Consider the following 144,179-nt stretch of genomic DNA (forward strand, 5'->3'; position numbering starts at 1 on the left):
TGTTTACCTCAAAAGGAGAGTGACCACATGCACTACTCAACGACAACACCTCCACTTAGTCCTTACGAACAGTTTCCTTCACTCACAGTGCTAGCTTCCTACGAATGAAGGCTTAGAGAGAAGGGGAAGATTTAGGGTTTTAGAAAAGAGTGAATTAGGTTAAGTGTGTATTATTGCTTCAACAAAAGGGCTCTAATTATAAAACCACTTGAGTGTTCAACAAGTCAAGCACTATTGGACTTATGTAAGCCCAACAACCCATTTGATTGTTTTTGCTAACTAATTAGCTCCACTTACTAAATGCACCCCAAAATAATATGTCTCACTTATTTTTTTCGTTTAATTGTCATTTTGTGTGCGACCTTGTAGGTTCTTGTAGCATTAGCAATAATATTAAATCTTATATTTAATATTATGAACAGTGAATGGTGTCTAGCAACACATCATTGCTACCCAAGTAACAAGAATGTCAAGTGATCTGACAAAACTTTTATGTGACAACGATATTGTGTATAATTACAATTTTTCCCTCATGTTTATATTAATCACAAGGCATAGTATGTCACCTTTGTCCAGTTCAATATTGGGCCCTTAGATATTTCCCCTGTTATGTAGGAGGGGAAAATTCCATCTAGGTCACTGTTGTCCCTGAGCGTGAATCATGGAGCACCCATTAACTAATTTTATAGTCATTATATTACAGACAACGTTTGTACGAAAACAAAGTACTCGACTCCTACATGTAAAGTACATAATGGTTTAAGGTCGAAGGGTGTAATACACCACTTATCACTATGAGAATAACTTATGACATTTACATAACTTTCTATGTAGTATTCTCACGGTGAGTCAATCCAATATAAATATTACTCTTAATATTTGTATCTATGCGAAGACTTGATAACTCTTCATCCATGATCTGTGAGATGTGATCATCAGTCTACCCATATAATAGTATATATACTTTAATACTATCTCACTTCACAATAAAGCTTGACTATGAATACTTTAAGAATAATGTCATTTAGTTTACTGGGGTTTCACAATTAAGTCACACTTAATGTTCCATTAAACGGACTAACTATTTCTGGGACTTTATTATTTTGAAACATAACAAAATCAATAAAGAAATACCAAATATAAATATCATGAAACAAAACCAAATCCAATTAATATAGATTAACTATTAAGGCTTATTCCAACAATCTCCAAGCCAAATGTATAACTTCTTAGAGCCAGGAAATCCTAATTTAGCAAACATGAAAACACCCTAATCACTTTATCTTAAGGCATGGATTGAAGGGATTTTAATAGGGGTTTTTCAAAATTTTAATCCTCCTTGCGGAAGAAATCCCATTGAAACGGATCTTGATTAAATCATTAATCATAAATTAAACACATACTTAAACTATTTAAGGATTCATGTGTTTACCTCCTGAAGAGCAGAACCTTTGTAGTAGAATTGTTTATGATCGCGAGAAACGCAACGTAGCTATGCCTCTACTCAGTCCACACGAACAGATTCAGATAGAGCAAGGTTTAGAGAGCGGTGGCAAGAGTTTTACAACTTTTATGAATTAGGTTAAACGTTTCAACAACTAAAATGTTTCAGCACAAGTATTCTATTTATAGAACAACTTGTGTGGTCATCAAGTCAATCACTTAAATATAACGTACCTTACGGTGTATCATATCTCACTTAAACACACCGTACCTTATGGTGGACTGCGTTTCTCTATTTTCACAAATTAAATAATAAGTCATACATAATTATTTAATTACTAATAAGTCCCACTTATTATTTTATAAATAATTCTTACTTATTTATTTCTCTCATCTATCTGTCCTTTGTGTGTGACCCATGGACATAACATGACTGGAGAATCAGAAATCTTGCATTTGTTCAGAAAATTAATGAGATCTTAAATCATTAATCAGAAACTAAACACATACTTAAACAATTTAAGGATTCATGTGTTTACATCTTGAAGAGCAGAACCTTTGTAGTAAAATTGTTTATGATCACAAGCAAAGCAACGTAGGTATGCCTCTACTTAGTCCACATAAATAGATTCAGAGAGAGCAAGATTTAGAGAGCGGCGGCAAGAGTTTCACAACTTTTGTGAATTAGGTTAAACATTTCAATAACTAAAATGTTTCAGCACAAGTGTTCTATTTATAGAACAACTTGTGGGGTCATCAAGTCAATCACTTAAATATATCATACCTTACGGTGCATCATATCTCACTTAAACACACCGTACCTTATGGTGGACCACGTTTCTCTATTTTCACAAATTAAATAATAAGTCATACATAATTATTTAATTACTAATGAGTCCCATTTATTATTTTATAAATAAGTCTTACTTATTTATTTCTCTCATCTATATGTCCTTTGTGTGTGACCATATGGACATAACATGACTGGAGAATTAGAAATCTTGCATCTGTTCAAAAAATTAAGGAGATCTTCTTCAGCTTTAGGAAAAACAACATGTATCTTTTCTGCATATTGGTCTTCAGTAACCATTGTATCAACACAATTATGGCCTTCATTAGCCATTTCAGTACCAACTCTTGGACATTGAGTTGTAACCTTGGGTTCCATAGGATTTCCAATAGCAGTCACCTCAGATATCTCGACCATGTTCACGTCTGCTATGTCAACATACAAGGTGTACTTGCAAAAAAGTACAGTAAGGGATACTAGGGTTAAGTATCGTATTATAGGGTTCAGACTGATTATCGGATGCCTTGAGAATGCTCTCAAGGGTGGTATTTATAGCCTGCTATGGGCTTGGGTTTCTGTTGCTTGGTCCCCAAGCAACAAGGGTATTTGTGTATTTTAGGTGGTTTTTAGGGGTTTCTAGAAGCTAAGAAAGGCGGCGCCCTAAGGAGGGCGCGCCTAGGCCTCAGGAGCCCTTTCGTGGGGCGCCTGAGCCATTCTAGAGGGCTTAGAGCCTTTCTAGAGGGCTTTTAAGCTTTTAGGAATATTATGACGGTTCACAAGGAATCTGCTTTTTTCAGAAGATCAACATCAATTTGCATTGGATGTTTTGAGTTGTCTCCAAATTTCAGTTTGCCTTCATCAAGTGCCTTCTCCACTGAATCCCTGAAAAGTACACAACAGGATATGTTATGGCCTAAAAAATCATGAAATTTACAAAATCCTCTCCTTTTCCTTTGTTCTATTGGAGGCATTTTCAGGCCTTTAGACACTACCATTATGCCTTTAGCAACTAAAAGGTCGAAGATTTCGACCCTGTAAGTTATTTTGTTGGCCTTGCCTAACTATTTGGTCAGCATCCTGGTTCCTTTGAACCATTGTAGGGGGCCTTAATGGCACCCTTGGTGCTTATGGTTCGACCACATGTTGTTGTGCTTGGTTCATCGGAACTCCATTGTTAGGCCTTGCTACTGGCGCTTCGACAGGCCTAGGATTTTGGTTATGTGGCATTGGCGTATTACGCACAGAAGTAGCACCAAAGAAATCAGTAATTCGCCCCATTTGGTCAGATAGTGCTAGGTAACTATTGTGTGTTTCCTGAATCAAAGGATTAAACACTGTTCCAATTTGTTGTGTCAACAAATTGACCATTTCATGATTAAAATCGTCCATTTGTTGTCTTAAAGCCATTAAAGAAGCAATGGTCAAGGATTTTTGGGCACTTGGACCTGGGATACATGATCCGGTTTGAAATAATGGAGGGCGCATTACATTCAAACTTTCAAAGGAAGCAAATGGATTAGTGTGAAGGCCTACCATAAAGGATGAAGGAATGCCAAATGGCTGGTTCCTATCGAAAGGTTGGTTCCTATCGAAAGTCCATAAATTTTGATTCGCTTGGTCTCCTAGACTTGCATTGGATTGGGTCGCCACAACAACGGTCGAAGCCAACACAGGAATAGTAGATGAAACATGAGTGGGAACTGTTGTCCCTAATGTTTGCATAGAACTTGCGCTAATAGTTGGCAATCCTTGTGTAAATTGTTGTGCATTCTGTGCATTAGCCGTTGTATCTGACGCACTTGTCGCAGAAGTTGGGCTCGATTTAAAGCAAGTTGTGTTGGTTGAGAAGTATGATTTCCTGAAGGGCGTGTCATTTCTGGAAGTTGCTTCTTGCTTCTCAATAGCATACACAACAAAAATTACAAGTTCCAACAGAACAAATTTTTCAAGAAAAGATTAACAAAAGCACAAACAGTCCCACTGGGTGTGCCAATTTGTTTACCTTGATTTTTGGTAAACAACCGATGGTTAAAAATTAATTACTTACAAGATCAACCAGTAAATCTTTGGGACATATTGTGTTTGTTATTTTCCAGAAAACTATGAATGTTCTTGATATTGTTATGTAAAAGATGAATATAACTGTCGAATCTGACAAAGATCAAATCCGTCGAATTATCTTCAAAACATTAAAGTATAATTGCTTGAAAAGAACATATAAATTGCAATGGAATTTAAATGAATAAACATAAATTGCATTGATTGAATGTAAATTGGTATACATATTTATACATTCTGACTTGTTACTCGCTTTTCTCTAAATACTATTTTGAGTGTAAGTTTTATGTATGGTTGAATTGTGACCCGTTTTTTCTATGAAAAAATAATATTTATACTAAGTAACTACATACACAGAAACGTTCGAACATAACTGATAATACTGGCTACAAACATCTCTTTGATATGAATTTCAAATAACATCCTTCGACAGTAACTGGTGCTTGGTTTCTTCATCTGGCACCAAACTCTTTTCGACCCCTTTTTTCTTGTTGAACCATGACCTTCGAAACAACATTCCTTCTCAAGTCTTTACTTAAATTCCGACCAAACCAGTGCGTCGAACACATTAACTTTCCTCAAAGCTCAAGTCAAACCTCGTTGACTACATTTATTATAGCATGTCGAAAATACAGGCTAACAGGTACCCGTGCAAGGAGCGACGTTTGAAGGATCTTATTAGCTTGTATATTATCTTGTCTTACTATTTTCATTTCCCATCTATTTGTTTATTTATCACAACGGAAAAAATAATTGGTTAAATTGGTTTTAGGAAGTGTCTGTAGTGATGTTTAAATTTAAACCTGATCAAAAAAACCGAAAAGATCACAAAAATGATTTTTTTTTTTAATTTTCTTAGTAGTAATAAAAATCTTGTAAAAATGAATATTGGTTAAATTGATTTTATTATTTTTATTTTTATTTTTATTAGTATTATATATTTCATTTTTTTCTTATAAAAAATTTAGGTAAGTTGAGTTTCAAGGATCAAAAGAATGTTTATAAAGGTATTTACCAACCAACCATCTATCAAAGAGGTCATCACAACAGTAGATGTCAAACCCACGACCATGCGTGTTAATCAACTATTATATATTTCATTATTCTATTGCCCATTGGTTTTTAATATTTTTTATTTCAATAATTTAATATATACTATTACTATTTCACATGTTTCAATATATTCTATATATAATATGTTAATCTTTTAATATATTTTATGTTACATTCTGTATCAAACTTATTATTTTATCGTGTTTATCTATTATTATTATTTAAAAAAATTACCAAACCCACTTGGGTTGGTCTAGTGGTATTGGCTTGTGACTTGGGAGTGTGCTCCTCTTCAAGGTCTAGGTGGACTTTAGCTTCTTAAAAAAATTACCTCTTACTAGTTTTTTAAATTGTATTCCTATACATCACATGATAGTAGGCCATGAACAACTATCACATTTAACCTTTGCTTACAATTCCTTAACAGAATCCAACATTCATCATTAGGTCTCAAGTTCGATTCTCTTTAGGTGGACTAAATTTAGCTTCTTAAATTTTTTTACCTCTTACTAGTTTTTTAAATTGTATTCCTAGACATCACATGATAGTAGGCCATGAACAACTATCACATTTAACCTTTGCTTACAATTCCTTAACAAAATCCAACATTCATCATTAGGTCTCAAGTTCGATTCTCTCATAACAATTTAGGTGGACTAAATTTAGCTTCTTAAAAAAAATTACCTCTTACTAGGTTTTTAAATTGTATTCCTATACATTACATGATAGTAGGCCATGAACAACTATCACATTTAACCTTTGCTTACAATTCCTTAACAGAATCCAACATTCATCATTAAATTTTTAATACTCTTAGACATCACTAGGGTTTTAATCATGTTAGTAGGCAAGCAAGCAGCAGTGTGCATCAATCTGCTCTATTTTCTTCATCCTCCTGCCCACCAAAACTAGTAGATATGGATGTTGTCCCCTTCATACTCCTACACCTTTCATCAGCATGCTAGGTTTACTACACGAACTAATATACTCTAAGACAACCAAAAATCATAAGTAATCCAAGACAGATAAGGCATCAACCAACTATTTCACAACCAGCAACAATACGAAGAAACATCAAATCGTGCTTGCTTATATTCTCTTTCCAAATGTCCTTTGAAAACAAGTTGGTCCATGTGTCCCAAGTTACCAGCTCTGCTAATTTTTAGAATTTACCTCTAATTAGATTAAATCCCAAGAACCCTGGATGATTCAAAGCTAGGGTGAGAAACCTGATTAAATTTTTTGACATTGGGGCATGAGAAACCTGGAACCTTAACTGTTAACAACTTACAAGTTCCGACATTGGCTTCTTCAATTACTTATCTCAACAGAATATTTTTTTTCCTGCAAATTGCATCTAGTTTTTAGACAGCTAGAATGTCAGTATCACTGGAAATATATAACATGTTAAATTTTCCTACTTTCGGTTTTGAAGCAAGCCAGTCCCAAAAGCTGATAAAAAGAAAGAATATTGGTACCATTAAAATAATCTCAGCAAATCTAGGTCTACCTCAATTCAAAACTCTGAAAACATTAATAACCCATTGGTACCATTAAAATATGAAATGAACATAACAACACATGAATTTTAATTAAAACTAAAGTGACAATGAATACATTATGCAGTTCAACATCCTTTGTAAATGTAAATATATGCAAATAAACTAATTAATTAAAAATACTAGACATTGTCATCCAAATTCAAAATAACCTAATAAGTAACAATTAATCATCTAAACTAGTAACTTCGTTATAGTAGACCTCTAGCAATCATTTCATGTAGCAGTTTCTCTGCCTTTTCGTTCTCTACATTTTTAAAGAGTGCGTGGATAATTGTTTCGTAAGTTACAGCACTAGGAATGCAACCATCGTCTTTCATTTTTGATAATAGAGCCAGAGCTTCATCAAACAAACCCTCTAAACGAAGACCATGGATCATAATAGTATATGTCCAAACTGTTAATTTGTAGCCTTTAATCAAAAGATCTTGACAAATCACTTGTGCGTCCTTAAGCCTTCCTTGTTTGCATAGTTCATCGATGAGTATACTGTATGTGTACATATTTGGTTGAATTCCTCGATCCTTAATTTTCTTGACCAATGCAACTGCGTTGTCAACATGACAATTTTTACATAGAGCATGTAAGAAGGAATTGTATGTGATTACATTAACAGGTTGGCCTCTATCATGCATGATAAACCACTTAATTGTGTATTTTATATTAACTTTTTGGGTATAGTTTATTCCAATTTGTGTTATTATTAGTTAGTTACTTATATATTTTTTCTTTATTTTATATAGATGAGAAAGTAGAAAAAAATATTAAAAAGAATAGAATTTTTATAAGATTTCAATCCATGTACATGTATCTATATGTCTATGTGCACTTATATGTCTAAAACTCTATACAATACCAACGTGCACATCACATGGGCATGATTTTCCCTTTTTAAAACAACTCTAGGCCCAAGAGAAATTCAAGAAAACCCAACAAAATCAACGGTGTTGTACCTAAGAGGTTTGGGGCGGTGATTTCAATTAAGAATTCTGCTCTTTACCCAAATGCTTTTGCTCACTCCCAAAGAATGTCCAAAATACCCCTACGCAACTTAACATGCGTTAGTGTATTCTGAGCTTATGTTAAGTCACGCTACGTGACTTAACATGCGTTAGTGTATTATGAACGTGACTTAAGTCACACACCACTTAGCACTAGCGCAAGTTAACTCACGCTAGTTGGCCGGTGAAGAACAAACTTTTTTCCAACTTTGGTCAGCTTTTCAACAGTCTTTCTACACGTTTTTTTACCACAAGAACATGTTTTTTTTACCACATTTAAGTTAGATATGAAGGTGAGAAAAACACAAGAAGGGGGGTTGAATTGTGTTTTAAAATTTCTTCGTTTCTCCTAAGTTGAAACACACTGATCAGAAGCAAGGTGAGACTGCTTCTGAGGTGGGATTCAAAACTAAGATGCAGTGGATAAAAACAAAGAGAGAAGGAAGAAAGACATAGAGCAATTATACTGGTTCCTTCCACAAACCGGAAGTAGTCCAGTCCCCCTTGCACTTCCAAGGAGAGTTCACTAAAATGTAACGTCAAATTACAACTGCTCACTGCTACAACTAGCAAGAGACTTCAAATTGCTCAAGCACACAAGCAAGATACTTCCTATGCTCCTGAACACAATCAAGAGACTTCTAATGCTCAAGCACACAAGCAAGAGACTTCTAATCAAACAAGATTACAAAGAAAAATGTTTGAGGTTGAACACTTGATATACAATCAGAGGTGCTCACAATACAAATCAGATACAGACTCTTAAGACTCTAGAATTTCTAAGATATGAACTTGAAAACAGAAATTCTAAGTGAACTTTGAATGCAGAACAATTTCAGCAGAGTTTTGGCACTTGTAAATTGTAGTTGAGTCTTATGTTCAGCATTCCCAATCTCTAAGTCTTCACTCCTTTATATAAAGGTGTGAAAGAGACGTTGTGAAATTGCCAGCACATCAAAAAAAAGTCGTTTGAAGCTTTGATCAATCACCAATGATCTTTTGCCTGATATGGTTGTTGTCCTATGAAGAACCAATTTGAAATCCATTCTCATTGTGAAGGAACATTGTTGCAGGCAGAGTTGTATTCTAGAGTTATTTTCTTGTCTTGTAGTGTGGACACTGCAGAGTAGTCGAGATAGTGGTTGTACACTTCGTGCAATTGTACTTTGTCAACGCTTTTTAAAAATAAGCATCCAATGCCTTCAAATCTTCACCAAATGACCGTTGCTTTGTATTCTCAGTCTTCTGGATTGCTTTTGAGTCCATTGAACTGCTTTTGAAGTATTAAATCTTGAATCTTCAGCTTCTGGTGATTTACAGCTTCTGATGAAGTCACTTCTGAACTTGCTTCTGATGAAATTCAGCTTCTGATGACGTCATCATCTTCAGGAGCACTTTGTCTTCAGGAGCACTTTTAGTCTTCAGGAGCACTTCTCTTCAGACGCTTTAAGCTTCCTTTTTGTTGATTTCTAAGCTCTCTTTTGTTCTTCAAAACCTATTGAAGATGTGAATTTTTGTATATGATCATGTACACTTGAACAAATATTAGCTAGTCCAATTGACAATTTTTAACACCTTGTTATCATCAAAACTCTTAAGGTTTATTGTTAAACACATTTTGTTCCAACAATCTCCCGCTTTTTGATGATGACAAACAATAGTATTTAAAAATGTGCAATTGTTGTTAATCTAATTAACAAGTTGACTTTAAGGGTTTGAGGTTTGCAAGCTCCCCCTGAGTCTAATAGTCCTTAAGGTGAGTTTTGTAAGCTCCCCCTGAGTTCTATCCAAGTTAATTAAATTCATCATTTAAAAACGTAATAACTCTCAGAAATATTCTCACATTGAAATAGACTAAGAGATAAGAAGATGGTCCTATTAATTTAAATTTTTTAATTTTAAATTAATGGGGCTCAGAGCCTATAAATACTATACATACTACTCCCCCTTTTGTCATCAACAAAAAAGTTTTTTTTTTAAAAAGGAAAACTAAAGACAAAAAGAAAGAAGTAAAAGAATAGTGAGAAAAACAAACAAATTGAGAGCATTAAACAAAATAATTATATCAGTGCATAAACATATATAGATATCAGAGCAAAACAGATATAAAAGAGCAGTGCAATATGAGCATATATATGGTCAGAAGCACAAAGATGTTCAGAAGCGGAAAATGAAGTCAAAAGCATAAAAAATATTCAGAGCAAAAATAGAACAAGATATTTAAACTAAACAAGCTAAATGTGTGCAACTAAGGTTGGGCTTGTTTGTTCATCATATCCATCATCTTCTGTAACATCAAGTTGGTCTGCTCTTGCTGCTTCTGCATATCCTCTTGCTTCTTTTGCATAACTTCCTGCTGACTCTTCATACCAAGCTTGAATTCCTCATTGCTTTTTATCAAATTTTCTTCTCTGATTTTGGCTTCACTTAAGGCTTCTTTAGCTTCTTCTAGCTTTGCTTCAGTATAAGACTTATATTCAAGCATGAGTAGCTTCTGATCCAGGAGCTCTTTCTTCAGCTTTCTGTTTTCTGATTCCAAGGAGGCATTCTTGTTCAACAAGTCCAGACTCCCAGATGCTGACTTGAAGTTGATATTGGTTAAGAAGCTCAGATCCAGATCTTTTGGATGCACACCAGATGGAATGAAGTCTGTAACTTCCCTTCCTTTCAAACTTGGAGGACTCTGCACCCAGGTTCTGAGAATTCTTACTCTCTGAAGGTTATTTTCTATGCCTCTTAGCCAGTCTTGGAATTTTTGTTGAGCTATGTCTTGATCATCTATGCAAATCTTCTGAAGTTCTGACCAGACAAAATCAACTCTTCCCTTGAGTCTGTTCCATTGCTTCTCATATTTCTCTTTGTGAACCAGATTGTTTCTTTCTTCAATTAGCTTGAACAGTTCCTATCCGATACTCTCACACACATGCTGTAGTAAAGTAGAATCAAGGAATATGCTTGGTGGTGAGGGTATCTTTGAAGGTTTAACAGGTACTATTTGAAGATGAGAAGTTGATGGTTGGCTTTTTGTAGAGTTTGAATTTTGAGGGTTGCTGGTTGAGGGTTGATCAGAGACAGTCTCTGTATAAGTTGCCTCTGATGTGGTTAAGTTTTCAGGTAAGTTTGATGAAGATGGTTGATCAGGGTTAGGTTATGGATTGATGTGATCATCTTCAGAGTCAGAATCCATAGATGTGGCTATAGAAACTGATTTATCAATGCATGTTGGTTTAATGAAGGTTCTAGGTAAGGAATTAGTTTTCTCAGGTAAGATTTGGTCACAGCTGGTTGAAGAGGCCATTTGTAGGTTAGGTGCTTGTTGTTGGGGGCTTTCTGAAGCAGCTTCCTCAGAAGCAACTTCAGAGGCTCTTTGTAAGCTTGGGCTAACCTCTGGTAGTTCACCTGTATAGTGACTTACTTGATTGTTTATGACAGTTGTGTCTTCTGTTTGGTTGGTTGAGGGTGGTTGAGATGATGGGGAGGGTGAGATGGTGATTATGGGCTCTGAAATCTGAGTTACCTTGACTGAGTTGTCAGCTTCTGAGGTAGACTCTAGAGCATCAGATTTAGGAACAGATCCTGAAGCACCAGCTTCTGATGTTCCTTGAATCTCCTCCAGACCCATCTGAGCTTCCTCCACAGCATCTACTGTAGCTTCACCAGCAATTGCCTTAACCTCAACAATCTTCTTCAAGTAGAATTCATCACAATTTTCCAGCCTAATAGCCTTGAGCTTTTCATCCCTTTCCTGAATGTATTGTGTAGCCTTGTCCTTCTTATTTGCTATCAATCTGTCAGCATGTTCTTTACCTATTCTGGCCATAGCAGGAGTTATAACAAACATTGGATTGACAATTTGTTCAGGAGCTTGCTTCCTTTTTCTAGGCTTTTGCTCTTCTACCTCCATTTCTTCAAGAGCTAATTTCATCTCCTCTTTGGTGACTGAGGTATCTCCTTTACCTCTTCTTCTCTTATGAGTAGAAATAGAAGCACTGTCGTGATTAGTTGATTCAGACTTGGCAACCCTCTGTTTCTTGGCCTTAGCACCAGTAGCTTCAGATTCAGTATTGATCCTGGTCCTTTTGCCCTTGATTCCAACAGGAGTATCAGGAACATATTCATCCTGAATGTTGGCACTTGATTCTCTGGTATGTGCAACTATATATCCAACCAAAACTTCAGGATCATCCTCTTTTGAGATGGAAGGAAAATCCATCATCAGTTCTGATTCAGCTGTGGATTCTTCCAGAATCTTCTTGATGAGAGGAACTTCCTTGATAATACTTATATAAAACAGAGTCCTGCTATTGATAATCTTCCCAGAAGTAGTAATCTTAAAGCAACTATCAGAAGCAGGCTTTCATCTCCTCAGAATCTCCAGCAATTTGCATTGATAGAAGATTTCAGACAGTAGCCTCCCACATGGTACTTACTTTCTTTGCTTGTTGATTCCTTCTTTGATAGCCCAGCACAGATGATGCATGAGGTATCTTGGAAGATTTATCTTTTGAAAAGCAGCCAAGAAATACAGTACCAGTTTGTGGTCCAGATTTGGTTGGTCAGACCCTCCTCCTCTTTTAAAGAAGCAGTCAGTGATAAACTTCAGGAGCATCCTGTGATTATCCTCCATGTCCACAAACTTAGCAGTTGTGTTTCCTTTCAGTAGCAAATTAGTGAAGCTTTCCAACAAGACATCCTTCTTGCTGACTTTCCACTGAAATCTACCTTCAGGATCCACTCTACATGCTCTGGCAATCACTTCTTCTATGATGGTTATAGGAATACCCATCACTGCTGATCTAATTTCTAAGCCCTTGAATGGTTTAAGACCCATTTCTTCTCTAGTCTTCCCTTTCAAACTCGAATCTTTTGACACAGCTTGTCTTTCTTCCAACCTTGCAGCTTTCAGATCGTAGACTTCAGCCCTTTACCAGAAATCTCTGACCAGATTCTCATATGTTGGTCCATTCAACATACGAAGGTAACCAAACAACTTTTGAGCTTTTACCCATGCCTTCATGTCCACTTTGTTTTCCTTGAGAGAGGTGAAATCCACTGGTGATTCCTTTTAAACGACCAAGGATTCAAACGGAATGGACGTTGTTTTTGATTTGATTACGTAACCATATTCTGTGTTGAGTTGCATACTAGAACCACTTGTTAAAGTTGCCATTGATGAAGATGATGATTTTAGGGTTCTAGGTTTGAAGATTGCGCTTACTTCACAACAAAGGTTAAAAGAGGAAAGTGTTTGTAGTGAAATGAGTAGTGTGTGAATTGACTAAGTGTTTTGAGTAAAACTCAGCAACTCAGAAAACGACAAACGAACACAACATTAATGACAAAGGGGGCACGTGTAAGTACATTCAAAGCTTATAATCATCATTGCCCTCTTAAGTTATACACCAATACAAATAAGCCACGTCAGAAGTTCTCAGAGTAATTGCCAAGTTAGTGGGCCAGTGCTACCAAAAAGTAACTTCCATCATTTCCACTAACTCTACTATTCAGGAGCATAAAATCCAGCTTCTGGACTTCAGATGCTGACGTCATCATCAGAAGCACATTTTCCTCAGAACCTCAATAAAGAGCTTCTGATGGACCACAACTTCTGAACATACTTTAGAACCTAAAATCCTATTCAGGAGCAAGCAAGCTTTTAATCAGACACAAAGTGCATGTTCAAATTTTTCTTTATAAAATAAAATTTTTCGACAGTTAAAGGCGTAGCAAATATATCAGCCCATTGATTCTCAGTATCAATGAATTGTATATCTAAAATTCCTTTTTGAACATAGTCTCTGATAAAATGATGTTTGATTTCAATATGCTTAGCTCTTGAATGCAAAATTGAATTTTTAGACAGACAAATAGCAACAGTATTATCAAAATAAATGGGAATACTGTTAGCAATAATCTGATAGTCTTCCGACTGATGTTTCATCCAAAGTAGTTGTGTACAACAACTTGCAGTTAAAATGTATTATGCTTCTGCTGTAGACATAGCAATAGTTGCTTGTCTTTTGCTAGCCCATGATATAAGATTATCACCAAGAAATTGACAATTGCCACTGATTGACTTTCTTTCAATCCTATCACCAGTATAATCAGCATCACAGAATCCAACCAACTTATAATCTAAGGATTTCCTATATGTTGGGTATTTGTATTGGCTGCATTATTGCTAAAACAAATATCCTTGTTCTGTAAGTTGGAACCAATGATCCAGCATGTGGTTAGGCAGCTCTGTAAGATGTTGGATACAATGTTCCAACATCCTGGCATGGTTCAGTGTGCCTGGGTTCTGCCTTATCTGTACGCGCGTAATTTATCCATTAAGGAAACCATATTTCCTTTACTTACTGACCAAGTAACGCGCATATCTTATTAGAATCAGTTGTGGAATATTACTAAAATAGATAATTTATTTTAGGAAAATATTTGTTACGATTTGGAATGTTTCCTAATAGGTTCCGACATATTAGGACTTTCCAGAATTGTTTCTGATTCTGTTTTGCAGGTTTGCTGAACCGATCTGCAAGTTTACTGAAGCCCAATGATTATTTAGCCCAAGCTGCTTCAGTATAAAAGGAAGACTTGAAGACCTAATTATTCATTCAAGCCGTCACGCTAAAAAGTTTAGATTTTTAGGGTTTGAGTCTTCATGTATTCTACTCTTGTATCGATTGTGATGCAGGTTTAGGATCTTTACTGTGTTCTTGCTAGTGTCGTGTTTAGATACTTGTTTAGGACTAGTTTTGTGAGTATTGATACTCTTGTGCATCAAACCGAAGTTGTAAAACAAGGTTTGGTTGTTTGTGTCGGAAGGTAACTTCTATCTTTTGTGTTTGAGGTCTGATAGGTCACTGGGGCAGCGACTGACCATTAGGATAGTGAGATGGGATCTCAGATCTAGGAGTTCCTAGGTTGAAGTCTAGACGGGTAGGTCCTAGGTCACATAGTGTAAACGAGGAGTTTGCTGAGAGCTGTTGAATAAGGACTACACTAGTGGATTTCCTTCCTGGCTTGGTAGCCCCCAGATGTAAGCGTGTTGTGCTGAACTGGGTCAACAAACTTCCTGTGTTCTTTACTTTTCTGCACTTTATTTTCTTGTTTTATTTCTGTTTATCGCATGATGTTGAAACATTAATTGGAACATCGCAAACGTTGAAACATCTGACAGAACATATTAAAACAAGTGCGATAGAATTTCAATTGGCATCAGAGCAGGCACCCTGCCTGTTTTAGGGTGAGCTCCAGCGAGATTTGTAAACAGGCCCCCTCTGTTAGATGGGTCTAACTATGATTACTGGAAATCACGCATGAGTGCCTTTCTCAAATCTATTGACAGCAAAACATGGAAGGCAGTTCTGAGAGGTTGGGAACATCCTGTTCAACTAGATGCTGATGGTAACAGGACTGATATGTCAAAACCAGAAGAAGAATGGACTGATGCTGAAGATGAATTGGCTCTTGGAAACTCAAAGGCATTGAATGTGAAGGTGAGAAAAACACAAGAAGGGGGGTTGAATTGTGTTCTGAAAAATTCTTCGTTTCTCCTAAAAACTGAACACACTGATCAGAAGCTAAGTGAGACAGCTTCTGAAGTGATGATCAGAATCTAAATGCAGCGGAAAAAAACAGAGAGAGAGAGAAGAAGAACGACACAAAGCAATTATACTGGTTCCTTCCACAATCCGGAAGTAGTCCAGTCCCCCTTGCACTTCCAAGGAGATTTCACTAAGAGTAATATCTGATTACAATTGCTCAAGCACACAAGCAAGAGACTTCCTTTGCTCAAGCACACAAGCTAGAGACTTCCTTTGCTCAAGAACACAATCAAGAGACTTCCTGCTCAAGCACAACTGCAAGAGACTTCCTAACTAAACAAAATTACACAGAAAATTGTTTAAGGTTGAACACTTGATATAAAATCAGAGGTGCTCACAATACAAATCAGATACAGACTCAATGGACTTAAGAATTTCTAAGATATGACTTTGAGACACAGAAATTCTAAGTGAATGCAGAACAATTTCAGCAGAGGTTTGGCACTTGTAAAAATGTTATGAGTCTTTCGTTCAGCGTTCTTGCATTACCAAATCTCTAGGTCTTTACTCCTTTATATAGAGGTGTGAAAGAGACGTTGTGAAATTGCCAGCACACCAAAGAGTCGTTGTTGAAGCTTGATCTTTCACCAATGATCTTTTGCCTGATTTGATTGTTGTCCTATGAAGAACCAATTTGAAATCCATTCCTTATCCAAAGGAACATATATGCAGGTGAGACCGTATTCTGGAGCTGTTTTCTTGTCTTGTAGCGTGGACACAAAACAGAGTAGTGGAGAACGTGGTTGTACAATTCGTACAAAGTACAATGTCAACGCTTTCGTCCAAATTGCAAGCACATGCCTTCAAACACCTTTGAAATGACCGTTGCAATGTTCCACTGATTTTCTGCTGTGTTTTCGAAACCAATAGACAGCTTTTGCAATGTAGATTCTTCAATCTTTGAATGTTTTGCAAATCCAGTTGATCTTCAGCTTCTGGTGAAATGGCTTCTGATGAGGCAGCTTCTGATGATGCAGCTTCTGATGAAGCAGCTTCTGCAGCTTCTGATGGTGCAGCTTCTTCAGCTTCTGATGATGTGGCTTCTGGACCTCTTGTCTTCAGAAGCACTATTCTTCAGGAGCAGCTTTTCTTCAGGAGCGCTATTTCTTCAGGAGCAGCTTGACTTCAGGAGCGCTTTGCCTTCAGAATTATCTAAGCTTCATTTTCTTTTGCTCTTTATTTGCTCATTCAGAACCAATTAATGATGTAATTTTTTTAACTGTGGTCCTGTACACTTGAACAAATATTAGCTAGTCCAATTTACAATTTTTAATACCTTGTTATCATCAAAACTTTCTAAGGTTCTTTGTTAAACACATTTTGTTCCTACAATCTCCCCCTTTTGATGATGACAAACAATAGTATTTAAAAATTGATCAATTGTTGTTAATCTAATTAACAAGTTGACCTTGGGGTTCTGAGGTTTGTAAGCTCAGAGTTTGAGGTTTGTAAGCTCTAACTCCCCCTGAGTCTGATAGTCTTCAAGGTGAGGTTTGTAAGCTCCCCCTAAGTTCTATCCAGGTTAATTAAATTCATTTTTCGCACAATAATATCAGAGCTATAAAAAATTGAAAGAATTGACTTATAGATAAGAAAAATGGTTCAATTAATTGTTATTTGAAATTTGATACTCCCCCTTTTTGATACACCGATAAAAAGGATAGAAATTTTCAAAATTTTCAAACTTCAATTAATGGGGCTCAGAGCCTTTAAATACTATCACATATACTCCCCCTTTTGTCATTAGCAAAAAGACATAAACAAAAAGAAGAGATGAGAAAAACATAAGATTAAAGGTTCAGAGCATAATTCAAATAAATTTAAAAGCATTTAACCATCTTCAAAGATTAAATAAACAGGCATAGCAAGCATTATAATATCAGAAGGTATGAACAGTTAAAGATTTTCAGAAGCAGGAAGAATTCAGAAGCATATAATATCAGAAGCAAAAGGAACTAATTCAGAAGCAGAAATGAACAAAGAATATCAAAAGCCTAAAAAGACAGAAAAATAAGCTAAAAGTGTGCAACTATGGGTTTGGCTTATTTCTCTAGAATCTTCTTCAGAAGCTCTTGAACATCAGCATACTTCTTGTCCATAACTTTTCTGTAGTTGTCTTCTCTGATCTTGGCTTCTTGCATGTCAGCTTCCAACTGTGATATCTTCAGCTTCTACTCTATTAGCTCTGTTTCAAGCCTGTCATTTTCTTCTTTGAGCACCTTGTTCTCCTGAGCTAGAGCCAGGTTTGGTGCATCAATCTTCTCTAGGATCTCAGAAGGAATGATCAGATTCAGCTCCTTAGGCAGGAATTCATCAGGTTCTCTGCCTCTGATACTGAGTGGATTCTTCACCCAAGTACCAAGAACTTCTACATCTCCAGCATTCTCTTCAATGCCATTCAACCAATCTTCCAGCTTCTGCTTGGCTTGCTCTTGAGCCTCAATACAGGAATCATGCAGAGCTGAAATCAGGTTGATGACCCTTTCCTTGATCCTTCTCCATTGTTTCTGATAGCTTATTGTATGACCCAAGTCATTTCTACTTGTTATCAGTCTGAGAACTTCAGAAGCAATATCTTCCCACACATCCTTTAGTACTTGAGAATCCAGGTAAATGGTGGGAGGTGAAGGTTGTTTAGAGGGTTTTGGAGGGGCTAGGGGAACAATTGGTAGGTTTGATGATGATTGGTCATTTGTAGTTGATGATTGGCTGGTTGATGGTTGGTCAGGAGTGGGGTCAACTACCATATCAGAGGCATGATCATATTGATCATCCTCAGAGTCTGTGTCCATATCACATACACCAGTATGGTGGATGATCTTGATGACTTGAACTGGTGAAGAAGATATGGAAGCAGAGGTTAGCTCAGGAACAATGTGTTCAAGAGCGGTAGTTTCAGGTTCAGGTTCAGAAGTGGGTTTAGTAACTGGTTGTTCAGGAACAGAATGTTCAGGAACGGTCTTTTGAGGAGTTGGTTCAGGAACAATTGGGGGTGATGAAATTGTAGGGGGTGAAGAGGCTTTTTCTGGTGAAGGTTTTTGTTGTGGGGGGTCTTCTGAAACAACTTTATCAGAAGCAGCTGCTTCTGGAGTTGTCTCAGAGGCTTTCTCTGAGGTTGTGGTAAAGCCAGATTGGGGTAGTTCACCTAGATAATGACTTTCTAGGTGATCTAAAAGAGATGTGTCTTCAGAAGGAATAGAGGATGTGCTATAAGATGTGTGAGAAACTTGAGATACCTTAGATAACATTGCTGAGTTATCTACTGCTTCTGAAGTTCCAAGATTCTGAACTTGCTCCACATTTTCAGCAACAGCTTCATCCACTATTAGAGTCCTTTCTCCTTCCTGTTCTTTTTCAAGTTCTTTCATGGCTTTCCGTTCTTGCCTATTTGCCAAATAGTCATCAGAAAGTTCCTTAGCCATTCTCTTCATGGCTGGAGTCATTTCAACCATGGAACTTTTCTTGTCAACATGAGCCTTCTTCCTTTTCAGCTTTGGCTCAGCCTCTTCTTCTTCTATTTCATCGAGAGCTTCCTCTAGCTGCTCTTTGGTGATTACCAAATCTGCCTTACCTTTTCTTCTTTTCTGAGGAATAGAAGCAGCACCAACCTTTTGCATCTTTCCTTTATCCTTGGCAGAAACAGATCCAGCTTCAGACTTAGCAACTTTTTGCTTTTTGGTTTTAGCAACAGCAGCTTCTGACTCAGTACTAGTTCTGGCCCTCTTTCCTTTAGTAGGAGCAGCATCAGATTCTGAACTAGTTCTGGCTCTCTTCCCTTTAGGTGCATCAGAAACAGCTTCTGACACAGCATCTGCCTTGGCCTTCTTGCCTTTCCCTTTAGCAACAGCAGCTTCCTCCTGAGAGCTCGCATTTTCCTCCAAGACGTACTCAGCTACTAATTTAGCTAAGTGTTCAGGATTACTTTCCTTAAAGATGGAAGGAAAGTCCCTGATAATCTCAGTTTCTTCTGTGGTCATCTCCAACCACTTTTCATCTTTAGGGGCTGTCTTGAAAACATGCATAGAATGCAATGTCTTGCTACTGATAGTCTTCTTAGCAGTAGAAACTTCGAAGCATTTATCAGAAGCATCTCTTGTCTTTTTCAAGAAATCCAGCACTCTTCCTTGATAAAAGATTTCTGATAACAATCTTCCACAGGGCACTTGTTTCCTTCCTTTGACAGTGCCTTCATTAATAGCCCAGCAGAGATAATCCATGACATATCTGGGGAAATTAATCTTCTCAAGCATGGCCATGAAGTAAATTGCCAGTTTCTGTTGATGATTTGGTTGGTCAGACCCTCCTGCTCTTAGAAAGAAGCAATCAGTACAGAATTTCACCAACATCCTGTGATGAATCTCCATTTCAGAAGGCTTAGCATCTTTGTTACCACCCAGAAGAGTGTTGTAGTAGCTTTGCAGCAGGACATCATCCTTCTTAACTATTTCTTGAAACCTTCCTTCTGCATTCATTCTACAAGCTTTAGCTATTATTTCCTCTGTGATGGTTACGGGAATACCCATCACTTCAGACCTTATCTCAAGGCTACTGAAGGAAGTGGGATTCAACTCTATCTCCATCTTTCCTTTCTTCGACCCAGCTTGTTTACCTGCTACCTTCACAGGCTTTTCATTGTACACTTCAGCTTTTAACCAAAAGTCCTTGACCAAGTTCACATAAGTTGGCCCATTTAGCATCTTGAAATACTCAGACAGCTTCTGAGTTTCTATCAATCCTTCCATGTTCACTTTGTACTTCTTAAGTGAAGTGAAGTCCACCGGTGATTCTATTTGAACTATTAAAGATTTCCATGGAATATCCATAGTCTTCTCTTTGTAGACTGACCCAGATCCTGATGCGCCTTGCTTGCTTGATGAAGATTCTGAAACTTTCGAGCTTGATGATGCCATTTGATGATGATTGAAGAAGATTTAGAGAATTTAGGGTTCTAAGGTTTTTGCGCTTACTTCGCAAGAGGTTTGAGAACAAAATGTGTTTGTTGTGAGTGAGTAGTGTGTGAATTGACAAAGTGTTAAAAGTAAAACGATTGCAATTCAAAAGAGACAAACAAACATAACATTAATGACAAAATTGGGGGCGCGTGAAAAGTACTTTCAAAGCTATTAAATCATCATTGCCCTTTTAGTTATACACCAACACATACAGGCCACGTAAGAAGTTCACAGAGTAACTACCAAGTTAGTGGGCCAGAAGTTACTTTTAAAAAGTAACTCCCAACGTTTCCACTAATTCAACTATTCAGAAGCAATAAATCCAGCTTCTGGACTTCAGATGCTGACGTCATTATCAGAAGCGAGTTTTCCTCAGAACCTCAATAAAGAGCTTCTGATGAACTACTGCTTCTGAACTAACTTCAGAACCTAAAATCCTATTAAGGAGCAAGCAAACATCTAATCAGACACGTAGTGCATGTTCAAATTTTTCTTTATAAAATCAAATCGTTCAACAGTTAAAGGCTTAGTAAATATATCAGCCCATTGATTTTCAGTATCAATGAATTGTATATCTAAAATTCCTTTTTGAACATAATCTCTGATAAAATGGTGTTTGATTTCAATGTGCTTAGCTCTTGAATGCAAAATTGGATTTTTAGACAAACAAATAGCAGCAGTATTATCACAATAGATGGGAATACTGTTAGCAGTTATATGATAATCTTCCAACTGATGTTTCATCCAAAGTAGTTGTGTACAACAACTTGCAGCTGAAATGTATTCTGCTTCTGCTGTAGACATAGCAATAGTTGTTTGTCTCTTGCTAGCCCAGGATATAAGATTATCACCCAGAAATTGACAATTGCCGCTGGTTGACTTTCTTTCAATCCTATCACCAGCATAATCAGCATCACAGAATCCAATTAGCTTATAATCTAAGGATTTCCTATAAAGGAGTCCAAGATTAGTTGTTCCTTTCAAATACCTGAAGATTCTCTTGACAGCAGTCATATGAGATTCTCTAGGATCTGATTGGAATCTTGCACACAAGCATACACTGAATAAAATATCTGGTCTAGATGCAGTAAGGTATAACAAAGAACCAATCATACCTCTATACAGCTTCTGATCTACTTTAGCTCATTCATCTTCTTTGCTCAAGGTGCACGTAGGGTGCATTGGAGTGTTCATCACTTTACAATCTTCAAGTTTGAACTTCTTCAGAAGCTACTTTGTGTACTTTGATTGATGAACATAGACTCCATCTTTGCATTGATTGATTTGAATGCCAAGGAAGAACTTCAGCTCTCCCATCATGCTCATTTCAAATTCATCCTGCATTAACTCAGAAAATTCCTTGCAAAGAGATGCATTAGTAGAACCAAATATTATATCATCAACATATATTTGCACAACAAGAATATCTTTCCCAAGGGTCCTTTTGAAGAGTGTAGTATCAACCTGTCCTCTTTTAAAATCATTCTTGATTAAGAAATTACTTAGTCTATCATACCAAGCTCTGGGAGCTTGTTTCAAGCCATATAGTGATTTCTTCAGTTTAAAAACATGGTCAGGATATTTAATATCCTCAAATCCAGGAGGTTGCTTGACATACACTTCTTCTTTAATGACACCATTTAGAAATGCACTCTTGACATCCATTTGATATAATATTATGCCATGATTAACTGCATAGGAAAGAAGTAACCTGATTGCTTCCAATCTAGCAACCGGAGCAAACGTTTCAGTGTAATCAATGCCTTCTTGTTGATTATACCCTTGTGCAACAAGCCTGGCTTTGTTTCTTGTTACTTCACCTTGCTCATTCAGCTTGTTTCTGAATACCCATTTTGTTCCAATAATGTTCTTGTGCTGAGGTTTGGGTACCAGATCCCACACATCATTTCTTTGAAATTGATTCAACTCTTCTTGCATAGCTAGGATCCATCCATCATCTGAAAGTGCTTCATCAACTGTTGTAGGTTCAATCATTGAGATTAGTCCAATCATTGACTCTACTTGTCTGAAATGTGATCTTGTTCTTCTTGGACTATCTTTGTTTCCAATGATTAGCTCCTCAGGATGTGAAGACTTGTGTTTGAATGTGTTTCTGGGAGGATCTGCTTGATGTGAGCCATCTTGTGCTTCATCAGAAGCAGTTTCATCTTGTGCTTCTGATGTGGGTTCAACTTCTGGACTATCTTGAGATTCAGCTATCTGATCAGGTTCTGGAGTAACTTCAGGAACCTGTATCTCTGCAAAACTTTCATCTTGCTTTGAAGTTTTATCTTCAAGCTCCTTGTCATCAAATTTAACGTGCATAGATTCTTCAACACAGAGTGTTTCTGAATTATACACTCTGTATGCCTTTGACCTTTCAGAGTAACCTAAGAAGATTCCTCTTTGGGCCTTGGCATCAAATTTCTTTAGGTAGAGCTTGTTGTTCAGAATGTAACATGTACATCCAAATTGATGAAAGTAAGAGATATTGGGTTTTCTTCCTTTAAAGAGTTCATATGCTGTTTTCTCCAAAATAGGTCTGATATAGATCCTGTTTTGAACATAGCATGCCGTATTCACTGCTTCTGCCCAAAAATGTTTTGGTAAATTGTTTTCATGAATCATGGTTCTGGCCATTTCTTGTAAAGTTCTATTCTTTCTCTCTACAACCCCATTTTGTTGTGGTGTTCTAGGAGAAGAGAATTCATGGAAAATTCCATGTTTTTCACAAAAAGCTTCAAATGGCTCATTTTCAAATTCTCCACCATGATCACTTCTGACTTTCAAAATTTTTGATTCTTTTTCAGATTGAATTTGAGTGCAGAAGCTACTGAATACATCACACGCAACATCTTTACTCTTTATGAATTTCACCCAAGTCCATCTGTTGTAATCATCAACGATGACTAATCCATATTTACTTCCATATAAGGATGCAGTACTCACTGGTCCAAATAAATCAATATGGAGTAATTCTAAAGGTCTTGAGGTTGAAACAATGTCTTTGGTTTTAAAAGATGATTTCACAATTTTCCCTCTCTGACATGCACCACAGAGTGCATTTGAATGATAGTCAATGTCTGGTAGCCCTTTCACAAGTTGTAACTTACTAAGCTTAGAGATTAACCTCCAGTTAGCATGTCCCAACCTTCTGTGCCACATCCATTTCTTATCATTCACTGATAGTAGGCAAAACACCTTCTGATCAGCCAGTTCAGAAAAATTGATTTTATAGACATTGTCAACTCTCTTTCCTTTGAACACAATGGATTTGTCTTTCTTGTTGATTACTGTACAGTTGGGTTTTTCAAAAAGCACATCATAACCATTATCACAAAATTGACTAATGCTCAAAAGGTTATGTTCAAGACCATCTACCAACCATACATTATTAATTGAGGTAGAGGAATTACCAATAGTTCCTGTACCTATGATCTTGCCTGACTGGTTGCCTCCAAATTTCACATTTCCTCCCTCTTTCATTGTTAGGCTGAGGAACATGGACTTGTCTCCTGTCATGTGTCTTGAGCAACCGCTGTCTAGGTACCATGATCTTTGCTTTGGCACTGCTCTTAGACATACCTGCATCATTGACATTTTTAGATTTAGGTACCCATTGTTCTATGGGTCCTGGAAGGTTAGTACTTAGGGCTTTACTCTTCACTTCTTGTACCTTGTGCTGTGAGTTGGGTTGCTTCTGATTAACCATCACCTTAGGTTTTGGTACTTCAGAAGCAGTAACTGTCTTCTTCTGAAACTTAGACTTCAAAACCCCAGATTTTGGTTTCACCAGACTCTGAGGAATAGGTTCTGATCTTTTCAGGATCCTAACCTTTGAAGTCTTGGAATCAGATTTGATCATAGCCTTTGACTTAGAGTTCTTTGGCTTTGAAGTAATCTTAGCCTTAGGACTAGAAGCTTCAGGTTCTGATTGAACAACAGTTTCCAACTCAGCCCCTTCTGGTACAAAGAAGGTTTTCAGACCTTCCTTGATGCATTCACAACAAGATTTTAGATTGGTTTTCTCAAGTTTCACTTCTGGAAAACCAATTCCTCTGCCATTGTTCTTGTAAATGCTATAAATCATAGAAGCTACTCTGCTTCTGTCAATGCCAGATATAATAAAATCTTCAAGAGCAATTTCATGGTTACTTAAAGGTTTTTCATTACACTTTTCTTGTAGCTTCTGACATAAGAACCTGAGCTGATCTTCATATGGTTTACACATGAATTCAAAGCCCCTAAGTCCTTGTTCAGAAGCTTTCAGATCCAATAGAGTTGATTTTTGCTGTTGTACCAAATCAGGATATTTTTCTTTTAAATCCTTCAACTCATTGGTTCTTACTTCAAAATGTGTAAGAAGTTCTTTAAGTGACTCAACAAGTTCATCTCTGGGAATTTTGGAATATACCTCGTTTTCATCTTCTGAGTCTGAATCTGATCCAGCTTCTTAAGTTGCTGTTGCTACCAACCCAACAGCTACCTTTGCATCTTCATCAGCTTCCTCTTTATCAGATCCAGATTCACTACCCAAATCATCCCAGGTTGCCATTAAACTCTGCTTAATCTGCTTCTTGAATTTGCTTGGTTTGAATGTAGGCCTCTTTGACTTGTCCTTTGACTTTTCTCTTTGAAGATCAGGGCATTCAGCAATGAAGTGTCCCGGCTTCTTACAGTTGAAGCATCCCTTCTGATCTTCTTTCTTTGAGCTTCTGGAGTTACCCCTTCTGGAGAGAAACTTTCTGTTCTTCTTGGCCAGATATTGAAGTCTGTTTGAGAGCATGGCCATTTCAGCAGCATCTGGTTCAGAATCTGAACTTGACTGTTCTTCCTCTTCAGATTCAACCACTTTGAGAGCTTTTGATGACTTGCCTTTGGATGGAAGAGCTATTGATTTACTCTTCTTAGTAGACTCATGTTCATTAAGACTTAACTCATGAACTTTGAGAGAACTAACAAGATCTTCGACACTTAAAGTGTTTAAATCAATAGCTTCCTCAATGGCAGTCACTTTTGGTCTCCATCTGGCAGGTAAGCTTCTGAGTATCTTGCTTACATGATCAGAAGCAACATAGCTCTTCTTTAGAATCTGTAGCCCAGAAACTAAGGTTTGAAACCTTGAGTACATCTCCTCAATAGTTTCATCATCCTTCATCTTGAATAACTCATACTGATGTACAAGCAGGAGAGCCTTTGCTTCTTTGACCTTCTTGCTCCCTTCATAATTTGAACAGAGAGAAGCAAACATAGCTTTAGCAGTGGATTTGTCACTCATCTTCATGTATTCTGCTTTGGGTATGGCAGTGACAAGGGCTCCTCTGATAATATGATGCTTCTTGTAGAGTTTCCTCAGTTCTGGAGTATGTTTCTTTCTATCCACAGCAGCTCCTTCTTCATCAAGGACTAAATCACCAACACCATTTTCCAGAATATCACATAATTCTTCATCCAGGCTCATGATGTAACTGTAAAAGTTGGTCTTCCACCAAGAGAACTCTTCAGCATCTCCATTGAACTTTGGAACTTTTCCAACACTGGATTTCTTACTATCACTATAATCATGTGAGACATGTTTATAGCTAGTATCACCAGAACTAGTAGGAGGAGGAGTAGACATGTTTTTCTCAGATCTTTGACTGTTGCACGGTTAACTGTTACACAACAGACCAAGGCTCTAGATACCAATTGAAGGTGAGAAAAACACAAGAAGGGGGGTTGAATTGTGTTTTGAAAAATTCTTCGTTTCTCCTAAAAACTGAACACACTGATCAGAAGCTAAGTGAGACAGCTTCTGAAGTGATGATCAGAATCTAAATGCAGCGGAATAAAACAGAGAGAGAGAAGAAGAACGACACAAAGCAATTATACTGGTTCCTTCCACAATCCGGAAGTAGTCCAGTCCCCCTTGCACTTCCAAGGAGATTTCACTAAGAGTAATATCTGATTACAATTGCTCAAGCACACAAGCAAGAGACTTCCTTTGCTCAAGCACACAAGATAGAGACTTCCTTTGCTCAAGAACACAATCAAGAGACTTCCTGCTCAAGCACAACTGCAAGAGACTTCCTAACTAAACAAAATTACACAGAAAATTGTTTAAGGTTGAACACTTGATATAAAATCAGAGGTGCTCACAATACAAATCAGATACAGACTCAATGGACTTAAGAATTTCTAAGATATGACTTTGAGACACAGAAATTCTAAGTGAATGCAGAACAATTTCAGCAGAGGTTTGGCACTTGTAAAAATGTTATGAGTCTTTCGTTCAGCGTTCTTGCATTACCAAATCTCTAGGTCTTTACTCCTTTATATAGAGGTGTGAAAGAGACGTTGTGAAATTGCCAGCACACCAAAGAGTCGTTGTTGAAGCTTGATCTTTCACCAATGATCTTTTGCCTGATTTGGTTGTTGTCCTATGAAGAACCAATTTGAAATCCATTCCTTATCCAAAGGAACATATATGCAGGCGAGACCGTATTCTGGAGCTGTTTTCTTGTCTTGTAGCGTGGACAAAAAACAGAGTAGTGGAGAACGTGGTTGTACAATTCGTACAAAGTACAATGTCAACGCTTTCGTCCAAATTGCAAGCACATGCCTTCAAACACCTTTGAAATGACCGTTGCAATGTTCCACTGATTTTCTGCTGTGTTTTCGAAACCAATAGACAGCTTTTGCAATGTAGATTCTTCAATCTTTGAATGTTTTGCAAATCCAGTTGATCTTCAGCTTCTGGTGAAATGGCTTCTGATGAGGCAGCTTCTGATGATGCAGCTTCTGATGAAGCAGCTTCTGCAGCTTCTGATGGTGCAGCTTCTTCAGCTTCTGATGATGTGGCTTCTGGACCTCTTGTCTTCAGAAGCACTATTCTTCAGGAGCAGCTTTTCTTCAGGAGCGCTATTTCTTCAGGAGCAGCTTGACTTTAGGAGCGCTTTGCCTTCAGAATTATCTAAGCTTCATTTTCTTTTGCTCTTTATTTGCTCATTCAGAACCAATTAATGATGTAATTTTTTTAACTGTGGTCCTGTACACTTGAACAAATATTAGCTAGTCCAATTTACAATTTTTAATACCTTGTTATCATCAAAACTTTCTAAGGTTCTTTGTTAAACACATTTTGTTCCAACAGAATGCTTATTCAATGGTGTTGACAAGAATATGTTTAGATTGATCAAGCAATGTACTGTGGCTAAGGATGCTTGGGAGATTCTCAAAACTGCTCATGAAGGGACTACTAAGGTAAAGAGTGCAAAATTCCAACTCCTTACTACAAAGTTTGAGAATTTAAGAATGCTGGAGGATGAAAGTGTTCAGGATTATCATCTGAATATCCTTGATATTGCTAACTCTTTTGAGTCTCTTGGAGAGAAAATTTCTGATGAAAAACTAGTCAGAAAAATCCTCAGATCTCTACCTAAGAGGTTTGACATGAAAGTTACAGCTATTGAAGAAGCTCAGGACATTTCAAGCTTGAAGGTTGATGAACTGATAGGGTCCTTGCAGAATTTTGAAATGACTGTCAACAGCAAAACTGATAAGAAAGGTAAGGGGATCGCTTTTGCTTCTTTTCTAGAATCTGATGAGTCACAAGCAAAGCAAGAAGATGATGAAGACATGGCAGATTCACTGGCACTTCTTAGGAAACAGTTCAAGAAGATTTTAAGAAGAATGGATAGAAGGTCCAGGCCAAATGATCAGAACATCCACCCCAACATTGACGATCAGTTTAGCAAAGAGAAAGTGGCAAAACCTGATGGAGGAGTAGACTCACACTACAAAGGAGTTCAATGTTATGAATGTGGAGGGTATGGACATATCAAAACAGAATGTGCCACATTTTTGAAGAAGCAGAAGAAGAGCTTGACTGCCTCCTGGTCTGATGATGATGAATCTGAAGAAGATGGAGAAAGAGAATCTGCTAAGCACATAGCAGCCTTGACTAGCAAGATTGTTCCTGATGTTGACTCATGTGTAGAAGACTTGGGTGTTGCTGAACTCATGGCATCCTACAAATGTCTTGCTGAAAGAAACTACAACGCATACAGACAACTTGAAGAGCAGAAAAATATCACCAGTAAATTGAAGAATGATTGGATCAGTCATCAAGCCAAAATTTCAGAATTAAATCACAAGGTAACTCTCTTGAACTCACATCTTAGTCAAGCTATGAAACAGGTAAAAAGGGAAACTGGTAAAACAACTCCAACTGTTGGTGAATGTGTGTTGCCTCATATTGAAAAAGGTGTAGCATCAAGGGGTGTGAACTCTGAGGGAAATAACTGTTTGAGGGCACCACAAGAAATAGGTCTGACAGGTAACTTAACTGGTATGTCAAACATGATGTTGGGACTTCTAATCACCTTCAATAAATATAATAGGTCACATCCTGATGAAATGTATGATAAGAAGGTTAATCAGTTCTTCTGCACTCATAAGGAACAATCAAGTAGTATTGTAGCTAAAAACTTGAAAGATAGGCTACCTGTTGATTTGAATGATAAACTTGAAATCTGTCCACTTAAGGAGTTGAACAACTTTGTGCACATGGTTCCACATTCATTAGGACATACTAATCCGGTTCTTCAGCCTCAAACCCACATAAACACGCCAACAACACACAGAAACTCCTTCCCTATTTCTACCTTTTCTCTCAATCCTCCCAAGTTCAAATACATACAACCTTTTGTACCTTACCCTTTTCAAACAGCTCATCCTTACATTCTTACCAATCAGAACCAACAGTTTCAGACCAGCAAAAACTCAGACCCTGTTCTCAAACAAGCCATGGCCACTGAACACCAAGAAACCAACACTTCAGTTCCTTTGATGGTCGAGCCAATCACTACTGTTCTGCCCAGAAAGGTTAAAAGGAAATCACCCACTAACTCCAGTCCAAAGAAGAAGAAACGTGATAAATCTGATGTGGGAACACCTGTGACAACCTTATGTATGGTTGACCAAGCAACTCCATGTGTTACTTCTGCTGTCAAACCCAATGTTGAGACTTGTGTGAAGGATGCTAACAGTATTGATGCTAAAGGATTCCTAAAAACTACTTCCTCTTCTGATAATGATGAAGGTAACTCTAATGCCTCTCTGATTTCTGATATATCTGTATCTAGTGAAAAGTCAGTTTTGGAGAACTTGTGTGCTTTAAATAGAACTATGTTCATAGACATGGATCCTTCTAATGATGGTAAGGTGACAAACTTTAATGTTCCTGCACAAGAACATGGAGACATGAATGTTGAGGGAAATGATGAAACATCCTTGAGTAAATTTGATAACCATGAGTCTACTGCTATCACTGTTGAAAATAAGAATTCTGGTTCTAAGACCACTTCAGCAGAGAAAGAGAATTCTAATAGGGTGATTGTTATTGTCCACTCTAAAGGAAATGTAGAATCTGGGTGTAAGACTAATGGAGGCCTTGATAATAATGAGTCAAATCAGGAGACTAACTCAGACAAGAGAATTCCTTCTGAACTTCCTGCTAACAAAACTTCTCCTGAGAAAAAGGAACATATCAGGATTGAAGTTGATCAAGAGAAAGATATATGTGCAAATAAGGTCAAAAAGGACCTGGTGAGCATTCATGACAAAGTATCTGGTGACATTTCAACTCCAGAGAGAAAAGTTGAATGTATAGGCAAAAGACTTAGGAGTAACAAAAGGAAGGTAGTCTACCATAAGGATGAAACTCCAAAATCTAAGAACAAGACTGTTGATATCGGTCCCAAGAAAAGTTGGAGCAAGGTAAAAGTCAAATCTACTGAGAGAAGAACAAGGAGGAAGAAGGTGGGTTCTTCAGATGATTCTGACTACTATGTTGAAGAAGATGTGTCAAACATTAACGTATCTACTTCAAATATGGTTGCTGAGAGGAAAGTTGTGAAGACTGTTTCAAATGTACCTATTGATAAGGTATCATTTCACTTTCCTGAAAATGCACTAAGATGGAAGTACATATTTCACAGAAGGTTGGCTGTGGAGAGAGAACTAGGCAAGGAAGCTATGGAAATGGAACAAGTAATTAGTATGATCAAAGAAGCAGGGCTCCTGAAAACTGTGTGCAATATTGGTAATTGCTATGAAAAACTAGTAAGAGAATTCTTGGTGAATATACCTAGAGACTGTGATAGTTTTCTGAGTCAGGAGTATCAGAAGGTGTATGTTAGGGGTGAATGTGTCAACTTCTCTCCTGATATCATTTTTGGGGATAGAAGAGGTTAATGATGTTGAGCTGAAAGTAACTGATAACTAGATGTGTAGAGAAGTCACTGCTGATCGTATAAGAATTTGGCCTAAAAAGGGAAAAATTTCCTCTGGAAAGCTGTCAGTTAAATATGCTATTCTCAATCAAATAGCTGCATCCAACTGGGTTCCAACGAATCATACCTCTGATATTGCTATAAGTTTGGGAAAATTTATCTTCTGTGTAGGCACTAAGACTAAAATGAACTTTGGACAGTACATCTTTGAACAAACTGTCAAGCATGCTAAAACTGATGCTGTAAAGTGTCCCATTGCTTTTCCTACTTTGTTGTGTGGCGTTATGTTAAAACAACATCCAGGACTTATAACTGCTGCTGATGTTCCAGAAAAGAGGGAACAACCTCTTACCTTGCACCCTAAATGTGTCAGTACTGATCATGTTTCAGATCTTGTTGGAACATCTGGAAGTACACCTACTATGACAAAGCAAGAGATTGTAGTGGCACTTAAAGACACTTGTGTCTTGATGGATAAAAGAAAAGCCAAGTTTGAACTGATGATTCACTCTCTGGAAGGTGAAATTACTACTGTAAATGGACAGGAGGAAGATGACTATGCAGATAAAGCAGACAATGAAAATAAGGACAGCAAGGAAGATTCTGATAGCAGTTCTGGAGCTGCTGACTGATTTTTTTTGTTTTATCTTGTGGGCTATGCCCTGAACTTTTGTGCACCTATGTGTGCCTATTTTTTGGTATTCTACTAGTACTCTGCAATTCTGAAATCATTCTTCTGGTCTATCCCTCTGGTGATATTTATCTATGTTTGGCATATTTTGTGGCTAAAAAGGGGGAGAAAAATTGATGGTTCTCTCTGCTTATACTCCCTATCTGTATATGTGCTCTGCATGTATCTTTAATATGTATCTTTAATATGCATGTATGTGTATGCCTGGATGTTATATTCATATTCTATGTTGTTGCTTTTTGCAACTATTTCAGGCTTGTGTGTAGATGTTGGCCCTCATGTTGCAACATCTTATTGATCTGTTAGGTCTTCATGATACTCTGAGAATCTGTTCTCAGTAGTTTTTGTTTATACATGTTCCATGCTGACATTCTCTGATATGTTGGAACATGTCTATGAAGACTGGTGTAGATGTTAGCACTTGTGCTAGAACATCTCTGTGTTTCTGAGAACTCTGGTTTTTCTCAGATGCTGTACATGTTCCCTGCAAATGCTCGATCCAAGGTTGGAACATGTCTGTTAGACTCTGTGCAGATGTTGGCACTCAAGCTGCAACATCTTGTTGTAATTCTGAGAATTGTCTTAGGATTCTAGTGTACATGTTCTTTGCAAACTCTTATTTTATGGAACATGTCTGATGACTTTTTCAAGTCTAAGTCTGTGTGTGACCTTTGATAGGTCTGCTAGCATGTATCTGCTGATAAGCTTGCTAGCTTGTGAATATTCCTAGATTGTCTATGCCCAGATCCTGAATCTTATCTGTCTATGCATTAGGTGCTTTTCTATGTTCAGTTTTTCTATATGCATGTATTCAGGGGGAGTATTGGAATATTCCTGTAAGTAGTCACTCATGAGATCTCATATTCAGGGGGAGTGATACTTCTATGTGTGCTTGTGCTAAGTCCAAGCTGGTTGAAGGATGTTGAGTCAATGGTTTAAGCATCTGCATCTATCACTTGTAAGTTTGGGAACTTGTGTTTACTGACTTCTGTTGCTGTTGGTGATAGGTATCTGAAGACATCCTGGTCTGTCATATGTAAATATAGGAATTTATGTTTCTGTGCTTCTATGGTTGGTAAGTGACAGTACTCTGTAGGTATGGGAAATTTATTTTTTTTCCCTTGCCTCTATGTGTGGCAGGTTCTCCTGTCTGATGTGCTAAAGGATGTTGGAACATCCTATGTCTGTAGCATTGGAACTTGTTTTGCGTCTGCTCTTGAGAGATCTTGCTTCTCTCCACTTCTGTGTTGGGGGTTATCTTCCTTGACTGTAGCATTGGAATTTATTTTTTCCTCTGCTCTCGAGAGAATTTTGGGTTCTCTCTTCATCATCTGTACAAGAACTTAGGTTCCCTAGGTGTAGCTCAGGAATTTATTTTTCCTTAGCGCTTGAGACTATGCTACTGATCTGATCCGCTGTTGCATGTCTCTGATCCAGTGTAATACCGCTGCTAGCTTAAGCTGTGATTGAAGATCTGTGAGGTATTCTATGTATGCACACTTTGTTTTTCTTCTAGAGTGATACTATCTGCTACTTCTTCTTCTTGAATATGGGTTCGTGATGACTTGAGGAAGTGTATCTATGATGTCTCTTTGGATTTTGTGTGCTAGCTGTTTCTTCATAGGTGTGTGCTCATGCTTTTTGAGGAATGGTATTTTTTATGTATCCCTCAGTTTCACAAGAATTGGGCTTAATTTGTTTTAGCCAAAAATTTGCCAAAGGGGGAGATTGTTGGGTATTTGTATTGGCTGCATTATTGTTAAAACAAATATCCTTGTTCTGTAAGTTGGAACCAATGTTCCAGCATGTGGTTAGGCAGCTCTGTAAGATGTTGGATATAATGTTCCAACATCCTGGCATGGTTCAGTGTGCCTGGGTTCTGCCTTATCTGTACGCGCGTAGTTTATCCATTAAGGAAACCATATTTCCTTTACTTACTGACCAAGTAACGCGCATATCTTATTAGAATCAGCTGTGGAATATTACTAAAATAGATAATTTATTTTAGGAAAATATTTGTTACGATTTGGAATGTTTCCTAATAGGTTCCGACATATTAGGACTTTCCAGAATTGTTTCTGATTCTGTTTTGCAGGTTTGATGAACCGATCTGCAAGTTTACTGAAGCCCAATGATTATTTAGCCCAAGCTGCTTCAGTATAAAAGGAAGACTTGAAGACCTAATTATTCATTCAAGCCGTCACGCTAAAAAGTTTAGATTTTTAAGGTTTGAGTCTTCATGTATTCTACTCTTGTATCGATTGTGATGCAGGTTTAGGATCTTTACTGTGTTATTGCTAGTGTCGTGTTTAGATACTTGTTTAGGACTAGTTTTGTGAGTATTGATACTCTTATGCATCAAACCGAAGTTGTGAAACAAGGTTTGGATGTTTATGTTGGAAGGTAACTTCTATCTTTTGTGTTTGAGGTCTGATAGGTCACTGGGGCAGTGACTGACCATTAGGATAGTGAGATGGGATCTCAGATCTAGGAGTTCCTAGGTTGAAGTCTAGACGGGTAGGTCCTAGGTCATATAGTGTAAACGAGGAGTTTACTAAGAGCTATTGAATAAGGACTACACTAGTGGATTTCCTTCCTGGCTTGGTAGCCCCCAGATGTAAGCGTGTTGTGCTGAACTGGGTCAACAAACTTCCTGTGTTCTTTACTTTTTTGCACTTTATTTTCTTGTTTTATTTCTGTTTATCGCATGATGTTGAAACATTAATCGGAACATCGCAAACGTTAAAACATCTGACAGAACATATTAAAACAAGTGCGCTAGAATTTCACTATAAAGGAGTCTAAGATTAGTTATTCCTTTTAAATACCTGAAGATTCTCTTAACAGTAGTTAAATGAGATTCTCTAGGATCTGATTGGAATCTTGCACACAAGCATACACTGAATAAAATATCTGGCCTAGATGCAGTGAGGTATAACAAAGAACCAATCATACCTCTGTACAGCTTCTGATCAACTGTTGATCCAGTATCTTCTTTGCTTAAAGTGCAGGTTGGATGCATTGGAGTGTTCGTCACTTTACAATCCTCAAGCTTGAACTTCTTCAGAAGCTCCTTAGTATACTTTTTTTGATGAACATAGACTCCATCTTTGCTTTGATTAATTTGAATTTCAAGGAAGAACTTCAGCTCTCCCATCATGCTCATTTCAAATTCATCGTGCATTAACTTAGAAAATTCCTTGCAAAGAGATGCATTAGTAGAACCAAATATTATATCATCAACATATATCTGTACAACAAGAATATCTTTCTCAAGAGTCCTTCTGAAGAGTGTTGTGTCAACTTGACCTCTTTTAAAATTATTTTTGATCAGGAAATTACTTAGTCTATCATACCAAGCTCTGGGAGCTTGTTTTAAGCCATATAGTGATTTCTTAAGTTTGTAAACATGGTCAGGATGCTTAAGATCCTCAAAACCAGGAGGTTGCTTGACAAACACTTCTTCTTCAATGACTCCATTCAGAAATGCACTCTTGACATCCATTTGATATAATATTATGCCATGATTAACTCCATAGGAAAGAAGTAACTTGATTGCTTCCAATCTTGCAATTGGTCCAAATGTTTCGGTATAATCAATGCCTTCTTGTTGACTGTAACCTTGTGCAACAAGTCTTGCTTTGTTTCTGGTTACTTCACCTTGTTTATTCAACTTGTTTCTGAATACCCATTTTGTTCCAATAATGTTCTTATGCTGAGGTTTGGGTACCAGATCCCACACATCATTCCTTTGAAACTGATTAAGCTCTTCTTGTATAGCAAGTATCCATCCATCATCTGAAAGTGCTTCATCAACTGTAGTAGGTTCAATCACTGATAACAATCCTATCATAGGCTCTTCTTGTCTGAAATATGATCTTGTTCTTCTAGGACTATCTTTGTTTCCAATGATTAGATCCTCAGGATGTGAAGACTTATGCTTGAATGTGTTTCTGGATTGAATAGCTTGCTGGGAGCCATCTTGAGCTTCATCAGTAGCAACTTCATCTTGTGCTTCTGAGGTGGGTTCAGCTTCTGGACTGTCTTCAGATTCAACTATCTGATCAGGTTCAGGAGTATCTTCAGGAACCTGTATCTCTGCAAAACTTTCATCTTGCTCTGGAGTTTTACTTCCAGGCTCTTTGTCATCAAATTTAAGGTGCATTGATTCTTCAACATATAATGTTTCTGAATCATACACTCTGTATGCCTTTGACCTTTCAGAGTAACCTAAGAATATTCCTCTTTGGGCCTTGGCATCAAATTTCTTTAGGTAGAGATTTCTATTTAGAATGTAACATGTAAATCCAAATTGATGAAAGTAAGATATATTGGGTGTTCTTCCTTTAAAGAGTTCATATGCTGTTTTCTCCAAGATAGGTCTGATATAGATTCTATTTTGGACATAACATGTTGTATTCACTGCTTCTGCCCAGAAATGTTTAGCCAAATTGTTTTCATGAATCATGGTTCTAGCCATTTCTTGTAAAGTTCTATTCTTTCTTTCTACAACCCCATTTTGTTGTGGAGTTCTAGGAGAAGAGAATTCATTGACAATTCCAAGTTTTTCACAAAAGTTTTCAAATGGCTCATTTTCAAATTCTCCACCATGCTCACTTCTGACTTTCAAAATTTTCATTTCTTTTTCAGAGTGAATTTGAGTGCAGAAGTTACTGAATACATCACAAGCAACATCCTTACTTTTCAGGAATTTTACCCAAGTCCATCTGCTATAATCATCAACAAAAACAAACCCATATTTACTTCCATATAAGGATGCACTGCTAATTGGTCCAAATAAATCAATATGGAGTAATTCTAACGGTCTGGAGGTGGAGACAATGTATTTTGTTTTAAAAGAAGATTTCATAATTTTTCCTTTCTGGCATGCACCACAAAGTGCATCTGAATGATAGTCAATGTCTGGTAGGCATTTGACAAGTTGTAACTTACTAAGCTTAGAGATTAATCTCCAGTTAGCATGTCCCAACCTTCTGTGCCACATCCATTTGTTATCATTCACTGACAGAAGACAAATTACCTTCTGGTCAACCAGTTCAGAGAAATTGATTTTATAAACATTTTCCATCCTATTTTCCTTGAATATTATGGATTTGTTTTCTTTGTTGATTACAGTGCAGTTGGACTTTTCAAACATCACATCATAACCATTGTCACAAAATTGACTAATGCTCAATAGGTTATGTTTAAGACCTTCTACCAACCACACATTATTAATTGAGATAGAGGAGTTACCAATAGTTCCCATACCAATGATCTTGCAAGACTGGTTGCCTCCAAACTTCACACTTCCTCCTTCTTTCATAGTGAGGGTGAGGAACATAAACTTCTCTCCTGTTATATGCCTTGAGCAACCGCTGTCTAAGTACCATGATTTTGGCTTTTCCTTTGCTCTTAGACATATCTGTAGTATTGACAATTTCAGATTTAGGTACCCATTGTTTTATGGGTCCTTTTAGGTTAGTACTAGAAGTTTTACTCTTCACTTCTTGTACCTTGTGTTGTAAGTTTGGTTGCTTCTGGTTAACCATTACCTTAGGTTTAACAGCCTTTGGTTTTGGTACTTCAGAAGCAGTAACTGTCTTCTTCTGAAACTTAGACTTCAGAACCTCAGATTCAGGTTTCACCAAACTCTGAGGAATCTCTTTAGAATCATGATCTTTAAAGTCTTAGAGTCAGAGTTAATCATAGCCTTTGGCTTAGAGTTCTTTGGCTTTGAAGTAATCTTAGCCTTAGAGCTAGAAGCTTCGGGTTCTGATTGAACAACAGTTTCCAACTTAGCACCTTCAGGTACAAAGAAGGTTTTCAATCCTTCCTTGATGCATTCACAACATGCTTTGAGACTGATTTCATTAGGTTTCCCTCCTGAAAATCCAATCCCTTTACTATTGTTTCTGTAAATGCTGTAAATCATTAAAGCAACTTTGCTTCTGTCAATACCAGATATAATGAAATCTTCAAGAGCTATCTCATGCTTACTTAAAGTCTTTCCATTCCACTTTTCTTGTAGCTTTTGACAAAGATACTTGAGCTTCTCTTCATAAGTTTTACAAATGAAGTCAAAGCCTCTAAGTCCTTTTTCAGAAGCTTTCAGATCCAATAGAGTTGATTCTTGTTGTTTCATTAAATCAACATATTTTTCTTTTAAATCTTTCAACTCATTGGTTCTCATTTCAAAGTGTGTAAGGAGTTCTTTAAGTGACTCAACAAGTTATTCTCTGGGAATTTTAGAATATACCTCGTTTTCATCTTCAGAATCTGAGTCAGGATCTACTTCTGAAGTCTCAGTAGCCACTAACCCAACAGCTACTTTAGCATCTTCATCAGCTTCTTCCTTTTCAGACCCATATTCACTATCCAAATCTTCCCAGGTTGCCATTAAACTCTTCTTAATCTGCTTTCTGAATTTCCTTGTGTTGAAGCTTAATTTCTTTGACTTATCCTTTGACTTCTCCTTCTAAAGATCAGTGCCATCAGCAATGAAATGTCTAGGCTTCTCAGTTGAAGCAACCCTTCTGATCTTCTTTCTTGAAGCTCTTGTAACCGCCTTTCTTGCTTAGAAACTTCATGTTCTTCCTTGCTAGATACTCAAGCTTGTTGGAAAGCATAGCCATCTCTTTAGCAGGATCTTCACCAGAATCTCCATCTGGTGACTCATCTTCAGATCCAATAACTTTAAAAGCTTTTGATGACTTCCCTTTAGATGGTAGAGCAATAGATTTACTCTTCTTGGAAGGTTCATGTTCATTAAGACTAATCTCATGAACTTTGAGAGATCTGACAAGATCTTCAACACTCAAAGTGTTTAAATCTTTAGCTTCCTCAATAGCAGTAACCTTAGGTCTCCAACTAGCAGGCAAGCTTCTCAGTATCTTGCTGACATGATCAGAAGCAACATAACTCTTCTTCAGTATTTGCAGTCCAGAGACTAGGGTTTGAAACCTTGAGTACATCTCCTCAATAGTTTCATCATCCTTCATCTTGAACAACTCATACTGATGTACAAGCATAAGAGCTTTTGCTTCTTTGACCTTCTTGCTACCTTCCTAGTAAGAACAGAGAGAAGCAAACATTGCTTTAGCATTGAATTTGTCACACATCTTCATGTACTCTGCTTTAGGTATAGCAGTGACAAGTGCTCCTCTGATAATATGATGCTTCTTGTAAAGTTTCTTCAAGACAGGAGTATGTTTCTTTCTATCAACAGCAGCTCTTTCTTCATCAAGAACCAAGTCACCAACACCTTCTTCAAGTATATCTCATAGTTCTTCATATAAACCCATGATATAGTTGTAGAAGTTGGTTTTCCACCAAGAAAATTCTTCAGGATCTCCATTGAATTTAGGAATCTTTCCAAAGTTAGATTTCTTGTCACCATAATCATATGGAACAACGTTGTGCGTAGGTCCGGCATTGGAGGATTCACCAGACATTTTTTCCTCAGATCTTTTTCTGTTACACTGTTAAGTATTAAGACAACAGACCAAGGCTCTAGATACCAATTGAAGGTGAGAAAAACACAAGAAGGGGGGTTGAATTATGTTTTAAAATTTCTTCGTTTCTCCTAAGTTGAAACACACTAATCAGAAGCAAGGTGAAACTGCTTCTGAGGTGGGATTCAAAACTAAGATGCGGCGGATAAAAATAGAGAGAGAGAGAGAGAGAGAGAGAGAGAGAGAGAGAGAGAGAAGGAAGAAAGAAAGACACAGAGCAATTATAGTGGTTCTTTCCATAAACCGGAAGTAGTCAAGTCCCCCTTGCACTTCCAAGGAGAGTTCACTAAAATGTAATGTCAAATTACAACTGCTCACTGCTACAACTAGCAAGAGACTTCAAATTGCTCAAGCACACAAGCAAGAGACTTCCTATGCTCCTGAACACAATCAAGAGACTTTTAATGCTCAAGCACACAAGCAAGAGACTTCTAATCAAACAAGATTACATAGAAAAATGTTGAGGTTGAACAGTTGATATACAATCAGAGGTGCTCACAATACAAATCAGATACAGACTCTTAAGACTTTAGAATTTCTAAGATATGAAATTGAAAATAGAAATTCTAAGTGAACTTTGAATGCAGAACAATTTCAGCAGAGTTTTGGCACTTGTAAATTGTACTTGAGTCTTGTGTTCAGCATTGCCAATCTCTAAGTATTCACTCCTTTATATAGAGTTGTGAAAGAGACGTTGTGAAATTTCCAGCACATCTAAAAAGAGTCGTTTGAAGCTTTGATCAATCACCAATGATCTTTTGGCTAATATGGTTGTTGTCCTATGAAGAACCAATTTGAAATTCATTCCCATTGTGAAGGAACATTGTTGCAGGCAGAGCTGTATTCTGGAGCTGTTTTCTTGTCTTGTAACGTGGACACTGCAGAGTAGTGGAGACATTGGTTGTACACTTCGTACAATTGTACTTTGCAGCGCTTTTAAAAAATAAGCATCCAATGCCTTCAAATCTTCACCAAATGACCGTTGCTTTGTATTCCCAGTCTTCTGCATTGCTTTCGAGTCCATTGAACTGCTTTTGAAGTATTAAATCTTGAATCTTCAGCTTCTGGTGATTTACAGCTTCTGATGAAGTCACTTCTGATGAACTTCAGCTTCTGATGACGTCATCATCTTCAGGAGCACTTTGTCTTCAGAAGCACTTTTAGTCTTCAGGAGCACTTCTCTTCCGATGCTTTAAGCTTCCTTTTTGTTGATTTCTAAGCTCTCTTTTGTTCTTCAGAACCTATTGAAGATGTGAATTTTTGTATATGATCCTGAACAGTTGAACAAATATTAGCTAGTCCAATTGACAATTTTTAACACCTTGTTATCATCAAAACTCTTAAGGTTTATTGTTAAACACATTTTGTTCCAACAAGATACAACCTAGGCTCTCATTTCTACCTATAAATACCCCTCCATACTTCCCTAATTCCTCACACCATATCACTTTCTCCCCCTCCTCACTCTCTCCCTCGATTTCTCTTCTTTTTTTTCTTTTCAATATTCTCTTTGAGGTAAAAATTGATCAATTTTCATCGGGGTAAAGTAGTGAGTAGCCGACTTGGGAAAGTGATCGACCCTTGGGATAATTTTAAACCTGCTTTTTTAACTGCATAAACATTTTACCGTGGGTAAAAAGAACTTCTTGTGGTAAAAAAAAACAAGATTTAAATTTAGCCCAAGGGTTGATGATGTATTTTCCCCAAGAAGGCTGCTCACTATTTTACCCCACGAAGATTGATTACTTTTTACCCCAAGGCGATAATAAGTAGATTTAGTGAATAAGTTCAAAATTATTGTATGAATTATTGTAATGAATAATTGTAATGTATGAATTATCAATGAAATGAGATATTGTTATATTTACTTTTATTTATATTTAGTCCATTTGCTTTTATTTATATTTAGTCCATTTGCTTTTATTAATTTAGTCCATTTACTTTTATTTATATTTGTATTTATTTAAAGAATAATATCGAATCAATAATTTAGAATAATGTTAACAAAATAATTTCAGAATAATGTTAATAAAATAATTTAGAATAAAGTTAAGAAAATAATTTATATTAATGTAAACAAAATAATTTAGAATAAAGTTAAGAAAATAATTTAGATTAATATAAACAAACTAATTTACAATAATGTTAAGAAAATATTTCAGAATAATGTTAATAAAATAATTTAGTATAAAGTTAAGAAAATAATTTAGATTAATATAAACAAAATAATTTAGAATAAAGTTAATAAATTAATTTAGAATATAGGTCTTAAATGTAACAAAAAAAAATAAAGGCCTAATTGATAATTATTTAGTGCATAGGTTTTATATGCACTAAATTCAGTCAAAAACAGTAAAAGAAACGTGTGAAACACAATAAAACCATGGTTGAATAACCGACCAAAGTCCAAGAAACGTGTTCTTAAGTTGTGACCACCGGCCTAACTAGCGTGAGTTAACTCACGTTAGTGTTAACCTGGGCGTGAGTTAACTCACGCTAGTGTAAATCCTTGGAGTGAGTTAACTCATGCTAGTGTTAATCCTGGGCGTGAGTTAACTCACGCTAGTGTTAATCCTGGGTTCAACAACACGTTTTTCTAACTTTGTTCAATGCATTTTAATTGATTTTACACGTTTTTGTTAAGTTTTTACACGTTTTTTGACCCTATTTATGGTAGATATAACCTGTGTTACAATCTGCTCCTATAAATACACCTCTAAACTTACCAATTTCCTCACACCATCTCACATTGTCACTCTCCTCCTCACTCTCTCCCCCTATGAATGTTCTTCCTTTCCTTCTTTTTTTCCTTCTTTATTTTGGTGTAAAAAGAGAAAGGATGATAAGTAGTGGGAATGCTGGGGAAAATATAAGTAGTGAGCAGCTTTCTTGGGCAAAAAACCACATTGGGTAAAACTAAATGTGCAGATTTAGTTTTACCCCTGGAAGGTCGGTTTTCTGGTGGTTTACTTTTAGTTTTACCCCAGGAAGATATGTTTTCTGGTGGTTTTCTTTTAGTTTTACGCCAGATAGGTCGGTTTTCTGGTGGTTTTTATTTTTCGCAGTTTTAGTTTTACCCCATTGTAAATGTAATAAGAATTATATTAATAAAATGATATTTTATATTTATTATTTTTGTTTCTTTATTTTTGTTCATTTTTGCATTTATTTTACGATTGCGTATTGAATTGATAAATTCAAATAAAGTAAATTAGAATAAAAATTGTGATAGCGTGAATTTGAATAAAAATTGCAATAGCGTGAATTTGAATAAAAATTGCGATAGCGTGAATTCCAATAAAAATTGCGACAGCGTGAATTCAAATACAAATTGAGATAGCGTGAATTTGAATAAAAGTTGCGATAGCGTGAATTTGAATAAAAATTGTGGAATTTGAATAAAAATTTGAATTAAGGTTTCGTTATATTACATAAATGACATGTATGTCAACAATTACATTACATTACATGCACCTTACATCCAGTGTAAGACAATTGTTGCATTTGGAATGTGCATTTCAACTACAACAATTGTCTTACCTCTGAAATGAGGTAAGTTCAAACTAGCCAAACAACAGGACTCAAGCATTTCCCTCGACATTCATGCTTTCCTTTGAAAAGAATAAATTCTTATTAGGCTTGATTTAGATGAAGGTATTCAAGTGCCACCGAAATGAGGTCCATTCCTTGACACTTAATACCTTCATCTAAACCAGCCTAACAAGAATTTAATCTTTTCAAAGGAAAAACATGAATGCCGAGCGAAATGCTTGAGTCCTCGCCGTTTGGCAAGTTTGAATTACCCTATTTTAGAGGCGAGACAATTGTTGTAGTTGGAATGCACCTTACCCTAACTAATGACGATCTTCTGACGGAATCAATCTGTTGATGATATCTTCAGTTGATCTCAGCAGCGTCACCCGCATATCGATCCACTGGAACTTGGTGTGCTCCCAAAACATGCTCGTCACATTTTCGTCGTTCTTTAACTCCATCCAAGTGAATGATACCCTCCCCTCATCGAGCTTTGGACGTTTATACCGAACGTTTTGCACCTCCTTGTGTCTCTGGGGTTGAGTGCTTGGTTGAATTCATTCAGTTGATCTTTGAGCCCTCTTAACGTTACATCAAGGCACCGAACCTTCAACCTCTGAGGTTCTCCGCCATTGAATTGTGCATGAACGTCGATCCACCCGGCCATTGCTTCAAATCTACACAATTAAAAATTAAACACAATCAATGAAAAACTCATTCAACCATTTCATCAAACACTTGGAGTGCAAATTATACATAAACCCTAAAAATGATAACTACAACATAAACATGCAAAGATCTAAATAATTAAGCAATATTACTCATTTGCATGTAACATTGTATCATATATTGCAAAAAAAACAAAATAACCAAAATTTAAACAAACCCTAAATCTAAAAAAATCTAATCTAAGTGTAAAAAATCTAACATAATCATGCAAACATCTAAACATCATAACAATTAAGCACTATAAGTCATTTGCACGTAGCATTCTATCATTTCTTGCACAAAAATTAAAATTTTAACAAAACAGTAAACCTAACAAATTCTAGATTAACAACAAAAAATCTATCATACCAACATAATTTAAGTGAAAGCTTACGTGTTCTTGTTGTTGTAGTGTTGTTTGATTTGAAGTTGAAGGAATTTTAGAGTTGGGTAATTTGAGAGAAAATTGAGATTTGTGTGTGTTGTTGTTTGAAAATGAGGCAGAATGTGGTCCTGCCTGGCTAATAACAGCACGCAACGTGACTTAAGTCACGCAGCGTGACTTAAGTCACGTTCATCTTATAACTAGCGTAAGTTAACTCACGCTACATGAGTTAACATGCGTAGGGGCATTATGGACTTTTACTTTGGGAATGAGCAAAAGCGTTTGGGTAAAGAGCAGAATTCTTCAATTAAAAGGCAAAGCTAGACTTATTGTCTTCCTCCATACAAATACAAGTGGCCAGCTGCTTCATAATAGAAGATTGAGTTAGATGATAATTCTTAGTGATTAAGGGAATATATTTGTCCTTTTCCAAACACAAGTGGGCTGTACACAATCATGAAGAAAACAAAGAAAGCAAGCAGCTGAAACATATGGCAGGGCGGTGGTACAAAAGAAGAGAATTGAAGACTTAAATGCAAAGAAAAAGAGGATTTGGGTCTGATTGGAGAAGCAAAGGCGGTGATAATCCTTGATTGATTAAGAGAATGTTTGCCTTTTTGAAACAAGTAAGTGGCTGCACAGGTAGAAAAGGGGGGGGGCGATGTACAGGTCTGAAAAGTAATGATTTCTTTGACTAAATGGCAACTCAAGAGGTAGCGCAAGAGACAAAATTGAAGAGGAAGACTTCAGGTTGAAGGGATTGGGAGGCGGCAAGGAGAATGCTTATAAATAGGCATCACAACAAGATCATACACTTCACTCACTACACACTACACATACAGTACCCGCTGCAGAGAAGAGTATTGGGATAGAAATTGAAGATTCAAGCCTTGGAGCAAGAATTTTCCTTTCTTTTAGGTTACTTCTTGTTCTTAATTTCATGAATTCTATCTCTATTTTAGTGTTGTTTTTGATTATGGATAGCTAAATTAGTCTCTAGGGTCTTAGGTGAATCTTGTATTTTGAGATACCTTGTCATGTTCTAGTTTATTAATTACTCCCTCCGTTTTAAAATGAGCGTCGCTTTAGGCTTTGGCACACAGATTAAGAAATGGAATGAAATAATCATTGGATATAACGCTTTTACTAAACTGTCCTTACTTTATTAGAAAAAGACAAACTTAAAGTTGCATTGAAAATTGTGTGAGAGAAAAGTTTGAGGGTAAAGTTGGAAGAAAAAAATTAAAGTTGTATTGGAAATGTAAAGCGACATTCATTTTGAAACAAATTTTTTTGGCTAAAGTGCACTCATTTTGAAACAGAGGGGGTATAATTTCTATTTCTATCCCAATTAAATTGTTCTATTGATTTTATCACATGATTAGGAATGATCAAACCTTTGCATGTTAACAATCAGTTAATTGATCAGCGATCGTACTGCAATTAATTGGTGGACCTATAGATCAATAGAGACTAGAATTATTGCATGATCAAACCTTAATTTTAGTCTTCCAATCATTCAACCTTTTTGTTCTTTATGCTTTTCTTGAGTTTCAACTCTTTGAATGACCAAACAAAGTGTTAACTTGGAGAAAGAATATTAATCACAAATGACCGAACAGATTAATAGTTTTAGTAAAGGGATTGGTGATTGAATAAAAATAATTTGATTAGAACTAGACATAAAGGAATCAAAACATGAAACAGCGACCCTAGACCTCTCTCTATTGATTTACATCTTCCCACTTTTATCCTTCTTCATCTGTTGTTATACCCTAATTTTGGACGTAAAAATACTTGCTCAAAATGTTTTTCCATCTCTGATATGTGTCTATTAATATTGAGTGATTGCCAATTTGATAATGTTTACCCTGATATTTTACTATGTTTTAGCTGCATGTTTTACTGTCTTCGTTTTGAAAAATATTTTCAATTGTGACTTTGTCTATGTTTCTTGCATTTCAAGCCATCAAAAATGTTTTTTCTTGCATATCAAGTCATTTGAAATTGTCTCTGATCAATTGCATATTTCTCTGCATCTTATTTCAATGTTATTTGCAAAAGTTCATGAAGAAAGGCATTTTAGTCATTTCCTGCATTCAAACTCATTTTTAGTCCTTGAAAGTTGTCTCTGAGTCTTTTCAACCTGTTTGTATAAATCCTTGTTTCAATTCCATTTCAAAATATTGCATTTGAGTCATTTTGAGTCAGTTTAGTCCCTAGGGGCATTTTGGTCATTTCACATAAAATTTTGACAGAGAGAGGTTACTTTAAAGTACCTCATTTGTGTAGTTGGTTCATTTTAGTCCTTTTGTTGATTTTATTTTTGGTTTCACTTTACGTTATTTTCAAAATTACCAATTTTAACAAATTTTATTATTATTTTCATTTTAGTCCCTATTTTTCTTTTATTTCATTTTAGTCCTTTTTGTTATTTTTCTTTTTTAGTCCTCCAATTTCTGATAATTGCACTTTAGTCCTTTAGTCTTTATTTTGGCAGTCCAGTCCTTGTATTGTTTTTGCAGTTTAGTCCTTGTCTTTTAAATAATTGCAGGTCAGTCCTTTAACTTCCAGAAATTGCACAAAGGTCCCTAAGTCCAAAATGCGGCAAGGCCGAGCCAATAAGTCCATAATTTAGTCCAAGGCAAGTCCAGAACACGTGGCAAGCACCCATTGGGTCTCAAGTACAAGTGTCAGCCTATATAAAGGCCAACTCATCACATGTGTCAGGATCACCATTCATTACACGCCAACTCATCAAAAAATCACAGAAACAGAATCACATTTTCTCTCTCTTGGCAGTTAAGATCAAAACACAACAATTTTCCAGAAAGTTCATCCCCAAATCCAAACCCTAGAATTCCAGAACCACAAATTCAATCCAATTTCAATAAAATTGCAACGATTCTCAGAGATTCATCATCGAATCTTCATCATTGAATCATTTTCTTCGCAATTCAAGTGTGAATTCATCACTGTCTGTGACGAATTCGCCACGATCACGAAGAAGAGTTTGAAAAGAGAAGAAGAAGGATCGAAGTAAAATTTTGAACCGGCGAAGAAGAAAAAGAGATTCACCGATTTATTTTCGGTTTCCAGAAGTTTCAAACACTTACCAGAAGAATCTGAAGCGTTCTTGAGGATCTTTTTGTTCGAATCTCCGATTAAAACCAGGTAATCACCAAAAACTTCTTCGTTTTTATCGCAAAAGCTCATTGAAGGTTTACAAACACAAATAAACGGTGAATCGAAGCAGATTAACAAGTTCTAAGACTTGTTCTTTCGAAGAACTCTGAAAAGATTGAAAAGATTTGAAAACCGAACCCTAAAATGTAGATCTACGAAGATTCACCATTTATTTTGTAAAACTAAGTTCATATTCGTAATCAGTGTGAAAAGTAGAGTAAGTTAGGGTTTAGATCCATGTAGATCGGAGTTGTTTAGGACTTGCCGGAATCTGGAATTCACGGCGCTGACGATGAAGATTCCAATGAATCTTCATCTTCTCCAGCCGTTTCATTCCAGAAACCGGCGGTGAAAGATGAACAAGGGGAGAGAGAAGTGAGAGCTTCTCTCACTAGAACGAGAGAAGAGAGAGAAGTGAAAGAGGGAAATGAATCAAACCGGCATGGTTAAGCTTTTATAGCCAACTGAACCGGACCGGTCTGATACCGGTCCACTCCCCTGCATTCTGAGCCGTTAGATCTAGGTTTTTGCTTCCTGGATCGATCCAACGCTCCTGAGCCTTTTCTGTGTGATCCAGATCCGTCTAGGCTTGGGCTTGGGCCTGTTTCCTTGTTTTTTCTTGGGTTTCTTGCTATGTACACCTGTATGTTTGATTTTAGGCCAAAAATTCCTAAAAAAAATTATTAAAACTTTTCTTGTTATTTTTAATTGTTCTTGAATACTTTTACATGTTAATTCTGACTTGAGAAATATGTGAAAATATTTTGTTTCTTGTTAGTTTAATGCTTTCTATTTTTGTCAAAAATCTTGTGAAAAATTACTAAAAAATTCCTATACATTCCTTGATGTATTTGTGATGTTTTTGTGAATGTTTTACGTCTTAAAAAATTGATTAAAAAGTATATGTGATGTCCTTTGTAATTTGTTTGATTTCTTTGTTAAATTCTTGTGAACTCTTTCTATGTTTGGACATGATATCTTGTCAATTTGATATTGATATTTGATATGCAATCTTGTGATATGTTTGCCTCTGATTTGTGTCCCTTCTTACTGTTTGTGAATGCAATTTGTTGATTGCTTGTGTTACAAGTTATTGGATATTATTTGTGAAAATAAAGTGTGAAATGTGCTTAAAATGTGTCATAATTTTTGGCTTGATATTGCTTTATAATTTTCATGTCATAGCTGAAATAAAACTCTTGGAAAAATTGTCATGGCATGGAAATTATAAGATTTATGTTGGTGTGAATTTTATGACAAAGTTTAGGCACATTTTACCACTTTTTCTTGCTAAGTTTTGTTACTTTTTTGTCAAGTTTCATTACTTTACTATGCTATTTTACTTGCTTCTATTTCAATTCCTATTATTCCTTATGCCACTAACCATCTTATTTCATGTTTCATACATTCCATAAGCATCTCATCCTCCATCTTATATTCATAACTTTTATTTCTTGCACTTTAATTTTCATGCCAAGACTTAGCATGTAAAGACTTAGGGATTTTGTAATTTTCTTTATGCTTTTAAATTCTTGCAAGACCATAGCATGTAAACTAGGGCCTATGTAATGGACAATGGACTCTAATGATGTACACCGACACATGCACACACATCACATGGATACTTTAGACGTATGCTTAAGGAATGTATGCTTTAGATGTATGCTTAGGAATCACGACACTTAGAAAAATTCTCTTTTCCAAAAAATATGAACAACTTCACTCAAATAATTTTCCAAAGAAACCTTGGGATCAAAATCCCATTGAATTTTCCCTTTATTTTCTTAAACAAAAACCTTAATGAACTTTAATCGTACTTAGACTTTTTTTTGCAAAATAACTAATTCCACCTCACATTTTCCAAGTCTTATGCCCTTGAGGCCTCTCTCTCTTATTCTTCAAAATTCCATTTTCAAATTTAAAATCAACCAACAAAAACAAAAACTTTTTTGGAAGAGAACTACATGGATTTTGATCCCTTAAAAGGGTATGTAGGCAAGAAGTCAAAACTTCTCCAATTCCAATAAAACAAAAATTCAAACACATTCTTCTCCCTCCAATTCTTAACCTAGCAAACCCTTAGGTGTAAATAACATTTTTCAAATAGCATTTAAAAATAAAGCGCGCGCGTAGAAAGTAAAGACGGTTCCTATAGGATACTATAGTCGTTATGGGTGCCTAACACCTTCCCAAGACGAAAACAACTCCCGGACCTCGATTCTCAAGGGTTTTTCTTATTTTTCCCTTCCCAAGAAAAAATGAGATATCAAAGGTTAAAAAGGTTCAAACTTAATCAATGTTTGACACCCGAAAAACCAAGATAAAACAGCTGGCGACTTCACTGGGGAGATTCGAGAGTTACGCCTAGTCTTTATTTTCACGCTTGCGCTTTTGTTTTTACTTGTTTCCTTTACTTGTTTCCTTATGTGAATAAATGTTTAAATTCTTGCAAACGTGTGGGGGTGAGAATATTAAAGCCCTACACCAGGGTTGAGTGAACTTAGGATTTAGGGGGGATATAATCGACAATTCATTCCGAGGGTTGCCTCGTGTATTGGATTATGCGTTCAATCCCACATAGCTGAGGCATTTTGGGGGTGATGTTATCGGCGCGTGTTGTCGCGTTTAGACACTTTGCTTCCAATTGTTCTATGACGCTATGAACCGTAGATAATCGAACCCATCCATGGCCATTTTCTAGGATGTAGTGCGGAGGCTAAACCGAGTGTTTGTCTCGAGTCTTAGTCATCACGCGATACTACACTCAAGTTAGACCTTCTTATGGATAATCATGGAGCGAGTGTTTGTCTCGTGGCACGATGATATACGTCGGAGAGGTTGCGACTTGGGAACCTTTTGTAGAACCCGGTTACTATTATCCAAAACCCTAGTTTCACCGGACACCGTGTCCACCCATGACTTTGAATCTCAACCCTCCATGTTTTCTCCGTACTTGAATGTGATCATGCATACATGCATAAATCTTTTCCATGCATTTATCGAAGGGCTTAGACAAATTGAATTTGTAAACATTGTAGGAATGGGGAAGACTAAGTCCTACAAGTTCAAGGAAGTGGATTTGGCTAGTTTGAGAGATTTGGCACTCAAGATCAAGGATCCGACCGGTTTCCGACGTCGTTACTGGGATTTACTTACTCTTCTTCGGACTAATGTGGATGAGAAGCTTGTACACACTCTAGTGCAGTTTTATGATTGGGACTATCGGTGCTTCACTTTTCCCGACTTTCAGTTGGTGCCCACACTCGAGGCTTATTCTTGTTTGATGGATCTATCTATTGCTAAGGGGACACCTTTCACGGGTCTTGAGCATCCCCCTACTCCTTTGGTTATTGCCCATGATCTCCATCTTAAGACCTCCTATGTTTCCAAGAATCTTGTCACTAAGGCTCACATCCGAGGATTCACTTTGGGGTATCTACTTGAGAAAGCCAATCTCAAAACCACTTGTCAAGACACTCTTGAGGCTATTCTTGCACTACTCATCTATGGGCTTATCCTCTTTCCAAATCTTGATGACTTCGTGGATATGAATGCTATTATGATCTTCCGCTCCAAGAATCCGGTTCCTACTTTGCTGGCTGACACATACCATGCTATTCACGATCGATCCGGCAAGGGTCGTGGATATATTCTGTGCTGTGTACCTCTCCTTTACAGGTGGTTTATTTCTCACCTTCCGAAGTCTTTCCATGATAATTCAGAGAATTGGACTATTTCACAGCGGATTATGGCTCTCACCCCTAATGAAGTGGTTTGGCTCACCCCCGCTGCTAGAGTCAAAGAAATTATCTTCGGTGGTGGAACGTTTCTTAATGTGCCTCTTCTTGGTACCCGGGGTGGAATCAATTATAACCCGGAGCTCGCCTTGCGACAATTTGGTTTCCCGATGAAAGAGAAGCCCATCTATCTTGCTACATCTCCTTACATCTTCTATTACTCTAATGCTCCTACGGGAATAAGAGAAGATTTCATAGAGGCTTGGTCCAAGATTCGGAAGAAAGATGTGAAGCATATGGGTGTGAGATCCGATGTTGCCCATAAGGCATATACTCAATGGGTAATAAACCAGGCTGAGAAGGTTGGCATGCCTTACCCCGCCATGAGATACGTGTCCGCATCCACTCCAACCATGCCTTTACCTCTACTTCCGCCTACTCAGGAGATATATCAGAAGCATCTAGCTATGGAGAGCCGAGAGAAGCATCAGTGGAAGACTAGATAGTATGAGGCTGAGAATTTGATCATGACTTTGGATGGAAAAGATGAACAGAAGACTCATGAGGTTTTGATGTTGAAGAAGGAGTTGGCTAAGGCTAGAAAAGAAATTGAAGAAAATGATAAGTTGCTTATGAGGGATTCCAAGAGGGCTAGGGGTGCCCGTGACTTCTATGCCCGATATTGCAGCTACAAGTCTGTGTCTGAGTCTGAGGATGATCCTTCCACTTCCTATGATTGAGGATTACTGTTTCCTGTTGTTGTTTCCAGTTGTTATTGTTGTTTTACATTTCAAAGTCTATCCCTTGGCTTAACATTTCAAAGGGGAATTATCTTGTAAGACCTTGTGATGTTTGATTGTTTCGTCTGGTTATGATGTTTCAGTTGTTTAGTAATGTTTACAAAATTTTAATTTGTCTAAAACCCTTCGATAACATAAAAAAGAGTCTTTTTTGCATATGCATTTACACATCCCATGCATCATATGCATTCATTGGTCACAAAAAACTTCCCTTGTGCTCATTACCTCCTGGTTTTTCTGCCACAGTCTGAAAAGTGGCTCGTGCTCGTAAGGTGTACCAACCAGCTAGAATTTATTAGACAAGATTGTACAAGAGAAGAAACATGGCTAACTTTGAAGAAGAGAATGCTCAGCTCCGTGCCGAATTGGCTTCTATGAAAGAAGACTTGGCTAAGGCTCATGACGCTATGTCTACTCTGATGGCTGCACAAGAACAACCGGCCACGTCTGTCCCAGCTACTACTGAAATGATTCCATCCATCCCATTATCCACTGTGGCTTCTGATGCTCGGTTTGTTATGCCCAACGGGCGCCCTTATGGACTCTCAGCTTTCTATGTTCCTAATACTGCAGCCGGTATTTCTGGTATTGCCCATCAAGGACATATTCCTGCAACAACTTTTGCTTCTACATCTACCTCTATGCCTCAAGTGACTACCGTTGTTACCGATCCTGTTGTGCACACTGTGCAACAGGTAATCGATGTTGATACTCCGCGTGGACAGGACCCTATAATGGAAGCTATGAGAGAACAGTTAAGAGAGCTAGCTGGGGAGCTACATGAGGTCAAAGCTAGCCATGGGAACGGCGTTTCTGCTAAGGCTCGTGATCTATGCCTGGTATCCCGATTTGAGGTTCCTAAGAAGTTCAAAGTGCCAGATTTTGACAAATACAATGGATCTTCTTGTCCACATAGCCATGTCATTCGGTATGTCCGAAAAATGGCTAACTACGCAGATAATGATGCACTAATGATCCATTGCTTCTAGGACAACCTGACAGAAGATGCGGCAGATTGGTACACCGGTTTGAGTAAAGACAATATCCATACTTTTGAGGAACTCGCCGCTGCTTTTGAAAATCATTATGAGTTTAACACCCGCTTGAAGCCGAATAGGGATTCTCTTAAGTCTTTGTCTCAGAAGTCAGATGAAACCTTCCGTGAATATGCTTAGAGATGGAGAGGGGCAGCTGCCCGTGTTTCTCCTCGGCTCGATGAGGAAGAACTGACACAGACATTCTTGAAAACTTTGAAGAAATAATATGTTGAAAGAATGATAGTCTCTGCACCAAATAATTTCTCCGACATGGTTACTATGGGAAATCGTCTAGAGGAGGCTGTCTGAGAAGGTATCATTGTTCTTGAAAAAGGTGGGCCCTCAACTAGTGCGCCGAAGAAGTATGGTAATGGCCACCATAAGAAGAAAGAATCCGAAGTAGGGATGGTGTCCGGTAACCAGTCTACAGCTGCTGTCGCTCCTATTAATGCTGCTCAGTTACCCCTACCCTACCAATATATGCAGTACTCTCAACACCCCTTCTTCCCACCATTCTACGAGCAATATCCTCTACCACCGGGTCAACCACCAGTACCCGTTAATGCCATTGCTCAGCAGGTATAACAGCAGCCTCCTGCTCAACAACAACAGCCACAACAACAGGGTCCTCGGCCCAGGCCTTATTTTCCACCAATACCAATGCGGTATGCTGATCTGCTCCCAACTCTACTTGTTAAGGGGCATTGCGTCACCAGGCTAGGCAAGCCTCCACCTACGCCATTGCCTCCCAGGTTCCGACAGGATCTCAGATGTGAATTCCATCAGGGCGCTCAGGGCCACGATGTTGAAGGGTGATATGCTTTGAAGTACGTTGTAAAGGATCTAATAGACAGAGGACGATTGACTTTTGAAAATAGTGTTCCACACGTTCTCGACAATCCACTTCCAGACCATGCATCTGTTAACATGATTGAGGCTTTTGATAAAGTCGAAACATCTCGGGTTCCTCGAAAGGCTCCTACTTTAGATGTTCGTAATGTTGCTACCCCATTGGTGCCGCTACATGTCAAGCTTTGCCAAGCTTCCTTGTTTAATCACAACCATGCTTCCTGTTCAGAGTGTCTTCAGAATCCTATGGGCTGATGTACCATACAGGGTGATATACAGAGTCTAATGGACAACAAGCACTTGGTTGCCAGTGACGTTTGTGTGATTATGTCAGTATTTCATGATTCTCCTGCTAGAAGTGTACCTCAGACAAGGAAGGACGAACCCTTAGTGATCAGGCTACCTGGCCCGGTATCTTATGCCTCCACTAAGGCAATCCCTTACAAGTATGGTGCGACTATGATTGAGAATGGAGTGGAAGTGCCTCTGGTATCCCCAGCTGCGGTTAGTAACATTGCTGAAGAAACTACAACTCTGAGAAGTGGAAAGGTCCGTCCACCCTTGTTCCAGAAGAAGGTTGTTACACCTGCTGCCACAGTAACTCCACCGGTTACTCCTCCTGTTGACAAGAATGTCAGCCCATCGGGCCAGTCTATTGAAGAGTCTAATCTGGACGAGATTTTGAGGCTCATCAAAAAGAGCGATTATAAGATTGTAGACCAACTGCTGCAAACTCCATCAAAAATATCCATCTTGTCTTTACTCCTAAGCTCAGAAGCTCACAGGAAAGTGTTGATGAAAGTACTGGAACAGGCCTATGTTGATCATGAAGTCTCCGTGGATCAGTTCGATGGAATAATGGGTAACATTACTGCTTGTAATAACTTGTGGTTTGGTGATGATGAACTTCCTGAAGCAGGGAAATACCACAACTTAGCTTTGCATATCTCAGTGCACTGTAAGTCTGACATGATATCCAACGTGTTGGTGGACACTGGATCGTCCTTAAACGTAATGCTTGAGTCTACACTGAGACAGTTGAGTCATCATGGAATTTCTCTAAGGGAAAGCAGCTATTTGGTTAAGGCTTTTGACGGATCTCGTAAAGACGTTCTTGGATAAGTAGATCTGCCAATTACCATTGGTCCTGAGACATTCCAAATCACTTTCCAGGTCATGGACATCAATGCTTCTTACAGTTGCCTCCTCGGAAGATCGTGGATTCACGATGCTGGGGCAGTAACTTCCACTCTGCATCAAAAACTCAAGTTTGTGAGGAATGGTAAGCTTGTCACTATACATGGTGAAGAAGCGTATCTGGTTAGCCAAGTGTCATCTTTCTCTTGTGTTGAAGCAGGATCCGCTGACGGGACGTCATTTCAAGGCTTGACTGTTGAAGGCGCAGAACCCCGAAGAGGTAGTGCTATTATGGCTTCATTGAAAGACGCCCAGAAAGCTGTTCAAGAAGGGCAAGCTGCTGGCTGGGGCAAAGTGATATAGATTTTGGAGAATAAGCGCAGAGAAGGCCTCGGTTTCTCCCCGACCTCGGGCGTTTCAACAGGAACTTTCTACAGTGCTGGGTTTATTAACGCTATTGCTGAAGATGCTGCTGAAAGTAGTTATGTGCCTACATTTGTTGTACCAGGAGGCACCGTGAGAAATTGGGAGGCCATTGATATTCCTTTAGTCATGCATACTTCCATGTAATGTGTCTTGTTGCTCATGCTTTACTTTGTTTTCAAAATAACAATCCTTTCGCTCTGCCCAAGGTGAAAGTGATGTCTTTGTAAGGGCATGTTTGTTTCGGCATTGCCGTTATCAATAAAAGTTGTCGTCTTTTCCGCGACTCTTCGTTTTTTTTACTTTTTAGTGCCTTTTTTCTTGGAAATAATGGTAATGCCAGAAAAAACCAAAACGTCTTTATTTTCTTATTAATTTTAAAAATCTGCACGAAAAACATTTTTCTAAAATCATCCCAATCATATTATGCAGATTGAACCATAATAAACCCGTTGAACACAGTGACCCTACGGTTCCTCCAAATTTTAAAATCCATGTATACGAAGCTGAAGATGAGGAGGATGACGAAGAGATACCGTATGAGATCACTCGACTGCTTGAGCAAGAAAGAAGGGCCATTCAGCCTCACCAGGAAGAGATTGAGCTCGTCAATCTGGGTACTGAAGAGAACAAGCGGGAGATCAAAATTGGTGCTGCACTTGAGCCAGAGGTAAAGAAGAAGATTACTCAACTTCTCCATGATTATCCAGATGTCTTTGCATGGTCCTATGAAGATATGCCGGGTCTGGATCCCAAGATTGTGGAACATCGGATACCGACAAGACCTGAATGCCCTCCCGTCAAGCAGAAATTGAGAAGGTCTCGCCCAGACATGGCTCTTAAGATCAAGGCTGAGGTGCAAAAGCAAATTGACGCAGGTTTCCTCATGACGGCTGAATATCCTGAGTGGATCGCCAACATTGTACCAGTGCCAAAGAAGGATGGGAAAGTTCGGATGTGTGTTGATTACAGAGATTTGAATAAAGCCAGTCCGAAAGATAACTTCCCATTACCCCATATTGATGTACTCGTTGACAGTACTGCTCAATCCAAAGTGTTCTCCTTTATGGATGGTTTCTCTGGCTATAACCAGATACGGATGTCACCTGAAGATAGAGAAAAGACTTCTTTCATTACTCCATGGGGAGAACATTCTGTTATAAAGTGATGCCGTTTGGTTTGATAAATGCTGGTGCAACGTATCAGAGAGGTATGACTACTCTGTTTCATGATATGATTCACAAAGAAATCGAAGTATATGTTGATGACATGATTGTGAAATCAAGTGATGAAGAGCAGCATGTTGTATACTTGAAAAAGATGTTTGAAAGATTGAGAAAGTACAAACTGCGGTTGAATCCCAACAAATGTACATTCGGTGTAAGATCTGGAAAGTTGCTAGGCTTCGTTGTTAGCCAAAGGGGCATTGAAGTTGATCCTGACAAGGTCCGAGCTATCAGAGAGATGCTGGCCCCCTCAAACTGAAAAGCAAGTCAGAGGTTTCCTCGGACGCCTGAATTACATATCCAGATTCATATCTCACATGACTGCTACTTGTGGACCAATTTTCAAATTGCTCAGAAAGAATCAGCCTATTGTATGGAATGATGAATGCCAGGAAGCTTTTGATAGCATTAAAGAATACATGTTGGAACCACCTATCCTTGTCCCGCCAGTGGAAGGAAGGCCTTTGATTATGTATCTGTCAGTGTTAAATGAATCCATGGGTTGTGTTCTCGGTCAACAAGACAAGACTAGAAAGAAAGAACATGCTATCTACTATCTGAGCAAGAAATTCACCGACTGTGAGACTCGGTATACAATGCTTGAAAAGACGTGTTGTGCTTTAGCTTGGGCTTCCAAACGCCTGCGTCATTATATGGTGAATCATACAACTTGGTTGATATCCCGAATGGATCCAATCAAGTACATCTTTGAAAAGCCTGCTGTTACTGGAAAGATTGCACGTTGGCAAATGTTGTTGTCTGAATATGACATTGTGTATAAAGCTCAAAAAGCAATCAAAGGAAGTATCCTTGCTGAGCATCTTGCTTGTCAACCTCTCGATGATTACCAACCAATTAAGTTTGAGTTCCCTGATGAAGATATTATGTATCTGAAAGCAAAAGACTATGAGGAACCATTAATTGATGAAGGGTCGGACCCCAACAGCAAATGGGGTTGGTATTCGATGGTGCTGTCAATGCTTATGGTAAAGGGATTGGGGCCATTATTGTAACTCTGCAGGGGCACCACATTCCTTTCACTGCTCGAATGACTTTTGAATGCACGAACAACATGGCTAAATATGAAGCATGCATCTTGGGCATTGAAGAAGCCATTGATATGAGAATCAAGCATCTTGACATCTACGGTGATTCCGCACTTGTTATTAATCAGTTAAAAGGTGAATGGGAGACTCATCATGAGAAGCTGATTCCTTACCGTGACTACGCAAGACGTTTGTTGACGTACTTTACAAAGGTTGAGCTGCACCATATCCCTCGGGATGAGAACCAGATGGCTGATGCTCTTGCTACTTTGTCTTCCATGTTTCGTGTGAACCACTGGAATGACGTGCCCATAATCAAAGTGTAGCGTCTCGATAGACCCGCTCATGTGTTTACTATTGAAAAAGTACCTAGTCAGACTGATGAAGATGTGAATGATGGAAAACCTTGGTATTATAACATCAAACAGTTCTTGCAGAATCATGAATATCCACCTGGTGCTTCCAATAGGGATAAAAAGACCCTGAGGAGGTGGGCTAGTAGATTCCTTCTGGACGGAGAAATCCTATACAAGAGGAACTATGACATGGTCTTGTTGAGATGTGTTGATGAACAAGAAGCTGAGAAATTGATGCATGATGTACATGACGGTACTTTTGGGACCCATGCTACGGGTCACACTATGTCAAGAAAACTGTTAAGAGTCGGCTATTACTGGATGACTATGGAGCGTGACTGCTACAAACATGCCAAGAGATGCCACAAATGTCAAATCTATGCTGACAAGATACATGTGCCTCCACATGCCCTCAATGTTATCTCTTCCCCACGACCTTTCTCTATGTGGGGCATTGACATGATCGGAAGAATCGAGCCAAAGGCTTCTAATGGACATCGTTTCATTTTAGTGGCAATTGATTATTTCACCAAATGGGTTGAAGCTGCTTCCTATGCGAATGTGACCAAGCAAGTGGTAGTGAAATTTATCAAGAATAACGTCATCTGTCGATATGGTGTTCCCAACAAGATCATCACTGACAATGGTTCCAATCTGAACAATAACATGATGAAAGCTTTATGTGAAGAATTCAAGATTGAACATCACAACTCTTCTCCTTATAGACCTCAGATGAATGGTGCAGTTGAGGCCGCTAACAAGAACATCAAGAAGATTGTTCAGAAAATGGTCACTACTTACAAAGACTGGCATGAGATGCTACCTTTTGCCTTGCATGGTTACCGTACTACAGTGCGCAGTTCAACCGAGGCAACACCTTTTTCTCTGGTATATGGTATGGAAGCAGTTCTCTCTCTGGAAGTGGAGATTCCATCTCTTCGAGTGATCATGGAAGCAAAATTAACTGAGGCTGAATGGTGTCAAAGTCGGTATGATCAGTTGAATTTGATTGAAGAGAAACGCATGGATGCTATGGCTCATGGACAGTTGTATCAAGTGCGAATGAAGAATGCTTTTGACAAGAAAGTCCGGCCTCGTGAATTCAAGGAAGGCGAACTTGTATTGAAAAGAAGGATAAGTCAGCAACCCGACCCAAGGGGCAAGTGGACACCTAACTATGAAGGTCCTTATGTTGTCAAGAAGGCTTTCTCTGGTGGTGCTTTGATCCTTACACACATGGATGGTGTTGAACTTCCGAATCCTGTAAATGCCGATATAGTCAAGAAATACTTTGTCTAAAAATATGAAAAGAACAGCGTGGTAGGTCGAAAACCCGATAGGGCGGCCTAGGCAAAAATGCGCTTCTCGGTGGATCGTAAACCCGAAAGGGCGATCCAGGCAAAAGATAGGGACAAAAAAAATGAATATGAAAAAGCTCGTTGAGATTGTACGCAACTCAGGCAAGAATGAGCGTCTCGATGAGCCGAAAACTCGAAAGGGCGGTTCATTCAAAAATGAGATTGATAATGAAAGACAAGTAACTATATCTGGCAAATCACCACCACCCCTTGGGGCATCTGCAGCTGTCAATGATCGTCTTCATCAGAAGCTTCTGTACTTGTGAATTCAAAATTTCTATGAAATGTAGCGGTCATCGTGTTCAATGTACCACCAACCAATAAAATTACCATTTTCCAAGCTTTGTAAATCCGTGGGGTTATGTCTTTGGCTGACTTTCACTCTTCTACATCAATTTGAGCATGTGCTTTTGTTTGAAATTCTATTTCCTTTCTACTTTCAACGCTATATACAAAATATTTTCTTTCTATTTGATAATGTCAATGTCTGAAACAAACATCTTTGAAAATTGAAAAATCCTTTTTCTGTTTATTTTGAAAGCAAACCTGAGCAATAGGGTACATTCCAGTGAAACATGCATGAATAAATGTGTATCAATGTCCATTTCAATACATGTTATGAGCAGGTTGTTCCCCAAGGTGATCTGTGGTCAATGGCAAGAATGAAAAAACAGAATGAAATGAATGAAAAAATGAAAATGAAAAGCTCGCTAAGTTGAAAACCCGAAAGGGTGGCTTAGGCAAAAATGAGCACCCCGCTGATTGACAACCTATGAAGGCAATTCAGGCAAAAATGGGGCAATGAAAAGAATTTATTCCCGGTGAATCGAAAACCCGAAAGGGCGGTTCAAGCAAAAATGGGATTGAAGAATGAAAGAATGAAAAATGATATGAAAAGCATTGACCACAGATGCGAACATCCAATGTTTACCCAGCACTGACACGCCTAGCAATGGCGACTTGTATCAAAGAATCTTCCAAGGTTCCCTTTTCTACAAGTTTTGTATATGTAATGTGAGATATTGCCCTCAGCCATGGTTTCGATGCGTCTTTCAACGTCGGTCTCTCCAAAGAGGATGTCCATGTATATGTGTTATAGCACGAGCCACCGCGTGCCCAATCTTCCAATGTTTTGTCTGTCTCTGTGAAGCTTCTCTGCCAAATTGTAAACCAATCATGCATTTCCAAGCATTCACACATGCATAATCATGCATCCTATGTGCTCATGCATTTAATGATATTGTTATACCATACATACATATTGCATTTTCAATCTCAAACTCCAATTCAACTCAATCTCAACTTCCAATTCAATTCAATTTCAACTCTCAATTCAATGTCTATGCCTATGTCTATGTTCGATTCCATGCCTATGTCTATGTTTGTGTCTCTGATTATTTTTCAATGCCTATTTCAATGTCAACTTTCAATTCAATTCAACGTCTCTGTCAATGTTAACCCACTCTCAATTCGCTTTTGGGCCAACGATAATGGTCATGTCTATCTTTAAATCAAGTCTATGTCAATCTACCCTCAATTTGTATCTTGTTAAATCAAACCTCCAATGTATCTTGCTATATGTCTTGTTATCGGTCAAGTGGCTAGTTCGATCCAAAGAACAGCTTGTACCTGCTTATATGCTTGTGTTTCCGGTCAAACGACAAGTTCGATCCAAAGAACAGTTTGTACCCTACTTATGTTTTGTTATCGGTCAAACATCAAGTTCTATCCAAAGAACAGTTTGCACCTGCTGCATGTTGTGATATTGATCAAGTAGCAAGTTCGATCCAAAGAACAGCTTGTATCTGCCTATATGTCTATGTTTCCGGTAAAGTGACAAGTTCGATCCAAAGAACAGCTTGTACCTGTCTTGTACTTCTATTCCCAGTCAACTAGCAAGTTCGATCCGAAGAACAGCTTGTACCCATCTTTTGTCTGTATTGCTTGGTCAAGTGGCTAGTTCGATCCAAAGAACAGCTTGTACCTACCCGTTGTCCCCTGGTTTGTCTACCCTGTTAATGTCTACCTAGATCCCCAGTGATATGACATGCTCTGTAGACTCCAGTTGTTTGTCTTGCATTCATAATCAAAATGTTGCATGGCATTCATGTTTTTGCAAATGTGAGAGCGTATTTTTATGTCCAAAAACAGTGCAAATGTTAATATTTAAGTATCTTTGTCCCGTCAAATCAAAGACTTCGTCTCTTGACTCTCCGGACAAAGAAACTTAAATAGGGGCAGCTGTTATACCCTAATTTTGGACCTAAAAATACTTGCTAAAAATGTTTTTCCATCTCTGATATGTGTCTATTAATATTGAGTGATTGCCAATTTGATAATGTTTACCCTGATATTTTACTATGTTTTAGCTGCATGTTTTACTGTCTTTGTTTTGAAAAAAAATTTCAATTGTGCCTTTGTCTATGTTTCTTGCATTTCAAGCCATCCAAAATGTTTTTTCTTGCATATCAAGTCATTTGAAATTGTCTCTGATCAATTGCATATTTCTCTGCATCTTATTTCAATGTTATTTGCAAAAGTTCATGAAAAAAGGCATTTTAGTCATTTCCTGCATTCAAACTCATTTTAGTCCTTGAAAGTTGTCTCTGAGTCTTTTCAACCTGTTTGTATAAATCCTTGTTTCAATTCCATTTCAAAAAATTGCATTTGAGTCATTTTGAGTCAGTTTAGTCCCTAGGGGAATTTTGGTCATTTCACATAAAATTTTGACAGAGAGAGGTTACTTTAAAGTACCTCATTTGTGTAGTTGGTTCATTTTAGTCCTTTTGTTGATTTTATTTTTGGTTTCACTTTACGTTAGGTTTCACTTTACGTTATTTTCAAAATTACCAATTTTAACAAATTTTATTATTATTTTCATTTTAGTCCCTATTTTTCTTTTATTTTCATTTTAGTCCTTTTTGTTATTTTTCTTTTTTAGTCCTCCAATTTCTGATAATTGCACTTTAGTCCTTTACTCTTTATTTTGGCAGTCCAGTCCTTGTATTGTTTTTGCAGTTTAGTCATTGTCTTTTAAATAATTGCAGGTCAGTCCTTTAACTTCCAGAAATTGCACAAAGGTCCCTAAGTCCAAAATGCAGGAAGGCCGAGCCAATAAGTCCATAATTTAGTCCAAGGCAAGTCCAGAACACGTGGCAAGCACCCATTGGGTCTCAAGTACAAGTGTCAGCCTATATAAAGGCCAACTCATCACATGTGTCAGGATCACCATTCATTACACGCCAACTCATCAAAAAATCACAGAAACAGAATCACATTTTCTCTCTCTTGGCAGTTACGATCAAAACACAACAATTTTCCAGAAAGTTCATCCCCAAATCCAAACCCTAGAATTCCAGAACCACAAATTCAATCCAATTTCAATAAAATTGCAACGATTCTCAGAGATTCATCATCGAATCTTCATCATTGAATCATTTTCTTCGCAATTCAAGTGTGAATTCATCACTGTCTGTGACGAATTCGCCATGATCACGAAGAAGAGTTCGAAAAGAGAAGAAGAAGGATCGAAGTAAAATTTTGAACCGGCGAAGAAGAAAAAGAGATTCACCGATTTATTTTCGGTTTCCAAAAGTTTCAAACACTTACCAGAAGAATCTGAAGCGTTCTTGAGGATCTTTTCGTTCGAATCTCCGATTAAAACCAGGTAATCACCAAAAACTTCTTCGTTTTCATCGCAAATGCTCATCGAAGGTTTACAAACACAAATAAACGGTGAATCGAAGCAGATTAACAAGTTCTAAGACTTGTTCTTTCGAAGAACTCTGAAAAGATTGAAAAGATTTGAAAACCGAACCCTAAAATGTAGATCTACGAAGATTCACCGTTTATTTTGTAAAACTAAGTTCATATTCGTAATCAGTGTGAAAAGTAGAGTAAGTTAGGGTTTAGATCCATGTAGATCGGAGTTATTTAGGACTTGCCAGAATCTGGAATTCACGGCGGTGACGATGAAGATTCCAATGAATCTTCATCTTCTCCAGCCGTTTCATTCCAGAAACCGGCGGTGAAAGATGAACAATGGGAGAGAGAAGTGAGAGCTTCTCTCACTAGAACGAGAGAAGAGAGAGAAGTGAAAGAGGGAAATGAATCAAACCGGCATGGTTAAGCTTTTATAGCCAACTGAACCGGACCGGTCTGATACCGGTCCACTCCCCTGCATTCTGAGCCGTTAGATCTAGGTTTTTGCTTCCTGGATCGATCCAACGCTCCTGAGCCTTTCCTGTGTGATCCAGATCCGTCTAGGCTTGGGCTTGGGCCTGTTTCCTTGTTTTTTCTTGGGTTTCTTGCTATGTACACCTGCTTTGTTGCTATCTGAACCCCTGTATGTTTGATTTTAGGCCAAAAATTCCTAAAAAAAATTTATTAAAACTTTTCTTGTTATTTTTAATTGTTCTTGAATATTTTTACATGTTAATTCTGACTTGAGAAATATGTGAAAATATTTTGTTTCTTGTTAGTTTAATGCTTTCTATTTTTGTCAAAAATCTTGTGAAAAATTACTAAAAAATTCCTATACATTCCTTGATGTATTTGTGATGTTTTTGTGAATGTTTTACGTGTTAAAAAATTGATAAAAAGTATATGTGATGTCCTATGTAATTTGTTTGATTTCTTTGTTAAATTCTTGTGAACTCTTGCTATGTTTTGACATGATATCTTGTCAATTTGATATTGATATTTGATATGCAATCTTGTGATATGTTTGCCTCTGATTTGTGTCCCTTTTTACTGTTTGTGAATGCAATTTGTTGATTGCTTGTGTTACAAGTTATTGGATATTATTTGTGAAAATAAAGTGTGAAATGTGCTTAAAATGTGTCATAATTTTTGGCTTGATATTGCTTTATAATTTTCATGTCATAAATAAAACTCTTGGAAAAATTGTCATGGCATGGAAATTAGAGGCTTTATGTTGGTGTGAATTTTATGACAAAGTTTAGGCACATTTTACCACTTTTTCTTGCTAAGTTTTGTTACTTTTTTGTCAAGTTTCATTACTTTACTATGCTATTTTACTTGCTTCTATTTTAATTCCTATTATTCCTTATGCCACTAACCATCTTATTTCATGTTTCATACATTCCATAAGCATATCATCCTCCATCTTATATTCATAGCTTTTATTTCTTGCACTTTAATTTTCATGCCAAGACTTAGCATGTAAAGACTTAGGGATTTTGTAATTTTCTTTATGCTTTTAAATTCTTGCAAGACCATAGCATGGAAACTAGGGCCTATGTAATGGACAATGGACTCTAATGATGTACACCGACACAAGCACCAACACATGCACACACATCACATGGATACTTTAGATGTATGCTTAAGGAATGTATGCTTTAGATGTATGCTTAGGAATCACGACACTTAGAAAAATTCTCTTTTCCAAAAAATATGAACAACTTCACTCAAATAATTTTCCAAAGAAACCTTGGGATCAAAATCCAATTGAATTTTCCCTTTATTTTCTTAAACAAAAACCTTAATGAACTTTAATCGTACTTAGACTTTTTTTTGCAAAATAACTAATTCCACCTCACATTTTCCAAGTCTTATGCCCTTGAGGCCTCTCTCTCTTATTCTTCAAAATTCCATTTTCAAATTTAAAATCAACCAACAAAAACAAAAACTTTTTTGGAAGAGAACTACATGGATTTTGATCCCTTAAAAGGGTATGTAGGCAAGAAGTCAAAACTTCTCCAATTCCAATAAAACAAAAATTCAAACACATTCTTCTCCCTCCAATTCTTAACCTAGCAAACCCTTAGGTGTAAATAACATTTTTCAAATAGCATTTAAAAATAAAGCGCGCGCGTAGAAAGTAAAGACGGTTCCTATAGGATACTATAGTCGTTATAGGTGCCTAACACCTTCCCATGACGAAAACAACTCCCGGACCTCGATTCTCAAGGGTTTTTCTTATTTTTCCCTTCCCAAGAAAAAATGAGATATCAAAGGTTAAAAAGGTTCAAACTTAATCAATGTTTGACACCCGAAAAACCAAGATAAAACATCTGTTACTTTTTACATGGTTATTGAAATTATTCTACTACTTGTTCGTCTAAATAATAAATTAATTTTAATTAGTTTGGTACTTGTTAATTAATCCCTGCGGATACGATAATCTTTTATACAACGATAATCTTTTAGAGTACACTTGCTCTACGTGTGTTTTTAGCGCACAATGCATCTCATCAAGAAGCTCCCAAGCATGAGAGATTCTCCCTGATTTGCACAAACCATCAATAAGAGAATTATTAAGTTACCGTATTAGGGATAACCTTCTTGCTTTGCATTTCTTTAAAGAAATTCATGGCTGCATCGATCATTTTAATCTTACACAACCCATTAATCATGACACTATAGCAATGAACGATGGGCATGACTCCTGTTTGGACCATAGTGTTAAATAGAGCTTTGGCTTTGTTGACTTCATTAACTAAACAATAGCCATCCATTAGTGATGTATAAGTAAAAATGTCTGGTTTCACATGTAACGTCCACTTTGATATTTAATTATTTTTATTAAGTTAGAGTCTATTTATGTGATTTATTATAAATATGTGAGGTGTTGGTATTTTATTATGTGACTTTATTCTATTATTTATTAGAATATGAGAATTATTAGAGTAAGTAGATTTGGGGGTTAGAATAGAAAGAAGAATAAGTTATTGGGCCTAAATAGATTTAGGAAGAGTGATTAGTATTATAAATAAGGAAGCTTAGATTAGAAAGAGTTTTTACGTTAAAACCGCTTTTTGGAGAAAGAGGAGAACTCAGAGAGAGAGAAACCCTAGGAACGAATAACGCTGCTTTTGATTCCAGAAAAACAATCTAAAGTAAGGGTGAGACTATCTTTCACTAATATTAGGTCTGTAAATCATCATTAGATTGCATCTAACATGCTTTAGGATGAGTTTGTAAAGGGGGAGTTTCTATTCACCATAAGGGTTGTATGAACATGTGGTTAGTGAAGGGTTTATTTTCAATTGTTTTCTTTTTTTTTTATAATCTTTTAATGAATTAATGTTAAATTTGTGCTCTAAATTGTTGCTGTGATTTTATATTCTTATCTCTTAATTCATAATGTTGATGTGCTAAATTCGTAATTATAGAGGAGTTTATCGATTTTTGGTTATAGACAAACATATTTAGTTACCTTTTTATGTACCGATAGGACGACACGGTTTGGATTAATAGTACACCTAACACGATATAAATTTTTTGCGTATGGATATAAATACAGAGAACAGATACGCTGCTGCAACTTGTATTAAGAAGTGTGGGAATTATGAATTTAGGCAAGAAGAGATTGAATACCCACATCCTAGTTTTACTCCACTATATCACGTGATGTGAATTAGTGATTATAACATTCATACAGGTTAGTAGCATGTGACCATATTTTTGTTAGAAACCAATCAATCTTGATATAAAACCATATCCAATAACTACATGTGAAATTATGTCTCTTTCTCTTAGACCTTTTGTTGCCGAACGTGGTAGGTTCATAGGGTTAAGCTCATGGTTATATCTTACTACTATATTAGTTAATTAATGTATTCTAGCTCCAATGTGATTTTTTTATAAGGATGATAGTAACAACTGAACTTAATTTTACTATTATTTAAATGTGTGATTTAGATGATTAATTGAATTGATTAGATATTAATTGATGAACAAAGATAAATTATCTGTGATTTAAACATGTGTATATAAAGATGTGATATTGTTATTTATGCACTATATGTGTTAATTATGATGCTTATGTTGATGCGATGTTTAAGATGTTGTTGATTATCATTTGATGTTGTTGTATTATGATGCTGATATGAGATGAAATATTTATATGCTGCATATACTGCTGAGTCTTATTTAAGATGTAAATGTCGGTCTAAGTTGTAAAGTTGTAAGATGTCGTCCAAATTATTGGGGTCATATAAGATGTCCATGATGTTCAAGATGTTTAAGATGTAAGATGTTGAGTCCATGCATACTCATTCAAAGTTGAGGGCTTGATGCCCTGGAGCTTTTGCTCAAATACGTTGGGGGCTTGAAGCCCTGGAGCTTTTGCTCAATTATGTTGGGGGCTTGATGCCCTGGAGCCTTTTTACGCTCAAATATGTTGGGGGCTTGATGCCCTGGAGCCTTTTTACGCTCAATTATGTTGAGGGCTTGATGCCCTGGATTGGTGTAACAGCCCGATTTTCGTTAGAGTTATTTTATTATTTATTTATGTGTGTTATATGTGCTTATATGTGATTATTTGCCTTTGTGTGTATTTTTGGTTGGGATTGTAGGATTCGGTGTTAGAAGGGTATTTTAGTCATTTTGGACTTAGGGGCATTCCGGTCATTTTAAGAGTAGGGGTAATTTTGTAATTTTGTGGAGGATTGTTTTTAGTGCTTAGTGAGAGTCGTTATTTTACTAAGTTACTAGAGAGTGTAGTAATTATTTTATTTACCGGTAAGTGACCGTTAGTGATATATTTTACCGTTAAGTGAGTAGTAACATTTGGGGTTAGAATAGAAATGGGTTAGGCCCATTAAGGTTTGTTAGATAAGCCCAATTGGATAGAGCATATATAAACTCTAGTTGTTGGTGAAAATTAGGTTTTACAAACATTTATCATTTCATTTCATTTGAGAGAAGAGATAGAGATAGAGAGAAGAAAGGGTTTGAAGAGATTGAAGAGGAAGGCTAGGGCTAGAAGAGGGATTCATCATCTAGAAGCTAAATTGAAGCTTGGGTTAGAGAATCTTGGTGGTAGAGGTAAGAGGGTTAGGTTTCAACCATAATCCCTAACTTTTCATTTCTACCCATTTTGTGAAATTGATGAATTGATCTTAATTGGTGTAAATTCGTGCATGATTGTTGTTATGTTTGAGGACATGATTTGTTGATAATCAATTTGTTGTTGATGAAATTACATGCTCAATATATGTTTATATGTATACTTTTGTTGACTTTTCTCAAAATGGTATAAATTAGTTTTGTTGTGGTTGATTAGTGATGGATTCATGTTTGAATGAGGTTGTTGATGAATTAGATATGTTGTTGTTGATTTATACCATGGGTATTCCATTTTGTGAAGTTGTTGTTTGAATTGGTGAAGTTGTCCTAAGATGTTCAGTTGAAGGACCAAAATGAACTTTTGAAATATGAAGTTGTTGACTGAGTTTTTGATGTTGTTGGATGAATTGGACTTGGTATAATTTCTGTTTTCATGTTGTGGTTGTGTTAGTCGAGTCGTTTGGGAGAAAACGGGTTTTTCGTATGAAATGTCGGTGTTTAAGCGTTTTTGCAAATAAGTGATTATGTGAGGTTTGAGAGAAATGATTTTGGGATGGTTGAAACTTGAATTTTTCTGTAGATTATGATAGAGCTAAGTGTCAGGAGCGTGTAGGCGAAAACGGCATCGAAATCCGATTAACGGTTTGAATTTTATGCGCGAAATGGTGAAAACAGAAAAACGAAGAAAAGTTGTGCTGTCAATCGAGCACGGCCGTGCCGTGCATGGCACGGGCCGTGCTAACTTTCTGTTTCCTTGGCACGGTCGGGCCGTGCCGTGCTGACAGAACTTCGGTTTCTGCGTTTTTTGTGCTTTTTCACCCATTTCTGCTTTGAATTGGCCTTTGGTGTAAACATGAAAGTTTTAGATAATTTTGTTAGCTTTCCAATCGCTTTGGTTTGACTTGAAAATGATTCATGGATTTTGAGTTATGAGGAAAACACTCTAAGGATGTCTTAGAGAAATTTTATGAAAACTTCGCATAACCACTTTTAAGTCGACCCAAACCTTATGGATTGCTTCCTACTTTCAAACTTGGATTCTATAAGTTCAATTATGGTTTTCAAACTATGATGTGTTAGGTCCAACTTGTTTTGCTTAGAAAATGGGAAATTTCTTGAAAAGTGTTTCGGTGAGACGAACTTTGTGATTTTCATGAATTCATCGTATTTGGCCGATGAAATGCTTATGTAACCTCTACTGCACATATATGTGACTTGTGAGAATACATGGCATAGGCAATTGAGCTTGTTTGCTTGGTTTTGACTTAAATGTTCAATTACTTGTAATATTTTGACTTTGAGAGACGAACTTGATTAAAAATGATTTTTGAGAGTCTATTGCTTATCAACCGTTTATGAATAGATTAATATGACTATGAAATGGTGTATAAATGGTTGTTGAGTGATGAAGATGATGTTTGTGATCATATGTTGCAGTTGTTCCTTATTTTGGATTGTAAAGAATTATGTGGAAATGTGGCAACTATATGTTGATTTATGTGGAGATGATTGGTGATGCATATGTGTGTGACAACCATATGTTGCTTGTATTGTGAATGTTGTTGGTGATTGTATATATGTTATGTAGTGGTGAATTGTTGTTGATTGCATATATACAAATATTGGTGATGTTGAGGTGAATTGTTTGTGTGAACATATGCATTGTAGTTGAGTCATATGTTCATGCATACATGACTGATGGTGGTGGATTTTATATCCAATTGAGTTGATTACGATGTTTTTGTTGCATCGAAGGTGACGACCTTGAGGTGTTTTGGTACCACATGCATCTAGATGAGTCTAGAGCCATTGCATAAACTGTTGGTGAATTGAATTGCATGGAGATGTGTTTGGTGATTGATTTGCTAATTGCAATTGTGGATTGAATTGTTAATTGTTAATTGTTGATTTACAAGGTGAAGTTGTGATATGTGTATGATACACTTGTTGATATGAACTTGGAATGATGGTAATGAATGATAGGAATGTTGTGGATACTTGTGAGTATGTGTATAATTTAGCAAACATTATGCTTAAATATATCTTTCATTCCAATGTTCTTACTATTTTCTTATATGGATTATGATGATGTAATGCTAACCCTCAGTGATTTACCACCTACCTTTTTGTATGGACGGGTAGATGGAGTGCAGGATGCTTAGTTTGTTTGCTTGATGATGTCGAGGAGTGGAGTTCCTCTTTTTATGCAAGTGTCTAGATTAGGGCTCTGATCTAGGGTAGTTCTTGCATGTTGTTTTATTTGACTATGTATTTTGGAGTTGAGTTGGTACTTGTTATTTGAGATTTGGAGAATACATTTGTATTTTGTTGAGACCTGGAGATGTTTTATGATTATATGTATGTTCCGCTGCTATGTTATGTAAACATGATCTTTATGCATGTATGAATTGTGGTTTATTCGAAGACGTAGCATCTATTTTTAGAATATGTTTGTATATTCGCGCGTTTTACCGCTTATTAGAAATAGGGTGTTACAATTGGTACCACATGCATTTGCATATCAAGATGATTTACGATGAGTAAGAGTTGCATAGTCGAGTTGAGTTGCATAGTCGAGTTGAGCTGCACTGTCGAGTCAAGTGCTAAGTCGATTTATCAAGTGATGTTGCTGAACAAATATGAAATTGATTATGAATTTGAATATGAAGTTGTTTATGAATTTGATTATGAAGTTGATTATGATAATGTTATGTTTATGATAATGCTATGTTTAGATAATCCTATGCTGTTACATGATTATTGTTAAGATATGTGATGATATTTAAGTTGTTAAATGTAATTTATGATTTATAAGCTTAATATCATTGCTTGAGAAATCTCACCCCTTCTGCTTGAAAATGTTGCTCTTCGTATGGGTAACTTGCAGGTAATCAAGATTAGCTGCGGTCGTGGGTGACTATCTCTCACTGTGTCCTTAGGTGCTCTAATACGTAACGGGATGGGGATTTTAATACTATTTTCTGTTCCTTTACGTATTGCTTTTGAAGTTTAAGAATTATTATTGAACTAAGATTTATGAGACTTTTATGATGAGGCCTGCGTGTCGTGACTAATTCTATTGTTAAACTAAATCCGCTGCGAAGTTTTTTAAATATTATATTGATGAATTTTTGAAGGATAAATTATTATCTATTTTGTTAAGATTTTATGATAAAGAGATGTAGCATTCCGTTTATGTGAATTACTCTGATAATTTATTATGAAATTTTCACGTTGGGAAAACGGGGTGTTACATCACACCTTGTTTCACCATCATAGCTAACACACTTTTCCTTTCTTACATAGATCATCAACCAATATATTAAAAGTATAAACATTTGGGTTGATGTTTTTCAATACCATTTCATGGAACAAACGAAATGCATCTTTGAATTGACCAACAATACAAAATCCATAGATTAGAGAACTGAAAGTGACAACATCAGGAGAAATTTTCTTTACAATCATTTGAGAATATAACTCATAGGCCTCAGTCACCAATTTCTCTTTACACAAACTATCAATAATTGTGTTGTGCATTACCACATTGATGTTAACCAATTTCCCAGGTTTTTTCTACATTACCCTCTCTTGTTTAGGGGGTATTTACCCCTTCAAGATATCAAACAATCAAAATGTAATATACAAATGTAACATTAAATGTCAAATAAATGAGTCAATTTTTTCTATAAAAAAAAATGAATTTAGGTATACAATCTTAATTTATTTAGGTATACAATCTTAATTAATTTACACTATAGGGCTTGTAACAATTAAAATTTCACATCAAATCCAACCCATCATGGTTGTGTTTGGTAACACGAATAAGCTAGTTTATAGCTTGTTGGAGTAGCTTATAAGTTTGTTTTGATATAATAAGATGTGTTGTGTAACGCCCAGTTTGAAATTATCTAGAATAATCAAATGTGTGTTAAAGAGTGATATTGGTTACATTAATTATACAATACAGAAACGACTTTAAGTCGAGAGTTAAAATACAAAGCTTCCGTGTCATATGTTACATTATTACACACCAAAGTTTTTGCTTCATAGATCTAGTTACGAAGTCTAACAACATAACTTAAATAATATAACATATGCATCCTTAATTCAACTCCACTTTTGATTTCTGCGAACTCGATCAATCCAAAGCTTTTTCCTTACCTTTTCTTTGAGCAACCTGTGAACCTGAACAAATAAGGAGTTGGATGAGACATAATGCCTCAGTGAGTTCTATCTAGCCTAGGCTAGTGATAACCTTGGGGAAAAATCTATGGTCATCACGTGTCTAATATACAACCTGCCGGTTGATTATACGTGTGTGGTCTTTCTTGGCTAGACGGTAGTGCATGCTAGATCCGTCGTAGATTCTCAAACTTACTAGAGGTTTTGCTACTCTAATCATGTCATGGCGATCAAGGGAAAGTCTAAGATCGCTATATCAAGATACGCTCTACGTACCAAGAACTATTCTTACATGCCATATCTCTATGTTGTACGATTAAGAAAGACCTAATTTGTCGTCATCGTACCTTCCTTTACTTGCTTTCTAAACTTGTACATCTTAAGACATATGTTATTCATACGTAAGCACAAAACACGTTCAAACATTAAGTTAGAAGTTAGCGTTGAACAAACAAGAATTCTGGATTCATTTTATGGATTAGTCCCAGGAGGAGCAACCCCGGAAGTTAATCCTTTACTACCGGTAAAAATGCCTAACAAGGCGTACCGGACTCCCTTAGTGAACGTGCGGGTCCCTTACGGCTTACCCCATTCCCCTTGGAGAACCTTTTGTACCCAACCTTGGAAGGTATACAAAAGACACGACACCTTACTTCTTAATAATCTTATTCGTATGATTCTTGTCTTATCTTACTCGTGAATAGATTAACTATTCGTTATTCTTCTTATTATACAATCTCAAAACTTAACTATCTAATTCTCGATATATAGATCGAGGCTCTAAGTTCTCTCCCTTTATCATAGTGTAGCTTGCTACCCATTCACGACTTAGCATTTCTCTCATGTCATGCTTTGCCATCACAAACGAATACTTGCTTCACTCTTTTATTTTCAAGAAAGCATTTGAAAGCCTATGCCTTAGGATATTGCTATGAGGGGTTCACTTATAAAAAGACTGTTCAAGGAAAACAGCTCGAAGAACGACCAAAGGCAAGAGGCGAGCAAACAGCACAATACTGCACTGACTTACTCGCCTAGGCGAGTACAAGAGCTCGCGAGGCGAGCTACCTTACTCGCAGCTGCGAGCAGAAGGCGAGCAACACCCCCCCTGCGGCCTTCGAGCTCGCCGTGGCGAGTAATTTACTCGCGAGGCGAGCTTTGACAGTCCAAAATCACCCAAAATGGTGTTTTTGATCAAAAGACCTCATATACAAGTATCCCAAAGCATAATATGACCCTTAGGAACATTTAAACCTGTAAAAACAGTCTTAGAGCAAGTATCCATAAGCAAAACAAGCATCACATGAAAAGGGGCAAATAATTTATATGTATAAACCCTAACAAAACAACTACTCTTTCACAAGCAAAACACAACCCATGGAAAGGATCTATCTAAGAACTCACCTTAGGATGATTAAAAAGTAGACTCACACAAGCTCAAGCTCTTGACAACAACTTATCCACAAACCCTAGATATGAGAAATCTTTGGTGAAGCTTGCACCAACTTCCTTGCCAACAAACTAAGCCTAATCTCTAGTCTAGTGAAGGTTTGGAAGTTGATTGAGTGGTGATTCAAGTTTGGGTGATGAGTAGTGGTGATAATCTTAGAGAGAAGGAAGAGCAAAAGAGAAAGATAGAAAACCTAGAGAGAGAGTGATGAGTCATAGATAGTATTATTTATTGCCTTATTTAGTTTAGTTTTATTTTAGATTTGATTTTATTTTATTGCATTTTATTTTAGTTTAGAATATTTTACTTCAAATTGTCTTTTATTTTATTTTAGGAATAAATATATGATGGAAGGTGCCTTGGAGCAAAAGAAAGAGGACTGGAGCAAAATACAGCGCAAGAATACGAAGATACGGGGCAAAAATACAATTCCCCTTACCAGAAGCTTGGCAAGGCCCGTGCCAATATGTGGCACGGCCGTGCCCGTCCCAGAAACCACTTTTGCTGCTTTTTCTTCAAGGCCAAGTTACCCTGTTGCGGCTTTACCGTTTTATCCTTTTAGTTGCTTAGTTTCTAAGTCAATTGTAAAGCTATAAATAGAGTAGCTCTCCACCATAAACAATCACGCTTTACTTTGTTTATTTCAATTGCTATTTTAATAAAAGTCTTTATTTTCCCTTTTACTTTCTTGCAATTTATTTTACCGTATTTCTCTCTTCTTCCTCCATGTCTACGATGAACATGAGTGAGTAGACTTCTTAGTCTTAGGATTATTGGGGAGTCTAATGACTCAATCCTAAACGAAACATGTCTAAACCCTAATTTCTATGTAACCCTAATTTCTAATCTAGATTCACCGTCTTAACGTGGATTAACAATTATCAAACTGTGGAAGCAAAAGCGGAGGGTTTGATGATCGTTAATCCATCATCCCAAACATCAATTCATAAAGCGAGAGCGGAGCTTTGATGTTGGAACAAGTGAATCTAGACAATAATTGCAAAACAGCGAAATAGTCTTTGCAATTATTGAGACAAAGAGTAGTTTCAATCCTCTATGCATCTTCTAGTAATCATGTCAGTGAAATAGGCTTGGTTGCTAGAAGTAAACTCTCACCGGACTTTCATCGGAAAGGTGAGGGGCTAAGGGAAACCGGTCTTTAGAAATTAGTGTGTAAATCATGAAATTAGATGTTTAGGTTTTGTCTAGTGAAAGATTAGTTATTAAGATGAACCAATGATCCTAAGGCCCCTTTATTATTATTGTTTTTACCTTCAGCAATCAAACCCTTTCTAATCAACTTTCTCTCCTCTAATCATTCATTAAAAGTTAATTAAATTGACCAACTCCCTAGCGGAACGATACTCTACTTACTACTATTACTTCGATAGGCCGTGCGCTTGCGGTTTGGCTCTATCAAGTTTTTGGCGCCGTTGCCGGGGAGTTAACTAATTTAATTAGCTTTTTCTTAGTGATTAGAATTCTCTCTTCTTCTTTCTCTTTTCTTTTTCTTTTTATTTTTAACTTTTTATTCTTTTCCTTCATCATTAACTTCTTGGAAAGCATAAAAATAATACCAAATATGGCTGAAAGACGTGCTCTTAAAGAATATGTGATTCCTTCAATGGAAGAGCCATATGCTATTATTGTGTATCCAACGGTTGAAGATGAAGATATTGAAATTAAGCCTGCCCAACTTAAAATGGTGCAGCAAAATTATTTTTCGGGATCCCCCGATGAGGATCCCAATCTCCATATCTCAACTTTTTGGCGGCTCACCGTAACATATAAGAAAAACCAAGAAACCTTGAGACTACATCTCTTCCCTTTTTCTCTAAAAAATAAAGCTCTCAATTGGTTCCATTCCCTAAGAGTTGGTTCCATCACCTCATGGGACCAATTGAACCGTGAATTTCTCATCTGTTTCCTTCCCCCATCAAGAATTGGCCAATTAAGGACAAAGCTCTTTCAATTTACTCAAAAAGAGGGGGAATCTCTTCACGATTCATGGGGACGTTTTAAGGATATGCTTAAACTTTGCCCCCTCCATGGACTAGAAGAATGGTTAATCATTCACACTTTTTACAATGGTTTATCTCATGCTACTAAAATCTTTGTTGATACAGCTGCAGGTGGTGCTCTAATGAACAAAGACTTCGAAACAGCCTATGCATTGATTGAAGACATGGCTCGAAATCTCTTTCTATGGACTGATGAAGAACCCGCTACAAAGTCTTCACCCTCCAAAAAGAGGGCAGGTATGTACGAAGTCTCTAATTATGACCACCTTGCTTCTAGGATTGATGCACTAACCCACAAATTTGAAAAACTTAATGTTAGTGATACTACTCCTACATCCCCTTGTAAAACATGTAGTGAATGCAAACTAGGTAGTGTTGAACAAATAAACTTTATTCAAAACAACCAAGGGGTAAGTTTTGACCAAAGCCCTAATGAAAATCCCTTGGTTCAAAGAACAACACCACCAAGTTATGTTAATGACCAAAAGGTTATTCAAAAGTCTAATCTTGAACTTTTAATGGAAAATTATCTTCTTAACCAATCCGAGCAGCTCAAAGAGCTTGCAAATCAAACTAGACTTTTGAATGACTCTTTGGTTTCACTTACATCAAAAGTTGACTCTATCTCCTCTCACAATAAGGTCTTAGAGGCTCAGCTCTCTCTAGTTGTTCAATTTTGCCAACCTAGAATGAACGCCGTTACACTTAGGAGTGGTAAGCAATTAGAAGACCCCTTAAGAGTCAAGCCTAGTGAGGAAGAGACTAGTGAACCGCAAGGTGAGATGGCTAAAGAAGAGAGTGAGAAACCACAAAGTGAGGAAGTTACACCACCTCCCTTCAAACCAAAGATTCCTTTCCCTCAAAGATTTGCCAAGTCTAAGCTTGATGAGCAATTTAAAAAGTTCATTGAAATGATGAATAAAATCTACATTGACGTTCCCTTCACCGATGTCCTAACTCAAATGCCCACCTATGCTAAATTTTTAAAAGAAATTCTTTCAAAAAAAAGAAAAATTGAGGAAAGTGAAACGGTGAACCTTACGGAGGAATGTAGTGCCATTATCCAAAATAAGTTGCCACCCAAGCTTAAGGATCCAGGAAGTTTCTCAATACCTTGTGTCATAGGGTCTGAAATAGTAAAGAGGGCAATGTGTGACTTAGGAGCTAGTGTCAGTTTGATGCCTTTATCTCTTTACGAGAGATTGGGATTGGGGGAGCTTAAGTCAACTAGGATGACCCTACAATTAGCAGACCGTTCCCTTAAGTATCCAGCTGGAATCATAGAGGATGTCCCTGTCAAGGTAGGAGAGATCTATGTCCCTACGGACTTTGTTGTGATGGAAATAGAGGAGGATAACCAAGTACCCATACTTTTGGGAAGGCCCTTCCTTGCTACCGCTGGGGCTATAATTGATGTTAAACATGGGAAATTGGAATTTAATGTTGGTGAAAATACTATTGAATTTGAACTTGCTAAACTTATGAAAAATCCCTCCATTAAAGACTCTTGTTGCATGTTAGATATAATTGACCGTTGTGTGAAAGAATGCTCCTTAGCATCAACTACACATGATGGTTTGGAGGTATGCTTGGTTAGTGATGCAGGTACAAAGTTAGAAGGAGATGCCAAAGCCTACGAGGAGTTATTGAATGAAAACCCTCCCATGGAAGGTTTGGGCATGGAAGAATTAATGAAAGAAGAAGCAGCCCCTCTACCAAAAGAGGCACCGAAGGTGGAACTCAAACCACTCCCACCAAGCTTAAGGTATGAATTCTTGGGCCCTAACTCAACCTACCCTGTTATTGTGAATGCAAACTTGAATGAGGTAGAAACTGAAAAATTACTCTATGTCCTCAAGAAATACCCTAAGGCTATAGGTTATACCATTGATGACATCAAGGGAATAAACCCCTCATTGTGTACACATAGGATACTACTTGAAGAGGACTATAAGCCCTCCGTTGAGCACCAAAGAAGGATAAATCCTAACATGAAAGAAGTTGTGAAAAAGGAAGTCTTAAAAATCCTAGATGCAGGTGTTATTTATCCAATTTCTGATTCTAAATGGGTTAGTCCAGTTCAAGTTGTACCTAAAAAGGGTGGTCTCACTGTTATTAAAAATGATAAAAATGAATCCATTGCAACTAGAACCGTCACCGGTTGGAGGATGTGTATTGACTATAGGAAGCTTAACAAAGCAACCCGTAAAGATCACTTCCCACTCCCTTTTATAGACCAAATGTTAGAAAGGTTAGCGAAGCATTCACACTTTTGTTACTTAGATGGCTATTCCGGATTTTTCCAAATACCCATCCACCCTAATGACCAAGAGAAAACCACCTTCACTTGCCCTTTTGGTACTTTTGCCTATAGGAGAATGCCCTTTGGTCTTTGCAATGCTCCCGCTACTTTTCAAAGATGCATGATGTCTATCTTTTCTGATTTTATTGAAGATATAATGGAAGTTTTTATGGATGATTTTTCTGTGCATGGATCCAGTTTTGATAATTGCTTAACTAACCTGGAAAAAGTTTTAGAAAGATGTGAACAGGTGAACTTAGTGCTGAATTGGGAGAAATGCCACTTCATGGTAAGAGAAGGAATTGTCCTAGGACACTTAGTTTCTGAACGAGGTATAGAGGTAGACAAAGCAAAAATCGAAATTATTGAAAAAATGTCTCCTCCCACCTCAGTAAGGGAAGTAAGAAGTTTCCTAGGACATGCCGGATTTTACCGCCGCTTCATCAAAGACTTTTCTTTAATCACTAAGCCACTAACCAGTTTGCTCCTTAAGGATGCAGATTTTGTGTTTGATGATGCATGCCTAAAAGCATTTTGCAGGTTAAAAGAAGCTTTGGTCACTGCCCCAATCATACAACCGCCAGATTGGAACTTACCCTTTGAAATAATGTGTGATGCAAGTGACTATGCAGTTGGGGCCGTGTTGGGACAAAGAAAAGATAAGAAGATGCACGCCATTTATTATGCAAGTAAGACCCTTGATGAGGCACAGGTAAATTATGCTACAACTGAGAAGGAACTATTAGCAGTTGTCTATGCTATTGACAAATTCAGGCCATACTTGGTAGGATCAAAAATCATTATTTACACAGATCACTCGGCAATAAAATATTTGCTAAACAAGAAAGATGCCAAACCTAGATTGATCCGATGGATTTTGCTCCTCCAAGAATTTGACATTGAAATAAGGGATAAAAAGGGTACTGAAAATGTTGTAGCTGATCACCTGTCCCGCCTTAGGGAACCCAATGAGGATGAGTTGCCTTTGGATGATTCCTTCCCGGATGACCAACTCTTCTTATTGGCACAAACTAACACACCGTGGTATGCAGATTTTGTTAATTTTCTTGCAGCAGGAGTACTACCACCTAACTTGAACTACCAGCAAAAGAAAAAATTCTTCCATGATCTCAAGCACTACTATTGGGATGAGCCTTACCTCTTCAAAAGAGGCTCGGATGGAGTTTTTAGAAGATGCATCCCTGAAAGCGAGGTAAGTAGTATTCTTCACCATTGTCATTCCTCCTCCTATGGTGGCCACGCCAGTAGTCAAAAAACTTCCTTTAAAATACTTCAATCTGGTTTCTGGTGGCCATCACTTTTTAAGGATGTGCATCTCTTTGTTTCTAAATGTGACAATTGTCAACGCACCGGTAATATTACTAAAAGGAATGAAATGCCCTTAAACAACATACTTGAAGTTGAAATTTTCGATGTATGGGGTATTGATTTCATGGGGCCATTTCCTTCTTCTTTTGGTAATCAATACATATTGGTGGCTGTTGACTATGTGTCCAAATGGGTTGAGGCCATTGCTTCCCCCACCAACGATGCACATGTAGTTATGAAATTGTTCAAAAAGGTCATCTTTCCAAGGTTTGGGGTGCCAAGGGTTGTCATAAGCGATGGAGGGTCTCACTTCATTTCTAAACACTTTGAAAAACTTTTACAAAAATATGGAGTGAAACATAAAGTCGCAACACCCTATCACCCGCAAACTAGTGGACAAGTTGAGGTCTCCAATAGACAAATAAAGGCAATGCTTGAAAAGACAGTCTCTATCTCTAGGAAAGATTGGTCAAGTAAGCTTGATGATGCTCTTTGGGCCTATAGAACAGCTTACAAAACTCCCATTGGAATGACTCCTTTTAAGCTAATTTATGGGAAATCTTGTCACCTCCCGGTTGAACTTGAGCACAAAGCTTATTGGGCAATTAGGAACCTTAACTTGGACCCAAAACTAGCCGGTCAAAAAAGGAAACTTCAACTGAGTGAGTTAGAGGAACTTAGGTTAGATGCCTATGAGAATGCTCGCATTTACAAAGAAAGAACAAAAAAATGGCATGATAAACATATCCTTAAAAAGGACTTCAAAATAGGTGACCTTGTACTACTCTTTAATTCTAGGATGAAGCTCTTTCCAGGAAAACTAAGGTCTAGGTGGTCTGGTCCGTTTCAAGTCCGCAAGGTCTATCCCTATGGGGCTATTGAAATCTTTTCTGAAAAAACCGGACCATTCAAAGTTAACGGACATAGGCTAAAGGTTTATAATGTAGGGGAAGGGACTGAAGTAGTGGCTGCTTGGAGACTTATTGACCCGCCTTAAAGTTGTTTTTCTTTTTGTCAAGCTAATGACGGTAAAAGAGCGCTTCGTGGGAGGCAACCCACGCTTTTAACTGCTTTTGTTTTGTTTTTCTTTGTCCTAAGTTGTTTTGTAGGTAATTGTCCAAGTATGATTCGACAAGAATTCAAGAAATTGAAAATTTTTGAAGCCTCCTTATCAGAAGGTTGGCACGGCCCGTGCTAAGATTGGCACGGCCGTGCCATGTTTTTCACACAAAATGGGGGCAAGGAAACAGAATGTTGGCACGGCCCGTGCTGAGGTTGGCACGGCCGTGCCAGCTTACAGATCCCAAAATTTATCAATTTTTGCTATTTACAGCACACTGTGAGCTTTCTGCACCCCTTTCTTCTTCTACTTCTTCTTCTTCTTTTAATTTCTTTTTCTTTTTGAATCATTGAGGACAATGCTTCTCCTAAGTGTGGGGGGGGCCTAATAAAGTGTCTAGAGTCGTAGTGTTCCCAAACTCCCTTGAACTTTATTCTTTTGTTTTGTTTTTATAGCAAGAGGCATGACTAAGTAGCTTGTTTTTAATGTAAATATGGCATAAAATTTTTGTTTTGTCTCGTCTCTAAAGGTCGCCTCTTGTACATGAAAATAGTTTCTTGTGTTTCTTATGTTCTTGCTATACCCATATCATGTTTTATTGTGAAAATTCTCCAATGAGAAAAGCACCCGGTTGCAATCCTTGAGTAAATGTATGAATAGGTATTTTAAGGAACACGTTCTATCTTTAGTGTTAACTTAGACCCTTTAAAAGTCTTAAGAGTAAAAGTAGTATAAGTTTGTGTGGGAAATTAATCAATTGTGCCTTATTGTTATATTCTAAATTGTTAAAGTTATAATGGGGCGGGAGAATGGCACCAACATGTGGGGGAAAGGACAATCCCTAACTTCCTAATTGTGGTGGTGACTCCCTAATTTGAACCTAAAGTGAAACAAATTCATCAATGCTAGGGGGAAAGGACAATTACATCCAAAAAGACTTCCTACGCGGAGATGAAACAAACAATAAATTTGCAGCACTACTTAGGGTGATTTTGAATCTAGGGGGAAAGGACAATTACATCCGAGAAGACTCCCTACGAGGATAGATAGCCCCTAAGCATCTGCAGCCCCTTGTGCTTAATTGTTATATCTAATTTAATTTTAACTCGAATTCCCATCACTCTTATATGAAATGAAGAAAGGACTTTTCTCGGTTACTTTAGCACTAAGGATAGAACCTATTCCTCATAATATCTGTCTTATACAGGAGCAAGAAAAGAGTTGGACTGCACACACACACTCACTTGAGACTTGATGTTGGGTAGAATAGGTTCATGAGAAGTATTTGAAATTGTAATTAGTGTACTTGAGGCAAAGCCTTTCTCTTGAGACATTTGTTCTTAATATTGCCATAATCAAATCTTTTGTTGCTGCTATGTTTGCTGCCTTTTGCTTGAGGACAAGCAAAGATTCAAGTGTGGGGGAGTTTGATGAGTCATAGATAGTATTATTTATTGCCTTATTTAGTTTAGTTTTATTTTAGATTTGATTTTATTTTATTGCATTTTATTTTAGTTTAGAATATTTTACTTCAAATTGTCTTTTATTTTATTTTAGGAATAAATATATGATGGAAGGTGCCTTGGAGCAAAAGAAAGAGGACTGGAGCAAAATACAGCGCAAGAATACGAAGATACGGGGCAAAAATACAATTCCCCTTACCAGAAGCTTGGCACGGCCCGTGCCAATATGTGGCATGGCCGTGCCCGTCCCAGAAACCACTTTTGCTGCTTTTTCTTCAAGGCCAAGTTACCCTGTTGCGGCTTTACCGTTTTATCCTTTTAGTTGCTTAGTTTCTAAGTCAATTGTAAAGCTATAAATAGAGTAGCTCTCCACCATAAACAATCACGCTTTACTTTGTTTATTTCAATTTCTATTTTAATAAAAGTCTTTATTTTCCCTTTTACTTTCTTGCAATTTATTTTACCGTATTTCTCTCTTCTTCCTCCATGTCTACGATGAACATGAGTGAGTAGACTTCTTAGTCTTAGGATTATTGGGGAGTCTAATGACTCAATCCTAAACGAAACATGTCTAAACCCTAATTTCTATGTAACCCTAATTTCTAATCTAGATTCACCGTCTTAACGTGGATTAACAATTATCAAACTGTGGAAGCAAAAGCGGAGGGTTTGATGATCGTTAATCCATCATCCCAAACATCAATTCATAAAGCGAGAGCGGAGCTTTGATGTTGGAACAAGTGAATCTAGACAATAATTGCAAAACAGCGAAATAGTCTTTGCAATTATTGAGACAAAGAGTAGTTTCAATCCTCTATGCATCTTCTAGTAATCATGTCAGTGAAATAGGCTTGGTTGCTAGAAGTAAACTCTCACCGGACTTTCATCGGAAAGGTGAGGGGCTAAGGGAAACCGGTCTTTAGAAATTAGTGTGTAAATCATGAAATTAGATGTTTAGGTTTTGTCTAGTGAAGGATTAGTTATTAAGATGAACCAATGATCCTAAGGCCCCTTTATTATTATTGTTTTTACCTTCAGCAATCAAACCCTTTCTAATCAACTTTCTCTCCTCTAATCATTCATTAAAAGTTAATTAAATTGACCAACTCCTTAGCGGAACGATACTCTACTTACTACTATTACTTCGATAGGCCGTGCGCTTGCGGTTTGGCTCTATCAAGTTTTTGGCGCCGTTGCCGGGGAGTTAACTAATTTAATTAGCTTTTTCTTAGTGATTAGAATTCTCTCTTCTTCTTTCTCTTTTCTTTTTCTTTTTATTTTTAACTTTTTATTCTTTTCCTTCATCATTAACTTCTTGGAAAGCATAAAAATAATACCAAATATGGCTGAAAGACGTGCTCTTAAAGAATATGTGATTCCTTCAATGGAAGAGCCATATGCTATTATTGTGTATCGAACGGTTGAAGATGAAGATATTGAAATTAAGCCTGCCCAACTTAAAATGGTGCAGCAAAATTATTTTTCGGGATCCCCCGATGAGGATCCCAATCTCCATATCTCAACTTTTTGGCGGCTCACCGTAACATATAAGAAAAACCAAGAAACCTTGAGACTACATCTCTTCCCTTTTTCTCTAAAAAATAAAGCTCTCAATTGGTTCCATTCCCTAAGAGTTGGTTCCATCACCTCATGGGACCAATTGAAGCGTGAATTTCTCATCCGTTTCCTTCCCCCATCAAGAATTGGCCAATTAAGGACAAAGCTCTTTCAATTTACTCAAAAAGAGGGGGAATCTCTTCACGATTCATGGGGACGTTTTAAGGATATGCTTAAACTTTGCCCCCTCCATGGACTAGAAGAATGGTTAATCATTCACACTTTTTACAATGGTTTATCTCATGCTACTAAAATCTTTGTTGATACAGCTGCAGGTGGTGCTCTAATGAACAAAGACTTCGAAACAGCCTATGCATTGATTGAAGACATGGCTCGAAATCTCTTTCTATGGACTGATGAAGAACTCGCTACAAAGTCTTCACCCTCCAAAAAGAGGGCAGGTATGTACGAAGTCTCTAATTATGACCACCTTGCTTCTAGGATTGATGCACTAACCCACAAATTTGAAAAACTTAATGTTAGTGATACTACTCCTACATCCCCTTGTAAAACATGTAGTGAATGCAAACTAGGTAGTGTTGAACAAATAAACTTTATTCAAAACAACCAAGGGGTAAGTTTTGACCAAAGCCCTAATGAAAATCCCTTGGTTCAAAGAACAACACCACCAAGTTATGTTAATGACCAAAAGGTTATTCAAAAGTCTAATCTTGAACTTTTAATGGAAAATTATCTTCTTAACCAATCCGAGCAGCTCAAAGAGCTTGCAAATCAAACTAGACTTTTGAATGACTCTTTGGTTTCACTTACATCAAAAGTTGACTCTATCTCCTCTCACAATAAGGTCTTAGAGGCTCAGCTCTCTCTAGTTGTTCAATTTTGCCAACCTAGAATGAACGCCGTTACACTTAGGAGTGGTAAGCAATTAGAAGACCCCTTAAGAGTCAAGCCTAGTGAGGAAGAGACTAGTGAACCGCAAGGTGAGATGGCTAAAGAAGAGAGTGAGAAACCACAAAGTGAGGAAGTTACACCACCTCCCTTCAAACCAAAGATTCCTTTCCCTCAAAGATTTGCCAAGTCTAAGCTTGATGAGCAATTTAAAAAGTTCATTGAAATGATGAATAAAATCTACATTGACGTTCCCTTCACCGATGTCCTAACTCAAATGCCCACCTATGCTAAATTTTTAAAAGAAATTCTTTCAAAAAAAAAGAAAAATTGAGGAAAGTGAAACGGTGAACCTTACGGAGGAATGTAGTGCCATTATCCAAAATAAGTTGCCACCCAAGCTTAAGGATCCAGGAAGTTTCTCAATACCTTGTGTCATAGGGTCTGAAATAGTAAAGAGGGCAATGTGTGACTTAGGAGCTAGTGTCAGTTTGATGCCTTTATCTCTTTACGAGAGATTGGGATTGGGGGAGCTTAAGTCAACTAGGATGACCCTACAATTAGCAGACCGTTCCCTTAAGTATCCAGCTGGAATCATAGAGGATGTCCCTGTCAAGGTAGGAGAGATCTATGTCCCTACGGACTTTGTTGTGATGGAAATAGAGGAGGATAACCAAGTACCCATACTTTTGGGAAGGCCCTTCCTTGCTACCGCTGGGGCTATAATTGATGTTAAACATGGGAAATTGGAATTTAATGTTGGTGAAAATACTGTTGAATTTGAACTTGCTAAACTTATGAAAAATCCCTCCATTAAAGACTCTTGTTGCATGTTAGATATAATTGACCGTTGTGTGAAAGAATGCTCCTTAGCATCAACTACACATGATGGTTTGGAGGTATGCTTGGTTAGTGATGCAGGTACAAAGTTAGAAGGAGATGCCAAAGCCTACGAGGAGTTATTGAATGAAAACCCTCCCATGGAAGGTTTGGGCATGGAAGAATTAATGAAAGAAGAAGCAGCCCCTCTACCAAAAGAGGCACCGAAGGTGGAACTCAAACCACTCCCACCAAGCTTAAGGTATGAATTCTTGGGCCCTAACTCAACCTACCCTGTTATTGTGAATGCAAACTTGAATGAGGTAGAAACTGAAAAATTACTCTATGTCCTCAAGAAATACCCTAAGGCTATAGGTTATACCATTGATGACATCAAGGGAATAAACCCCTCATTGTGCACACATAGGATACTACTTGAAGAGGACTATAAGCCCTCCGTTGAGCACCAAAGAAGGATAAATCCTAACATGAAAGAAGTTGTGAAAAAGGAAGTCTTAAAAATCCTAGATGCAGGTGTTATTTATCCAATTTCTGATTCTAAATGGGTTAGTCCAGTTCAAGTTGTACCTAAAAAGGGTGGTCTCACTGTTATTAAAAATGATAAAAATGAATCCATTGCAACTAGAACCGTCACCGGTTGGAGGATGTGTATTGACTATAGGAAGCTTAACAAAGCAACCCGTAAAGATCACTTCCCACTCCCTTTTATAGACCAAATGTTAGAAAGGTTAGCGAAGCATTCACACTTTTGTTACTTAGATGGCTATTCCGGATTTTTCCAAATACCCATCCACCCTAATGACCAAGAGAAAACCACCTTCACTTGCCCTTTTGGTACTTTTGCCTATAGGAGAATGCCCTTTGGTCTTTGCAATGCTCCCGCTACTTTTCAAAGATGCATGATGTCTATCTTTTCTTATTTTATTGAAGATATAATGGAAGTTTTTATGGATGATTTTTCTGTGCATGGATCCAGTTTTGATAATTGCTTAACTAACCTGGAAAAAGTTTTAGAAAGATGTGAACAGGTGAACTTAGTGCTGAATTGGGAGAAATGCCACTTCATGGTAAGAGAAGGAATTGTCCTAGGACACTTAGTTTCTGAACGAGGTATAGAGGTAGACAAAGCAAAAATCGAAATTATTGAAAAAATGTCTCCTCCCACCTCAGTAAGGGAAGTAAGAAGTTTCCTAGGACATGCCGGATTTTACCGCCGCTTCATCAAAGACTTTTCTTTAATCACTAAGCCACTAACCAGTTTGCTCCTTAAGGATGCAGATTTTGTGTTTGATGATGCATGCCTAAAAGCATTTTGCAGGTTAAAAGAAGCTTTGGTCACTGCCCCAATCATACAACCGCCAGATTGGAACTTACCCTTTGAAATAATGTGTGATGCAAGTGACTATGCAGTTGGGGCCGTGTTGGGACAAAGAAAAGATAAGAAGATGCACGCCATTTATTATGCAAGTAAGACCCTTGATGAGGCACAGGTAAATTATGCTACAACTGAGAAGGAACTATTAGCAGTTGTCTATGCTATTGACAAATTCAGGCCATACTTGGTAGGATCAAAAATCATTATTTACACAGATCACTCGGCAATAAAATATTTGCTAAACAAGAAAGATGCCAAACCTAGATTGATCCGATGGATTTTGCTCCTCCAAGAATTTGACATTGAAATAAGGGATAAAAAGGGTACTGAAAATGTTGTAGCTGATCACCTGTCCCGCCTTAGGGAACCCAATGAGGATGAGTTGCCTTTGGATGATTCCTTCCCGGATGACCAACTCTTCTTATTGGCACAAACTAACACACCGTGGTATGCAGATTTTGTTAATTTTCTTGCAGCAGGAGTACTACCACCTAACTTGAACTACCAGCAAAAGAAAAAATTCTTCCATGATCTCAAGCACTACTATTGGGATGAGCCTTACCTCTTCAAAAGAGGCTCGGATGGAGTTTTTAGAAGATGCATCCCTGAAAGCGAGGTAAGTAGTATTCTTCACCATTGTCATTCCTCCTCCTATGGTGGCCACGCCAGTAGTCAAAAAACTTCCTTTAAAATACTTCAATCTGGTTTCTGGTGGCCATCACTTTTTAAGGATGTGCATCTCTTTGTTTCTAAATGTGACAATTGTCAACGCACCGGTAATATTACTAAAAGGAATGAAATGCCCTTAAACAACATACTTGAAGTTGAAATTTTCGATGTATGGGGTATTGATTTCATGGGGCCATTTCCTTCTTCTTTTGGTAATCAATACATATTGGTGGCTGTTGACTATGTGTCCAAATGGGTTGAGGCCATTGCTTCCCCCACCAACGATGCACATGTAGTTATGAAATTGTTCAAAAAGGTCATCTTTCCAAGGTTTGGGGTGCCAAGGGTTGTCATAAGCGATGGAGGGTCTCACTTCATTTCTAAACACTTTGAAAAACTTTTACAAAAATATGGAGTGAAACATAAAGTCGCAACACCCTATCACCCGCAAACTAGTGGACAAGTTGAGGTCTCCAATAGACAAATAAAGGCCATTCTTGAAAAGACAGTCTCTATCTCTAGGAAAGATTGGTCAAGTAAGCTTGATGATGCTCTTTGGGCCTATAGAACAGCTTACAAAACTCCCATTGGAATGACTCCTTTTAAGCTAATTTATGGGAAATCTTGTCACCTCCCGGTTGAACTTGAGCACAAAGCTTATTGGGCAATTAGGAACCTTAACTTGGACCCAAAACTAGCCGGTCAAAAAAGGAAACTTCAACTGAGTGAGTTAGAGGAACTTAGGTTAGATGCCTATGAGAATGCTCGCATTTACAAAGAAAGAACAAAAAAATGGCATGATAAACATATCCTTAAAAAGGACTTCAAAATAGGTGACCTTGTACTACTCTTTAATTCTAGGATGAAGCTCTTTCCAGGAAAACTAAGGTCTAGGTGGTCTGGTCCGTTTCAAGTCCGCAAGGTCTATCCCTATGGGGCTATTGAAATCTTTTCTGAAAAAACCGGACCATTCAAAGTTAACGGACATAGGCTAAAGGTTTATAATGTAGGGGAAGGGACTGAAGTAGTGGCTGCTTGGAGACTTATTGACCCGCCTTAAAGTTGTTTTTATTTTGTCAAGCTAATGACGGTAAAAGAGCGCTTCATGGGAGGCAACCCACGCTTTTAACTGCTTTTGTTTTGTTTTTCTTTGTCCTAAGTTGTTTTGTAGGTAATTGTCCAAGTATGATTCGACAAGAATTCAAGAAATTGAAAATTTTTGAAGCCTCCTTATCAGAAGGTTGGCACGGCCCGTGCTAAGATTGGCACGGCCGTGCCATGTTTTTCACACAAAATGGGGGCAAGGAAACAGAATGTTGGCACGGCCCGTGCTGAGGTTGGCACGGCCGTGCCAGCTTACAGATCCCAAAATTTATCAATTTTTGCTATTTACAGCACACTGTGAGCTTTCTGCACCCCTTTCTTCTTCTACTTCTTCTTCTTCTTTTAATTTCTTTTTCTTTTTGAATCATTGAGGACAATGCTTCTCCTAAGTGTGGGGGGGGCCTAATAAAGTGTCTAGAGTCGTAGTGTTCCCAAACTCCCTTGAACTTTATTCTTTTGTTTTGTTTTTATAGCAAGAGGCATGACTAAGTAGCTTGTTTTTAATGTAAATATGGCATAAAATTTTTGTTTTGTCTCGTCTCTAAAGGTCGCCTCTTGTACATGAAAATAGTTTCTTGTGTTTCTTATGTTCTTGCTATACCCATATCATGTTTTATTGTGAAAATTCTCCAATGAGAAAAGCACCCGGTTGCAATCCTTGAGTAAATGTATGAATAGGTATTTTAAGGAACACGTTCTATCTTTAGTGTTAACTTAGACCCTTTAAAAGTCTTAAGAGTAAAAGTAGTATAAGTTTGTGTGGGAAATTAATCAATTGTGCCTTATTGTTATATTCTAAATTGTTAAAGTTATAATGGGGCGGGAGAATGGCACCAACATGTGGGGGAAAGGACAATCCCTAACTTCCTAATTGTGGTGGTGACTCCCTAATTTGAACCTAAAGTGAAACAAATTCATCAATGCTAGGGGGAAAGGACAATTACATCCAAAAAGACTTCCTACGCGGAGATGAAACAAACAATAAATTTGCAGCACTACTTAGGGTGATTTTGAATCTAGGGGGAAAGGACAATTACATCCGAGAAGACTCCCTACGAGGATAGATAGCCCCTAAGCATCTGCAGCCCCTTGTGCTTAATTGTTATATCTAATTTAATTTTAACTCGAATTCCCATCACTCTTATATGAAATGAAGAAAGGACTTTTCTCGGTTACTTTAGCACTAAGGATAGAACCTATTCCTCATAATATCTGTCTTATACAGGAGCAAGAAAAGAGTTGGACTGCACACACACACTCACTTGAGACTTGATGTTGGGTAGAATAGGTTCATGAGAAGTATTTGAAATTGTAATTAGTGTACTTGAGGCAAAGCCTTTCTCTTGAGACATTTGTTCTTAATATTGCCATAATCAAATCTTTTGTTGCTGCTATGTTTGCTGCCTTTTGCTTGAGGACAAGCAAAGATTCAAGTGTGGGGGAGTTTGATGAGTCATAGATAGTATTATTTATTGCCTTATTTAGTTTAGTTTTATTTTAGATTTGATTTTATTTTATTGCATTTTATTTTAGTTTAGAATATTTTACTTCAAATTGTCTTTTATTTTATTTTAGGAATAAATATATGATGGAAGGTGCCTTGGAGCAAAAGAAAGAGGACTGGAGCAAAATACAGCGCAAGAATACGAAGATACGGGGCAAAAATACAATTCCCCTTACCAGAAGCTTGGCACGGCCCGTGCCAATATGTGGCACGGCCGTGCCCGTCCCAGAAACCACTTTTGCTGCTTTTTCTTCAAGGCCAAGTTACCCTGTTGCGGCTTTACCGTTTTATCCTTTTAGTTGCTTAGTTTCTAAGTCAATTGTAAAGCTATAAATAGAGTAGCTCTCCACCATAAACAATCACGCTTTACTTTGTTTATTTCAATTGCTATTTTAATAAAAGTCTTTATTTTCCCTTTTACTTTCTTGCAATTTATTTTACCGTATTTCTCTCTTCTTCCTCCATGTCTACGATGAACATGAGTGAGTAGACTTCTTAGTCTTAGGATTATTGGGGAGTCTAATGACTCAATCCTAAACGAAACATGTCTAAACCCTAATTTCTATGTAACCCTAATTTCTAATCTAGATTCACCGTCTTAACGTGGATTAACAATTATCAAACTGTGGAAGCAAAAGCGGAGGGTTTGATGATCGTTAATCCATCATCCCAAACATCAATTCATAAAGCGAGAGCGGAGCTTTGATGTTGGAACAAGTGAATCTAGACAATAATTGCAAAACAGCGAAATAGTCTTTGCAATTATTGAGACAAAGAGTAGTTTCAATCCTCTATGCATCTTCTAGTAATCATGTCAGTGAAATAGGCTTGGTTGCTAGAAGTAAACTCTCACCGGACTTTCATCGGAAAGGTGAGGGGCTAAGGGAAACCGGTCTTTAGAAATTAGTGTGTAAATCATGAAATTAGATGTTTAGGTTTTGTCTAGTGAAGGATTAGTTATTAAGATGAACCAATGATCCTAAGGCCCCTTTATTATTATTGTTTTTACCTTCAGCAATCAAACCCTTTCTAATCAACTTTCTCTCCTCTAATCATTCATTAAAAGTTAATTAAATTGACCAACTCCCTAGCGGAACGATAATCTACTTACTACTATTACTTCGATAGGCCGTGCGCTTGCGGTTTGGCTCTATCAGAGAGTGGAGAAAATATTATGAAGGTAAAAGTCCCAAAATCATATAAATATCTTCCTCATGCGAATTTCCAAAAATGCCCCTCGCCTTAAACGCACACATTGCATCGTTTTCGGATCCTACATCAGTTCCTATTAAGCGGGATGTTACAATCTACCCCCCTTAAGAAAATTTCGTCCTCGAAATTTAGAGTATACCTGAAAACAAGTGCGGATACTGACTTAACATCTCCGATTCATGCTCCCACGTAGTTTCCCCATCCGGCGAACCTCTCCAAACCACTTTCACTATAGGAATCTCTTTGCTCCTGAGGGATTTGATGTCACGGTCTATTATTCCTTCTGGTTCCGGCTGAAATGTCAAATCTGATCTCAAATCTATAGAATCTAACTCAACAGGTTGGAAAGGATCCGGAATGTACTTCTTTAATTGCGATACATGAAATACATCATGTAATCCCGACATAGCTGGAGGTAAGGCCAATTGGTAAGCCACTGGTCCGATACGCTTGAGTATCAAAAACGGTCCCACATACCTTGGACACAGCTTCTTAGTTCTGAAAGCACCCCTTAAACCTAACTTAGGGGTAACCTTTAAGAATACATGATCACCCTCATTGAACTCTAAAGGTCTTCGCCTCTTGTCCGCGTAGCTTTTCTGACGACTCTGAGCTGTTCTCATCTTTTCCTGTATTGACTTAATTTTCAGAGTTGTCTCTTGAATGATTTCTGGCCCAATGATGCTCTTATCCCCAACTTCAGCCCAACACAAAGAAGTTCTACATTTCCTACCATACAATGCTTCGTAAGGTGCCATTCCAATACTTGAGTGATAGCTATTGTTGTAGGAAAATTCTATCAGAGGTAAGTGGTGATTCCAACTTCCGCCATCTTCTAGAATGCAAGCACGCAACATATCCTCTAAAGTCTGAATGGTTCTCTCTGACTGACCATCAGTCTGCGGATGGTGAGACGTGCTTAGTCTCAATTTAGTTCCCAAAGCTCTATGAAAAGCTCTCCAAAAGTGTGAAGTGAAGATTGGATCCCTATCTGATACGATGCTCACTGGAACACCGTGTAACTTGACAATCTCTGAAATGAACAATTCCGCATATTGCGATGTCTTGTAGGTAGATTTAACCGGTAAGAAATGAGCCGACTTGGTTAACCTGTCCACAACTACCCAAATTGAGTCATGTCCTCTTTGAGTACGAGGTAAGCCGCCTACAAAATCCATGGTAATGTGCTCCCATTTCCATTGAGGAATCTCTAACTGTTGCAACATTCCAGCGGGTCTTTGATGTTCTATCTTGACTTGTTGACATACTATGCATCTTGCTACAAACTCGACAATATCAGTCTTCATACTAGGCCACCAGTATCCTTTCTTTAAATCCTGATACATCTTGGTGGAACCAGGGTGAATTGAAAAACTACTCTTGTGAGCCTCTTCTAAGATCAGTCTTCTAAGTTCTTGATCATTCGGGACACATATTCTTCCCTCAAACGAAATTGCCCCATCCGAAGCTATAGAAAATTCCGGGTGGACACTTCTTTTCTGAAGTTCTGAATCAGCACCTTGTGCTTGAATAATTCTTGATCGCAAGTCGCATGAAATTTCCAATTGATGCAACCATATACCATCTTTATCCTCTGTGGCTTCAAGATTGAGGTCTCGGACCTTTTCATACATCTTACAAACATGCATCATGACCTCGGCTCGAGCTAAGGCCTTGCGACTCAAGGCATCCGCTACTACATTGGCCTTTCCGGGATGGTATTTCAAATCAAAATCAAAGTCCTTTAAATACTCCATCCAACGCCTTTGCCTCATATTCAAATCTCTTTGATCAAATAAGTACTTCAGACACTTATGATCACTAAATAACTCAAAATGTGTTCCATACAAGTGATGCCTCCATATCTTCAAAACAAAAATGATGGCTGCTAATTCTAAATCATGAGTGGGGTAGTTTTCTTCATGTGTTTTGAGTTGTCTAGATGCATAAGCTATCACATTGTTTTCTTGCATGAGTACTCCACCAAGTCCCTTAGACAATGCATCACAAAACACGATATATCCTTTCTCTAGGTCTGGTATAGTTAAAACTGGTGCCTGCGTCAACTTCTTCTTCAGAGTCCTAAAACTCTTCTCACATTCTTCATCCCACACAAAAGGTACATCCTTCCTTGTGAGTCGGGTTAATGGCAAAGCGATTTGGGAAAACTTCATGATGAATCGCCGATAATAACCAGCTAACCCCAAAAAGCTTCGAACCTCCGAAACATTCTTTGGTCTAGTCCAATTTTGGGCAGCTTCTACTTTCGACTTATCAACTGCTACTCCTCCTCGAGAAATAACATGACCCAGGAACTTAACTTCTGACAACCAAAACTCACACTTGCTAAACTTTGCATAAAGTTGTTTCTCTCGGAGAACATCCAACACTGTTCTCAGATGTTGTGCATGCTCCTGTGGATTCTTAGAATAAATCAATATGTCATCAATGAAAATAATGACAAATTGATCCAAATACGGTTGAACGATCCGGTTCATATAATCCATAAAAACTGCTGGAGCATTGGATACACCAAAAGGCATAACTAAAAATTCATAGTGTCCGTAACGCGTTCTGAAAGCCGTTTTAGACACATCCGAAGATTTGATGTGTATCTGATGATATCCAGATCTAAGGTCAATCTTTGAGAACACGGACGCTCCCTTAAGCTGATCAAGTAGATCATCAATCCTTGGCAATGGATACTTGTTCTTGATGGTTACCTTATTCAACTAGCGGTAATCAATACACAGTCTCATGCTACCATCTTTCTTCTTGACTAACAACACCGGTGCACCCCAAGGAGATACACTAGGCCTGATGAAATGCTTCTGTATAAGCTCTTCAAGCTGAGACTTCAATTCTTTAAGCTCCAAAGGAGACATTCTATAAGGCGCTACCGACACCGGCTCCGCTCCTGGAATCAAATCAATTGAAAACTCAATTTCCCTTTCTGGTGGTAAATTTGTGATATCGGCCGGAAAGACATCCAGGTACTCACTGACAATCGGAATATCACTTGGACTCAAATCTGTTTCTGAAGTCAACCCTTATCTTGAGCACAAATAAATTGAGCCATTTGATACGTGTGCTTTAATAATTCTGATAAAGCCACTCCTTCCACCGTGTTAGTAGTTGGCATGTAAATACTCTTCTCCGCACACCCTATATATACGTGATTTGCTGACAACCAATCCATACCTAATATCACATCAAGTTGCTTCATCGGAAGACATACCAAGTCTATATAATAAGTCTTACTAGATACGGTGATAGGACAATTCTCACAAACATAATTCGCTACAATTCCTCCGTTGGTGGACGTAGGGGGATTTAATAACGAAACAGATAACTGAAGAGCTTCAACACATTGGAAAGAAATGAAAGAACAGGATGCTCCACAATCAAATAAAACATTAATAGTATTTTGGCCAAGAAAACACGTACCACCAATCAAATCTTCATTAGCTTGTGCCTTCTTGCCATCCAATGAGTACACCCTTCCTCTGTTCATTGCGGTACTTACACCTTTGCCCTTGTTCCTCCTAGTTGGACAATCCACCATAAAGTGCCCTTTCTGGCCACAAGCATAACATGAATCGTCTCCCATTTTGCATTGCCCAGCATGAGTCCTTCCACATTTACTGCAAATAACAAAAGAGTTGGGTGAACCCACCTGTCTTCCCTTCCGAGGAGACCCCTTCTGAGGAGACCCCCTTGGCTTCAACTTATCATGATGCCTATCAACAAAATTGCCTCTCCTTCTATCAAAGGACGTGGTACCCTCTCTGACAGCTTTATCAAAGCCTCTCTCAGCCTCCAAACTATTATGCACCATCTCATCGAAATTTGTTAACCTTTGCTGACTGACTACCGCATATAGTTCACCCCTCAAAGCATACTTGTATTGGTTAACTTTCCACATCTCATTACCCGCATACTCATGGTGGGTAGAGTAATAAGATAATTCCTCAAACTTCTTTGTGAAATATGTCACCGACATTTGTCCTTGTTTCAAATGAAGAAATTCCTGCTCCTTCCTGACCTTGAACGACAAAGGAATATATTTCTCTTTCATCACTTGCTTAAAGTTCTCCCAATTCACTGGTAATCCATTTGTCACCATCCTACGTCGAGTAGTTTCCTACCAATCTTGTGCTGCACCTCGGAATTGATTAGTTGCATAAACTACTTTCTCTTCCTCGGTACAATTGGCCATAAGAAAAATCTTCTCCATATGCTTGATCCACCTCTTAGCTTCAGGTGGCTCCCCGCTACCGTCGAACTCTGGAGGATGGTTCCGATTGAATTCTCGGAATGCTGGGTTTCCCACTACTGGAGGTGGTGGATGCGGTTGATTCAATCCCGGACCTTGGTGCATAGCTGCAGCCCACTGCTGCTGAGACTGTGCGTTCTGCTGGATCTGTTGTTGCATCATGTGCATCATCTGCTGATTCTGCTGCATCATCTGTGCCCACATCTGAGCATCAGGGTTAACATTCTGCTCCACATTCTGATTGGCTCTTGGCCGGCCTCGTCCTCTTTGTGCTCCAGACATCCTCGCTCAAACTGTCATATTTAAGTCAAAGTGATCAATTTCAACCAAATATAACAATGAGGACAACATCCTAAACTCAAAAGAACAACTACTTGGATTGTAATATTAATGACCCAAGGCACGATCTGAAACGACCTGCTCTGATACCAAAATGTAACGCCCAGTTTGAAATTATCTAGAATAATTAAACATGTGTTAAAGAGTGACATTGGTTACATTAATTATACAATACAGAAATGACTTTAAGTCGAGAGTTAAAATACAAAGCTTCCGTGTCATATGTTACATTATTACACACCAAAGTTTTTGCTTCATAGATCTAGTTACGAAGTCTAACAACATAACTTAAATAATATAACATATGCATCCTTAATTCAACTCCACTTTTGATTTCTACGAACTCGATCAATCCAAAGCTTTTTCCTTACCTTTTCTTTGAGCAACCTGTGAACCTGAACAAATAAGGAGTTGGATGAGACATAATGCCTCAGTGAGTTCTATCTAGCCTAGGCTAGTGATAACCTTGGGGAAAAATCTATGGTCATCACGTGTCTAATATACAACCTGCCGGTTGATTATACGTGTGTGGTCTTTCTTAGCTAGACGGTAGTGCATGCTAGATCCGTCGTAGATTCTCAAACTTACTAGAGGTTTCGCTACTCTAATCATGTCATGGCGATCAAGGGAAAGTCTAAGATCGCTTTATCAAGATACGCTCTACGCACCAAGAACTTTTCTTACATGCCATATCTCTATGTTGTACGATTAAGAAAGACCTAATTTGTCATCATCGTACCTTCCTTTACTTGCTTTCTAAACTTGTACATCTTAAGACATATGTTATTCATACGTAAGCACAAAACACGTTCAAACATTAAGTTAGAAGTTACGTTGAACAAACAAGAATTCTGGATTCATTTTACGGATTAGTCCCAGGAGGAGCAGCCCCGGAAGTTAATCCTTTACTACCGGTAAAAATGCCTAACAAGGCGTACCGGACTCCCTTAGTGAACGTGCAGGTCCCTTACGGCTTACCCCATTCCCCTTGGAGAACCTTTTGTACCCAACCTTGGAAGGTATACAAAAGACACGACACCTTACTTCTTAATAATCTTATTCGTATGATTCTTGTCTTATCTTACTTCTGAATAGATTAACTATTCGTTATTCTTCTTATTATACAATCTCAAAACTTAACTATCTAATTCTCGATATATAGATTGAGGCTCTAAGTTCTCTCCCTTTATCATAGTGTAGCTTGCTACCCATTCACGACTTAGCATTTCTCTCATGTCATGCTTTGCCATCACAAACGAATACTTGCTTCACTCTTTTATTTTCAAGAAAGCATTTGAAAGCCTATGCCTTAGGACATTGTTATGAGGGGTTCACTTATAAAAAAACTGTTCAAGGAAAACAGCTCGAAGAACGACCAAAGGCAAGAGGCGAGCAAACAGCGCAATACTGCACTGACTTACTCGCCTAGGCGAGTACAAGAGCTCGCGAGGCAAGCTGCCTTACTCGCAGCTGCGAGCAGAAGGCGAGCAACACCCCCCCTGCGGCCTTCGAGCTCGCCGTGGCGAGCAATTTACTCGCGAGGCGAGCTTTGACAGTCCAAAATCACCCAAAATGGTGTTTTTGATCAAAAGACCTCATATACAAGTATCCCAAAGCATAATATGACCCTTAGGAACATTTAAACCTATAAAAACAGTCTTAGAGCAAGTATCCATAAGCAAAACAAGCATCACATGAAAAGGGGCAAATAATTTATATGTATAAACCCTAACAAAACAACTACTCTTTCACAAGCAAACACACAACCCATGGAAAGGATCTATCTAAGAACTCACCTTAGGATGATTAAAAAGTAGACTCACACAAGCTCAAGCTCTTGACAACAACTTATCCACAAACCTTAGATATGAGAAATCTTTGGTGAAGCTTGCACCAACTTCCTTGCCAACAAACTAAGCCTAATCTCTAGTCTAGTGAAGGTTTGGAAGATGATTGAGTGGTGATTCAAGTTTGGGTGATGAGTAGTGGTGATAATCTTAGAGAGAAGGAAGAGCAAAAGAGAAAGATAGAAAACCTAGAGAGAGAGTGGAGAAAATATTATGAAGGTAAAAGTCCCAAAATCATATAAATATCTTCCTCATGCGAATTTCCAAAAATGTCCCTCGCCTTAAACGCACACATTGCATCGTTTTCGAATCCTACATCAGTTCCTATTAAGCGGGATGTTACATGTTGGGTAAATAGCGTTTTTTGAGAAGCTATTTCAAGTAGCTTTTGAGCTTATAGCTGGTAGTTTTTTATATTTTCTTCCAATTTTAACCCTATTAATTTAATTTAATTATTTTTTAAAAAAACATGTTCATAGCTTAAAAAATAAAGGCCAAGTTCGTAGCTTATTTTTTACTAAAACAACTGTCACGTTTTCTCCTTTGAAAAAAAACTGTCATGCTTTATTTTATTTTTTAACTAGTAATAGACCTGTGCGGTTAAGCACGGGTCACATATCATTGTGGTAATCATATAAAAAATAATTACTTTGTTAGTACCATCAAATGTTTTTTTCTTCATATATTATATATAAAAAAATGTTAAATATTTGAATCGCGTATGTTGTGGATTTTATTTTCTTATGTACACGAAAACAAATTTTTATATACATATATAAGAAAGTCAATAAAATAATTTTTTTAAAACTCATGATTATTTTCAAAATATCAACATCAAAGTAGTGTTTCTATTAAATAACTTTTTATTTTATATGCAAAACACCGTTCAATGTTTTCACCGTATCCATTGTAGATTTTATGGGATTTATCTACAGAAATATTTTCTTATGTTAATATATGAGAAAGTTGATATGATAAAATCGTAGAAACTCATTAATATTGTCAAAATATAAACATTAATATAGTATTTCTATTGAATAACTTTTTATTTATATGCAAAACACCGTTCAATATTTGCACCGCTCCCGTTGCAAATTTTATTTGTTTATATATGCATAAATAAATTTTTATGTACATATATGAGAAAATCGATATGATAAAATTTTGAAAACTCGTGACTATTTTCAAAATATCAACATCGATGTAATGTTTCTATTAAATAACTTTTTATTTTATATTTAAAACACCGATAAATATTTGCACCGCACTCGTTGAAGATTTTATATACTTATATATACAAAAGATTTTTTTTTTAACAATATGTAATAGTCAATATGATAAAATTTAGAAAACTCGTGACTATTTTTAAAATATCAACATCACTGAATTGTTTCTCCAAAATACAGTTAAATATTTACACCGCACTCATTGTAGACTTTATGTGCTTATATCTCCAAAATCAAATTTTATGTATACCGATATGAGAAAGTTGATATGCTTAAATTTTGAAAACTAATGATTATTTTAAAAAATTTAACATTATTGTATCGTTTCTATTAATTTTTTAAATATGCAAATTATTAAGATTAAGAGATTAAAATAGATGAGAACAAAATGACGATATAGAGAATTAGTTAGGCTAGAAAGATATACAAAAATATATATAATAATTTTTTCAAAATGAATAAATTTGTATTTTATTTTGTAAAATGACGATGAAACCCGTAAAATTAAGAAGATTGTGAGGATAATTATGAAATTTTACTCGAGTAAGATTTTCTAATTTTCTTATAGTATTAGTAGGAGTAGATTAGTAGTAAAAGTAGATATTTAAATTTGTTGTGTGGAATTGAAAAAATAGTTGCCCGTAATTACCATGATAATATATTGGCTTTTAAGAAGGACAATTATGAAATTTTGTTGGATTTTGATTTTGATATATTTTTTTAATAAATATATTGTTTTTTTAATAATTTTTTTATATATTGTTAGTAGATTAAAAAAACAAATAATATTTAAAATTTTAAAGTATTCCAAAGACTTATTAATTTTGCAACACAAATACAAATATTGGTGGAAATTTGTTATATCAACTTATCAGTGGAAGTACAAATTAGGAACAATTTTTTTTTTGTAGAGAACAAAATGGCTGCACCTTTTTGTTTTTAATTAAAAAACAAATAATATTTTAAAAGTATTCCAAAAACTTATTAATTTTGCATCCTAAAAAATAAATATTTATGGGTTGAATTTGATGTGAAATTTTAATTGTTTCAAGCCCTAGGGTGTAAATTAATTAAGATTGTATACCTAAATATAATTAAATAAAAATAAAAAATTACCTTATTAAAATTGATTTTTTATATAGAAAAATTGACTCAATTATTTGACATTTAATGTTACATTTATATATTATATTTTGATTGGTTGATATCTTGAAAGGATAAATTACCCTTAAACAAGAGAGGGTAATCTAGGCCTCACCAATTTCCCATCAATCTTTCTCAACACTTGTGAGGCTTCTGTTATTTTTCCCATTTTACACAAGGCATTGATCAAGGTACCATAAGTAACTTGATCCAAGTGAAATCCAAGTGCAAGCATATGGTCGTGAAAGTGAAGAGCTTCCTTGACCTTACCATTACCACACAAACCTTTGATAAGAGTATTAAAGGTAATAGTATCCGGGTGATAACCCATCTTAAGAATCTTGGACAACATAGAAAAGGCAAAATTCAATTCAGCCAGGTGGCAGTAACAATTAATGAGAATATTGAAAGTAAAAATATCAGGAATAATTCCATGAAATTCCAATTGTTGAGAAAGGGAAATAGTAGTGGGGTAATGTTTGTCGTTAGACTTAACAATGGAACCTAAAATCTTGTTAAATTGAATGATGGGTGGAGGAGGATTCATACGTAGCATGTGATTGAACGAAGAAAAAGCATTATCAACATCAATGGAAGCAACAGATATAGAGTGAGAGTAGAGTCTTGTTCTTAAGAAGGGAATAATAAGAAAAGTGAAAATCGAAGAAGAACTAAACCTGGATGATAATAACAACAACATTGAAGCGGTTGAGAGGAGCGTCGGTGAACGTCGTTGGTGAGCAAAATGGAAATTCGAGAACATCTCTCTTATTCTCTCTTTTTGTGTCTGAAGACGAAGATTTGTGGGTTGATCTAGAAAGAAACCTCAGAGTAGGGAATTTGTTAACACTCACCAAATTACGGTTTCGCCCCCACCACCCACTCCCCTCCAATTTTTTTTTAATTTTTTTTTGTGCTAAATTCCATATTTAGTCTCCTATATAATTTATAAGTTCATTGTGGTAGATTAATTAATAAAAGTTTCATTTCAGTTCCTTAACTTTAGGTGGATCAATATTGTAGATGGTCCACCATAGACCTTATTTATTTTTTTTAAACTCATATCAAAACGGAACTTTTATTATTTAGGGGATCAAAACAAAAATAAAAAATTAATTAGGGGACCACATATGTAATTTAGCCTTTTTTCCTTAAATAGCTTAGTCGTTAGAATTCACCTTTTAAAGTGAATAGGCGGAGGACTTCAGCCTCATGCATATAGCAATGCATTGTCTCTGTCAACATAGGTATGCTCACGGAGACATAGTTAAAACAATAAAATGCATACAATTAAAATTATAAAATAAAAGTCACTGGAATTCTCTCTCATGCCTCTGAATCTCCAAAGTTAAAAACATAGTCAATTGACTGAATCTGCAGTTGATTAAAGTTTATTTGTGAATCCGAACCAAACGAACACGCACAAAGACAATGAATCAATCAATGTTGCACCAAGATGACGAAAAACAACGAGAAAGTACCAAACAAAACATAAAATTATGTGATAATCATTTATTTAAATTAAAGAGAAAGGAATAGTTGAAAAAGGGTTATTTTGGGGTAAAAAAGATACAAAACAACCACCTCAATGAAGAAAATGGAAGAGAGAACATAAAGAGGAAAACTAGGGCCCTGTTACATCTATTTAATTTTTGTTTTCTTAAACTATGAAAAAATCTTAAATGACACTTATTTTAGGATGATGTAGTACTTGTTTAGTATAAGTTTTTTCATCACATCCTTTTTTCAGACATAATAACTGTATATCTTTACATTGTCAATCATTCATAATCATCTGCTCATAAAATTTGTTTGATTTTAATCGTAACTAATTTTGAAGTCACACATATGAATGATTATAATTTATTTAGTGTAAGACATTTTACTATTACTATTTGTAAATCTTGTATTTTTTTTATTGCATTAAATTGTATATCTATTTATCATACTTGATTACAATTTTTTTGCATATACCGCAATCAATTAATTTTATCAAATAAGATCAAAATAAGCTTTATTTGTAGTGCATAATATTGTTCATGTTGGAGTTAAATTGTTCAAATTGCGACGTGATTTAACTGAATTTATTAATTAAAGATTTAAATAATATTATAAAATTGTAAAAATTGTAAAAATAAAAAATTTAAGATACAATTGTAAATCAAATTGTTTAAATGAAATATATGATTGGAAGGAAAAAACAACTGTACCAAAACCTAAATGACATTTTTGAAATTTAATGTAATTTCCCAACAACTAATATCAAGAGTCTGGTTGATTTTGAGAGACGATCTTGAGAAAGTCAAATTCATGTTTGAGTGATAGACACAAAGGAAAGAAAAGTAAAAATTTAAAAGTTCAATGGTGAAGACTTGTATTTATGAAAGAAGTCAATTGAGGATTATCTATATACTCATAGAAAGGAAGCTTGTGGAGATGAAAGATGACAATGAAAGCATCTCAACAGGCAAGCCATTGGTGTAATTTGATTAACGATATTTTGCAATGTTGGTGTTAACATTGCAAAGGAAAGGACCAATGTGACTATGGTGACTCTCTCTAGTATGTATGATGAAAAGTTGTCAGCCTCAAATAAAGTTCATTTGATGAGGCAATTGTATCTTAATATTATACTGTGAAAGTAAAAGTATTTATAATTTATTAATTTACTATTAAAATACATATACTTCTATTTCTTGGTGTGACTAATAGCCTAAGACTTGATTATTGGTTTTTATGTATATAAGCTGGTCTACATTGCAAAATGTGTAATTTTGATACTTGTCTAATAAGGATTTTTCACTCTACACTATTCTTACAACTTATCTATTTGACATCATAAACTATTCCATTCGACTCCAAAAGTTCTAAATGGTATGCAGGAGTTGAATTGCAAAGTTAAACTGTCATCTGACCTGCTTGCACAGTACCTGCATAGGCATGGAACATGGTTATGACAAAATTTAAAAAGTAAACTATAATATATAAGGTTTTGTTTGTTTGTTGGTGAAAGGTTACCTAGTGAAGTTCATCGACACTTCAAGCAGCTGTATATCAAATTGTATCAAGATATTAAAAAAATTACATTGTAAAACAGTCTGTCAAACTTTGAGAAATTGCTATAATAGCAAATTTACAAAAAAAATCTGGTTGAAGTAGTGAATGAACCTAAGGTTTATGGAAAACTATGCTTAATAATGACAATGATTTGATGCAAAAGATAATTGGACCCTAACCCTCTATAAAGGGGGATACAATTCTTCTAATTCATTATCACCAAAAACATAATATTATTCTCGTTATTCATAAATAACAATAAAAAGTCATAGGTCTTGGGCAAACATAGAGGTAAATAACAAAACCAAGTATAAAATATGAACATGTTTAAGCATCTAAGGCTTAAAGGAACTAAACATCAAAACTCAAATTAAAGAAATGGCTTTATTTTTACTAGTCGCAGACCCGCGCTGTCGCGCGGGTTAATGATGAGAATCATATAGAAGCATCGTATGAAGCATATAGAAGCATCTTCTATAACAGAACTATATATCCAGCCAATTTGAAAATGATATTAATACTTCTAATAAAAAGTGGTAATAGTAATATCACAATTTGAATGATTTGTTTTGATTGATTTGCTGCAATTTAAAAATGATATTATTACTTTTGATAAAGGATCTTAACATTGATATTACTACAATTCTTTATCATAAATGTTTTGATGCCAGTAGCTTTGAAATCCAGCCAAGATTCACGTTTCACATAAGCCCACATATGGCGCATACACATTTCACATAACATAATACAGCTGAAAGTCAAATGAGTTAAAAAAACAGAGAACAGAACATAAGAATTAGCATCACTGCTAAAACTACTAATTCTTGCAAGAAAATTACTTGACATCTTCAATTTTCATACACAACACGTTTGGCTTTTTTGTGGTGGATGCACCGTCTTCTTTCATAATGCCTTTCTAGTTGGAGTATTTGTTGAATCAGCAACAATCAAGTCATCCTTAAGGTTTCCTGAATGATTAATTGAACAAATAATTAGTCAAAGTAAATTAGTTAAATAAATCTCGACTATATGCCAGCAAATAAATTTAAATAAAAAAATATATACAAATGGGGCTTGATCAGCCGACTGACCTTAGTCCAGATGCAGGGGCTCCAAAGCAGGATCCATCAATGTTAACCTTAGTCCAACCAATATCCGGAGAGTGCCAGTAGACATTCTCAACAGCACTTAGTGTTTTTGGCCTTAAAGGAATATGAAACATATGTGATAATTTGGTATCCAGCATAGCATATTTAGAAGCTTGAATTATGTTGAAGCTACATCCTACTTCCACAATAACACTCCGAAACATATGTTCCATCGAATGCGCATTATTATTGAAATATCTATCATTATGTTTTATCAAAATCCTCCAGATAATGTGCAGAACAGCTGCTATCAAAACCTGCTGAACCTGTTTGCTCCAGTTACCAACACAATTGTCAATCACATTCAGCCATCCTGAGCAGTCCAGGTCTTGGTCAATCCCAGTGCACAACCTATGCCAAAGCTTCTGCGTTTCTGGGCAGCAGAAGAAAAGATGAGTCGATGTTTCTTCATGTTGATGACAGAAACAGCAGATTGACTCAATCTTGCAGCCCCTTTTCCTAAGATTCTCATCCGTCGGCAACTTGTTGTGAGCTAATCTCCAGAAAATGAAAGACCTAGAGGGAGGTACGAAATTGTTCCAAACTAACTTACACCACCTCACCTTAGGACCAGAGATGTGCAAGGTGTTATAGGCAATTTTGCTAGTAAGTTCTCCATCATCAAAGGCCCTCCAATTCAACCTATCGAGGGAATCATTGATAGAGAGGGCAACCGTGAGAATTTGCTTTGTTAACTCTTCAGACTTTTGTATCAGATACATGGGGATATTCCAATTAACATCCAGAATTGGCAAGCTGAACAAAGTTGAATTATATAGATTAATTGATACCAAAGTGCTTAACAAATAATCAAATTTAGTTACTATAGATATTAAGTATACCCTACGAAAGCCAAGACTTCTACAACGAATGCAGTGGAGATTTACAATGATATTCAAATATATGAAAGTAAAGTAAATGTAGTGTAGCCAAGTTTTTTTAAATTAGCATTGTATTGTATTGTAAGTTATCTAAATAGAAAATTCTACTGATTAGTCTTCAAATGAAATTTATCAATATTCAATTTTAAAATTACCTTGTAGAACTTGAGAAGCATCTAGGGAGACTAAGAAGCATTTGAGAAAATTACTTCAACATAGGAGGTGAAATTGAACCAAAATGAGATAAATGGAAAGCATTTGTGAGTCAACCTTCCATTGAAGTTTGCAGGGCCATTACAAACCTTTCATCAATAAATACAAAATGAGTGGCAAAATGTGAGAGCGCATGCTGAAAAAGCTAATGGACAGATACACCATCAACAACCTCTTTTATGACAGTTCTCCATAATCAAAACAGGATACATGAATGGCATTAATACCATTGAACATAGACATGATCACTTTGATTATTGGCATGCATCGTTTTTGCAATGCTGCTCAAGTTAGAAATCACTTAATACGCACCAAAACTTCTCAGTTAGAATTGTATATGAGGGTATACTTAGTTAGGTGGCAATGAAGCACATGGTGATGAATAATTTCTTTGTTTTGTATTTTTTTATTACAAACTTGACTGATAAGAAAAAGAAAGTAAGAGTACATTCCCATTCACTATGAAATGGTAGTGGAGAGAAGCATAAAGAGAAGTATGACTCAAATTAAAGCTTGAACCAATTGATAGAATATAAAGAGAAGTATGAAATTGCAATGAAGAGAAGCATAAAGAGAAGTACGAAATTGCATCATAGAGACTTCAAAAACTAAAAAGCCATGAAATTGTTCACAAAGCATAAACCAATCTAAAACAAAATGAATTGCATGACATTAAAGCTCTTAATAAAAACCATAAATATATCCCTTTCCAAATTTATTCTACAAAGTGGATCAAGAATTCTTAATTATTATATATCCATCAAGATTATAGTCCATTTTGTTTGTAATAAACAAAGGTTAGTTAGTTATGTAGAACTCACATCAAAATGCAATCCATCTTACCCAATCGTTGCTTTTCAAATCACTCTAAAGGATTCCTATCTCATTGAGTTAATATTTTTAAAAGGAGGAGTGTTTTCCATTTTCATTGAGTTAATTACAGGACTAAAAGGTAGCAGCAGAGGAAAAGAAAAGGGTTGCAGCAGAGGGATTCATCATTAAAAAGATAGATTCAACAATTAATCAAGAAAAAGGCTTTGCTGCCTTTAGGATAAAAGCAACACACTTCTGAAGTACGTATCCAGTAATCATTGCAAACTTCTCATTAGTGAATCGATTTAGCAGGGGAGTTCACTTAACAATTAACGATATCGGTAATCTTCAAACACTGATTTTTCATCCAACAGAAGAATGACTTGGATAAAAAGAATAGAAGAATAATAACTTCACCATCAACATTGGTATCCATTCCAAAGACCAGAAAAAACTCAAATCAACTTATCATTGCTTTCCATTCTACAAAATAAAAAATAGAAGAGGAAGGGTAAGATGAGAAATTCAAATATGTCAAAAGCATAAAATAAGCCTACAAAATCGTTACATGCTATAAGTCCATATACTGTGTAAAAACATACAAAAAGATGTACCATTTTACTTCCTACCTTTTAAAGTGGTTTGAGAATATTTCATTTTTTTGGCCGATAATTAGGAGTTTCATTAAATAGCATCACACATCTAACAGTGGTCAAGGAACATCTTATGGCCCATAAAAATCATACAAAATAGATCAATACATCGTAGAAGAGATACACCAAAAAACAAAACAATCTAATGCTATAGCCTATAAGTCTATAATGATCTTGCAAAACACCCAATGCAATGAACTACCTATTGCTTCAAGCAATGAGATTTAACAGCAAGGCCCCCCACTCGACTAATCAGAGCTCTAAAATAGCCAAACAATGAAACATAATCAGCAGGAAAACTTTGCACACCAGAGGTAAAATCCAGAAGAAAAAAGACAGCAGTAAATACTCTTGTACATCACCTAGTTTCCATGATCCTTCTCAATTTATTAAGAGAACACCAGCAGCAGTAAATACTCTTGTACATCAAGCGCCCACAATTTTTCTGCAGTCCATACACATGCCCAAAAAAAAAACTTAATTATCTTAAAAACAACCTAATCTGATTTATTTCTCTATTGAAACAAATGAAAGTTATACTCAAAGTAAGTGTGTAGGTGTAAAACATATGAAGATAATTTTCAAATTCTTGATCCAAAATTTCAACAGCAAGCAAAATCAAATAGAGGCAAGCCACCGAATTTATTCATCTATGTATCTATAGCAAGGAAAATATAACGAATTATTAATCAATCATTACCTTAACTACTTCCTTTGATGCGGGATTCTCTTCTTGCTCTCAATCTCACCATTCTCCTTCGAACTTATCACTGTAACAGATGGATCACAAATCAAGCAACACAATTGTGAAAGAAGATTGTAGATGGCTGAAATGAATTTGAAAATAGAACCCAGCAAGCGAATTAGAGAGAAATGGAACCCCAAATGCTTAAAACTTACCAGTTACCACCCATAAGAATTGATTCATAAAATGAAAAACAAATTGTAATGATTTTGTTTGATCGTGAGTTGAAATTGGAGATTTAAACCGTAAGGAGAGAGAGGTGGGGAGAGAGTTTAGGTTTGTGAGGAGAAAATTGAAAATGGATTGGGAGGAGAGGAAGAATAAGCTTCCGTATGGGAGAGAGAGAGGGAAGAAGCTGTTCTTCTGTTCTGAAACCGACCTCTGAAACCGACCTTATGCCTTAATTGCTCAATTTTCTGCTTTGTCACGTGAAGCATCATCCTATTGGCTAATTGTGTGGCTATATTTTGCAGTTTCACAACCAATTCACATTGCCGCCCAAACACACACCGAATCATAAGACAAACACACATGCAATGCTCTAGTCATTACAGTCAACATTTGAATCCAAGTTTTGGCGCCCTAGTACTAACTAAGGGCTAAAAAGTCATTACCACAAATTTAAACCCTAGGGTTTTACCGCCAGGCCATAAATCAGTTCAAAATGTCTGAGTATGCTTAGGTTATGGCTAGGGTTTATGTGCAGAACTATTTTCCATTTAAATTTTAAGGATGTGAATCCTTCAGCAGCAATTGGAGCCACAAACAACAGCCATATAGATGTTATAGTTGGTGCTACAGAAAACCGCTCAGACTTCCAATAGCAGCTACCTATCATTTCGCTCTGCTATGCCGCTATAGATGACAAGAAACAGGATCAAAGAAGGTGACTGAGTTTACATGGTTAAGCAGAAATCCAAAACGCACAAAACACAGGCACTGCAACAAAACTGGGGCAAAACAGAAATCCAGTAACCCCATAAAACCACGACTCTACAGCACCAAATGAGAAACAGAGACCAAAAAACCAGCCAAAACCCATCACACACACCAAACCTGAGTATTCTTGATTATGAGTATTCTTTATATGCATAATTCACATATTGGGGCCATTGGAGTATGTGGATTTTGTCTTCTCAGTAGCAACTTTAGCTCAAATCGTCCTAGCAAACCTTGTCAGTTGAAATTGTAAGAGATACTAAGTTTGGAAATTAAAGCACACCGTTATAGAGAAAAATGGAAGTGATGTCAGCAAACCTTGTCAGTTGTTATATCAAACCATTAGCAACATAGAACAGGAAAATGGTGAGATTAGTGAGATCTTTAGCTCAAATCCATATGCCTTGCTTAATGAAATCTTTTCTATCCTTAGAAATAACAAATGTGAGATTAAAGACATCTTATAATGGCCAGAGTAGGCCCCTTTGTCCTGAATGGTACTTTTCCATGCCTTGGAATAGGTTGCATGAATCAACCATTGATTATTTATCATGATTATACCATATTACAAGGCCTAATATGACTATGCTTAGAGGAATTTTTCTTGTGATTTTTGCAAAACAAATCTTACTTCTCTATGACCTGGCAGAAGCAAATCAACAAAGGAAATTGGGGTTTGAACAGTATAAAAGTACTCAATCAGAAAATATTACCTCCAAATAGAACCAGAGTGTCGATATTAAGAGTAAAAAGCCCAAATGGAAGCCATGCCTCTGGATAGATCTTTAGGTAAGCCAGTGAAAATAGAACCAAGGGCCAACCATCCCAAGTGGGGATCTATATACTTCAAGACACAGAAAGTTCCAGTAACAAATCACAGGTCATCATAGGTAAGTCAGGCCATTTCTTTTCATTATCAGCGATGTCGTTCAAAGGTCGTGAAAAATGGTGTTTTGTTCAAATTATGCTAAGCTTTGATGCTATAGCACCACTATTGTCACTATTTGACAACACATTGTACTAAGTAGCGTATAACCACTAATTTGCAACACTTCATTATCGATCTCTTCTAGAAGTGTAACGAATCGGTTTGGTTCAGTGTTTGAGAGAATTAATTGAACCAATAAAAAATATTTGGTCTGTTTGGTTTGTGTTGTGGTTGAACACAACATTTATTTAAGATAATACTACTAATATAGTGTCAAATTAAATAAAAATAATAATAAAATATAATTGTTTGGTTTGTGTTGCGGTTGATTGATTTTGAATGACGTGAAACCGATACCTAAACCAATAGATGTCTGGTTTGATTGGTTTGGAGCTGAACAAGGAAAGAAAGAAAAAACCGAACCAATTTAATCAGTATGGATTAGATCTTCGGATTTGTCGGGTCATTGGTTTGTTCTTATACTCGTAGTCTTTCCATGCGGTCTAAAATTAGTTTCAGGTCCTGTCAAATTTGGTGCATCAGCTGAATCAATAGCATAAACTAAGATCAAGACATCAATGTGTCTATTTGAAAGAAGAAAAAAAATTGACTTTTGACCGGATATTTTTTACCCTATTTTTTATATTTAAAGACAGAAAATTTCTCTTACACAATTCATTCCCTACTTCTCTGTTCTCACTCTTAGTCATGTGAATGCTTCCATTCTACTCTTCTCTAGTCCTCTTAACATAAGTCTGCAAATTATGGGATTGGACAGCTGACGTGCTAACTGTCCTTATCAGGCCACCATGTCATTTGAGATCATATCAGAAAGGAAACGAGGTATAGGGTATAGCCTTTGCTAAAGTGCAACAAAAGCCACATTGACTAATTCTTATCCTAGAAATTTAAAAAAATAAAAAGGCAATGCATTAGAGCAATACTAATTTTTTCAATAGTTAAAAGGTAACAAAGTAATAAAGCCTTGTTTATTTATATAGTAATTAGTAAACTTTTAATTTTGTCTTGATATGGCAACATCAGCATGAAGCAACTTGTAGAACCTAAACAATAGGTTGACATGATTTATATACATAACAAGACCAGAACATTCAGAAGAGAGCACATAAATCATGTCTAAAGACAAACCATGTACTTCTATATTCTTCTGAGATTCTATATTAATATCATAGTTCAAGTTAATTGCAGTTATACAATTAACAAACTCATTGATAGAAACTCAAAGTATACACAATAATAAAAAGGTTCCAATACACCTCAAGTACTCACAAACATGAAGCTGTATATTATCTTTGTCCCCTTCAATTCAATAATCAACTGAATTTTCTATCAAATTTATTGTTCCTTGTGGTCAATCTCTAATAAAATTATTTTAAACTTGCAATTTCATACAACTAAGATTATCCAACCAAGTGAGAGATTCTCCCTGAGTTCCCTTCAATTTTCCAACTTTTTCTTACATTTTCTCACTTCCTCAAACTCAAATTATAAAGCCAGGGCGAGAGACAGGGAGTATGACAAACCTGGAACCTTAACTGTTACCCACTTTCAAGTTCTGAATTTGGCTTCTTCAATTACTTACTCCAACTGAATATTTCTTTGCTGAAAATTGCATCAAGTTACTCGACAACTTTGTTAATATAATTGGAAACTATAAAATCCACCAAACCTTCTTACTTTCAGTTTTGCAGTCCGGAAAACTGATAAGAAGAAAGAATAGTGTGCTATACATTCATAACAAAAAACTGATGAGAAGTTCATAGCACAGCACAAATACATTGTTGAACTCTCAGCATTAATAAATCGTTCGTATGGTTAAAATATAAAAATGAACATAACCACGCATGGATTTAAAGAAAAACTAAATTGATAGTGAGTACACTTTGTAGTCCATCATCCTCTGTAAATGCAATTAAAAGTAAATAAATTAACAAATAAAAAAGATTAGATGACTTTTGTCAAAATTCAAAATAACCTAACATGTAACAAGATATCACCTTAACTAGTCTTCTCTTATAGTAAACCTCTTGCAATCATTTCGCGCAGGAGTTTCTCTGCCCTTTCGTTCTTATCATATTCAAAGAGAGCGCGAATAATTGTTTCATAAGTTACATCATCAGGAACGCATCCATTGTCTTCCATTTTTGACAGCAGGGCCTCAACTTCATCAAGCAAACCCTCTAAACAAAGACCATTGATCATAATATTATATGTCCAAACTGTTAAATTGTAGCCTTTAATCAAAAGATCCTGAAAAATCACTTGTGCATCCTTAAGCCTTCCTTGTTTGCATAGTCCATCGATAAGTATATTGTACGTGTACATATCTAGTTGAATGCCTTGGTCTTTAATTTTCTTGACTAATACAATTGCCTTGTCAACATGATGGTTTTTGCATAAAGCATCTATTAACGAATTGTAAGTGAATATGTCGGCTGGTATACCGTTATCATGCATCTCATCAACAAATTCCCAAGCACAGGGGATTCTCCTTGCTTTGCACAAACCATCAATGAGAGAACTGTAAGTTACCTTATCAGGAGTAATTCCTTTGCAACGCATTTCATTAAAGAGACTTAAGGCTTCATCGACCATTTTAATCTTACATAAACCATTAATAATGATAGTGTAGCTGCGAACATTAGGTGTCACTCTCCTTTTTCCTATGATGTTGAATACATGTTTTGCCTTATTAACTTCATTAACTAGGCAATACCCATCCATTAATGTATTATATGTAACAACAGTAGGTTCCACACCTTTCATCATCACAGCTATCACATTTTTAGCTTCTTTGATCTTTCCTTCCTTACAAAGAGCATCAACCAATATATTAAAAGTATAAACATTTGGGTTGATGTTTTTCAATTCCATTTCATGGAACAAACGGAATGCATCTTTGAATTGACCAACAATACAAAATCCATAGATTAGAGAACTGAAAGTGACAACATTAGGAGAAATTCTCTTTGTAATCATTTCAGAATATAACTCATATGCATCATTTACAAGTTTATCTTTGCACAAACCATCAATGATTGTGCTATACATTACCACATCGGTGTTGACCAATTTTCCTTCGATCGTTCTCAACATTCCCATTTTACATAAGCCATTGATCAAGGTCCCATAAGTTACTTGATTCAAATGAAATCCAAGTGCAAGGACATGGTCGTGAAAGTGTAGAGCTTCCTTCACCATACGGTTAAGACACAAACCTTTGATAAGAGTAGTCAATGTTATGATATCGGGTTGATAACCCATCTTGAGAATTTTAGCGAATATAGAAAAGGCAAAAGGCATTTGACGAACATGACAGTAGCAATTAATCAAGATGCTCAAAGTAAAAATATCTGACCTAATTTCATTGAATTCCAATTTGTGAGAAAGGGAAATAACAGTTGAGTAATGGTTAAACTTAACAAGTGAGGTTAAAATTTTGTTAAATTGAATGATGGATGGGGTAGGATTCATACGGAGCATGTGATTGAATGAAGAAACAACATTATCCGTATGAATATCATTGGAAGAGCGAGAGTGTAATGTTCTTAAGATGGGAATAATAAGAAAAGAGGGATTAGAAGAATAAGAAGAACGAAACCTGACGCATGAAAACAATGATAACATTGAGCAATGGCTGAAGAGAAGTGTTGATGAATGGCACGTCGCTGGTGCGTCTACGAAGAAGATTCGTTGTCGTGGGAGTGAGAATTGGCTATCATTGAACAAACAGAAACAGATTTCGTGTAAAGGTATTCTATAGCCCCCAACATTTCATTTTTTTTTAATAAAATAAATTTTAATAATAAATTAAAAGTTCCCTTATTTTTGTGCAAATTAAAAGTTTCCTTTATAATAATAATAATAATAAATAAATTATTCAAAATAATAATAATAAATAAATAAAAATCCCATAAGGTTACGAAGTTGATAGGTACATTGCATGGGTTGAGGTTCGAACGATATACACCTCACTTGTTCATCTTTAATGATGAATTTTTAGCCAAATAAATAATAATAAATTAAAAGTTGTTTTTCATTCATGTATATGGACTTTCCCTTCTTTGTTTTAGATCTAATAAAAATGGTAAAATAAATGTGAAAATTGCTCAATAAGTACCTTCATCTCCATTCCGATTGAGTTGTAACTTCCCTGGATTGTTTGTGTGTAAAATTCAATTTCGTCATAATTTCTAACCGGCTTTTTTTCAGCCAAACGAACAATGAGAAATGCTAACATGTGCCCTTAGGGTACATGTTAAGGTATTAAAGATAAAAATTATATGTTGGAAATTGTGTCAATTTATTTCTCACAAGATTGAAATTTAATGTTTCTCAATAAATACATTCTCTTTGTGGAAGGACACATGTTATGTGGTACTTAATGAAGAACCATTAATAAGTGTAGCTTAGTTGCTACAACATATATATTAATTGCATTGTTGGGGTTTGATCTTCAAATTCGCCACGCTTAAAATGTGTGAATCTAATCACTATATTATTTAACAAAAATAAAAGGTTTAAAAAAGATCGGACATAATAGAAATTAACTCCAGAGTTATCATCTTTGCCTCAATTTTTTTTAAATTATCTTTATATAATAATAATGATATAAATTAATATTAAAATGTTATTATTATAGATTTAATTCATACGTATTGATAATGTAAATTTTCTTACACAATCAATCATAATTGTTGCATTTTTAAAAGACTTTTATGTTATCTAACTTAAAAATCATCCACTTGTCAAAAAAAAATTAAAAGTCATACAATGAGCTTATGGAGATTGAGTCTTATGAAAGAGAATAATCTCACACGATGGAGCATATAAAAATTTGAATCTTAGTCAAAAGAGGTATACACAATAAATTTCTAAGATGTCTCCAAAAGGATTATCACTAGTGAAGAAGAAGAAAATCTATAAGAATCTATGTGAGACATACTTTTTTGTTGGTAGCTGGGGTTTAAACCTCAAACCTTGCATATATTATTCATTGTCTTTACCAACTGAGCTAAGCTCACGAGGACTATATGAGACATACTTTAAAACTTCTTTAAGGCGTTCATCATCGTGAAAAATAGTCATTAATTCCAACACTATTAGGGTGTATATTAATATTACCCTAGATATAGAGGCCTGCGCGATGCACGACTCGATGCTATATCTTTCTGTATTTTGTGTTTTAAAAAACATATCAAATGTCCTAACAATAAATTTTCTATATATTCAAATACTTATTTGATTTAAAAACAAAAAAATGAGATGCTGAAAATAATGATAACTAATACAAATACTACCAAATATAGTGTATTAATTTGTGAAATTGTTGAATCAAAATATAATTTTTGTTGTTATTTGTCACTTGTTTTGTGAGGCCATGAAGCACGATTTAAAGAATATGCATGTTTTCTAAGTTGAGCTTTCACAAAATTGTTGGCTAAGTACATGTAACATAATTAGGGGATATTATCATCCGTTTTGTGTGAACGCAATGCCTTATACATACACAAATTACTTAAATTCATGTAATAAATAAGGACATGTAATAGCTAGAATAAGTTTTTACCTCTTTTCATAGCTAAAGTTGTATCATATGTGGACATGTGAAAGGTTGACAAAATATATGTAAACCCTTTTGTAGGTGTCAAATATATGTGCAGTTCGTGAACCTTCAACGCATATCAATTCAGGAAGATTGAGTTGTAACTAAACCAAAATGACAATGAAATTCATAGCACTTGTTAAGTAATAGCATATAGAAGGCTTGTTAAGTAATAAGCTACTCTTTCAGGTTTATATTTTGAAACATCAAAAGAAAAAACTAAATCCCATTCAAATATTAATGAAGTTACATGGCAGCAGAAACACATCTAAATAATAACAAAAAGACTTCCAATTGCATTCAGACTTGCATGACAAAGATTGTTGGTAACCTTTCTAGCTCTTACTGTTATATCCCTTTTCAAAACTGTCAAAGCCTTAAGTAAACCTCTCTGTCACTCACTCTTACCTGTATTAACCACGTCACATGCATTGTACTTATTAACCTCTTTGTCAGAATAGCCAAAGAACTAAAGAGGACAACAGAAGTGTTGGCTCACAAGGAGAGCCTAAAAGAACAAGGAATCATCAACCTAGAGACACAACATCTTCACAAAAAACTTTAAAATATTACATATATAGGTCCTTTCACTAATATGTTATGTAGCATTCTCTTTTTCATTCAAAATGTAAAACTTCTTACTCACACTTAATACTCCAATAAGAAAGGGTATGGTTATCACTGTGACTAATGTCTAAGCAATAGAGTTGGCTGGAGGATTGGGGAAGATATTAGGAAGGTCTTAAATCTTATTTTACTTGTACTGTATCTTTATTGTTATTATTTCTATGTAGCACCGACACTTTAGATTGAAGGTATATTTGGTGTCAAACAACAATGCAATAAGGACACATGCAGTTAGTTATATTCAATTATTCTATTTTCTTAAATTATTATAGATGTCGACGTATCAATGTTAGTGTCGTGTACGACGCCTGTGTTTCATAATTCATATATCTCGATTGTTGCGTTTTTGAATCAGGTTAAATATATGTTGTTTGAAACTTAAAACTATTTAAAGATAAAAATAATCCAATCACTTGATATCTAAAAAGGTAAGCATTTCACACAAATAGTAAAGGAAATAAAATTTTATTTTGAACCAAAAGCATGATAGTTTTGTTTCACCAAATTTTTTCTTTGATACTACCCTTTACGAGTAAGAATCAAGCTCGAGAAAATACGGAAGAAAGGGTAACAGTTACAAGAAAGGACATGAACTTTCTTACCATACATCACAACAGGACATGGATTCATGGATTCATTGAGACAACATCTACTAGCTCTCATTATGACCATCATATTTTTCCACAATTACAGGAAAGCAAAAAAAAAAAAAAAAAAAAAAATCAGATTTTGATTTTGGAAGTAGTGATGCCTTTTTTTGTCGTGTCCTCAAAAGTGTTGTCCGATGGTATGGTCTACAGCTATGAAAAAGTATTATGAAAGAGGTTCCGGCTTCGATCCCAACTGCAAAAAAATGTCATATGTCTTATAAAAAAAAATTCTTTTCTGGACACTTGTGGCCAATAGTCAATTCTGCCATCAATCCTTCCAGCCAACTAAAATTTGTCAAATTTCCTTTGTCGCACCATGATGAACTCAGTAATAGTCAATAATGCAAATGGTGTATTATTGAGTTACAAGAGATGAGCAGAATGCTCTACCCTGCAGAAAAGCTATAACCAGAGTACAAGACTCTTTTCAGAGAGAATATCCTCTCCTTTACAAAATGATTAACCAATTTCTGAAATCCTCTTACCTAGACCCTCCCCCCTACCCAAATAATCAATTCTCCTGGAATCTAGGGACACAGAAAAACTACTTTTTCTTGCAGGCCATTTAGAGAGCAACTTGAGGGTAGTAATGTGTATATGCTATTTCAACAGTTGATAACCAAGGATCGTGGTAACTAAAATCATGGCAGAAACATAAGCTTCTTGGATAAATACAAGTAATATATATTCTTCTCTAAAAAAATTGACAAAAATTCCATGAATTAAGCTATTTAAGATTTCTATAGTATTCCTATCTCCGCAATGAATTATGCTTCTTGATACAATCAAAATTTAAATAGGGGAAACAATGAAACAACTCAAGAAAGCATATTGAACAAAGTGTGATTGTAATTATTTTATAATAGTGTCCCACATTATTTTTGTGAAAATATCTAAAAGTCTTGTCATAATTGTTTTAATCAACTCATATTCAACAGAACATACCTTTTTCCTTTCTAAGCAATTGATGTACTCAACAGGAAGCAACTGATGTAAATATCAGTTTTACCAATCCTCAAATTGAAGTCAAATTTAAACTATAACATGAGGAGTAAAAAGCTTCCTACCCACGAAAAGGGTTATATTTCTTCCAATTTATGCTACGAGATAGAATTCCAAATGCTAGAACATGAACCAGCTAGCATATCAAATGAAACCTCCAAATAATTGAGAACATAATCTGAAACCAAATAGGGCTATATATAATATTAAGTCATACTGCAAGAGTAATTACAGAAACACTGTCTTTAACTATGACAGTAAATAAAAAGAAAAATATAATTACTCTAACACTACGCTATGATACTCCTAGACAAGCAAGATCCATGAACACCAAACTAGATATACAATCAACACCAAGAGCGGAAGCAAGATCCGTGAACACCAAACAACATAGACTATCGACACCAAAAGTAGCATCGGAGAATAGCAAACAACATCCATCAAACCAATAGCAGCAACACGTAAATATCTCACAGTGACATAAATAATCAAAATTGGCAACATCCAATAATTTATTTGACTCCTTAATGACACAGTCCACCTCCACTGTGCTCCATTTATACATTACAACAATTGCTTCTTTAACCCTATATAATCGCAATATGAAAAAATCAGCCCAAAAGAATTATGAAAGTAGAGTGTAGACCATCGCTCATGAAGATCCAAGTAAGCAACTTTCCATGCTCAGATTGTAACAATAAGAGTTCCATGTTCCACCCAAGTCAAAATATAAAATTCCTGAGTTTAACATCACATGACCAAAACCAGCACATACCACTTGAAGCTAAGGACATATACATTGAATGAGACAATAACAGGTCAACACCTTATAAAGAACATAACTCTCCTTAAAAATTTATATATTCTAACCTTCTATTAGACACCAATTCATTCACTGCAGGACCGCAGCCACTATTACACTTAACTTTTCTTACCATTCCTTAACAGAAATCCATCCCCTCATTTAGCCAGCATCAAAGTTTAAATTATGTCAGTAAGTAAGAAACAATAAGCATCAATATCCTCTACTTTCTTTATCCTTAAACCATGTGGAACCCAGTATGCCATGGATTGCCACACACCCTAATATACTCCAAGACAACAAAAAATATCACAAATACTCCAAGACATATAAGGTATCAACATATTATAGCCCAACCAGAAAAATAATCAGAAATATCATTCCAAATATCCTTTAAAAACAAGTTGGCCCATGTGTCGGGAGTTACCTCCCTTGTTAATTTTTAGAATTGACCTCTAATTAGATTGAAATATCAAGAACCCATGGGATTCAAAAACAGGGTGATAAAGAAGGAACATGACAAACCTGGAACCTTAATTGTTATCCACTTACATGTTCTGACATTGGTTTTTTCAATTATTTATCCCAATTGAATATTTGATTTGGGAAAATTGCATCTAGTCTCTAGACAGCCAGATAGTTCATATTATTGGAAACCATAAAATCTGTCAAACCTTCTTCCTTTCAATTCTGTAGCAAGGAAGTTCCAAAAACTGATAAAAAGAAAGAATAGAGTGATATGCATTTGATAGGAACCTAAAAGGGAAAAGCAGGGCTAGGGAGAGAGAATAAAAGTTAGTTAGCACTTATCGGTTTTAGGGGATTTTCTGTTATAAAAGACAGGGAAGGGTGTGAGTAATTCACTTAGAGATATTGTTAGAGTTGGTTATGAGAGATTTCTCTCTAGTTAAGAGCATTGAGTTCTAGTAGGAGAGTTCACAGTTCGGTTTATCTTTTCATTTCCTGTTTCCACCATTGTAGAGCTCTTGAGCTCATCATTATACCATTCAATAATATACAGTTTTGTTTTTGGATTTTATGAGTTCTATCAACATTCATTTTGCAAAACTGATGAGAAAGATCATTTCTAATTCTTACTTTATACAATCTCTCAGCAAATTTCTAACTAACATCATAACACAAATACAATGTTGAACTCAATCTCACAAACAACTCCAGCTCTACTTAAATTCAAATCTCTGAAAGCCATAAGGAACCATTGATATCATGAAAGTATCCAAATGAACATAACACACATATTTTAATTAATATTAAATTAATAGTGAGTAGATTGTGTAGTCCATCATCTTTTGTAAATGCAACTATAAGTAAAAAAATTAACAAATAATAATAATTCTATTACTTTCATCAAAATTCAAAATAACCAAATATGTAACAAGAAGTCACCTTATCTAGTCTTTATCTTCCAAAAGACCTCTAGCAATCATTTCACGCAGTAGTTTCTCTGCCTTTTCGTTCTTATCCTTTTCAAATAGAGCGTGAATAATTGTTTGATAAGTTACAACATTAGGAATGCATCTGCCGTCTTCCATTTTTGACAACAGATCCTCGGCTTCATCAAGCAGGCCCTCTAAACAAAGACCATTGATCATAATATTATATGTCCAGACCGTTACATTATAGCCTTTAATCAAAAGATCCTGAAAAATCACTTGTGCATTCTCAAGTCTTCCTTGTTTGCACAGTCCATCCATAAGTATATTGTATGTGTTAATATTTGGTTGAATGCCCTGATCTTTAATTTTCTTGACCAATGATATTGCCTTGTCAACTTGATGGTTTTTACATAAAGCATGTACGAAGGAATTGTAAGTGATTACATCGGCATGTTGACCTCCATCATGCATCTGATCAAGAAGCTCCCATGCATGAGAGATTCTCCCTGATTTGCACAAACCATCAATGAGAGAATTGTAAGTAACCTTATCAGGAGCAATTCCTATGGACCGCATTTCATTAAAGAGACTAAAGGCTTCTTGGACCATTTTATTCTTACAGAATCCATTAATGATAGTAGTATAGCTATGAGCATCAGGAGGCACTCCTATTCGAGAAATAATGCTTAGCACTTGTTTGGCCTTATTAACTTCATTAACTAGGCAATATCCATCCATTATTGAATTGTAGGTAACAACATCCGGTATTACACCTTCTTTCGTCATAACGGCTAACAGATTCTTAGCTCTTTTCACATTTCCTTCCTTACAAAGAGCATCAACCAATATATTAAAAGTATACACATTTGGGTTGATGTTTTTCAATACCATTTCATGGAACAAACCAAATGCTTCTTTCAGTTGACCAATAATGCAAAATCCATAAATTAGAGCACTAAAAGTGACAACATCAGGAGAAATTTTCTTTGCAATCATTTGAGAATATAACTTATAGGCATCAATTACCAATTTCTCTTTACACAAACTATCAATGATTGTGTTGTGCATTACCACATCAGTCATGATCAATTTCCCATCAATCTTTCTCAACATTTGCAAGGCAGCTCTTGTTTCCCTCATTTTACACAACCCATTGATTAAGGTCCCATAACTAACATGATTTAACTGAAATCCAAGTGCAAGCACATGGTCATGAAAGTTAAGAGCTTCCTTGACCTTACCATTAAGACACAAACCTTTGATAAGTGTTGTGAGGGTTACAATATCCGGCTGAAACCCCAACTTAAGAATCTTCCCCAATAGGGAAAATGCAGAAATCATTTGGCCCATGTGGCAGTAACAATTAATGAGAATATTGAAAGTATAAATATTAGGAGTAATTCCATGGAATTCCAATTGGTGAGAAAGGGAAATGACGGTGGTGTAATGGTTGTTGTTAGTCTTAACAAGGGAACCTAAAATCTTATTAAATTCAATGATGGGTGGAGTAGGACGCATACGAAGCATGGAATAGAATGAAGAAACAGCATTATCAAGATTAACATTACTAGGAACAAAGCGATATTGAGAGTATAGTCTTGTACTTAAGAAGGGAATAGTAAGAAAAGAGGGAATAGTAGAACGAAACCTGAACATTTGAGTGGAACCACACAATCGGAGCTTCTGAGCATTGAATGGAAGACGACTACAATTAGGGTCTTGAAAGGGGAAAATGTTTGTTTTAGATTTTTTATTACTTTTATTTCATTTTTGAGAGAATAGTCTTCTCTCAAAGAAATTTCATTTTTCATATTTATTTATATTTCTATTTTCAGGAAAAAAAATTATTTATAGAAATAAATTTATTGAAACGGAGTTTAACAAATTGTTTTCTTTTTTTTTCCTCTAAAAAAATTGTTTTCTTTTCTGAAATATGTAAGAAAACTTTCATATTTATATTTCCAGAAAATTTATTCATAGAAATAAATCTAATAAATTTGAACCAAAGTAGCAAACACCCCCTTATTAAAAGTGAATTTAAACTTAAATGAATTATGTTTGGATATGTTTGCTTAATAATAAATTTGAAGATTCCTTCAAAAAAAAAAAAATTGAAGATATAAAATTTACATTTGAAGACTAAGGGGGTTCTATTTCTTCCACTTGCTCCTTCATTTTTCTTCAAACATTTTCTTCTCTTTCATTACCCTCCAAACTCGGAAACAAAGTCTAAGGAAATTTGGAGGAATAAAGTTCCCATGAAGGTGGTAATAAAATCATTAATTACTATCCATAAATATTGATTTATCAGTCATTCTCAGAAATACTTTAAATATTAAACCAGGAATAAATTCTCATCCTTATATTCCCAAAAAAATTATTCCCAATATTATATTGTGTAAACTCGACACAAACGCCCCCTAAAACTACACAATTTAGACGCATCTAAACATGTTGGTTCAACCTTATCTAAAGGAAAATCGGGTCTTATCAAGAACTCTCAAACATACCAAAAATTATGTCTTAGAATCGCTTTTGATTCTAAGTTGGTCTTGTTTGTGTATATTAATAACTACTATCTTTATTATTACCGGTGGAAATGGTTACTATGAGCCTGCCAATCCAACCTTTTTTTGTTATATTCCTTTGTATTTATATTTTACTTGTTTTTAAAATTTAAGTTTGAAGAAAAGATATTAGATTTCTACGAGAAAATTTGTAGAAAACAAAACATATTTAACTAAAGGTAAGTTAGCTCTACTAAAAAAAAAACTCAAAGATAGGTATTATCTTTCAAATTTGCTATAAGTTTGACCTAGGTTTAATTTAAAAGTTCAACTAGGGTAATTTTGTCTATAAAATAGTCCGGCAAAAAATAATTAACCAGTGATTAGTTTTTAGAACTAGAACCATGACCCGTGCTGACGCACGGGTCTTATTTTCATGTAGAAACTCACAATGTTACCTAAACCAATATTATAGCATAGAAGAATAATCATGACCCGTGCTGACGCACGGGTCTTATTTACCATGACCCGTGCTGACGCACGGGTCTTATTTTCATGTAGAAACTCACAATGTTACCTAAACCAATATTATAGCATAGAAGAATAATCATGACCCGTGCTGACGCACGGGTCTTATTTTCATGTAGAAACTCACAATGTTACCTAAGCCAATACTATACCATAGAAGAATAAGTCATAATAGTTAATGTACAATTGATTGAGTGTTATTTTATTTCCATTATATAAACCGTGTGGTTTTCTTTTAATATGCAAAAGGTTATGTTTTTTTTTATATGCAACCGTGTGGCCTCCTTTTTTTTTTAAATTTTTTTTTTCAACCATATGGTTTTAATGTTAGTTAATAATATACAATTGATTGCGTGTTATTTTATTTCCATTATACAATAAAGCTAGTTAATGTACAATTGATTGGGTGTTATTTTATTTCCATTATACAAACCGTGTGGTTTTCTTTTAATAGGCAACAGGTGCTGTTTTTTTTATATGCAACTGTGTGACCTCTTTTTTTTTTTTTTTAAGAAATTTTCAACCATGTGGTTTTAATGCTAGTTAATATACAATTGAATGTGTGTTATTTTATTTCCATTATACAATAATGCTAGTTAATGTACAATTTATTGTGTGTTATTTTATTTCCATTATGCAAATCGTGTGGTTTTCTTTTAATGTGCAAAAGATGCTGTTTTTTATTATATGCAATCGTGTGGCCTCTTTTGTTTTTAATTTTTTTTTCAACCGTGTGGTTTTAATGCTAATCAATATACAATTGATTGTGTCTTATTTTATTTCCATTATACAATTTTGTAAGTAATTCACGGGTCTAATTTGGGATGGCAATTAATACAACAATCATATGTTATTATATTTCAAAAATTAAAATAATATGCAATCGTGTTGTAAATGGCAGTTACTACAACCTGTAATGAAACGACTTTATGGCGTGTATTAAAGGTGAGGAGGTCAAGTGTCGACATAAATGCTTTAGAATGAGCGGGAAAATGCTGGTTTTAGGGTTAAGGTTAGCTTGACCTGACAATCTTTAGTAAGTAAGATATGAAAGAACTCTATGCACCCAAGCTGATCCCATAAAAATCACGCAAGGATTTCCATCCCTTGGAGAAATACACAGACCCATCAATTCTTTCAACCAACACCTCCAACTGATTGCTCTTTGCATCAATGAAGGTCGTAAATCGTTGAACTTGGTCCCCAAAGTCGTTCGTGAACATGTTCGGTAGCATAACACCCCCTTGATGCAACAAAAAAAAAACGATTAGAACCATTACAGATGACAAAAAAAAATGTAACATGTCAGACAAAATCATCTTCACCTCTTCAACATCATACTCGACTATGTACGTCCTAAACTCCACACAATACTTGTTGACAGCACTTTCAAAGGAAGAAACTGGATTTTTGAGCAAAGGACCTGCAACATCATAAAGGTTTAAAAAATAGGAAAAGATATTAAAACACGTCGTAATAGTGAGAAAAAATAACCGTAGCACCTGTCAAGCAGTGATAAGACAGCAGAGTTTCAATACCACAACCCTCCATTGGAATCAACGATAGAATAATGGAAGGAGAAAGGATGCTGATTTTATAGACTGATTTTAATATGCAAACCATGTGGTTTTTTTTTTTAACTTGCAAACGGTGCTTTTTTTTTAATATGCAACCGTGTGGCCTTTTTTTTTTTTTTTAAATAAAATTTCAACCGTGTGGTTTTAATGCTAGTTAATGTACAATTGATTGGGTGTTATTTTATTTCCATTATGCAAACCGTGTGGTTTTCTTTTAATATGCAAAATGTTCTGTTTTTTTTTTTATATGCAACCATGTGGCCTCCTTTTTTTTTTAAGAAATTTTCAACCATGTGGTTGTAATGCTAGTTAATATAAACCCATTTGGGTTGGCCTAGTGGTATTGGCTTGGGATCTGGGAGTGTGCTCCTCCTCGAGGTCTCAGGTTCGATTCTCACCGGTGTTAATTTGAGTGGTCTAATTTAGCTTCTTCAAAAAAAAAATGCTAGTTAATATACAATTTATTGTGTGTTATTTTATTTCCATTAATGCTAGTTAATGTACAATTGATTGTGTGTTATTTTATTTCCACTAGTAAAAAACGGGCACTTCGTGACCGTCGTATTAACGTTTGAAAATTATGAACAATATTTTTTATTATGAAATTTTGGTTTTGATTAAAAGTAAAAATATGAATGTTTGTTGCTTTTTTTAATGACACGAACAACAATCTTTATTACAGAAAAAGTTGTTTAAGAGTATAATTGGAATAATGAAAAAGTAAGTATAAATATACTTATCTAGTTTGTTATACTTTTTAAATGGTAAAGGAATATATATATATATATATATATATATATATATATATTCATATCGTGTTTGTTACATTTGTTTTAATATTTAAATTTATTCTTATCTATTTCTTACTTGTGTTACTTGTATTTAAAATTAAGGGTATTTTTGGAAAGAAAATTTCAACCCAAAAGTGTGCTGAAAGGGGTAGTTTCCTTTATATATAGTATAGATTATGCAAACCGTGTGATTTTCTTTTAATAGACAAAAGGTGCTGTTTTTTTACATGCAACCGTGTGACCTCCCTTTTTTTTTTAAAGAAATTTTCAACCAAGTGGTTTTAATGCTAGTTAATATAAAATTGATTGTGTGTTATTTTATTTCCATTATACAATAATGCTAGTTAATGTACAATTGATTGTGTGTTATTTTATTTCCATTATGCAAACCGTGTGGTTTTCTTTTAATATGCAAATGGTGCTGTTTTTTTTATATGCAACCGTGTGGCCTCTTTTGTTTTTAAAAGAAATTTTCAGCCATGTGGTTTTAATGCTAATCAATATACAATTGATTGTGTCTTATTTTATTTCCATTATACAATTTTGTACGTAATTCAATGGTCTAATTTGGGATGACAATTAATACAGCAATCGTGTGTTATTCTATTTCAAAAATTAAAATAATATGCAATCGTGTTATAAATGGCAGTTACTATAACCTGTAATGAAATGACTTTATGGCGTGTATTAAATGTGAGGGGGTCAAGCGTCGACATAAATGCTTTAGAATGAGCGGTAAAATGCTGGCTTTAGGGTTAGGGTTAGGGTTAGCTTGACCTGACAAGCTTTAGTAAGTAAGATTGCATTTATATTTTGGTATGAATATTAAATGAGTTTTTCTATCATGTACAAATTCGCACATGTTAAGAAATTTAAAATAATAAGTTTGTCTTGAAACTTGTTTATTTTATATTAATTATGTAGGTTTTTAATAAATTATTGTTCCTTTCAAAAAAAAAATGTGTCCTCGTGAGCTTAACTCAGTTGGTATGGACAATGCATAAAATATGCAAGGTCCGATGTTCGAACCTCGGCCACCACCAAAAAAAATTGTTATTTTTCAATAAAAAATTATTACTTTTAGTTGCTTTAACGTGTGCAATATAAAAATCCAAAATAAATATATACATATACATATACATGTTCTTAGGATTTTTTTTGCATAAATCAAAAAAAATTTGCATAACCCAATAATCAAAAAGTTATTTTCATTAAAAGTAAATAATGTCATTTTCACCAAAAAAAAAAAAACTTTCTCAAATATCTCATTATATTTCATTCACTCACTCATTAGTTTATACTATTTTAATTATTAGACGTATAAAATGATTAATGATATGGTTGATAAGAAAAACTAGCAAAAGACCCGTGCTTTTGCAGGAGTCACGTAATTATTGTGGTAATTATATAAAAAATAATTAGATTGTTAATATTGTAGAATGTTTATAGATATTAGATCAAAATGGTGAGTTGTTGATATGCCTAACCGACCCGATATCAAGAGGCAAAGTTGACCATAAAAAGCACAAGAAAAGAACCCATGGTTCTCATTCTCTACCAATTTGCAAGTAGTCGAACAAAAAGAATCATTATAATCCAAGATATTTCTAAAAATCGTGACTTAAATCATTGTCGGCAAGCGGCACCTTTTTTTTATCATAGTTGTCAAAATCGCGACTTCAATCTCGAAATCAAGGATTTTGCGACTTTACTTGCCTTCATCGATCCAAATCCATTGCAGAATAAAGAAAAGGACAAAATCCTAGTATAATCGCATCGAAAATCGAAAAAAAAAATCGTGAATCTGTGCAAATTTACATGTGTTTACAGGATATTGAAGGATTCTGGAAGAAAAAAAAACATTATATAGGTCTATTTTTACTCGTTCGCATATATAGCTCTCCTTATAACACATTTATTCAAAATGAATTTATCACCAAGGTATTAGCTCTCCATATGACCACCATTTTTTCCACGTTATAGGGCCAAATAATGTAGGTTCTGCTAACCCAGCGGTGCAAATGAACCTCAGTCAATGACCATAAAAACTCTCCATTATTCTTGTGGCCATTAAGCTATAGAACAACCAACTTGGGGGTAGTAATGAGTAAATACTACTCTTTCCATATTTGAAAACCAAGGATCAAGGTAACTATAAATCATGGCAGCAACATAAGCTTTTCATCTAAAAAACTGATAAAAGATCCATAAATTAAAATATTTAAGATTTCTGTAGCATTCATATGCCCACAATGAATTATACTTGTTGATACAATCAAAACATGAATAGGGGAAACAATGAAACAACTAAACAATGAGACAGTCTAGAGATATATTTTAAAATAATGGACTATAAGAACCAAGAGGTACTCACTAGTCACTCTATCCCAAACACAAATCGAGACACAAGGACTTATTTATCAGAAATAATTTAACTATAACATAAGGAGTAAAAAAGTTTCCTAACCATGAACAGCATAGATTTCTTCCAATTTATGTTACAAGACAAAATTCCAAATGCTATAACATGAACCAGCTAGCATATCAAATGACACCTCCAAACTATGGAGAGAATAATCTGAAACCATACAGGGCATATGATATACTGTAATCTTGTGACATTTCATATCCATAACCATAAGTCATACTGCAAGAGTAATTACAATATATGAGCATATGCCACCAAATTTCTAAAGCATCAATCTATAAGCATCTTGTTGTCTATAAGAATAACATGTCAATCAAAGATCCCTAAACTTGATTATGTTTACATAACCATTATAACACGACATTCTCTATGAGCATATTGTGGAAAAAATGTACATCAAATTCCACATACTACAAAATCTGTCAAGACACCAAGTATTACAAAGCTCTGAAGCCACCTAATCTAAACCAAAATCACATAAACACCAAGCTACATACACTATCAGTAGCACTGGAGAATAGCAAACAACATCCTTCCATCAAACCAATAGCAGCAACACGCCTCATCAAAAACAATACACCTATTTACTGCAACCTCAATTTTGGAAAGTGGCATCACACCTTTGAACACATAACAGAACCAATCAAACAGACAAAAATCAGAGAGCAAGAATTGAATCTGTCCAAAAAAATCAACATGTGAAATCACTCAAAATCAACAAAACGAAATCCATCTTAATAAAGAGCAAAACGCTCAATGAAACAAAACAATTAAAATTGGTCCAAAGTCCAAACAGAGGACAAAACAAAATCAGTCCAAGTACAGAACGTTCAACAAATGAAATTACGAAACAACCAAACAAAACAATACACATTGAGCAATCAACAAACAATTTATTATTATCTATATTTCTTATATTATATAAGTAAATTAACACGCAGAGAGAAATCAATATATAAGTTAGTCTTTCTTGTTGCATATATCAAAGAATGGAGAGAGTAGTACTAACCTTGTTAACATTGAGTTTCCAACAAAATCATCCTATTAAAATGTATTTCATGTAAGGTGTATGTGTTGCACCCGGAAACTTATAGCACACAACAACAAGAGTCTAATAAATCATGCTAGAAATTTGAACAATAGCATGTTACGACTTGTGCTCATTAGTCTATCAGAAGAACACAATTGCATGTTAACAAATAGTCATTTAACAATCTCGAATTGAGCGGTATGCTATGCCAGCAAAACAGATTAGCACCAAAAAATAGTCATGCCAACAAAGAAGTGTACTTTTTTACTTCGGAGACAAACTTTAAAACATGAACAGCATCCAAAGATAATGTTTAACAAATGCACTTCCTAGAACAGAAGACCCAAAAGATATCATAGTAACATATAAACACGTGAAAAAGGAGTATAGAGCTACCTAAGATTTCAAGTGTATAAGAAAATTGTTAAGAGAAATTACAACATTGCAATGGTCTCTTATCAATCGAACTCGATAACACCAAATAATAAAAGCACCTAAAATAAATAAAAAATAAATTTTGGATAGCTGTCATCAAAATTCAAAAACCAAATGTATAATGAGAAACCATCTTACCTAGTGTAACCATTATAGTAGACCTCTAGCAATCATTTCACGAAGAAGTTTCTCTGCCTTTTCATTCTCATCTTTATGAAAAAGAGCCCAGATGATAGGTTCATAAGTTACAGCATTAGGAATGATACCATTGTCCTACATTTTAGACATCAAGGCCTCTACTTCATCAAACAACCCCTCTTTACAAAGTCCATTGACCATAATATTATACGTTCAAGTATGTAGACTATAACCCTTAATCAAAAGATCTTGAAAAATATCTAGTGCATTCTTAAGTCGTCCTCCTTTGCATATTCCATCAATAAGTATACTGTATGTATACATATCTGGTTGAATGCCCTGGTCTTTAATTTTTTTGACTAATGCAATAGCCTTGTCAACCTGATGGTTTTTGCATAAAGCATCAATAAGGAATTGTAAGTGAATATGTAACACCCATACTAGACGTATCTAGAAAGTTTAGCATGTGCGTTTATTTAGTACTGGATACATTAAAAATTTACAACATAAAAACTCACAATGAATATCTTATACAACAATGTGCGTTCGTACAATAATAAAGTAACCCAACTTTTCTAAAATATGATGAATGCGTCCTTGCATATCCTTATCATCCTGCAGCGGGTACGAACGAACACTTGCTGATATATCCATTCGGCTACTAGCTTGCCATCCAACCTGTTTATCTGAAACAAATAAGGATTGGGATGAGACATAATGTCTCAGTGAGTTCCCCTAAATCCTAGGCTATAGGCAACCTCAGGGGAAACCTACGGTCACCACGTGTCTAAAATACAACCTGACGGTTGATTATACGTGTGTGGGGACTTGCATACTTAGACGGTCGTGCATACTAGGGCCGTCATAGCCTTATCTCACTTGTTATAGGCTTCACTTCCTATACGTGTCATGGCGGTCAAGGGGAATCTAAAACCGCAATGCCAAGAATACGCTCTACGTATCGAGGCCTAAACATACTATAATCATGACACAATTCTAAACCGGACGATTAGGGGAAACCTAAGATCGTCATCGGTATATTTTCTCTATACTTTCTCTATACATAACTATGTCGTATCTAACAACACATTCTATCTTGCTGTCATGCTTGTTTTGACGATCTACGTCTATGTTCTACTATTCTTGACGATCTACGTCAAGGCTCTACTATTTCTTGACGATCTACGTCAAGGCTCTATGACATAACATAATATATCTAATAATATGCACAGTCAGATTCATTCATGAAGTTAGCGTTTAACAATCAAACATTATCTGAGTTCATTTTACGGAAAGCCCCGAGTGGAGTAACCCCGAGCGCAATCCCTATCTATCCGATGGAAACCTATCTAAGGTATAACCAACGGCACTCCTGCAGTGACGTGCGGGATCCTTACGGCTAACCCCATTTCTCCTAATGGAAACCCCTTGAACCAACCTAGTGTGGACACAAGAGACACGACCACTACATCTTTCTTACTAAGTGTCATGCGGGTTCCTTACGGCTAACCCCGTTTCTCCTAATGGAAACCTCTTGAACCAACCTAGTGTGGACACAAGAGACATGGCACCTTAACTTTAATGTCTTGGTCTATATATATATACATGAGTATTAAATCTATGCTAGCTATCTCTTTTACCTCGGATGCCTATACGATCCGACTAGAGGTAAACTATATGCTTGCTTAACTTGCTATGTGAAGAGATGTCTAATCAATTCACGTCTTGCCATAGATGTTTGGCACTCTAGGTTCTATACGAAGAGAATACTCTATATCACTTCGTATCGAATCAAGCATACTACTCATGCCTAGCATTCTATTCTTTACTAACTATTCTAGTTCTTGACAAGCTATGTCAAGGCTCTACTTTCATCGCATGCCTAGTTCTTTGCTACCCGAGTAATTCGGCTAATCTCTCTTGAATCACTCTTGCCATTCATGTTAAGATTGCCATGATTTTCATTTCAAGAATCATTTGATGTTATGTGCATTGCTTAGATGTTGTTTTGGGGTTAAATAGTTGTAAAACATCGAAAGAAAAGCTTCGGAATGCACCACAGACCTTGAATTGGGCCAACAGGCCAAAGCAAGTTGGCCAAGTCCAGAGAGCTGCGCTAATAGCTCAGCTGGGGCGTGGCTCATCCTGTGAATTTCGCTATTAGCGTAGATTTCGCTAATAGCGTAGCTCTTCGGGTCTGTGGTACCAAATTTCCAATTTTTGACCCAAAACTCATTCTAACGATTCCTGCAATGCACCAAAACATCCAGCAACATATATATACATTTCTAAACATATTCCATGGCAAACTAACATGTAATTGACAAGAATTGCTCAAAGAGGCATTAGGGTTTAAAACCTTTCATAAACATAAATCTACACTTGTATCATGAATTTACACAACCCAAAGGGTGGTAATCTATCTATGGAACTCACCTAATCATGTTTCCTTGCTTTCCTTCAAGATCCAAGCTCAAACCCTAGCTTTTGCTTCAATCTTAATCCTTAGCTTTCATCCCAAAAATCATGCTTTGATCCTTCCTCCACTAGTTTCTTGCTTGTTAAGCTTCCTTAATCCATGTTTTAGAGGAATTTGGATGATTAAGAGAGGAGAGGGAGGCGAAATTCTAGAGAGAAGGAGGAGAGAATTCTTTACCCAAAAACCTAGAGAGAGAAAGTGAAGTGGGAAATGAGATATTTTTGCCCAACATCACTTATATACTCCCTCGTGCGAGTTTACTTAAATGCCCTTCGTCTCAGTCGTGTTTACCTGACTCTGATACATAACTCATGCTTGGTTGATATTACTCATTAATATCTTTCGTTGTACTTAACATCTTTTACCAAAATCTCTTTCCATAAATCTTAGTCCTCTGATACATTTAACAGATGAAATTTCCCATTAGTTGACGAGCGGGATATTACACTCTACCCCCCCTTAAAAAAATTCCGTCCTCGAAATTTAGAATCATCTACCAATCATCGCAACAAAAATCTATTTCCTTTGGTTTCTGCTATACAATATCTGATTAAAACCACTCTAGGGAGGTTGATGAATACTTTTCTCAACAAAGCATGCAATTCTTCCTCTTTCTTATTCTGCATATAATTGAACATGGTCTCTTCAATGTTACTATCTTCCTCAAATCACAGAACTATCTGAGAACATAGTGATTAAAACTAACTTTTGTTATAGGAGGATTGCTTGTCTCTGATCTATTTCTTCTCTGCTTAGCATGAACTCTGCATCTAAGTAACTTTTCTATATCTGAATCACTCAGGATTTGCCTTTAAACTGGAGTTCTACTGATATCCAGGTTTGCCCTGCAGTGCTTATGTGTATCTAACACATCTTCCATGTATACATCTTATCATGCATACATAATCTGTTTTACCGCACATTGCGATTTATGCTTCTTACTGATGCTACTTATCTTGATGATTCTACTCATCTCTAATCATAATCTTATGAAACCTGTCTATCCTTTCATAATATCCCTGTACTGCAATTCATGGGTAACTTGTTCTAGCTTGGCATGAAGAAGTGAAAGCAACTACACTGATTCATCTGACAATCCATTAAACTGTCTTGCGATTCACATGCTCTTGAAACTTTCTACTAAGTCCATTTGCACTTGCATTGAACACTCTAAGCACAAATCTGTGCATCCCGTATGACATTAGTATTACATGGGCATTGCCATTCATAAAACTTTATCTTCTAGTATTGGCATACTTTCTAGCGCCATTGCTTGTTAGTTAATAACGATACTCATTCTAGCTTTTGTTTCTAAGAGTTTCTAAACTTTGGTACATAGGTTCTTGGAACGAATAAATACATGACTAGAAAAATATCATTTTAAAACTGAGTCTATACTGGTACTGCAGAACCACAGGACGAGTCTCTATATCTGAAAAAAAGTTTCATGACTCTCCTTCACACTTGTCTCTAACAAGCTGGTCCTGAAGTCTGTACGTCTCAAGTGAGCTTACTCGCTTACGACGTATCTCATCAGTTTTAACAATGTGAAATTTCATGTTTTTAAAATAAACATCGTTCCCAAGTTCCTCAATACCAATCTTATCTTTAAAAGTTATAAAATCGTGGCTTGACACCATTCTAGAAAGTATCGTTATCATTTAACAAGTATGGTATAAGAGGGTATGCACTTCGTCAGGCGTAACCCATAAATCGTACTCCATTAACATAGCACATACTCTTTCTGACTAACCAACAACTCTTCTACGAATTAGACATCACCAAAAAGGCAACTCGATTAATTCATCTGTGTTAATTCTAGTCTTTCTCATCTTACCTGAGTGAAGATGCTTTCTTTAAACTTTTACTTTAATCATTACTGGCTGCATAAGCATCTATACTTACTTAACATAACGAGAACTCCTCGCTGTCCACATAATATTTCTCACTGAAATGGTATTTCTATCTCGAACATTTTTCACAAAGATTCTTACTACAAAATTCCATGTTCCATGGCTACTGTTCGCAACCTAATTAATTAATTAACTTCCGTTGCGCTACTCTGATTCCCACCGGTTGGCTTCAACCAATACTCTGATCCGTTGAGACGAGTGAACTTTATTCTTCTTCTGTTATTACGTTAATATCTGCTTGAACTCTACTCGATGCTTCTATGTTGCATGCTACTCTGCAACCTCGTTCTACTCTTTGCTGGTAAGATTGAATCTCAAGGAAACTTACCTCTGGACATATCAATGTCATACTTATTCTTATTCCTGAGCAACTTAACTCAAGGAACACATCTTTGCAATTACATAACTACCATTCCATGAAACGCTCTTACAACCTCCCATGGTAGACTAATCTTGCATTCGGACATACTTCCTTATGCATCTAACATTGTAGCTTCGTATCTCGCATACTATGTTTTGCTCAATCCTTCCTATACTTGCTCGTTAATTTTTCTTTCTAATAAAATTTCGTAAATTAGCACACGAGTCATTGACGTTGATGATTTACAACTATATATAAAACATATACTGAATCTAGGACCCAGTCGTTACTCTAAAATCCCAGGACGAGTTGATAACACGTATGTGTCATCAAATCTTAGTCCTAGTGAGTTTAGCCCAAACTACGCGAGTCGTAACAAACCGGTACCTACAAAATTTCATTTTGAATTTCAAAGTAGCAACTCCTATCACCCATATGCATTTATCTTTCTAAAATCATGTAAATTTTGTGATTCAGCATCATAACGAGCCTTAGCAAGTCAATCAAGCAAAACATAGATTCGAGGGGTACTCATAACTTCGCGAAATCCAACATCCTTGTGATTTCGTATGACTCTGCACCACTTTAACTCCTTACTTTATGCCTTCACATCTGTGACTTCCATTCTAGATACTGGTGCCTCTAAACTCTTGGTCTAAACTCATTCTTATCTATTGTCACATTAACTTCCAAAGTCACGTTAAACCGAATCGATTTTCGTTGATGGTTGCCCATGCCTTTTTCCCTTTTGAAAACTTTAAGGGGGTGATATGCATTCGTCACTCAATATAAAAAAAAACAATTTCTCATTGCATAAAAGATGGTGAAAACAAACCTCCAATAGTCACTGCATTCCCTGGACACGAACTGAAAAAATTTCGCTCCGGGTTCGCTATTGATGAGTTTCTCCAGCTCAATTTTTCAAAACATACTTTGCATAAATTTTTATTTCTCAAGTAAATCAATGCACATCAGTCATTCCCAACATCTAAAATATATTCTACTACATATGCATGGCAAGCATCAACCTAATTCGATACAATTCTCGGCACTTTAGAAACTGATGATTCATTCCTGATAGCATAAAACTTTCACCGAATCCTTTTCTACTACCAGTAGCTTACTTCTCTGCGTTACCGCTTAACGTAGCTTCCCGAACACTAGAACCTCGTTCACTTTGAACATTCAAGTCCATAATCTCAATAACATAACGCTAATCCTGAGAGTCCACTAATCCCGTCAACCTACGTCGACTGCTCTCTATCTTGTAGCCTTGCGCTTACTTTCTGGAATACAATTCCGTTCCAACTACGACCCTTACTGAAGCTTCAGGTCCTGCTAAGATATTTCTGTATTCTTCACTTACGGGTATACGAAGTATCATTAACAACTTACCCAACACTATCGGAACGACCCTTCTCAACATTGCCTTACATTCCCGGAGGATTCTGAAGGAAAATCGAAAGATATCATACACAGCGGAAGAAGAAGAAGAAGAAGAAGAATAATTTCGATTTTCTTTCCTTGGATCATTACGAATTTGACATGAATCAGTGATACGATTGTTACCTCGATAGTTTCTGTTCTGAATCACGATCACAGCTAAGCAAAGCAGCAAAGCCTCTAGTAAGTCCACACGAACAGTGCTCCTCCAAAACTCGGTGCTAGCCAATGAATTGGAAGTGCAGAGAAGAAAGGGGTTGCTTCAAAACGTGTAACCTAAAACTTCAGCACCAGAGTTCTATTTATAGAACTTCTAGTGTGCTCTGCAAGTCATAAGTCACTATTGGGCTTCAGTAAGCCCAACAACGAGTTTAGTAATTTTGCTAACTAATTAGCGTTATTTACTAAACGCACCCCTTATATAAGTCATACTTATATATTTCTCTTTTGACTGTTCTTTGTGTGTGACCCTATAGGTTCTAGTCACGTTGGCAATAATATTAAATCTAATATTTAATATTATAAACAATGAGCGGTATCTAGCAACACATCATTGCTACCCAAGTGACAAGAATGTCAAGTGATCTGACGAAACCTTTCCATGATAACACTCATGTGTATATTTACTCCTTTGTCTCGATATCTTCATTGATCCCAAGGCATAGTTATTGTCACCCTTGTATAGATCAATATTTATATTTCTTGATTCCAAAATATACTGAATAACGAATAAGTCCAATATCTTATATTGACTTAGTTCGGCATGGCCATGCAATTTTACAATCATATTTCATCAAGAGGCCTAAAGATATATCTCCTGTTTATGAGGAGGGACAAATCCCATCTAGGACACTCATGTCCCTCAGCATGATTCATCAAGTACCCATCAACCAACGTTATGGTTATCCTTTTACAGACAACGTTAGAATGGCAACAAAGCACTTGAGTCCACATCTAGGGATCATAGTGGTTTCAGGTCTAAGAGTGATATACATTATTATCATTGTGAGAATATCTTATGACATTTTCATAACATACTATGTAGTATTCTCACGGTGGGTCAATCCAGTATAAATATTACCCCTAATATTTATACCTATGTATAGACTTAATATCTCAATATCAATGACCCATGAGATGCGGTCATCAGTCTACATACATAATAGTCTTTATGCTTTATTATTATCCCAATTCATATTAAAGCTTGACTATGGATATGTTTAAGAATAGCGTTCTTTACGTAATGTAATCTCATGATTAAGTCACACTTAATATTCCATTACATGAACTATCTATTCTAGGGACTTTATTATTTTGAAACATAACAAAATCAATAAAGAAATGCCTTATTATTATATATATTCACAATATATATTTATATCAATATCATGATACAAAGCCAAACCCAATCAATATTGATTGGATATTAGGGCTTACTCCAACAATCTCCCACTAGCACTAAAAGCCAATCAAATATTAACTCAATATATATTGATCAAGTGTTAGCATCAAGCACACCCTGGGCATGATACTATTCTAGTAGATAAGGAACTCTTTCCTATGTTGGTAGGTTACACTTCTTTCAATTTCCACTTTCGATATTCCATCGAAAAGAAATTGAAGTGTCAAAGTATACATTTGGATTATTGGTGAGATCAAGTATTCATTGCTCGCAAGATTAAACCAATTTCACCTCAGACGGGATCAATGGAATCCGCAACGCAAGAGACACATGGTTTCGCTCAGTTATGAGCTAAACAATCCAAATCATATATATTTGACATCTGTAATAGAAACAACAACTATTTGAAGCTTGTACTTTTACAAATTTCATAGTTGATATCCAAGCATAGCATTTATTCCAAATTGCGATTTGGATATACTGTACACCGATATTAAAGTCAGCATCATTGTAACTTCTTTACAATGTTCCTTTAACCCGTGTTCAAGAAACAATCCGTAGTCCTTTAAGACATCCATGGATATTCTTGAAAGTATTCTAGTGTCGAACTACAATCAATTTTGGTACATATTGAAAATAATTTTCTAACCATGTCTCACATGTGTAGATAAATTGTTTTGGTGACTAGTATGTCATCCACATACTCCACCAAACTAATATCAATGCTCCCACTATTCTCCTTGTGTGCACAAGATTTTTATAGATTTTTATTAATCAAAGTTTTTCATAAAACTTCACTAATAAAACAAATAATTCAACTTCAAGAAGCTTGCTCCAATTCATACATGAATTTTGTAATATATATACTTTTCTAGCATCCTTTGGATTAACGAAACCCTACATATATGTCAAATACATATACAAGGTCATTCTAATTAAAGAATGCAACATCGTTGTCCATCTCCTAGAATTTGCATTATACAATAATGACAAGTGGGATCGTTAGATTTAAGCATTATGATGATGTAATAGTTTCGTCATGATTTGCATCACGAGTTGCATGAAACCTTCTACAATCAATCACATCTTAAAGGTATTCATAATACCATCCATGTCAGATTTCTAAAAGAAAAATCACATTCCAATATCCATATATGGTTTGTGTACATAGATTCTTTATAAGATCCCATGGCATATAGTCACTTCTCAAAGTTCAAGCCATTTAGATCTTGTGCTACTCAAACTGATGATTTAACAACAACCGTTTGTTGAATCAACTCGTGTTCCATTCTTAGAGAGATGTGTATTTTGTGTTACTTGACTTAATTCAAGTTCTACATCACTCCCACTGGCTCCTGTAGAGACATACTCCTTGAAAAGGAATACTCCAGTTCTAGCGACAAACAAATTTTGTCAAAGAAGAAGATGTAAAAAATAATATCCTTTAGTTTCCTAAGGATAGTTACACAATTATACATTCATTAAATTCGAAGTTTAGTTTATCTAATAAACCATATAACGTGAAATTATCATAAAGTCAAAACTAGGTACTCTTACCTCCATATCTAATATGGTGTCTTTATGATTACTTAATTGGAACTTTGTTGTGGGTGAAGAATAACTGTAATTTAATTAATTTCAAGAGTCATTGAGTTATAATCAAACTATTTTAGATCGAGTCATGTCAAACATGAAGCGATATAAATAATCATTATACTCATTAATCAAGCATTTACCATCACGACTTACTCGTATAGTCTTTATACTTTTCAAACTTATTCCTTTTACTTCATTGTTAAAATCTTTGAACAATTTCAAAGTTTTCTTGAATCGTGTCAAATACACTTTGCTTATCTACTAAATGATTTAGTAATGTTAGATGAAGTATAGAAACAATATCTAGCAAATATGTTTAGTTCTCCATATACATCTCATATGTATATCAATTCAAATTAATTATGTGTCCTTTCACCTTTGTTGGTGACCGGTGCTTTAATCTATTTTGAAAAGTGGGGCTCACGTCCTTCAAATGATATAAAATCAAATGAGTCCAATAGTCCATATCCATGGATTTTGGAAATGTGAATCACACTTGTTTGTACTAAACAGTGATGCCAATGATATACAAAAGGTTCAAATCTCATTTGATCCTTTTCTCATATGTTATAGACTAGCTTATCAAGATCATGGAACTCAAATCCATTACTTGATTAGCACATTGTATAGAAAACATTATTAGGACAATAGGACAATATTTGTCTATCATTCAACTACATAATCCTTCTCTTGTCAATACAAGATTTATGATTTAATGTTTCTATTTTATATGGAATTTAATAACAATTATTTGGTTCCATATCAAGTTAAGTTTAAGTCCAAGCATAAGCTCTTATAGTCAATGAAACAATTTGTTCCATTCCAGACGTAGGTGAACTTCACTTATAGTTAATGTTCTGCTTCTTTAAAACTTTCTATATTTCAACAAATATGAGATTAATCATCAAATATCATATACTTATGATGCAGAAGTAGAAATTTAACTTTCTATAACTATATGGGTAGATAAGAAGTCTTACTTCTATCTTATATTTTGACCCTTTCAAAACTACGAGCAATTTTTGTTTTTCAACTTTTAAAATAATTGCTTCCCCTTTTTGCAACCGTGTTTAACCTTTCAAAGGTAGAAAAACAGAATTTGAATTTTATTCTTATCCATGTACATCTACTTGATAGGCTTAAACTATTCATCTTATAACATTGAGGTTGAATGATCATATCATTCTCCATCGTCGTTACCACTATGAGATATCCTATATCTACTCATTTGACCCAATGCTTCTGATAAGCGTTGTTTTTCAAATATAGACATAGAAAGTTGCTAGGAAATAACTGCTCGAGAATATACAGTTTTTCTCATTCTTAAGAACAATTCTTAAATTTTGTACCAATTCAGAAACTCTTTTCTGAAAATTTTGTTCTTCATAAGAACTTTTAACAGTATAATAAAATTTATATGCTAAAGAAATTCTAAATACAGAAAATAAATAAATGTATCATGATTTAAAACATATTTAAATAGGTCTTTAATTAAATACGCTCCCACTATTTTACTCAAATCAAATGACCTTCAAAACACTTGATTCGGAAAATCCCGTTGGAAGATTTTCTAGTGGGTTGAAATCCATATTTCACCTTGCTTTAAGTCAACGGGGGCTGTACTCAAAACTCAGTTATTTAGGTAGGAACTCCTTCCAATTGTATCTCATACAACTTTCAAATCATTTGAGTGAATAACTCCTTACTCTAATCTATCATATAGATGTTCCCAAACATTGCTTCTAAATTTATTTTAATCTTATTAAAATTTATTTAGTTAAGTTAAACCCAAAAGAATAACACTTGGGTAAATTGGATTACCGCACCGCAACTTACTAGTATAGAAAGTGCACCTCGCGGAGGCGAAACCTACACATTTCGATATTAGTCTTGAAGGGTGTTAAACTTTTGGAAAGCATTAAACTTAATATTTTGAATTGAAGGATTTTTATTAAGTTTGATCTCACCTCACCACGGCTTATATATCATATATATTCGCACTCCAATCATAACATGCATAACGATTATACAATAATAAAAGTGACATGATTATGGCCATCCTAACGCTATGACTCTCTCAAGCCAATGAGAGAATCTAAACTAATCCTAGAAACGACCTTGCTTCTCCAAGCTTGACCTCCAGGACTATCCTAACGTCATGAGCCCTATTACTTCTTTGTATTCTATTTACATTACATATGAAAGAAAACTCGTTTTACATACGAGGGAGTGGATGAGAAGAGAATGTACAATAGAGATATAAAAGAGAGGCACGACACGCAGGCCGTATTTCAAAATCCAAAAGAAATAAAATAAAAGGACTAAGGCCATAATCATTCACATGATAATAATAACAAACACACTTTTATTATTATTAATTATACCTTATAATTAAATAAATTAAATTAAAATTAGACATATGATCACACTACGCAGATTAGCTGGGGGTTTAATTGAGTACCAAAATATATTATATTGAGTACAAAAATATATTATATTAAGTACAAAAATATCTCATATTATGTACCAAAATATATTTTATTGAGTACCAAAATATATTATATTATGTACCAAAATATATTTCAGATCAAGGACTAAAATATATTAGATTGCATACCAAAATATCTCAGATTGTGTTCCAAAATATTCTAGATTGCGTATTTCGCATCAACACTTGACACGTTTATGAACACCCAAATCGTTTCGGCAAATATTATGATCAAATCCAAAAGATCATATATGATATTGAAACTCTTTCAAATCATGATTCTTTTAAATTATAAACAAATCAAGTTAAAGTCATGCAAATCGATTAAATAATTTCAAAAGATCATATATGACATTGAAACTATTTCAAATCATGATCTTTTAAATTAACTATCAATTTAGGATCGTTTATTACCTTTCAAACAACTTTTGAAAAACAATCCAAAAGGTAGAATTTTTATTTACTTAATTATAGTAATATTGACACTCAATAATTATTATAATTAAATCTGCTTTATTTAGGCAATCAATTTGTTTCCAAAACAAAATACTGGGCTAAAATTAAGCAAATATTTTATTACCAAATTCAAAAATCAAATCATATCTGATATTGAAACTCTTTCAAAATCATGATCTTTTAAATTTACTACCTTTCTCCAAATAAATAAATTAATTAAACATAAATATTTTCAAGGATTGTTTGTTTAGCATGAACAACCGGATCTATGATGCTTCACCAGATTCAGATATTGAAGCTCACTCTCACGAATTGTTCAAATTCACAACAATCTCTTTGAAAACAATTGATCGAATGATACAACCATAATAATACAACGCTTGTATAGTTAGGTATCCTAATACAACAATCAAACATCAATAGTTTTAACAATTGTTTGTTCAGTATGGACAACCGGATCTTTGATGCTTCACCAGAATCGGTATTCGAAGCTCAATCTCACGAGTTGACTACAAATTCACAATCAATTATATAAAACCTATTGAACGAATGATATCATCAATATATCACATATAATGATGTTGTATTAAAATCATATATCACATATATGATATTGATCAATCAATTTTAATTAATATTTAAATTTAAATAATAAAATATTAACACTTAATATTCTATTTTATTAACGGATTTGCATTCCAAATTAATTCCTTATAGAATATCAAAATATTAGCAAATCAAATATTTGCGAAAATATTATTATCTTTTAAAACAATTTTAAAAGATAATCTAATTTGATTTGTTTCCAATCATGTTCCCGTCGATATGTATAATCGATATGTCGATACTTCACCAGAAACGGTTTCTGAAACATCAAACAAATCGAAAAGCCATGCACAGAAAACATGATACGATGCCAATTTTAATTATCTTTATTATTTAATTCCGATTCAAAATGTTTAATCGTATTAAAACATAAAGCAGTAACAAAGCAATCCGATTCATGGTTTCGTAATTGGCTCTGATACCACTGAAGGAAAATCGAAAGATATCATACACAGCGGAAGAAGAAGAAGAAGAAGAAGAATAATTTCGATTTTCTTTCCTTGGATCATTACGAATTTGACATGAATCAGTGATACGATTGTTACCTCGATAGTTTCTGTTCTGAATCACGATCACAGCTAAGCAAAGCAGCAAAGCCTCTAGTAAGTCCACACGAACAGTGCTCCTCCAAAACTCGGTGCTAGCCAATGAATTGGAAGTGCAGAGAAGAAAGGGGTTGCTTCAAAACGTGTAACCTAAAACTTCAGCACCAGAGTTCTATTTATAGAACTTCTAGTGTGCTCTGCAAGTCATAAGTCACTATTGGGCTTCAGTAAGCCCAACAACGAGTTTAGTAATTTTGCTAACTAATTAGCGTTATTTACTAAACGCACCCCTTATATAAGTCATACTTATATATTTCTCTTTTGACTGTTCTTTGTGTGTGACCCTATAGGTTCTAGTCACGTTGGCAATAATATTAAATCTAATATTTAATATTATAAACAATGAGCGGTATCTAGCAACACATCATTGCTACCCAAGTGACAAGAATGTCAAGTGATCTGACGAAACCTTTCCATGATAACACTCATGTGTATATTTACTCCTTTGTCTCGATATCTTCATTGATCCCAAGGCATAGTTATTGTCACCCTTGTATAGATCAATATTTATATTTCTTGATTCCAAAATATACTGAATAACGAATAAGTCCAATATCTTATATTGACTTAGTTCGGCATGGCCATGCAATTTTACAATCATATTTCATCAAGAGGCCTAAAGATATATCTCCTGTTTATGAGGAGGGACAAATCCCATCTAGGACACTCATGTCCCTCAGCATGATTCATCAAGTACCCATCAACCAACGTTATGGTTATCCTTTTACAGACAACGTTAGAATGGCAACAAAGCACTTGAGTCCACATCTAGGGATCATAGTGGTTTCAGGTCTAAGAGTGATATACATTATTATCATTGTGAGAATATCTTATGACATTTTCATAACATACTATGTAGTATTCTCACGGTGGGTCAATCCAGTATAAATATTACCCCTAATATTTATACCTATGTATAGACTTAATATCTCAATATCAATGACCCATGAGATGCGGTCATCAGTCTACATACATAATAGTCTTTATGCTTTATTATTATCCCAATTCATATTAAAGCTTGACTATGGATATGTTTAAGAATAGCGTTCTTTACGTAATGTAATCTCATGATTAAGTCACACTTAATATTCCATTACATGAACTATCTATTCTAGGGACTTTATTATTTTGAAACATAACAAAATCAATAAAGAAATGCCTTATTATTATATATATTCACAATATATATTTATATCAATATCATGATACAAAGCCAAACCCAATCAATATTGATTGGATATTAGGGCTTACTCCAACAGATTCATACTTCTACTTGCTTAGTTCACCGGCCACCTACTGGCACGATCAACTTCTTACTAGTACTCATTCCGAGCTCTTACTTCCGAGTTCACACTTTCCGGTGTATCTTCATCACATAATTCGTTCCTCCAGGGTCCTATTCAGCTCTCAGGCATCCATTCTAATCGTCGAATGCTAAATTGAGTTGATCAGGCTCAACTAACGACAACAACTAGAACATTTACCCGGAACCCAATGGTCCCACTACCTTTGTTGTAACTTAATGACCCAAGGCACGATCTGAATCGACCTGCTCTGATACCAAATGTAACACCCATACTAGACGTATCTAGAAAGTTTAGCATGTGCGTTTATTTAGTACTGGATACATTAAAAATTTACAACATAAAAACTCACAATGAATATCTTATACAACAATGTGCGTTCGTACAATAATAAAGTAACCCAACTTTTCTAAAATATGATGAATGCGTCCTTGCATATCCTTATCATCCTGCAGCGGGTACGAACGAACACTTGCTGATATATCCATTCGGCTACTAGCTTGCCATCCAACCTGTTTATCTGAAACAAATAAGGATTGGGATGAGACATAATATCTCAGTGAGTTCCCCTAAATCCTAGGCTATAGGCAACCTCAGGGGAAACCTACGGTCACCACGTGTCTAAAATACAACCTGACGGTTGATTATACGTGTGTGGGGACTTGCATACTTAGACGGTCGTGCATACTAGGGCCGTCATAGCCTTATCTCACTTGTTATAGGCTTCACTTCCTATACGTGTCATGGCGGTCAAGGGGAATCTAAAACCGCAATGCCAAGAATACGCTCTACGTATCGAGGCCTAAACATACTATAATCATGACACAATTCTAAACCGGACGATTAGGGGAAACCTAAGATCGTCATCGGTATATTTTCTCTATACTTTCTCTATACATAACTATGTCGTATCTAACAACACATTCTATCTTGCTGTCATGCTTGTTTTGACGATCTACGTCTATGTTCTACTATTCTTGACGATCTACGTCAAGGCTCTACTATTTCTTGACGATCTACGTCAAGGCTCTATGACATAACATAATATATCTAATAATATGCACAGTCAGATTCATTCATGAAGTTAGCGTTTAACAATCAAACATTATCTGAGTTCATTTTACGGAAAGCCCCGAGTGGAGTAACCCCGAGCGCAATCCCTATCTATCCGATGGAAACCTATCTAAGGTATAACCAACGGCACTCCTGCAGTGACGTGCGGGATCCTTACGGCTAACCCCATTTCTCCTAATGGAAAC

General features: G+C 36.0%; 2 protein-coding genes, 1 long non-coding RNA gene, 2 other non-coding genes and 2 pseudogenes across 6 annotated transcripts; 1 reads left to right on the plus strand and 6 right to left on the minus strand.

The window, feature by feature from the left end:
• Positions 1-7,094: 7,094 nt before the first annotated feature.
• LOC146915492 (uncharacterized) lies at positions 7,095-100,025 on the minus strand (annotated as a pseudogene).
• On the minus strand, positions 75,126-75,231 carry LOC146915493 (small nucleolar RNA R71). The gene has a single exon (XR_015017228.1). It is a non-coding gene; the product is annotated as a small nucleolar RNA R71 (small nucleolar RNA).
• Positions 82,694-87,761, plus strand: LOC146915494 (uncharacterized; annotated as a pseudogene).
• On the minus strand, positions 83,061-83,166 carry LOC146915495 (small nucleolar RNA R71). Its single transcript, XR_015017229.1, has one exon. It is a non-coding gene; the product is annotated as a small nucleolar RNA R71 (small nucleolar RNA).
• Positions 100,026-106,817: 6,792 nt separating the features above from the next.
• LOC146915496 (uncharacterized) lies at positions 106,818-112,496 on the minus strand. Of its 2 annotated transcripts, XM_085717872.1 has the most exons (3): positions 110,748-112,496; positions 107,018-110,352; positions 106,818-106,887 (listed from the first exon to the last, which is right to left on the minus strand). In XM_085717872.1, exon 1 carries the CDS (start codon positions 112,375-112,377, stop codon positions 110,764-110,766), a length of 1,614 nt encoding a protein of 537 aa, XP_085573998.1. In that variant the 5' UTR covers positions 112,378-112,496; the 3' UTR covers positions 106,818-106,887; positions 107,018-110,352; positions 110,748-110,763. The 2 variants fall into 2 exon arrangements, with proteins under 2 accessions (XP_085573998.1, XP_085573997.1); XM_085717871.1 differs by having other exon boundaries at positions 107,018-112,496.
• A 4,280-nt stretch (positions 112,497-116,776) lies between these two features.
• Positions 116,777-120,543, minus strand: LOC146915497 (uncharacterized). The gene is made up of 2 exons (XM_085717873.1): positions 118,844-120,543; positions 116,777-117,221 (listed from the first exon to the last, which is right to left on the minus strand). The coding sequence occupies exon 1, from the start codon at positions 120,487-120,489 to the stop codon at positions 118,849-118,851; it is 1,641 nt and encodes a 546-aa protein (XP_085573999.1). The 5' UTR covers positions 120,490-120,543; the 3' UTR covers positions 116,777-117,221; positions 118,844-118,848.
• Positions 120,544-126,694: 6,151 nt separating this feature from the next.
• Positions 126,695-128,689, minus strand: LOC146915498 (uncharacterized). Its single transcript, XR_015014620.1, has 2 exons — positions 128,268-128,689; positions 126,695-127,284 (listed from the first exon to the last, which is right to left on the minus strand). It is a non-coding gene; the product is annotated as an uncharacterized LOC146915498 (long non-coding RNA).
• Between the last annotated feature and the right edge of the window lie 15,490 nt (positions 128,690-144,179).

This window comes from Medicago sativa, chromosome 6 (genome assembly GCF_051527215.1).
Source record: "Medicago sativa cultivar Bolivia chromosome 6, Bolivia_mono, whole genome shotgun sequence".
Lineage (NCBI taxonomy): Eukaryota > Viridiplantae > Streptophyta > Magnoliopsida > Fabales > Fabaceae > Medicago > Medicago sativa.

Excerpts from the sequence above, each read along its gene's own strand:
- LOC146915497 (XM_085717873.1), bottom strand. The coding sequence starts at position 120,489 with ATGTTCAGGTTTCGTTCTACTATTCCCTCTTTTCTTACTATTCCCTTC.
- LOC146915496 (XM_085717872.1), bottom strand. The coding sequence starts at position 112,377 with ATGTTATCATTGTTTTCATGCGTCAGGTTTCGTTCTTCTTATTCTTCT.